This window comes from Oreochromis aureus, linkage group 1 (assembly GCF_013358895.1).
Source record: "Oreochromis aureus strain Israel breed Guangdong linkage group 1, ZZ_aureus, whole genome shotgun sequence".
Lineage (NCBI taxonomy): Eukaryota > Metazoa > Chordata > Actinopteri > Cichliformes > Cichlidae > Oreochromis > Oreochromis aureus.
In genome coordinates, this window is record NC_052942.1 from 37,225,210 (window position 1) to 37,357,501 (window position 132,292).

The 132,292-nt window shown below is 39.6% G+C and overlaps 5 protein-coding genes, 4 long non-coding RNA genes and 1 pseudogene across 18 annotated transcripts; 3 read left to right on the forward strand and 7 right to left on the reverse strand.

Annotated features, from left to right (window-relative positions):
* Window positions 1–3,082: 3,082 nt before the first annotated feature.
* LOC120440617 lies at window positions 3,083–3,652 on the reverse strand. Its single transcript, XR_005613396.1, has 3 exons — window positions 3,581–3,652; window positions 3,375–3,465; window positions 3,083–3,211 (listed from the first exon to the last, which is right to left on the reverse strand). It is a non-coding gene; the product is annotated as an uncharacterized LOC120440617 (long non-coding RNA).
* A 1,358-nt stretch (window positions 3,653–5,010) lies between these two features.
* Window positions 5,011–6,460, forward strand: LOC120440616 (myosin-7-like). The gene has a single exon (XM_039613409.1). It carries the CDS (start codon window positions 5,089–5,091, stop codon window positions 6,397–6,399), a length of 1,311 nt encoding a protein of 436 aa, XP_039469343.1. The 5' UTR covers window positions 5,011–5,088; the 3' UTR covers window positions 6,400–6,460.
* Window positions 6,461–7,434: 974 nt separating this feature from the next.
* Window positions 7,435–8,551, reverse strand: LOC120440979 (annotated as a pseudogene).
* A 5,852-nt stretch (window positions 8,552–14,403) lies between these two features.
* On the reverse strand, window positions 14,404–29,153 carry LOC116325063 (adhesion G-protein coupled receptor G1-like). Of its 2 annotated transcripts, XM_039613425.1 has the most exons (13): window positions 29,012–29,153; window positions 28,874–28,906; window positions 28,685–28,736; window positions 24,780–24,864; window positions 24,471–24,578; window positions 23,081–23,242; window positions 22,946–23,003; window positions 22,755–22,846; window positions 21,777–21,895; window positions 17,178–17,455; window positions 16,122–16,224; window positions 15,653–15,987; window positions 14,404–15,562 (listed from the first exon to the last, which is right to left on the reverse strand). In XM_039613425.1, exons 1-13 carry the CDS (start codon window positions 29,067–29,069, stop codon window positions 15,516–15,518), a joined length of 1,530 nt encoding a protein of 509 aa, XP_039469359.1. In that variant the 5' UTR covers window positions 29,070–29,153; the 3' UTR covers window positions 14,404–15,515. The 2 variants fall into 2 exon arrangements, with proteins under 2 accessions (XP_039469359.1, XP_031601736.2); XM_031745876.2 differs by lacking the exons at window positions 28,685–28,736; window positions 28,874–28,906; window positions 29,012–29,153 and adding an exon at window positions 27,383–27,951.
* Window positions 29,154–31,631: 2,478 nt separating this feature from the next.
* On the reverse strand, window positions 31,632–44,835 carry LOC120440621 (adhesion G-protein coupled receptor G1-like). The gene is made up of 13 exons (XM_039613434.1): window positions 44,278–44,835; window positions 43,486–43,618; window positions 43,178–43,229; window positions 41,642–41,726; window positions 41,371–41,499; window positions 40,180–40,314; window positions 40,048–40,102; window positions 39,876–39,967; window positions 38,392–38,510; window positions 32,837–33,117; window positions 32,363–32,456; window positions 31,939–32,267; window positions 31,632–31,852 (listed from the first exon to the last, which is right to left on the reverse strand). The coding sequence occupies exons 2-13, from the start codon at window positions 43,541–43,543 to the stop codon at window positions 31,728–31,730; spliced, it is 1,554 nt and encodes a 517-aa protein (XP_039469368.1). The 5' UTR covers window positions 43,544–43,618; window positions 44,278–44,835; the 3' UTR covers window positions 31,632–31,727.
* Window positions 44,836–57,341: 12,506 nt separating this feature from the next.
* LOC120440622 lies at window positions 57,342–58,187 on the forward strand. The gene is made up of 3 exons (XR_005613400.1): window positions 57,342–57,676; window positions 57,771–57,809; window positions 58,035–58,187. It is a non-coding gene; the product is annotated as an uncharacterized LOC120440622 (long non-coding RNA).
* A 4,044-nt stretch (window positions 58,188–62,231) lies between these two features.
* LOC120440624 lies at window positions 62,232–66,991 on the forward strand. Of its 7 annotated transcripts, none has more exons than XR_005613405.1 (7): window positions 62,232–62,287; window positions 64,115–64,297; window positions 64,398–64,603; window positions 64,721–64,845; window positions 65,550–66,051; window positions 66,156–66,257; window positions 66,417–66,991. It is a non-coding gene; the product is annotated as an uncharacterized LOC120440624 (long non-coding RNA). The 7 variants fall into 7 exon arrangements; XR_005613407.1 differs by having other exon boundaries at window positions 62,273–62,287; window positions 64,120–64,297; XR_005613401.1 differs by lacking the exons at window positions 62,232–62,287; window positions 64,115–64,297 and having other exon boundaries at window positions 64,351–64,603; window positions 66,417–66,989.
* A 3,489-nt stretch (window positions 66,992–70,480) lies between these two features.
* LOC120440625 lies at window positions 70,481–73,125 on the reverse strand. The gene is made up of 4 exons (XR_005613409.1): window positions 73,088–73,125; window positions 71,837–71,948; window positions 70,943–71,100; window positions 70,481–70,509 (listed from the first exon to the last, which is right to left on the reverse strand). It is a non-coding gene; the product is annotated as an uncharacterized LOC120440625 (long non-coding RNA).
* A 12,955-nt stretch (window positions 73,126–86,080) lies between these two features.
* LOC116325062 (adhesion G-protein coupled receptor G1-like) lies at window positions 86,081–95,786 on the reverse strand. Its single transcript, XM_039614612.1, has 10 exons — window positions 95,718–95,786; window positions 95,375–95,507; window positions 93,413–93,561; window positions 93,167–93,221; window positions 92,995–93,086; window positions 92,218–92,336; window positions 88,319–88,599; window positions 87,570–87,663; window positions 86,529–86,857; window positions 86,081–86,442 (listed from the first exon to the last, which is right to left on the reverse strand). The coding sequence occupies exons 1-10, from the start codon at window positions 95,784–95,786 to the stop codon at window positions 86,318–86,320; spliced, it is 1,446 nt and encodes a 481-aa protein (XP_039470546.1). The 3' UTR covers window positions 86,081–86,317.
* A 4,997-nt stretch (window positions 95,787–100,783) lies between these two features.
* Window positions 100,784–116,409, reverse strand: LOC120440626 (adhesion G protein-coupled receptor G3-like). Of its 3 annotated transcripts, none has more exons than XM_039613462.1 (15): window positions 116,340–116,407; window positions 115,391–115,567; window positions 115,118–115,177; window positions 114,216–114,437; window positions 113,939–114,098; window positions 113,451–113,601; window positions 113,146–113,268; window positions 112,851–112,976; window positions 112,355–112,403; window positions 110,593–110,699; window positions 110,275–110,390; window positions 109,917–110,185; window positions 107,896–108,001; window positions 101,131–101,459; window positions 100,784–101,042 (listed from the first exon to the last, which is right to left on the reverse strand). In XM_039613462.1, the coding sequence occupies exons 3-15, from the start codon at window positions 115,167–115,169 to the stop codon at window positions 100,930–100,932; spliced, it is 1,923 nt and encodes a 640-aa protein (XP_039469396.1). In that variant the 5' UTR covers window positions 115,170–115,177; window positions 115,391–115,567; window positions 116,340–116,407; the 3' UTR covers window positions 100,784–100,929. The 3 variants fall into 3 exon arrangements, with proteins under 3 accessions (XP_039469396.1, XP_039469401.1, XP_039469407.1); XM_039613467.1 differs by having other exon boundaries at window positions 115,391–115,478; window positions 116,340–116,406; XM_039613473.1 differs by lacking the exon at window positions 115,391–115,567 and having other exon boundaries at window positions 116,340–116,409.
* Between the last annotated feature and the right edge of the window lie 15,883 nt (window positions 116,410–132,292).

A 132,292-nucleotide genomic window follows, 5' to 3' on the forward strand; every position in this document is an offset into this window, starting at 1 on the left:
TGAAAAAACAATATACAATAACACAGTACAGACTCACTATCCACTAACCTATTCAGCTGCTTGTGAATGCAAATATCTAATCAGTCAATCACACGCCAGGAAAAAAAACAACAAAAAAAAATGATTTTTTTTTTTTTTTTTTTTTTTGTCTGTCCCATTTGGTTCTTAAGCCGTCAGAATTGTTGTCTGAAGACCAACAAGGATACCAAATGGATTTATTTTGCCAAATGGATCATCATGGCATTGCCGTATTGGTCCATTTGATCAAACTTTGTTATTTTTATTTATTTTATTTTCAGTTGTTACAGATGGGACAGACATGACTGGGGGATAGGAAAGGGAGAAAGAAAGAGAGGAAGGAAAAGAAAACAGAAGGAAAAGGGACAGTGAGAAAGGGCACTTACAAAGACAAAGAGAAAAAAAAAAAAAAAATCTCCTGGATCACCTGTTGAGAGAAAAAGGAGAAGACAAGCAAAAAAAACAAAGCAACATACTAAACACAACACCATCACATTAATCTAGCTAAGTGTGAACAGCAGTAAATACTAAATATTGAAAGTTGTTGTGCAGCACACAGGACAGACAGCGCACAATGTGCTTTGAAGTAGCAGCTAAGAAAGGTGTAGTTTGTCTACGAACAGTGAACACCCATGTGTACACCTGTGTGGATCAACGCGCTTGTATACAAAAGGTTTCCCCATGTAACGGTCTGCTAGAGGGTGTGGAGGCCCATAGCCCCGTCCCCCAGGGCATGAAGCAGGCATGGAGGAGATCCAGGCTCCAGACATCCAGAGGCCCCAGAGTGCGAGAGCCCAAGGAGGACCACCGGAGGGGCATCCGTGCCACCTTCCTGGGAAGGGCTGAGGAGATCCCCAAACGAGGGGGTCACCCAGTAGCCACGGAGCAGAAGCCAGAGGGGGCTGCACCGGCGTGCCCGCCGGCTCTGCCGGCAGCCAGCTGTGCCAGAGTGAACCGAGTTGCAGGCCCCGAGGCCGGAGGCCCGAGGGCCCCCTTTGCTCTGGAAGAGGCCTGACCGAGCGACAGGCACCAGGCCCCGCCAAGTAGCCACCGGGAGTGAGCTGGTGCATACCTGAGCGCCCAGCCCCGGACACCAAGAACCACCAATGCACCAACCCCTGAGGGGGGTTAAAATGATTTAAGTGACTTTGAAGGCAGCATTGCTGTTGGTGACAGATGGGCTGTTTTACATTTTTCAGACACTCCTGATCTTCTCAGATTTTCTCAGGAATTTACAGAGAATAGTCCAAACAGAAAAGCGAAATAAACATTTCTTGGGTAAAAATGCCTTGTTGATGCCAGAAGTCAGAGGGGCATGGCCATGCTGAAGGCAAGAGGAATTCTAAGCCAGTTTCTCAACCCAGCCCATCTGATATCAAAAACCACAACACATTCAAAGTCAATTAAAAGGCGCCTTTCTTGCCCGTTCCGATGCTCGCTTTGAACTTTGAAATGAGACCACTTGGACAACAGTAATGATAAATAATTGTGAATAGGACATGTTTACAGAATTTAATGTGGTTTTTATACAGCACCTACCTAAGTACTCCAAATTACACATCAGACGCCATTGCTGCTGCCCTTCACTATTCCCTCTCCCATCTGGAAAACAAAGACTTATACATCGAAGTACTTTTTGTTGATTACAGCTCCACCTTCAATACAGTCATCCCTTACAAACTCACTCACAAGCTGGCAACACTCGGCCTGCACCCCACCCTCTGTGGCTGGCTACTGGACTTTTTGACTGGCAGGCCCCAGTCCGTCAGGATCGGCAACAGGACTTCAGCCAGCATTATTACAAACACTGGTGTTCCACAAGGTTGCGTCCTCAGTCCCATCCTCTACACCCTGTACACCCACGACTGTGTCACCTCCAACCAAGATAACATCATTTTGAAGTTCGCGAACGACGCTGCAGTGATTGGTCGCATCACTGGAGGGAGAAGCAGCTTACAGGAGAGAGGTGGCGGTCTGGTGTCATGGTGTGAGGACAACAACCTCACCCTCAACACTGATAAGACAAAGGAGATAATAGTGGACACGAGGATGAAGAGGAGGCCTCACCAACCGCTGTTTATCCGGGCTTGAAGTGGAGAGGGTGAGCAGCTTTTAGATACCTGGGCGTCTACATCTCTGAGGACCTCACCTGGACACCGAACACCACACAGCTGGTCAAGTCCAGAGTCCAGAGGAGAGCTGCCTCCATCCTCAAAGACCCCACACACCCAACACGGACCGTACACACTTCTGCCCTTGAGACGAAGGTTCAGAAGTGTGAAATCCAGAACATCCAGACTCAACAACTCCTTCTTCCCCACTGCTATCAGGCTCATGGACAGCTGACCTATTTTTGAACAGTAATAATAACTTTTGCACATCAGGTCATCCTGCATATTAAGCTCATTACTCTTTTACACACATCTCTGTTTCACACCTCAATATTTTGTCTTCTTTTTTGTCTTCATTTATTTATTTGTACTATTTGTATTTTATATGTTGTATTTCTATTGTATATATTAATCAGCATCTGTGTGTGGACAGCAAAGAAAGAATTTCATTGCACAGAGAAATGCCTTTTTGTTCTTTGGACACATGACAAAAAACAGTTTGAATTTTGAATCTTGAAATTAAGCACCAAATATCTGTATTTTTCCAGTTTGATAAGACATATTTCAGTACTCCAAAACTCTTTTATTAGACTGCCAACATGCTTACAAGTAGTAAATCCAGGTTAGTGGATCATAATTAAACATAACTCTGTGGCAAACGCAGAGTTCAGCAGGCCATCAAGGAAGAAGTGACGTGCATTTCTGCAGTGTAAAGATGCACAAATCATTTTCTCCTTAATCTACAGTCACACAAAGCGCCAGGAAAATCTTTGGTGATGTTCTCAGGTGATTCTGACGCTTACTTCCTCGTGATGTCCTCCACACCATCAACCTCTCTGTCCTCCTCACAGCTTCTTCCTCAGCTTGCCTTTCTTATGGCCACCCTTCCAAAACCTGACTTTTCACTTCTCCGAGCCACTTTTTGTTCTTGGAGCGGAGCTTGCTCATCCCGCCCTGCAGGAACTGGTGCTTCTGCTTTTTCTTGCGCTGCTTCATGATCTGATCCTTTGTTTTCAGCTCCGAGCGTGCTTTGTGGTCACCGGAGCTCTGTACGTTTGGACCTCGTCGGCCACGGCCACGACCTGGGAGAGGCACGACACAACAAAAAGGTTGGAGGTTATAGCTTGCAAGGCTGGAAGAGTGACGTTAAGTATTTACTTTTAGACTTGAGTTAAAACATGGTGGCTGATGGTCTATATTTAACAGGCAGACGTGTTTGTGCTATTCATTTTGATGCCGTCCTACCTCTTGCTGGCTTCCTGCCTCCTCCGCCTGTTTCTCCGTCTGATCCAGATCCTGTATCATCAATCTTGTATTTTTCTTCCACTCCTCATAACTGACATGTTGTCAAGTGATACAACATCTTCACAGTACAGCTTAACATTGTCATAGGAGTAGAGAAGAGGGTCATTAAGAGCAGCACACAGAGAAGCTTTTTGTTGGAAGGATACAAGTTCTTCCTGTTCTTCTTGTTACTGATAACTTGACCGCTGTCTGTTTTGATCTTCTTCTTCTGGTCTTCTTTTCCCGTTCTCTCTCACAAAACGCTTCTTCTTACGGTCCCTAATAAAACAAAGGGGAAAAAAGACTTTAAATTATAGTTTTAAATGACCATTTTATGGATATTGAGTCAAACATAGGGAAATTTGTACCATTTCATCATTTTTTCTGCTGGTTAAGGCGATCGCCTTCATCTCCCATGAGATCAAGGACAGCTGAAGAGGCCTGCTGTTCAAAAGCACTGCCCTCTCCACCGAGACTCAACCTGTCGACGCGTAACACAGGACAAAACAGCATAAAACACAAAGCCATTCACATTTTTAAAGAAAACAGATGCAACAGTTTAATGCCTCACCCTCTCTCAGAGTCAAAGTCTTTAGGTCTGTAAGGGATATAATACTCTTCATCTTTGCCTGACTGCCTTTTTTTCTTGGTCTTTGGTCGTTCTTCACCATCTTCCTGCTGACCTCTTCTTTTACCACCTACCACCTCTGAAAACACCCCTGGTGGAAATGGAAAGAATTACATGGTACAAAGTGACAAAACATGATACAGAGATCCTACTATCTTCCTCTTCTAGTTTGTATACAACATCAGCTACATCAAAACTGCATTTTATTTTGCTTCATCTCCATCAGACAGCACAAACAACTTTCTTTTGACTCAAATATTGGTTTTGAATGAAAATGATGAAACAATCCTGGGTGTTTATTCAACTTGTGAGCAGGTTTCTAATCCACCGTACTATTATTATTGACACTAGTACACGTTCTTGCTGCTGGCGAACTAATACACTTAAGAACATAAAGCAAAGCAAAAAAGTGAAAAGTAGGTCTTGCCTATATAAATAAACATAAGACAATTGTGAGACTTTGACATAGGTTAGCTTTATTTTGAAACCAAGATTGTTTACACAAAGTTTGTAATTGCAGAGAAATACTCCATTTATTTTGGTCATTTCATTTTCGAGCAGGAAGCTCACCTTTTTTGTTATACCCTTTAGATGAATAGAGAGTTTTTTTAATTAAATACATATTCTTTAAATAATGTTCCCTCTTATAAAAAGTAAGATAATTAAAAAAAATTTAAATAAAACAGAAAAATGTCTGTTTTTCTGTTGTCTGTTATATAACATTAGGTATGTTCGTGGCAATTAATTTCTTAATCAGCTAAACAGGTCATTTAAGAAACAGTCAAATATTAAGTTAAATTTGAAAACAGTTTAAAAAAAAATATCCCCATTCCAAAATTTCACACGACAATCTCATTGGCTCACGGAGTGATGATGTCACAAGGTCGCCTTAAGAACCTTTAATCCTTTGAAGTTTTTTCCACAAATAGGGGTGAGACACAGCTATTCTTAGTTCGTTTCTTCGCAGCATTTGTGTGTGCAGCCTTCAAACGTTCACCACAGAAAGTTTTGGAAAGCTTTTCAGAGTCGTCGTGTACAACCTTCAACATGTATCCAACAAGACACCAACCAGAACAAAATGAACACGCCGCTTCTCCTTCCTGGCGTAGCCGGCCAATTTCCCCAAATGACCTCTTATCCATCCAAAGGGCATTACATGACAGTAGGAAGGAAAACTACCACCTCCAGAATAAAATTCAAAAAATTGAAGAAGAGAAACTTCAACTGGAGGAGAAGTGTAGACAGATGGAAGCGCAAAATAAAAACCTGGAGGAAAGACAACAACGCCAGCCCGACATAGAAATTATTAATGAGGGCTGGGGAATCAGGTTTGGACAAGCCCGAGAGCAGATCGTCTTCTTGATTAAAGAAAACAAGCAGAAGACGGCAGAACTAAAGGAGATGTCCAACCAGCTTCAAGACAACAAAGCTACTGTTGAGAAGACAGAATGGGATCTCCAATATATGGACCAAATGAATCAGCTGCTCCAAACAAAGTTCGATGAAGCTGTGAAAAAAAATAAAGAAATCCTCCAACAGAAGGAAGAACAGGAGACAAAGCAAATAGACTTACAGCACAAACTCAAAGTCACGGAGGAAAAATACAGAATGCTGAAAGAAAAGTTGGATGAAACAGTGCGCCAAAATAAAGTCCTTCTTCAAGAGAAAGTGCAACAGCAAGAAACATTGAAAGAAGAGAAACGTATTGTCGAAGACTTTGAGGGTAAAAATCTAAAACTGCAACAGTTTTGTAATGAACTGAAGAACAAAACAAGTGAACTAGAAGGGGAAAAGGAAAAACTGGACAAAAGATGCTCACAGATGCAGAAAAGGATTGATCACATGGCGAGAAACAACTCTGAGCTCACTAAGGGGATATTGTTGGAATACAACAACTTGAAGCGCAAACACACTGAAATGCAGGCGCAAAAGCAACACCAAGACAAAATACATGACGACCTGCAGCATACTCTCCAAGACATCCACAGAAGAAATGAGGAGTTAGAAGACATGTACAAAGAAGTACAAGAGAGAAATGCAGACATGCACAAGGACAAGCTAATGCAGGAGGCAACATCCAAAGAACTCAAAGAAAAGCTTGAAGAAAAACAAGCAGCATTAGAAGAGGTGGAGCAAACATGCAAGAAACTTGACAAGCAAAACGCAGAAACAATCGATCAGTTGAGAACCCTCATCTTGGAGAAAAAGGCGCTTGTGGAAAAGTCCATGAAAAAGAAGAAAAAATGCTTCCGCTTGCCCTGGAGGAGGGACTCTACTGTTTCACCTGATGTAGTCTCATCTTGCTCCACCTCTGTCCTTCCCCCCAACCAGTCCCGGCAGTTGACTGTCCCCTCCTGAGCCTGGTTCTGCCGGAGGTTTCTGCCCGTTTAAAGGCAGTTTTTCCTCCCCACTGTCGCCTAGTGCTTGCTCAGAGGGGATTGTTGGGGTTTTCTCTCTTTTACCTTGTTTCATTAGTTACTTGTTTAACATTTTTTGTTCTTACTTCATTTTACCTTGTTTCATTATTTACTTGTTTAACATTTTTGTTCTTACTTCATTTTACCTTGTTTCATTATTTACTTGTTTAACATTTTTGTTCTTACTTCGTTTTACCTTGTTTCATTATTTACTTGTTTAACATTTTGTTCTTACTTAGTTTTACCTTGTTTCATTATTTACTTGTTTAACATTTTGTTCTTACTTGTTTTACCTTGTTTCATTATTTACTTGTTTAACTTTTTTTGACTTACTTGTTTATAATAAACCAATTGAATTTATCTTTTGAGTATTTTGTCTAATCTTTACAGAATTTTTCAAAACATTCATATCTGTCGCTTATTTTCTTCTTGAAACCTCATAAATGGTGAAGGAAAAACCCTGGAACATGGTTTGAAACACTGAAATTGTTTCAGCTCAAACCGCCAAAGTCATACGTGTGTGTGTGTGTGTGTGTGTGTGTGTGTGTGTGTGTGTGTGTGTGTGTGTGTGTGTCACAGGTGACACGGTGTCACTGATTAGGTCATCATGTTTAGGCTCATTCACTCGAGAAATTATTTAGGCCAAATCTTTAAAACTGTATCATTGCATACACATTTTCAATTCATTTCAATCACAAATGCAGAAATAATTATTTGCAGTATCTTATCTCATTTATTATGAGAACGTCATGCCTGATCATTTGCACCCACACCATCAAAAATGGGGCAAAAGGGAGGAGATCGCATTTAATCGGTTATAACAAGAGGTCAGAAATATAAGTGCTGCAGAAACCTCTGAATCTCAGCTAAAAGCTCATGTAAACCATTTCTACAATCACAAAACAAATCGAAGTCACCAAACAGTTAAAAGAGCAGTTACGTCACTATGAATCTGTGGACAGGTAATATCCATATTTTGATTTATGATTTCCTGGAGTTCAATGTGTGTGCTTAATCCTTTATGAAACTGATCTGAACCTGCAACTACAACGATCCAGGGAGGAAAGAAAGAAACAATACTTCACCCATGCTTACATTTAGATCACTCTCCTCCTTTTCTGTGATGTCACAGTCAGCAGTAGTGGTGGGGTTGATTGGCTGCTGCAGCCTGCTTTCTGCAGCTCGGTCCTCTCTCTGCTTGCTGAATTTGTCCACTAGCCGAGTGTCTTTAGAGCGTTTGGCACGCATCACCTCACTGGCTGGTGTTTTACTACGTTTTTAACCCGTCTGATGGACTCCGGCGAGGGGTTTGACTGCGACTTGAGGTACTGCTTGTAGGCGTTCTCTGAGACACGGAGCAGATTTTGCAGGTCCAGCGAGTTTTCATGAGACGTGATCACATGAGCACTTTCATCATCCAAGATCCTCTGAGGGACTCGACCAAACACACCTTCTGAATCTGAGTACGAAAAGAAATGCAGACATTTCAATACAGTGACAGATAAAAGAGCACTAAATAAAGTTTATTAGCAACTTCAAATGTGTAGCACATCAGTTAAACTGTTCATCTGACAGGCATGCAGTAGAGTCTACCTTGTGTGTGTTCAGGTGAAGCAAACTGAACTGGTCGCCCTAGGAAGAGGTGGAGGTCATAGACATAAGGCATTTCATCAGGACAAATCAGACTATAGGCTGTGCCACTTCGGCCCGCTCGTCCCACACGCCCTGATGGGAAAAGACAGGGGAAAAAATACTCGTAATGCTGCTCACCAACTCTGTGCAAGAGTTTGGCCTTGGAGGGGAAGTTGTAATTGATGACATTATCCAGCAGGGCGATGTCTATACCACGAGCAGCAACATCAGTCACCAGAAGCACCATGGCTTTCCGGTGCACAAATTTCCCAATGTTGATCTTCCTGGCAGTCTGATCAAGGGCACTGTAGATGTAGGCACACTCTAAACCTTCTGATGACAGCAGCTGGACAACAGAAAAAAATAAGAAGTCAACTAAAGCTCTAGTTTTTTAAACAATATTTAACATTTTCACAAATCTATGCTACACTGTTATCTTACCTCCTTTAGGTACTCCACATGGTGTTTGGTGGCAGCAAAGACCACTGTCTGTTCCTGAGGCTTCACTACGTTCCTCAGGAGGTGGAGGAGCAGAGCCGGCTTGTCATCCACACGCAGGTGGAAGAATGACAGCTGATGGAAGTTAGAAGAAATGAAAACATGCTCAAAGCCATGGAAACATCCAGGTGACTGTAAGGACTTTTGCTTTGGGCTTTACATTTAAATCATTCAACATTTCTGGGAGAAGAATACAAAATGTTTGAATAGCAAGTGTCTGAAGACAGAGCACCAAGTAGAAAGACCAAGACACTGACACAGAAGCTGAATTAGCATAAGTTAGCATGTAGAGTAGATGCAATAATCCTGTACCGAGGTTGTAATAAATAAAGCAAAGCCTTCCATCTAATTTCTGAGATTAAACAAAAGGTAAATAAAACAAAAGCAAGTTCTGCCTTTTTACCTTCATCTGATCACTGAGCTTTGAATCCACATCCAAACGAATCAGAACAGGTTCTGTCAGGCCTGGGAAAAAAGTTTGTATACACCGGTGTGAATATAATTAGGATTATTTGCCTTTAGATGCTAAAAAATATGGAAGCTAAGTTGAATGAATATGTTTTATGATGAGAAAATAAGCCAGAAAATCTTTGAGAAACTACACCGTGGAGGGTCAATTTATTAGATTAACCCAATGTGTAAAGAAAACATTACTTCTTTAGTTATAAACAACATTTCATAAAACAGACTGGAACATATATTTGGGATAAAAGCAACTGCACTACCCTGGTTTTAATCATATTTACCAGATGAATTCCAGTTTTTTTTACCACAAAAAACCAAACAATTTTCTGTTTTTGTTCGGTACTTAATATTGGTTTCTCAACAAAGGACTGCAAAATTTTAATAACACGCTGATTAAGTTTGACCAGTGACACACTTTTGTAAGCTTCATTTTAATGGTGCTTTTAAAATAAAAATAAAGATCTTATTTAATTCTAAAAGTCCCTTTTTGCATGTAATGGCTTTTATGCCCCGTTATATCTATCATGTGCTGATTGTGAGTTCAATGGACAAGATAAATTCCACAGGGTGTTCATGCTTATCGTACATGTACATGTAAATATACAGATACAATGAATAATAATATCTGTAAATACATCTATGGTTCATTTTGTAGAAGGAGAGGAGAAGGGGCGACGGGGGATTGTCTGACTGGCTGGAGCGGCATCTAATAACCAACTCGCAAAATAAAACAAAATAAAAACAAACCAACAAACACGAAAACACCGGACATTATGATACAGACTTAAGTCTCACACACAACCTGTCGACAGGGGAGGGGGGCTGGCTGCTTCCAAATAGAGCACATTTCATTCATAATGTTGTAAATCCAAGCCCATTCATGATTTTAATCCTGGGTTGTGTGAAATCCCAGAAATAAACCCTAGACAAAGTGAATCTGTGAACTAAGGTGTAGATTTATTAGGTTATGTTGTGGTGATCCTCGGGTTGGGGGATGGGTGTTCATACTGGAGTGCAAAATTAAAACCAATGGAAGATGGACAAGAAAAGTTCAAAGCCATCAGGTGCTCAGTTTAAAAAAAAGAGAGAGAAAAGAAGAGGAGGAGAAACGAGCAAAAGATACAGGTAAGCAGATGTGTCATTGGATAATGGCAGGTCATGTATCCTGAAACAATCAGAATCACAATCAGAATACTTTATTAATCCCTAAGGAAATTATGTGGGTTACAGTTGCTCCAAGAAGAAATTGTAAAAATAGTAACAGTAACAGATTAAACTCCAAACAATACATTATATTACAGATTTTACACATTTAAGAAATAGCACTAATATATACAGATCACTCAATTATAAATATCAAGGATTAACAGAGGTGATTATAAATAAATATCAAGAAGATTGACAAGAATATTACAGAATAGAAAAGCGCATGTATAAAAAGGGTGTAAGTGTATTAGATGGAGGAGTTGTACAGGGAGATGGCCACAGGCAGGAATGATTTCCTGTGTCGTTCAGTGGTGCTTTTTGGTAATCTCAGTCTCTCACTGAACGTGCTCCTGTGAGTAGCCAGCAGAAATGGGTAACGCGTTACTGTAATCCGATTACTTTTTTCAAGTAACGAGTAGGGTAAGGGATTACTATTGCAAAAAACGTAATTAGATTACTGTTACTTTCCTCTAAGAACGCTGCGTTACTAAAACCGTGATTTTTTTGCGAGAGTGTCTCATGACAATGACGTAAGTGAGTGCGACGTTCGTGGCAACAGCTGTGTGCAGATCAACAATGGATAATATATCGAGTGTGGGAGAAATTCACAAACAAACTCGTGGATTCTTCCACTGACGGCTGCGGCACACCTGCACCAGGGCAAACATCCGCCTGCTATACAGGTGAAAATAGAGCAACAGGACCGCTGAGTCTTTGATTTTATTTATTTTCTGTTGTGTTTCACTTGCATTTATTTGAAAGAGTGAGTGTAAACACAAAAAAATATTTTATTTTATGTGCTGGAATGTGCAGAAAATAGGTTTAAATGTTAAACAAATTTCTTCCAGCCAGAGAATGTTGCATATAATTTAATTTTTGCTTGATGTATAAAGTTAAAAGATTAAAACTAATAAAACAAGTTTTAAAAAGAGACTTTTCCATTTGATTAAATTTTGTATGATGGATTATGCAGAAAAAGTAGAATTGGGCTGAAAGATCTATCGCTTTATCACCTATTCAGGTTGTAAATTGTGTTTTTAAAAAGTAACTAAGTAACTTAGTAATTAATTACTTTTGAAAATAAGTAACCAGTAAAGTAACGGGATTACTTTTTGGGGGAAGTAACCAGTAATTAGTTAATGATTACTTTTTTCAAGTAACTTGACCAACACTGGTAGCCAGCATGTCATGGAATGGGTGGGAGGTATTATCCATGATTGTCCTTATCTTGGACAACATTCGCTTCTCAGACACCACTCTAATGGAGTCCAGCTCCATCCCCACAACATTACGGGCCTTGTGGATCAGTTTATTTAGTCTGTTGGCATCTGTGACCCTCAACCTGCTGCCCCAGCATGCAACAGCATAGAGGATAGCACGGGCCACAACAGGGATACAATAAGATAACATTAATTAGTAGGGATAGTGAAAACTTCTGTTTACGTTTGTTAGCCACTTGGCTTTGATAGCAAACAGTAGACACTGATGTAGCTTACTGAATCTTTTGGACCGTGTTCAGCACAATAATAATTAGTCAGTGTCAATTGTTGATTTGTCCTATTCTGATTGTATTAGTCGTTTGCTGTTTGTTGGGGGGGGGCGCCAGAGGAAGTGTTCGCCCAGGGCGCCAAACAGCCTAGGACCGCCACTGCGCGAAAGTCACGTGGTCTGTCAATCTCTATAAAGATCCGGCTCTAAGAGCCATTTCGTTCGGGACCGACACATCACTAAGAGAGAGAGAGAAAGAAAGACAGCAGAAAAAGAGAGCGCGAGTTTTGAGATGTGAGAGATTTGTGACGTTTAGCGTGTTTGGAATGTATAGTTAATGTATTGTCTTGTGTAGTTTGTGCATAGTGTTGTGGATAGTTTGGCATTGTGTGTCAGAACAATGAGGTCACAGCTGTCTCCTTGTAGAAAACAGTAGAGGGATACACCTGCTGTCAGGCCTGCAGGTATCAGGCTGTGATGGTCTCCTTTGTAGTGGACAGAAATTATTTTTTGGAGTGGCACAAATAATTTGTGTGGCATCTTATTGAAGAACAGCTGATTGTTATGTAAATAGTTTGAAATGGTTATTAAAAAAGGGTGAAAGGTAAATGGCTGCAAATAACTTTGTTGTTTGCAAAACTTGTGCATATGATTTTAAAATTGACAATTTATATTTGCATTTAAATTTTTGAAATATGATTCAATAAACATGTTTGTGGTTGTTACAGTAAAAAATAGCTTTTTCTACTCTGATTTTATGTTTTTTGTCTGATTTTAGATGAATTGTGTTAATACAGTATGTCAAAATGAAAACATAACTGTAAATTCAGACACGTGAGGTTGTGCTGAAAAGGATGATACCAAACAAGGCAAAGCAAATAGTTTTAAAAGGTAAAATGTGGAGGGAAAATCAAAAGTAGTCAAAAATGGCCAATTATACCCTGGACCCCAGAGGGTTAAACATTTTTTAAAGTTAATAGTTACTTTTCAAGTAATTAATTACTTTTAGAATCTTGTAACTCAGTTACTTTTTTGAAGAAGTAACTAGTAACTATAATTAATTACTTTTTCAAAGTAACTTGCCCAACACTGAAAACCACACAGCAGTATATTAGTAATTAGAACACTCTCCAGCTACAACATTAAAATAATTATATTAATTATAAAGCCCTATAAAGCTACCATGTCACATAGCTTTATAGGGCTTTATATAAAGCTATGAAATTTCCTAGATGTTCAAAGTTCAAATTTTATTTGTCACATACACAGTCATACAAGTACAACATGCAGTGAAATGCTTGCGTCTGGGGGGGGGGCATGGCCATGCCCAAAAGAACAGTGAAAGTACACACATCAGGGACAAGAGGAGAAATTGGGCTCCTAACTGGGAGCCAGTTTGAGGACAGTAAAGAAAACAACAAAGCACATGAATATTCACATCTTACACCATGTAAAAGTACGTGACATGCAAAGGGGGAGGGTATGGGGTAAGGAATGATCCGGTGTAGACAGCAGACATGTTGTCCTGCAGCCATTTCCAGCGCTGGACAGACCCACCGTCTGCATCAGGTGGGTAGCAAGCATCGGAAGCTTTGGAATGGGGGAGGGGGGTGAGTGTACATGCGTATGTGTGTGCGTATCCTGTGTTCAGCTTGAGAGAAAATGTCCTTTCACCCGGTTAAGCAAAAGTCAACAGTCCTCGGCTGACGCAGGTGTCGTTGAAGGATAGGGGCAGAGGGTCAAAACACAGTCCCATTATCAAGGAGAAGAATTTGTTGTTCCGGAGCTGAATGAGTGAAGGAGATGATTATTGACTGATTCTTATATAGTGCTTTTCTACTCTCCTGGAGTACTCAAAGCACTGTATACAACATGCCTCATTCACACCTACTTGATGCACTTCTCAAACACAAGTGCAAACTAAATCTACATTCAAGTTGAATCTGAATGCATCTGGCAACGGGGTTAGTATCTTGCCCAAGGATATTTGACATGCAGATTGGGGAAGCCAAGGACCGAACCACCACCCTTCCAATCAGTAGCTGATCTGCTCTGCCGCCTGAGCCACAGCCACCCGCATGAATAAATAAACTTGCTGTTGTTTGGGTTAATGTGAACAACTGCATCCAATTTTGCTGTTGGCCTAATGTCCCTCGCTGGTCATCAGGTCTATCAATTCCCCGTTGCAGAGCCATGAGCTTCTTCAAGATCTCATCCATATTGCATTCAGTAAACACAGTGAGTACTCACGGCTTGCCCATTGTCAATCGTGTCAGCCAGCCTTGTGGGGTTTTGAACAGCTGTAACCGCGAGTTGTTTGACAGATGCGATGGGACTTCCCATTATGGACAAAAGAATTCTTCTCCGCTAAACTCTTTTCACTCTTGTGTTTTACAGCACTACTGCATGCCACAAAATGTTGCCTTCTTCTCATAGTTTGTGCTCTCCTTATCTCTGTGTGCTCTTCTTATTTATCTTCTATTTCCCCTTCCCTGGAACCACAAAAGCAGATGGCTTCTGTTGAAGATCTGTTCCTGTCTGTTTCCTTTATGGCCAGGTGCTGCTTATAAAGGATCACCATATGGTTGTGGTTTTCCTTCCTAGGGTCTTTGTCTTATTATGTAAGGTGCCTTGAGACTAATGTTTTTATCAGCTGGATGTATAACTACAGTTTAATTGACTTAAATGCTACTCTGGTTGCACATGTGTATTGGAGGATCTGTCACATTACATGCTGTTGTAAATCAACCAGCCTATGAGTAAAACCATGAGTAATACAAAAAAGGCAGAAATTATTGTGCACAAGGAGTCACTCTAGAGCGACTCTGTTGTTGAGTTTCATAGTTCAATACTCAGTTTCAATTCCTGTCAGATAACATGAGATGATGTCTGCAGCCCCATTTCACAGAAAAGTCAGTTCAGTCCAAAGCAATAAAAGTATTTTTTCATGTTAAACACTCCTTCAGTAACAGTACTAACCATGAAAATCAAGATGGCTTCCACTGAGCTATGTTGCAACATTCATGCTTCACAATCATCTGTACAGTAGCATAAAGTCATGGCGTGTCTGCATAGCCTCCTCATTCTTAGGTGACTAATACACATTGAGTCAGCTGCTGAGAGGGTATGTGGGGTCTGTGATAGGCTGGCTTGTGTTTCAGGATGTTCTGTTGATTAAAACAGAAGGACTGACAGCAACCTTTGCACCCAAACCACTGAAGGAAAAGGTTACGGTCAATTTTAGCTCATGAAACTAACATGAAACCTCAAACCTTATGACAGTTTCCAGAAATGATCATTTAGGTGATTTAAGTGTGCAGAACTAATGCTGTGCATTACAATATTTTAATCATAGTTTTCCTACTTGACTCATACAGGAGAAAGCCAGAAGAAAATATCTGAAAGTGTACATCTCACTGACAGACTGACCTGCAGTGAAACCAAATGTTTTTATGAAAGCGCAAAAGTTTCCATCTACAGTAACTTACCTAAGTCATAATACATGAATTTTCTTATATGAATCAGTAAATTGTTGAGAATCTTTGCCTTCTCTACTAAAAATAATGCAACCATAAGAATCATAGATGCATTTTTTCAAAATAGACATTTGCATATAAAAGAAGAAAGAAAACAGCAAAAAAACCTCATTCAACAGTCAACACCTAATACAGGTCATAGATAATACATATTGGCTTTTGTTGGCTATTGGCTGTTGCAACTGGTGTTCATCATTTCTGAAGAGTCACTGACTAATGAAACCTAGCCAGATCAAGACTTCCGGGCCAAACCCACAGACCAAAGAAATATAAATACACCTGAGAAGAGAAGAAAAATGAGTGTTAATTCTTCTTGCAAGTGATCAAAGTCCAGTGCATACTTGATATGAGAATCATTCACATACTAACCTTGAAGGGAGTTCAAAATGGTGAATATGTAGATCCCAGTGAGTGAAACGTATGTAGTGCTGGCTAACCCCCAAGGTAACCCCAGCACACAGCTGAGGCCCAGCACTGTGAGACAGTCCTTCCATAACCTCTTTCTTTTCTCTTTGTTTATCTCCTTCCAGTCACTGCTGCTTCCAAAGTTCATCTTCTTATCATCACTTCTTAATTTCCACATCTTACACACAACCAGCCCCAGCATGCAGGCATTGAACAGGACCACCAACAAAGGAAAGGCCACGGTAGTGATGTAGCTGACTAGAGGACGCCTTGATTGGAAGTCGCTGCTAATCCAGCACCTGCCCATTATATAAGGTAAAATAAAAAATAAAAAAAATACAGTGAGCTCCTTTAACATAATAGCATGTATCTGTGCATAGTCAAACTACCATGCTAATTACCTATTTAAAATCAAAACCACTGAGTTTCTTACATTTGTGCTGTTGAATTGCCATTTTTGGCTTCCCTTAGTTGTAGAGTGTACTTGCCATAAACACCTGAAATCCCACAAATTGTTGCGACAAATGTGGGAAAACCTGGACAAGGGAATGATAAATTACCTTTAATTGAATCATTAGATACAAAGACCAAGATAAGATCAAATGTAACATTTTTTTTTTTTTTTTTTTAAATTTGCAATATCCACTGCAGTTTCTCAAACATTAAATAAAAGATATATGGAGAATGTTAGATTATCACCAAGTTCCGGGCTTCACTGTAATAACCTTGCCAGTGTCTGTGTGTGTGCGTGTAAAACGCAAACACTGGAATGTGGCTTCTCTTAATTCCATTTATTCAAAAAGAAATTGCTCTACATGAAAAAAATACAAACAAACAAAAAAACAATAATATGAGTCTACACAAATCACCAACCTTGAGAAATTTTGAGATGGAGCCCCCATCTACATATTTCTCCTATCTCTAAACTGCCAGACTTTGTCAGTTTGTTCAGTTGACTAGAAGCTGAACTGAGAGAGGAAGTGATTTGCAACACAATGGCAACCACAGACTGAAAAAAGTCTAGAACATTCAGCAGCTTTAGTGAATAATGTGTGAAAAAGTCCCACTATAAATTTTTCTTAATTTAAAGGCGACCAATTCAAACAACAGCCAATGAGAGCTCAGGATACTCTGGCTTCTGAATTTTTCTTTGTATAATTTTGCTTGTTTTTAAGGTTGTTCGTCAGTTTTTTGGCTTCTTGATTCTTAGTGTTCTTTATTGTCAGGTCTCAATTGCTATGAGTTTCACCCCCCACTCGTGCTCAGTTTCTCATTTCTGAAAGAAGGATAATGATAGAAGTGCATGCTTCCTCCTGCATTATTGTCCAGATTAGATTCAGCTGTCCTGTTACCCTCCTGTTTTCAAATCATTAATTACCTTGTCTGTATTAAATACCCTAAGTCTTGTCTTGGAACTGTTGCTTCGTCAGTGTTTTTCTTTTTTTTGCCGTATTTGACAGAAACACTGTCCCAACAAAACTTCACTAACCCCATCCAACCAGGCAGAGTTTGAGCAGGTATCTCCTCACATAGATGTTAAAGACCCGAATGAGCAAAAGGTAGATTTGAAACCCCTCCAGAGCAGTCCAGGTCAAGGTGGCCAGCAGAGACCAATGTAGAAAGAGACCAAGAACCAGGCAAATTGAGCTGTCCTCATTTTTCCTCAGCCATTCCCAGAAACTGCACAGCAGGAAGCTGAGGTGGAGGCAGAACATTGCCCCTGTTAGTTGCATGTGCAGACCTATGGCCTTCTCAGGACACCGCCGACTATAAGAGAAACAGGATTATTTATTTATCACCAGTTTTGCAGATAGTAGACATTATCTGGCATTTTTAGATGCTTAATTTTAAAATCAGTTTCATATCTGTTCATGCTTTCCATGCTTTTCCATACTTTACACTAATAGAGATGATAAGCTTGTTGTTTGTTTATAATGGCTACAAGACTAAATATACAAGATAAAATGTCTTGTCTATGTGTAAGGGAGGCTCGTGGTCCTGTGGATTAAACAATAAAAGACAAAAAACTGAAGCTGGGAGCAATAATGATAGGGTCTTCACACTTTGTCAAAGTGTGCTACAGCTGAAGCCAACTGTACTGTTAAGCTATTTCCTGTTGTCACATGATTACACTTACACATTTCTTCATGGTTATTGCATGAAGGAGTTGCTTGTAATATCATGTTCCTGTGTAGAACCCACAATGAAAATTTTCTGTACATCTCATGAACATTGTACCCAATTTCCTGTTTCTATGCCTATGCAGTAGTTCGTCCATCCGTGACCAACAGACGTACAGACGTCTCCACACTTGGACTGTTATCAAACATGTGAAGTTTGGAGCAGATTGGGTAACCATGCCATTTCGGCACCGTCACATGCAAGAGCCATTAAATATAAACATTTTCACAACAACTGAGATAGGTGTCAGGATTCACAATGTTTCAAAGCTTTCCAACTCCATAAAATATTTTAAGGCAAATTGAGATGTGGCCAAAGTTCAATGTAAATTTACAATTTTCAGGCTAAAGCATCTAGCTATCGCTAATGCACAATAGTGGCATTAAGGTGTGTTGAAACTGGACTGGGACTGAAGTGGTTTACTATCAGCAGGGTGCAGTGTCACAGACAAAATGTCAAACTATAGAAGAGAGAGCCATAATTTATTTATAAGGAACTAAAACCTACTCTCTGCAAATGGAAAAACCCAGGCATTTATTTAGGTTTATAAACTAACTAGGTTTTGTAAAAAATAATTTTAAAAAAAGCATTCATACAGGGAAGTTCAAAAATTATTTTTAAAAAGTTTCAAAAATTGGAGCAACAACTGAGGTCCTATGAAGCAACATGTGGTGAGAGGCGCTGTAAGCTCTGACATCTGTTAAAGGAATATTACAAATGTCCATGCTTCTTTTAGTGGAGTCCAGCCTGACAAAAGTGCATGCCAATGTTTATTCCAACTTGGCTGGAGCCTACAAAGCAACACCCCTCCCCCACATTGGACAATCGGACCATCTCTCCCTGTTCCTCACACCTAGGTATTCACCACTCATCCAACGTGTGAAACCTGCTGTGAGGACAATTAAAGTGTGGCCAGAGGGGACAGACGCAGTGCTCCAGGACAGATTTAAAAACACAGACTGGAATATGTTCACCCACACAGACCTGGACCAGTACGCCTCATCTGTACTGGATTACATCTCCAAAACCACAGACAGTGTCACCACCCAGAAACGGATCATCATGTACCCCAACCAGAAGCCTTGGATGAACCGGGATGTTCGTCTCCTCCTGAAGGCCCGCAACACCGCCTTTAGGTCAGGAGATGCACACGCCTACAGTACAGCCAGGGTTAATCTAAAGAAGGGCATCAAAAAGCCAAACACCATTACAAAAGAAGGTTGAAGAACACTTCTCCAACTCCAACCCCCGACGCATGTGGCAAGGACTCCAGACCATTACAGACTACAGGACCACCAAACCCTCCCCCACATCCTCTGATGTCTCCTTCCTCAACGAGCTCAACAACTTTTATGCTCGTTTTGAGCGAGGGAACTCCACAACCACAACCAAAACAGACATGACGCCAGACCACCAACCTCTGACTCTCTCCCCCACCGATGTAGGAGCGGTGCTGAGCAGGATCAATGTCCACAAGGCTGCAGGTCCTGATGGCAGCCCCGGGCGTGTTCTCAGAGCGTGTTCTGGGGAGCTTGCAGGAGTGCTCACAGACATATTCAACCTGTCCTTGGCCCACGCTGTGGTACCGGCCTGCTTCAAATCCACCTCCATCATCCCGATACCCAAAAACTCCAACCCATCTAGCCTCAATGACTACCACCCAGTAGCACTCACCCCCATCATCACTAAGTGCTTAGAGCAGCTGATCCTAGCACACTTCAAATCCTGTCTCCCCCCCACCCTGGACCCCCACCAATTCGCAAACCGCCAGAACAGGAGCACAGAGGATGCAGTCTCCATCGCACTGCACTCTGTCCTCTCACACCTGGACAACAACAACACCTACGCCAGAATGCTGTTTATAGACTTCAGTTCAGCATTCAACACAATCCACCCCTCACAACTCATCAGGAAACTGACAGACCTGGGCCTCAGTTCCCTCATCTGCAAATGGTTACTGGACTTCCTGACCAACCGCCCCCAACATGTCCGGCTGGACAACCGCTGCTCATCTACAATCACAATGAACACCGGTGTACCACAAGGCTGTGTGATGAGCCCTTTCCTCTACTCCCTCTTCACCCACAACTGCAGACCTGCTGATGGTACCAACACCATCATTAAGTTTGCAGATGACACCACGGTGATTGGCCTCATCAGTGACAACGATGAGACCGCCTACAGGGAGGAGGTGGATCGTCTGGCTGAGTGGTGCGACACAAACAACCTGCTGCTTAACACCGAGAAGACTAAGGAGCTCATCGTGGACTACAGGAGGAATGCTGACCCATATCCACCCATCCACATTAAGGGGACGGCTGTGGAGCGTGTGAGCAGCTTCAAGTTCCTGGGAGTCCACATCTCCGAGGATCTCATCTGGACGACCAACTGCTCCAAGCTGGTCAAGAAGGCTCACCAGCGCCTCGTCTTCTTGAGGACTCTGAGGAAGAACCACCTGTCCTCAGACATCCTGGTGAACTTCTATCGCTGCACCATCGAGAGCATCCTGACCAACTGTATAACAGTCTGGTACGGGAACTGCTCTGCCTCGGACCGGAAGGCGTTGCAGAGGGTCGTGAAAACTGCCCAACGCATCGCTGGAGCACCACTTCCTGCCATAAAGGACATCTACAGGAAGCGGTGTCTGAAAAGGGCTGGGAAAATCATCAGAGACCCCAGTCACCCATCACATAGACTCTTCACCCTCCTGCCCTCTGGGAGGCGCTACAGGAGCCTCCGGACTAAGACCACCAGGTACCAGAACAGCTTCTTCCCCACAGCTGTCAGACTCCTGAACTCTGCCTCCTGACATCTGACCCACATTAAACTCATGGACTGAACATACACACACCCACAACCACACACACACCCACAACCACACACACACACACACACACACACACACACACACACACACACACACACACCCACAACCACCTACACACACACACACAATGGACAACCGTACCCTCAAACACACAATAATAACATGGACTGAACCACCACTCACAACCACTAGCACTTTATATAGCCTCTGTAGAAATTATCCACATATCTCACTTATCTTAACTGCACTACGGTATAGTTCTGTGTAAATAATCATTCTGTACATACGATAATTTTTAATCCTACAACTGTTCATAACTTGCATAGTTCACATTTCTGTATAACTGTATATCTCATATTTCTGTATAGTTTTTTATTTCATATTCTGTATAGTTTTTCATATTTATATCCTGTTCATAGCCTGTACATACTTATAGTTATAGAATATTCATAACATACCTTCATACCGTGTACATTATAACATACCATAATAGACCCATTTCTGTAATATACTTACATATCTATATTATTGCTAATATATATTGTAATATATCTATATCACGGCTAAAGCACTTCTGGATGGATGCAAACTGCATTTCGTTGCCCTGTACCTGTGCATGTGCAATGACAATAAAGTTGAATTCTATTCTATTCTATTCAATATTGAAGGTTCTGTCGTGCCTCAATACTAACATGGTAGTCTTCTTACAAACAGGCAAGCCATCTACTTAGTCACCAAACACTGCGGTGGGCTTCCTGGCTATCTGTGTGACCTGGGTTTTTGCCACTCACCAGAATTAAATGCTTGATGCGAAATCTTTCACATTGAATGTCATCTTAAGTGTGTGGGACAAGTTAGTTTTGTGATGCTTAATAACTAATGTCCAATCTTTCACAACATAGTAAAAAACAAAACAAAATTACATTTTTCTATGAAATGAGACTGGCAGTAATTCACTTTGTATCAACACATTACTTTAGGTCCTTGATGAAAGGATGAAAAAAATGTCTCGTCTGCTAAACTAGAGAGATATTCTACAATATTTAAATATGACACATCACAGGACATGAGGACACTCACTGTAGCCAAATGAAGATGATCAGGCTGATGAATGTGAAGATGACTGAGAGTGCTGATCCAATGTAAGTGATGTAGCTTAGCTTCTCCGCATCCAAGTTTGTGACTGATATCTCTGGGTTCTGAAACATTAGACAACACATACGTATGTAAAAATAAGGGAAGTAACAGTGTGACCAAGAAGCTGGTGTAGACATGCTAAACAATGCAGTTCCTCCAAAAGCAAGTTAATTACTAGGGTTAAAATTGCCATAATGATATTAACAATCAAGTTTACAGCTTAGTGCAAAGATAGTTTTGAGGTTCTATAGATAATTTCATCCTATTTATTACAATTGTAATAGAGTTATAATTGTAGTTATACCTCACTAATGTTAAAGGAAGGCTAAAAGTAAGGCATGTGGCAGCTTTGAGTAACTTGTTTGCTAGCATAAACAGCGCTGGCTAAATACTGTCAGCTAACCTTTAGATTAGTGATATTATTTAACAAATACTATGTGGTGTGATACAGCCCAGCCAAACAATTTGTACTTCAGTTTTAGTGAGAGAATACAAGTATTCCAGTATTTTGTTAGCTTGTTTCGTAAGTCATCAAAAGCAGATATCTATATCTGTACAATGTACCAGTACAAATTATTGATGAAGATTCCTAGCATCCGTTGTCCTCTCTTCCTTAAGGCAGCTAACACCGAGGCTTCTAAATGCTGATTCCAAAACTAACGAGTCACATTGCAGGCTATGTCCTGTGTTTATACAATCTATATGTAATGCACTAGTTAGCTCGTGCTGGCATCAAAAAATCTATTCCTCACATTTATTCTGGTATTAATTATGCAAAATATGTCAACCTTCAAATACTATACACATGGCATTTTGTCTCCTAATTGATATGCTCTGCCGAGTTACAGCTGCTAAACAATAATGAGACAAAAATGTATTTTTTATGACCAACTTTAAACATTTTCTGTTAAATTATATTACCACAAGCACAGCAAAGAAGCTGAGATGGTCACAGCTGCAAATAAATTCATCTCCAGTTTTATTGGTTTTGCAGCCTTTATCACTCCAATAACCTACACAGTAAAAAAATAAAATAAAATCAGACCAAGTAAGTGTGCGTCGCCTTTTTACTTAGACATAAAAATACCAAATAATGACATCGATAACAGCACCTGTTCCACTGTTTGATTCTTCCCAAAATACACAAGTTCCATCTGTAATCTCTGACAACTAAATCAAAATAAGAGGGAAACAGGTTATTCCATTTTCTAAATATGATGTTAGCCCAACTATGTTTGTGTTTTTACCATGTTGTTGTGTTTGAAGAATAACATGATGGGTTGTAAAAGATTTCTGATGATTTCACCATTTTCTGTCATGTTAACTGCCTTCACCGCAAGCACTAATCCTCTGAGCACAGTGCCTTCTCTGCGGTGGAATTGTAATCTACTTCTCTGTGGAGGACTCAGCTGCAATGAGGCAGACACATGACAATAATGTTAGTGTTGAAATTAAGTTTAAAAAGAGAGACTTGGAGCTGCATTTACTTTTACAGCAAGTGTTAGTGTCACTTTGTATTTTCAGTTATGCTAGAGCAGCTGTATCTGCAGTTTACATAGCTACATATGCTAATTACTTATACAAACTAAACAGACAGGAACATCAACGCCATTTACGAAACTAGATGATAGCTAATGCAACTTGAAAATGGAAGCTGATCTCCATCCCAATTCTAGGAACAGCAAAGATACTGCATAGGGCAATCAAATTCCTCAGCTTCAAGGATAAAGACTGCACCACTGGAATGTATGAATTTGACACCTCTCTAGTTGCTACCACAGTTTCAACTTTTTCTCACTCCTAAGACCCAGCAATTTATTCATACAATCTATGTGACTCCTAATGTCAAGGGTACATTCTGGACTGACATCAAAATGTTCCTTCAATTTTACAGTTTTAACTTTGATTTGGTAGGATTATAAAACAAAACTTTTATTCAGTGTCTTTCATACTGGATAGTGGGACTTACTATCTCATATTTGTAATCAGTGTCCATACATCAGAAGGCAAAGAGCAGAATGGGGCAAATTTTACTCAGAACACTGGGACTCAATCTTACTGCTCTCAGGAGATGAGGTGGAGGAAAGCCAGAGATCATGCCAGGAAGCTGACTGCTGAGAGCAAGACATATCAGTTTTGAGGATTCTGAGCAGGAAGAATGCTTTAGCACCTACTGTCAATAATAAGAAGTACTGGTTAATGCAGGGCAGTGTCCTGTTGAGAATCCAAATCCTACAACTTTAGTGCCCAGCTTGCACAATACGTCTTAGCCATAATTGACTTATGGATGTCATCATTTTGCCCCTGCTCAGGCTTCTCAAAAGCTGGTATGTCCTCCATCTGAACTTTTACCTTTGTGTCTCTAATGTCTGTTTTTTCCCCCACATCACCTTCTGACAGCTATAAATAGGACTCAACTTCCACAGCACTGAGTGAAATCCTTTCTGCCTCGCTCAGCCATTATATAATTCTGTAATCAAACAAGACCTGATCTCCACTGCGAGGCAAAGAAGATAAAAAATATATAAATACAATTTTTGGAAAAAAAAGTTGATGCAACATGTTTCTATGAAAAACAAAACTTAAATTATGTATTGTTACTGTATGATGGGACTAAGATTCTAAGGTTCTACTTACCTTAAAATAAGTGCTGTTGATCACAGAAGCCATCACTGTGGTGGCAGCTCCTTCGAAAGATGAGGATGTGATGTAAACTCTGTGGTGAGATGTAGGGTTCAGATCACCCTGAAAAGCACAAACAAGAGCGTGAAAAAAGATTTTAATGCATTCATCCTCCAAAGTATATCAATACAAATATATTTAACACACTTACTAATTTATAAAAGTTACCTTTGCTTGCACCTTGTTCCTTGTTTCAGGTATTTTTAGATCTTTCAGGAAACTATATTATAAAAAGAACAAACTCACCCCCAAAAATGTGCTCACCTCTAGTGATGAGTTCACGGTTTGGCGACTGAAGCCGAATATACGTGTTTTGAGTTCACATTTTGCAATGTTTTCCTCATAACACCTGCAAAGGTATATAAGTATTCACTGATCTGAAGCAAACAAATGGCACAACTAAATCTCTTAATATATACTGAAGGTGACATTTCCATTACAATAATCAGATAAGCTCAGGATATTATGTTGTATTGTAAAAACAATACCAGTCAAAAGTTGGGACACACCTTCACATTTAATGGTTTGTATTAATTTTCATGACTATTTATGTTGCTGATTCTCACTGAAGGCATCAAAACTATGAATGAACACATATGGAATTATGTAGGAAACCAAAAAGTGTGAAATAACCCAAAACATGTTTTATATTTTACATTCTTAAAAATAGCCACCCTTTGAGAGAATGCCAAGAGTGTGCAAAGCAGTAATCAAAGCAATGAGCTTCATGAGGTTGTCACCTGAAATGGTTTTCCAACAGTCTTGAAGGAGTTCCCAGAGATGCTGAGCACTTGTTGGCCCTTTTGCTTTACCTCCACGGTCCATCTCATCCCAAAATATCTCGACTGGGTTTAGATCAGGTGACTGTGGAGGCCAGGCCATCTGGCGCAGCACTCCATCACTCACCTTCTTGATCAAATAGCCCTTACACAGCCTGGAGGTGTGTTTAGGGTCATTGTCCAGTTGAAAAATAAATGATGGCCCAACTGCAGGATGCTGTGGTAGCCTTGCTAGTTCAGTGAGCCTTCAGCTTTGAATAAATCCCCAACTGAGTCACCAGCAAAACACCCTCACACCATTACATCTCCTCCTCCATGCTTCATGGTGAGAACCATACATGTAGAGACCATCTGTTCACCTTTTCTGTGTTGCACAAAGACACAGCTCTCAAATTAGGATCATCAGACCAAAGCACAGATTTTTACCGGTCTAATATCCATTCTTTGTGTTTCTTGGCCCAAACAAATCTCTTCTGCTTGTTGCTTTTCCTTAGTAGTGGTTTCTTAGCAGCGATTTGACCATAAAGGCCTGATTTGCGCACTTTCCTCTGAACAGTTGATGTAGAGATGTGTCTGCTAGTGGAACTCTGTGTGGCATTTATCTGGACTCTAATCTGAGCTGCTGTTAATTTCTGAGGTTGGTGACTGGATGAATTTATCCTCAGCAGCAGAGGTGACTCCTGGTCTTCCTTACCTGGGGTTTCGTGGTAGCACTTGATTGTTATTGCGACTGCACTTGGACACGTTCAAAGTTTTAGCAATTTCCTGGACCGACTGACCTTCAGTTCTTAAAGTAATGATGGACTGTTATTTCTCTTTACTTGGCTATTTAGTTCTTGCCATCTTGTGAAACAGGGTGTCAGCTGTGTACCAACCTGACTTCTGCACAACACAACTGATGGTCCCATCCCAATTAAGAAGACAAGAAATTCCACAAATGAACCCTGACAAGTGTTGTGGAAGTTTTCCATTTAAATAAAGCCTGCAGATGAGCGGTGAGTGGTAGCTAACATTCTTTAATCAAAACACACAAAGAACAGACAACCAAGCTTGGTGGAGAGCCTACATGACCGCGGGGCAGGTCAGCAGAGTCTCACTGAGCCTAGCATGGCTCTCAGTTAAATACCTTCTCCAGGAACAAAAGGCAGTACACAGCTGTTTCACACCTTAAGGTTCACACTCCCTTGCTATCTCCCAGAGTCCTCAAAGAGACAAAAGACTGGAGTTGTCTGCTTCCCCCAACTTCCTAAGTAGACCCCCACCATTTGTCTTACAGTATTGGTGTGAGACATGTTAAAATCCAGTGGCACCAAGGCATTATACAATAAAATAATGTGATTAATACATAAGTAAAAGAAATTCCTATACACAAGGCACACCTGTGAAGTGAAAACCATTTCAGGTGACTACATCATAAAGCTCATTAAGAGAAGGCCAAGGGTTTGCAGCGCTGTCGACAAAGCAAATGGTGACTACTTTGAGGAATTAAAAATATAAGACATGTTTAGAGTTATTTGTCAGTTTGTTCTTTGCTACATAATTCCATATATCTTGCTTCATATATTTGATATCTTCAGTATGTATCTACAATGTAAAAAATAGTAAACAGACTGGTAGTGTATAAACATGCTGCATCTACTAAGTTGTTGGAACACATTATTTAATGGAACATGTTACCAATTCCAACAGTTAACCTGTGCCACTGCTTTAATCACAAGTTATAGGTCATTTTGCACTGGAGCTAAACATAACAAAGTAGTTATGTTGACTAAATCTAACCTACCTACTTTTTAACTTTTTGTTTAGGTTACATGCGGCCATGCTGACTGATACATGTCACTATTGGAGTCTGCTAGGACCCATCCACATGTTCCAGGCACTGGACTGGACCTCTACTTTGTGTGTGTATGTGTGCTGTTGTAGAAAGTAAAGACCATCCAATAAGTTTATGTTTTACTTTTGCTGAGGGAAATTCTATTATTTTATCAGTCCTTTATCTATCATTAATTAGTTGATAAGTATGACTCCATTGCACCTATATATTTTATGAATGCAGTTGCTAACCAAGTTTGCTAGCTCGTAACTTACACTGCACCTTTCCTTTCATGAAAGTTTACTTCTGCCTTCAAAAATGTAACATGGCAGGGGCCAAAATACAAATTTTGACGCTTCAAAACGTGGAATCCAAAATTCAGAAAAAGGGTTGTGGTAAACATGTTTTGTCTGTCTGCGCTAAAAACAAGAAGAAAAAACATGAAGTTCTCTAAAAGCACACAAACCCCATTTTCCTGCATGATAGTCTGGTGATTTAAGCCGGGACTGACACCAATTGACACTGTCAGCTTTTAGTAAAAGGCAGTGTCACGGGCTGTGTGTGGCAGGCAGGTTTGGGGGACCCAATATGCAGACTCACGGAGGTAGAAGTAAACTCAAACTTAGCTTTATTAAAAAACAGAAATCTAACTCAACTGGAAATACTAATGAGGCTTAGACAGGCAGAACACACAGCATGGAATAAAGGAGAACGCCACAACGAGCAGAGGAAGACGCAGACACTGGATACAAGAGGAGGACAGGGCAAAGTTACACAGACGAGACGAAGGAGAGTATAACAGAACATGACACACACAGACGGGAGAATATCAAAGTAAAACAGGAAGTAACGGGAACACACACACACACACACACACACACACACACACACACACACACACACACACACACACACACACACACGAAGACATGCACACACACACACACACACACACACACACACACACACACACACACACACACACACACTTCCAGACCAAACCCAGGCAGACATGACACAGACAAGACCAGGAATTAACAGATATGAAAACATAACTGAGACAACGAGACACAAGAGCACAGGGAAGGCACCGTAACAAAACTAAGAACTACACATCAGGACTATTAAATAAACTAGAAGTGAAAGCAGACTACACTAAGAAATATAAGACACACAGAGAACATAATGAAATAGACAAAAATCAAAGAACCAAAACCCAAAACACTGGGTCGACGACCCTGGTACCCTTCCAGGCCGGTGGATAGTATCATGTATGATTCTGAAAGGCACTAACACTCTCAGGAGTACTCATTAGCTGAAGCAGATATTTCAAAATATAGAAATGATGGCAATCTAGATATGAACATGTTGTTCATTTTAATTTCAATAAGTTTAATGTCTGATTCCATAAACAAAATTTATTATATTTTATTATATCTGTGTTTCTCATTTTGACAGTCACGTTAAGTCAAATCCAGCATTCATCCACAGCAAGTAGTGTCCACATTAATTCATTCATGTACTACAAATCAACTTATCCAAAATAGGAGTGTTTAGATGTCCATCATTTAAATTACCGTGTCCAAGAAAGGCTACTTTGTGTACAGTGAAGCAGGACATCTCCACACCCTGCCAAAGTGAAGCAAACAGAAAGTGAAGGGATCAGAAAATAACAGTCAAACAAGATTTGAAGTTGATACAATTTTGAAGTCTGAATTCAGAGACAAATGAAAGGCAAGATGTTCGGCTGTTTGGTCAGTACTTACTCAGTGGCTTCTGTGTTGTGAAACTGTTGCCACCTGGTAGTAGAGAAGTGTTTTAAGGGGCTGTTAACAGTTAGTTTTACTCATCTCATAAGCAAACAACTGTAAACATAGCAGCAATTACATCATAAGTTTACTCACCAACAGCTTGGGACATAGAAAAACAGATGATTTTGAAGAGAAAAAGTGTAATCCACATCGTGTCTCACTCGTCCACAAATACCTCTATGCTTCAACGCGCTGCCCTACCAGGTTGAAGTGTGCTAAACCAAGTGAGCTGAGAATTTCACACATTCTTAGCAGAGCTGCGGTAGAGAGGTCAGAGGAGGAAGTGATTCAGGGCTAATGTTTTTTTTTTTTTTTTCAAAGATGTCATGACTGAGCAATTTGAAGTTAGTGGTTTAAAGTTCCACTGAAATTTTCATTGTAAACATAGACTGACACAGTGTGAAAAGGCATTAGAAAGAGGCTTGTGGTGAGGATTTGATATCAAACTGATATCAACCTCAGTTCAGTTTGTCCCAGACTGAAAAAGTTGTAGGATACCCCATATAGAAAATATTGTCAGTTCCAGGAAAGTGAAACTTGGCACCTAATTCATCACCCTTGTACGACAGGAAATTGGTTAGGATGATTACAACAGGAATCCTCACACGGTAACATGCGACTCTCACAGTCTGTTCTCTAAAACCTAAAAGAGGAATTATGGATTTGATCAACTGGTCCCTCTTCTCAACGAGAACCCTGGGCTCAGGGGGAGCCCGATTGTCCTGGAGGGACGTTCCCTGCTGGATACACGATAGATGGATGGAAAAACTGGAGGGTCATGTGCCTGGCAGGACTGTCGATCGAGGACATTGAAGACATCTTGTGTATGTATGTGTATGCATGTGTAATGTATATATAGACACGTGTGTGTGTGTGTGTGTGTGTGTGTGTGTGTGTGTGTGTATGTGTGTGATTTACATTGCTGTGCTTGAGAGCCACCATCTACCGGAACCAAATTCCTTGTATGTGTCTGCACATATGATTTGATTTGATATACCTTTATTAGTCCCACAAGGGGAAATTTCATAAGGCTGCCGACCTATTGCATGCAATGGCGGCGCCATCTTACCGTCCGACCATACATACATTACACAAAAACATCACATGGGGAAGACAGGTCAGAGAGGTATAACAATGGAAAATGCACCACATGAGGAAAGATAAGGAGAGAAAAAATAACTCCTCCCAGACTGAGCTCCAACAGGGAGATCAGTATGGTCAATAAACACGATTCTGATTTACCTTTTGGAACCATGATAATGGGGTTTTTGCTGATCGGAGCTGGTTTGGCCCTGGCTTATTGGAAATTGAAGAAAGCGGAAACAGCTGTTCAAAACCCCACAAGGCTGCCCGCGATGATTGAAACAATGGGACGAGTCGCGAATTCTCAAAATGTGCTCATCGAACGCAGCACGGATAAGATCTTGGAGAACCTCGAGGCTGTCGTGAGTACACAGACTATGCTTTTTGAGCGTAAATGTGATAACATCTTGGAGAAGCTCACGGCTCTCCAACGGGAGAATGAGACACCAGTGACGGACATTTAGATCAACTGTAAAATTGCCATGCAGTTGTTCGCACTAAAGGAAACCACCATCATTTCATGTGGCTAGCTGTGGTCTCAAGGCTGGAGCTGAACAACAAAAAACCCTCTCCCTGATAACAGACTCTGTTTAGACTCTTTGTCCCCATCCCATGTCCCCCATCCTGGGTTCCAAATGCCTTTGAACGCTTATCTCAAAGGTGGATGGCAGATGTTGGGTCTGGGCCCAGCGCATGCCACAGGACCAGACACGCAGTCTACACTGGCTTACTCTCACCCCTTACCCACCCCTGTTGTCATGTGCTTTTGTGCTGAAGTGTTTTTTGTCTGTCCTTAAACTGTTCTCCCATCAGGAGCTCAGTCTGGGTGGAGCTTTTTTCTCATCAGCCTACCTCTCTGACCTGTTTCCCCAATGTGATGTTTGTATAAAGTGTGTTTGGTCGGAGTGTTGCTTTGTGAGTGCGCATGCAGCAACCAGCATGTTGCCTGCTCTAACTCATAATTTCCTTCAGGATTAATAAAGTATTTCTGATTCTGATACAGAGTAACATGTCAAAAATCATGAAAGCAAGCACTGATAATAGTGTCCCTTAATCATACAATCACTGTAGAAAAACATCTAAGATGTGGACAGGGTTCTGTATAAGACAGAGTCAGCAGGCTTCCTAGCAAACTGTCATTTTTATTGTCTCTTATTAGCACAACATCTCTAAAATCAGTAAAAAAAAAAAAAAATACTACACTCACTGGTCACTTTGTTAGGTACACTAGCTCAACTGGTCATTAATGCAAATATCTAAAAAGTTCTCATGATTAAATTGAGAAACAGAACAGAGGTGACTTTGAGCATGGTGTGCTCGTTGGTGCCTGAGTATTTCAGAAACTGGTGATCTACTGGCATTTTCCAACACTAAGTTCTCTGCAATTTCCAAAGAATAAGCTGGAAAAAATATCTAGAGAGCATCAGTTCTCTGGAAGAAATGCCTTGTTGTTGCCAGAGGTCAGAGTAGAATGACTGCACTGTTTCCAACTGATAGGAAGTCAACTCAAAGAGCCACTCATTACAGCCAAGTTATTGATGTTTGCTTGAAACAGGAAATCACAAGAATTGCTGTATTTTCTTCAAAATTTCTGCATAGTATTTACACAAAAAGGAAGAAATAACACATCTAAATGTGTATATATTTTTAATTGTTAGTTATACTGAACTACATATAAATAGAAGCGCAACACCTAATATAGGTCATAGATAGTACATTTGTCTTTTCAGTTTTTGCTGTTGAAACTAGTAGTCATCATTTTCTGAGAGGAAGAGTCTCTGATTGATGAGTTATTTGCAGTTTGAGAGTTTGACCAGGCCAAAGCCACAGACCACAGGAAAATGAATAAACCTGAGAAGAGAAAGACATAGTTTGTCAGTTCTTCTAGTAAATGAACAGAGATCAGTTCATCCTTGACATGAAGATCACATACTAACCTTGAAGGGAGTTCAATACGGTGAATATGTAGATCCCTCCCAGTGAAACGTATGTAGTGCTGGCTAACCCCCAAGGTAACCCCAGCACACAGCTGAGGCCCAGCACTGTGACACAGTCCTTCCATAACCTCTTTCTTTTCTCTTTGTTTATCTTCTTCCAGTCACTGCTGCTTCCAAAGTTTCTAGCACCTCTTCTTAGATCCCAAATCTTAAACACCACCAGCCCCAGCATGCAGGCATTGAACACGACCACGAAGAAAGGAAAGGCCACGGTAGTGATGTAGCTGACTATGAGGAGCTTTTGTTCAGACTTGTCGCTTATCCAGCACCTGCTCATTATTAAAGACATAAAAAATGAATTTGCTTAGAAATAAAATCTCCTGGCTCACTCTTATATAAAATGATACCAAAGATAGGTTCTTACATGTGTTGTGTTAAATTGCTGTCGCTGTAATTCAGAGTGTATTTGCCATAAACACGTGAAATCCCACAAACAGCTGCAACCACTGTAGGAAAACCTGAAAACATGGAAGACAGAATTAATGTCAGCTGAATGTTCTTTAGGACAGCGGAGGCATTATTATCACTGTAACTGCTTCTCAGTGCTGCTGCTAGAGTCCAGAATGGTACATTAAACATGAACATATTCAACCATCTTTGTTAAGCTAACTACCTCTGTAAATCAAGGTTCACTGAAATGAGCTCATTTCTGTATAAGTTACATTTAATTACTTTCAAAATACCTTTTAAGATAATTTATGATTCATGAGTTTTTGTAGGTAGACTTTACTTGACCTTAAACCGTTTATTGTGATGTAGCACTTCTGCACAATCCACTTTCATTTAAAGATTTGTGACAGTGTATTGCAGAGCAGCGTCCCACCTAAACGACACTCACCCCATCCAATCAGGCTGAGTTTGAGCAGGTACCTCCTCACATAGATGTTAAAGACCCGGATGAGCAGAAGGTAGAGGTGGAACCCCTCCAGAGCACTCCAGGTCAGGGTGGCCAGCAGGGACCAGTGTAAAACCAGACCCAGTACCAGGCAAGATGAGCTGTCCTCTTTTTCCTTCAGTAGTTGGACCAGGAGACTGGACAGCAGGAAGGTGAGATGGAGGCAGAACATCGCCGCTGTTAGCTGCATGTGCAGACTTATGGATTTCTCAGGATGCCGCCGACTAAAACAGAAACAGAATTATTCTCTTGTTGACAACTGTGGACATTATGTTGCCTTTTTAGATGTTAGATGATGGTAATAACTCCACAATAATGCAGCAGATAAAACTATATGTAAGAAAGGCCATGAGGCTGTAGCCTCACTTCTCTAATGATCTCTTAAGTAGATGTAGCCGGCCAGTGAGCACAAAGTTGACTTAATACCACACTTTGAGTGGCAGTCGCTTCATTTGCACAATATAATGTTAGAAATGTAACAGAATATGGGTCGAACACTGAAATGGGAAAATCAACAAATTCATTAAACAAATTACAACAACAAACATGACAAAAATCACTCTCAGACAAATATATTAATGTACACGACATTTTTTTAATTACTTTACAAATTTCATTCACAATCACCTTTTTTTACCATTAATATTATCGAGTTTGTTTATTATTTTGAATGTTTGGGGGGGGGGGGGTTATGGCATTTCCAGGCATTCGTAGCGGTGTTTCTTTGAGGCTACTTGACAGAAGATGTCTCTGGGGAAGTGGCTACATTTTGTTTATACCAGTATCAACATGTTGAAAAAAAAATAGTTCCCAAAATGTAAACAGCAACTGAGCTTTTGTGACGCAATCTCTGCAACCTCACAGGCTCATCGTTCTTTGCAAACACAACTGTTACAGGAAACTGTTATAAATGCTCAGATATATAGACATTTCTTTATATAGGCCACCCTGACAAAAGTTAGTAGAAACATCTGTAGTAAAAGTTCGACCCTTTAGTTCATAAACAGCACAGTAGGCTCTCACAGTATTTGTGTCCTCAGAGGTTTTTGCCACAAATCACACTGAGCTGCTCTCTCCCATCGAATGGCAAATATAAGCAGATTAATACCCACAGCTTGATAATGATCAATTTATTAAACATTTTTTCCCCCATGACTGTGGGCTGCTAAACTTTCAGAAGAAATACGATCAGTTATGATGAACTGGTTTTGTGTTCCACCGACTTTGTCACAGCATAACTAAACTGGTTATACTTGTGAAATATATCTGATCTTTCACAACATAACTGCATTCTTCCATGACATATATTTGCACATGAAACACTAATGTGTGGTCATAATCTATGTTATTTAATTTTAGTTTATTGTTTTCAGGTGTAGTCTTGTTAAACAAGGGCCTTAATTTTGTGGTTTTTGTTGGAGATCCAACATGTTCTGTGATCCCAAGTTACGCCACAAGGGGGCACCTCTGCCCTAGTGAGATGGTTTAGTGCAGTGGTTCCCAAACTTTTTTTGATGGGCCCCCCTTTGTTTTACAAGAAAAATGTTCGTGCCCTGTTACTGTTAATCTTACTATGTGCAGTTTTTACACGCTTACATACACACGCAGTTACTGTCCCTCCATTTAGAAAGGCAGAGGCGTCACAGTGTAATTATTTTACGTGTAGTTATTTTTTTCCTGTGTAATAATATTCAACATTGTTATCAATACATTTTTCAAAAAATGCCTCTCTGTGCAAAATGGGTTTAAAAACAGAAATAACTGTGGGATACTGTTTGTCCGTGATTTGAACCGGAGGAAAAAATGCGGCATGATCGGCCTGATATTATTTGTATCCCACTATAACTTTACTGTATAAAGAGCTAACATGTCCAAAATGTCAGGAGTAGTTAGTCGTTACAAGAAGTGTTTGTGAACTAAAAATCAAGAATGTGGGATACTGTTTGTCGGTGATTTGGACAGCCCTGCGCGTGCTCCCAACAGGGAAAACTAATTCTGCAGGGGAGACCTACATACCGTAGGTCTCCCCTGTGGCCTTATTACTTACTGTCCTTACTGTGGCCTTATTGTCCTAAAAACTCCCTGAAAAGTCTACAGTTAATCAAAATGCTGCAGCAAGAGTCCTGACAGGGACTAGAAAGAGAGAGCATATTTCTCCTGTATTGGCTTCCCTTCATTGGCTTCCTGTTAAATCCAGAATTGAATTCATAATCCTGCTCCTCACATACAAGGTCTTAAATAATCAGGCCCCATCTTATCTTAATGACCTTGTAGTACCATATCACCCTATTAGAGCACTTCGCTCTTGCACTGCAGGCCTACTTGTTGTTCCTAGAGTATTTAAAAGTAGAATGGGAGGCAGAGCCTTCAGTTTTCAGGCCCCTCTTCTGTGGAACCAGCTTCCAGTTTGGATTCGGGAGACAGACACTATCTCTACTTTCAAGATTAGGCTTCAAACTTTCCTTTTTGCTAAAGCATATAGTTAGGGCTGGACCAGGTGACCCTGAATCCTCCCTTAGTTATGCTGCAATAGACGTAGGCTGCCGGGGATTCCCATGATGCATTGAGTTTTTCCTTTCCAGTCACCTTTCTCACTCAGTATGTGTTAATAGACCTCTCTGCACTGAATCATACTTGTTATTAATCTCTGTTTCTCTTCCACAGCATGTCTTCTATCCTGTTTTCCTTCTCTCACCCCAACCGGTCGCAGCAGATGGCCCCGCCCCTCCCTGAGCCTGGTTCTGCCGGAGGTTTCTTCCTGTTAAAAGGGAGTTTTTCCTTCCCACTGTCGCCAAAGTGCTTGCTCATAGGGGGTCATATGATTGTTGGGTTTTTCTCTGTATGTATTATTGTGAGGTCTAGTTTACAATATTAAGTGCCTTGAGGCGACTGTAGTTGTGATTTGGCGCTATATAAATAAAATTGAATTGAACTGAAAAATTGAATGTGGTCCACATAATTAACATGCCAAGTAATGGTAAAACCTGACCACCAGTTTGTCTCGGTGGGATCTGTATTTGTTTGTCTTGGTCTTTGAAATCTGTTACAGTTAAGACAGGAAGAGCTAGCTTAGCTCGCCGCATGCTGGAGTTGCGTGTAGCCTTCGGCTTTGTCTTTTTTTAAACTTAAGTTTCCCTCAAAAGTACAACACGGCTCCCGTATATTTGAGTTAGTGAATTCACAGAGACAGTTTGATGTGCTGTCACTGTAACTGACTAAAGTTAGTGAAATAACAACTCTGGTCGCTCTGCAATGTTGATGTAGAGATTTTGACTACACAGATATGCCACTAGTATATGGTACAGTGCAGGAATGTTTGTTTTAAACTATGTGTGGGTAAAAAGAGTGTGATTTGAAGCTCTGAGTAACAAACAACCGATACGACTGTTTAGATTTTTGTTTATATTATTTAAGTTTATTCAGATTTTGGGAATGTGAGATAAAGAGATTAAGACCTTTTTGTGACCGATTGTGAACACATGAATGTGTATAATTAAAGATCTGGCAGAAGCGAGAGAGGAAAACACACTACCTGTCGTCCATCTCAACATTTACCTGTTTTTTTCAGGACCAGATATACAGGGAGTGCAGAATTATTAGGCAAATGAGTATTTTGTCCACATCATCCTCTTCATGCATGTTGTCTTACTCCAAGCTGTATAGGCTCGAAAGCCTACTACCAATTAAGCATATTAGGTGATGTGCATCCCTGTAATGAGAAGGGGTGTGGTCTAATGACATCAACACCCTATATCAGGTGTGCATAATTATTAGGCAACTTCCTTTCCTTTGGCAAAATGGGTCAAAAGAAGGACTTGACAGGCTCAGAAAAGTCAAAAATAGTGAGATATCTTGCAGAGGGATGCAGCAGTCTTAAAATTGCAAAGCTTCTGAAGCGTGATCATCGAACAATCAAGCGTTTCATTCAAAATAGTCAACAGGGTCGCAAGAAGCGTGTGGAAAACCAAGGCGCAAAATAACTGCCCATGAACTGAGAAAAGTCAAGCGTGCAGCTGCCAAGATGCCACTTGCCACCAGTTTGGCCATATTTCAGAGCTGCAACATCACTGGAGTGCCCAAAAGCACAAGGTGTGCAATACTCAGAGACATGGCCAAGGTAAGAAAGGCTGAAAGACGACCACCACTGAACAAGACACACAAGCTGAAACGTCAAGACTGGGACAAGAAATATCTCAAGACTGATTTTTCTAAGGTTTTATGGACTGATGAAATGAGAGTGAGTCTTGATGGGCCAGATGGATGGGCCCGTGGCTGGATTGGTAAAGGGCAGAGAGCTCCAGTCCGACTCAGACGCCAGCAAGGTGGAGGTGGAGTACTGGTTTGGGCTGGTATCATCAAAGATGAGCTTGTGGGGCCTTTTCGGGTTGAGGATGGAGTCAAGCTCAACTCCCAGTCCTACTGCCAGTTTCTGGAAGACACCTTCTTCAAGCAGTGGTACAGGAAGAAGTCTGCATCCTTCAAGAAAAACATGATTTTCATGCAGGACAATGCTCCATCACACGCGTCCAAGTACTCCACAGCGTGGCTGGCAAGAAAGGGTATAAAAGAAGAAAAACTAATGACATGGCCTCCTTGTTCACCTGATCTGAACCCCATTGAGAACCTGTGGTCCATCATCAAATGTGAGATTTACAAGGAGGGAAAACAGTACACCTCTCTGAACAGTGTCTGGAGGCTGTGGTTGCTGCTGCACGCAATGTTGATGGTGAACAGATCAAAACACTGACAGAATCCATGGATGGCAGGCTTTTGAGTGTCCTTGCAAAGAAAGGTGGCTATATTGGTCGCTGATTTGTTTTTGTTTTGTTTTGGATGTCAGGAATGTATATTTGTGAATGTGGAGATGTTATATTGGTTTCACTGGTAAAAATAAATAATTGAAATGGGTATATATTTGTTTTTTGTTAAGTTGTCTAATAATTATGCACAGTAATAGTCACCTGCACACACAGATATCCCCCTAAAATAGCTAAAACTAAAAACAAACTAAAAACTACTTCCAAAAACATTCAGCTTTGATATTAATGAGTTTTTTGGGTTCATTGAGAACATGGTTGTTGTTCAATAATAAAATTATTCCTCAAAAATACAACTTGCCTAATAATTCTGCACTCCCTGTAATCTGTTGGCTGCCCTCTCACAAGGGGCGTGTTACACACACGCACACACATATTCTGTGGAACTTCACAGTGTGAGACAAAGCAGTTCACTCTGGATATGTACATCAGGATATGTACTGCTGAAGTGGAACTGTGGATAAATTCACTTTCAACAGTTGTTTTAAGCAGACACTGTCGCTGAGCTGCTGTCACTAACAAACTGAATAGCTTTTATACAGTCACTTGCAAATTGTTTATTTTTGTATATTGTATATATTTATACAATATACTTATATTTATTGTATATTTCTTATTTGATCACTATTGGGAACTGAAAACTATAAAGTTTAAAATGTGAATAATATGACATCTACTCACTGTAGATAAATATAGATGAACAAACTGATCAATGCGAAGGGGGCGGAGAGTCCTGATCCAATGTAAGTGATGTAGTTTAGCTTGTCAGCATGAGCTTTTGTCACCGATATTCCTGGATTCTGCAACATAAAAAGATGAAGTTGTTTTGAAATGTATTTTACATCCACATGTTTGATGGACAGGCAAAGGTTAAAATATCAATACTACAGTCTAAATATCAGGAGAGCAAATCAATATGCTTTCAGATGTGTGGCTACATGTTGGGACAGGCGCATCTATTCCATAAATTTCCTCATTCCCATGTTAAAATAGCGAGATGTTTACATGTTGGTGCAATAAGTGCTTGGGACTGTATTGGTTGGTTCACCCTTCATGATAATTACATGATGAGTGAATTATTGTATAAGTCATCCATGTGCTGGCAAAGCTTAAAATTAAGGGCGTGGGTCTTAGAGTGACAAGTGTGCTTGCTACCGTACTGGGTCTGTGACCAAATGTTTTGTGTTTTTGTAGTTATGTTCTTTGATTTGATGTTTTACACAATTTTGGTTCTCTTTATGGTTTTCTGCTTGTGCTATATTTATAATTCCTAGTCTATAGTTTTCTTTGACTGTGCCTTCTCTGTGTTCCACGGTTAGTTACTTTTGTCTCATGTTTCTGGTTCCCTAGTAAGTCATGTCTCCATGTCACAGTGTTTAGTCCGCGTCTTTGTGTATGTCTCTTGTTTCCAGTTTTGCTTCCTCCCTGTCTCGTTTTGTCAGATTAGTCCCAGCTGTGTTTCCCTCCTGTTTCCCATTCCATCATTACTCCCTTGTGTATTTAAGCTCTGTTGTTGTGTTCTTACCTCAGATTGTTCTGTGTTTCTCTCTGTGCGCCTAGTTTACCTTGTTGTTTCTCGTCAGCGCCTAGTCTCCAGTTTCTTTGTTTCTAGTTTCATAGGTTGTGTTTTCCTTTCCCCTATCTTGTTCATATCTTACTTGAGTTTTGATACAGCATTAAAACTGGCTCTCTGAGTTCACTCCTTTGTTGTTTGTGGGTCCTGCATTTTGGTCCTTCATCCTGCCTGCCTCAGCACTAAACATGACAGTGCTGACATACCTGTAGCCTTAAGGAATTACTTGGTGCCATGGTGGCTCCCTCCCTCTTTTGTACAGTTTATGTGTAATACACTAGTTTGATTAAAGAATAGAATAGCCCATTATTATCATTGTACATGTACAACAAAATTATGGATACAATGAAATTATAATTTTATTATTATCTTATAATAATTATCATATTTGAGTCTATTGCTGACATTTCAGCCCTGGACATTTGGTTTTGGAAAGACTGGAACAAAAAACATCACTATATAGAGTATACATTTGAGACAGCCTCTCAATTTTAATTGTTTATTAACAGTAACAGTTGTTTAATATTAATTAGATTAAACATGGTGTTTGCCAAAGGCTTTTATCATATGTAGGAAGAGATTTTCAGCTCACCACAAGCACAGCAAAGAATCTCTGACGTTTGCAGCTGCAAATAAATTCATGTGCCGTGTAATGTGTTTCACAGCCTTCATTGCTCCAGTAACCTGTAAAGAAAACATTCTGAGTAACTGAGTCATTTTCATTTAGAAACAAACATACTGAAGGTTGACATCTCCAATAGTACCTGTTCCATCCTCTGCTGATGTTTCCTGCCAAAATACACAAGTTCCACTTTCAACCTGGAATCAAAATGAAAGGTAAACAGGTTGTTACATTTTCTTTTTAAGATGTTAGTCCAACAATTTTGTCTTTTTACCTCTTTGTTGTGTTTAAAGGTTAACGTGATTGGTTGTGAGAGATTCTTGACTGCACGGGTTCCTGCCCGCACACATACGACTGAGTCCCTAAACACTTGAATTTGTTGTATCCTACTTCTTTGGGGAGGACTCAGCTGAAAGAAGGACGGCACATAGCAGTTATGTTAAGGTGAGATTAATTTGAAAAAAATTATCTCAAATCTCAAAAATGAATCTAGCCTTTAATCCTGGCAGAGGACTTGTAGTTACATTTCCACATCACTTAAGATATTTTTGTTTATGTTGGTTGGTTGTAGCTACAGTATGTACAGCCACAAGTAGAGGGTTATGAAAAAGTATTTGCATTTTGAAGATTTCTTGTATATTTCTCGCACTTACATGTTTCAGACCATTAAACAAATTGTAATATTAGTTAAAGATAGCCAAAGAAAACACAACATTCAGTTCTTAAAAGTTGACTCCATTTATTAAAGCAGGTTTGCTATCCAAACCTACCTGCCCTAGGTGAAAAATCAATGCCCTCTTAACCTCATAACTGGTTGTACCATCCTTAATGCTTGGCTGCAGCAGAAACTGCAATCAAGCATTTGCAATAACTGTCAACATTTTTTTACATGACTGTGGAGGAATTTGTCCCAGTCTTCTTTGCAGAATTGTTTTCATTCAGTCACACAAGGATTTTTGAGGCTGAATTGTCTGTATAAGGTTATAAGTTTAAGGCACATTTCATTTCTATGTTCAGGCCTGTGAAACAGGCTCTGTAAGATTAGCAGACATCTGCGAAAGAACAAAACTAAACGCTCCAGAAACTGTCATAATAATGCTTGTGAAGCATGTTGCTGTGAGTTGGCTGTACTGTAGACTTTTTATAGAACTGTAGTCAGAATGCATTACTTGGCTGAAATAAACATTTTAAAGTCTGATAAACTTGTTTGTTGACTGATTGAGGAATATATAATATAAGAGAAATATTTTTGATTAAATTAAAGCAAACATTTCTCATTGTGGCCCTTAGTGAAAACAACTCTTTATTAAAGGAGCAACTTTTAATCAGTTTTCATAATAAGCATCAGCTGAGTGTGAAGAGACTCTGCTGATGGAATGCAAGATGCATCTGCATTAGAAAAAGTTGAACCTCCTGTGTACGAAATAATTAAGGTTTGTTTTCTGTTGCCTTTAGCATTACTGACCTTAAAATAACTGCTGTTAATTACAGAGGCCACCACCAAGACCTCCACCTCAGACACATTTCCTATACTTTCTTGTAGAGCTGATGATGGGATGTGAACTCTATGTTCAAATGTAGGACTCACATCAACCTAAAAAGCATACACAAAAACATAACTTTAAAAAATGTGTTGGTTGTCAGTAATTAGAGTTCATTAATACAAAAATACAGAAATTCAGATCAAATGTAACTTTTTCACTTCTAAAAAGCATTTCAGCTCCAAATGACCTCACCTCTTGAAGCGAGTCTACTTTGAGTTGGTTGATGCCTGTCATGAAGCGGCCTGCTTTGCAGGTCATAATTCGATCCTCATAACAACTACCAACAGATATTTAACATAGTTCAGAAATATAAACATGCAAACAGGGATACAACTGAGGATAAAAAAGACAAACTAATGCAAAGAGATCAGAAGCAAGATCAATTATTTCATAGTGGACCTTTCTCTGCTATTTGATTATTTCATTTGTTCATGGCTATACATTTAAAGGAGAAAAAATGAAACTGCAAGAACTTGAGTTGAACAAAAACAAATTCTCTTGTACTTGCTTTAATTTAAATTTCTGACAATAATTTAATAATAATGTCCATATTATCATATATCAAATTCTACAGCTTTGTTAAGTCTTTTGGCATCTCAAAATGTGACACTGATCTTTGGCATCAACGATTATAAAATCTTGTTTTACATAAACATTTAGCCTTGAACCCTCAGCGTAACATTTGAATGCACTGTCTAACCGGTTTGTTTTCAAAGTAAACTGGCTTATTTTAACCCAAACTAGTGACTAAACTACATTCTTTTCCTAAACTTTACCAACTAATCTTGACTTATATCTAACTATTACTAATAAATAAGAACCCTAATAGTTTGATAAACATAAATATATTTAAATGCCAAAAAAGCAATGTTAATTAGATTTTGAAGACATTGGTACATAGAACATTTTTAAATATTATGAGCCGGATGTCTTTCACAGCAAAACAACGTGAGAAATTCAGACAAAGCTGCTGCCATGCCAGAGACCGCAGTGTTACTGCACCTGGTACTTTGATGCATGAGCTGCAGAAACTATAAGACAAGGCATAAGTTGTGGTATTTTAACCCGGTCCACAATTTTTTTACTAAACTTAACTGAATACTTTTAGCTGCCTAAATCTATCCAAGCAGCTAACAAAAGCCAAAAAGAAAAATAAGAAAGAAATATAAAAAGTACAGTAAAAAAGACAAGTAGAGACAAAAGTCAACAGTGAGAGAAAGAGGACACAGAGGTTCGCAGTCTTATTACGCCATCTCCAGCACTTCTGCCTACGTCTAAGCTCTTTAAATCAAGAAATATGAATATCAGCTAAAACGTTAGAATTGTCATCCAAATAATGTTTCTAGATGAATCAAGTATGTAACAAGTTTAACAAACACCAGCTTGCACAATACACTTAAACAATAATACAAAATTATGGTTACTCCAAAGTGTTACACTGTGTTCTTCTAGTTAATGTATTTGAACTGTGAATCAATCCTCCGTTGTCCTCTCAAGTAAGACTGGTCTTGCTCTCAGCATACAAGTATCAGTGTGTGATTTATATGTTAGAGGCTGTATACGAACACTCTAACAAGTACTATTTGATGATGAAGCCATGTAAAAACACTGAAAAGCAGCCACTGTAGAGATGAAAACATTTTAGCCAGTATTGACAGCATTTATCTAACATTTAACTATATACATTTTCAAAAACAGGAATGTGACATGTACGGTAAGTTGAATTACCCTATCCATGATTCACTTTTTCGGCATTCACCAAGAACATTTTCACAGAAGTCTGTCAAAGTAAAACACACAGGAATGGAAAGATCAAAATTAGCGTATAGCATAAGTATTTGATCAGCACTTGATAAAACTGCAGGTAGTTTTGTGAAACTGGTTGACTTAGAGTCCTTACTAGCTATTGGTAAAAAAGAAGCTGGGGTAATTTTACTTTTCTCAAGGATTCATGACTTTGAGATTTTTAGTGTGCTATTCACCTCACAAGCATACTCCTTTCAACATAAGAGTGATAACATGGTAGGTTTACTCACCACCAGCTCGGGACATAGAAAAACAGAGGGTTGTTGTGATAAAAAGTATAATCCACATTGCGTCTCACTCATCGACAGATATAGATTTGCTGTAAGAGGTCCACAGGGTATTTTTCTGCCTGGCTGATGTTTGCTGAATGAGATCAAATGGGAGTTTCACATCTACATATATCACATGCTTTAACAGACCTGTGGTTCACAGCTCAGATGAGGAAATGACTCACATCAGGCAGTTTTTTTCCAGTGCTATCACAATGATCAAATACTTTGAAGCTTTTGCTGTAAATTTTCACAGAAATATTAACTGAGAAAAGACTGGTACACTGTGTAGAAAAACAGTAGAGCCATTTAAGAGTTTGTCTGTGAAGACAGTTCTAATATTTTATGTATTTTTAAAAATAATAAATTAGAAACAAATACAAATATTTGTGCTGTAACTGAATGGCTGACATTAGATGACATCTAGAGGAGGACCTTTCTAAATCATACAGTGTTCCTGTGTATGCAGTAGAAAACAAAAGGTCAAGTGACCGTGGTCAAGAAGTACTGATACTTACAGTTTGCTGAGGAAGTGAAACAGGAGCTTGCACCACACCAGTTGTTCCACAGGTTGCAGCACACATAGTAAAATAAAATGCAAATCTTTGAATATTAAATCTTTGAAGGTTACGGGTCTGCGCTGTAAATTATTTCTCTATTATTACTGACGCATTTCTCTTTACATAGTATATTTCATTTCTAATGTTAATGTTTTATTCAAAAAATGCAGTTAGTAGTGTTTTTTAGGCTTACCTTAGACATAAGAAGTATTGGATGCAAGAGATTTGTGGTATTCCGGGTTTGCCATTTGAAGTAATGGTAGGAAAGAAAGTATTCTCTGCTTCTCTGTTTTGTGGGTTAAGTGATCCAGATTGTTCAAAATTGATGAACAATTTGTGATGAACAATCAAAATATGATGAAAACAATCCAGCCAAACCCAAGACACCTCATAGAAAAGATTTTTTAAAAAAAATAGATATAAGGATTTAAACGCGTAGAAGTTAAGAAAGTTGACAAATGTAAAACTGAAAACAGATCACTTTTGCAAGCTCTATTTCAAGTCTTAAATAAATGATGCATTAAATACTGTAATATTAAAAACTGCATCACTGAGGAGCACACCAGGAAAGTTACATCTGCATGATGAGTTCATTACAACAGAGCTATTGTGCTCGTTTCCATATCTATATTAATATTCTTTGAATGTTCAAGCTTAGCTTTGCAAAATTCACAGTTCAGTAAATTGTTTATCACATATGCGGTATGGAATTTCTTAATGGATTCTGAATAAATTACTCACATTGATGAGTTATCACTATGTGATAAGTTGGTCGTATAAACATTCTTATCCATTTGACAGGGGTCACTGGACTGCAACTAAAGTACTTTTTGAATGTACTTGTGGTACTTCTAATTTTTCACTATATTTTGGCTGTTAATATCATGCTTTGTACTTCATAATAATAATAATGTTCATTATGTTCTTGACAGAAGGAGGAATGACACCTCATTGGAGAAGGTGATTCATGACAACGTTTACTTTTTCCAAAATATCTCAGAGATCACGTAACAAGTTGTGGTTCTGAGTTATGATAGAAATATTCACACAGGCAGCATATAACCACATGACATGACAGGCATTGAATGAGTTAGCGATGGTTACATGAAAGAAAATTATCAGTAGTTGTTTTATTAAGGCCATTCGGGAGAATGGTGCGTCTGGCCCATTTTTACAGACCATTCGGTCCTTGTACAAATATACCGAGAGCTCAGTTCGTATCACTGGAAGTAAGTCAGACCTGTTTCCGGTGGGTGTTGGACTCCGCCAGGGCTGCCCTTTGTCATGATTCCATTGATAGTTTTCATTGTTTTTTTTATGAACAGAAAGTCTTTTTATAATAGGATATCTGCAGCGCCACGAGCAGTAAGCAGAAAGGAGGGGGTTTTCCATTCTTGTTAACAACCAGTGATGTAACCCTGCCCACATGTCAAAGAACGGATTTCCTGTCCTCACATTGAACTGTGTGCTGCTGGACTCAGGCCATATTATTTGCCCAGGGAATTTACCCATGTAATCTTGGTGGCTATTTACGTTCCTGCCTCTGCTAACGCCACAGCTGCATGCGACACTAGAAGGTGCTTTATAAATAAAATTTATTATTATGATTATGATGATAATGATGATGATGATGATGATGTTTATTGTTGTTACTATCCACTCTATTATTACTACCCACTCTGATATAGTACCGAGCTACGATTGACTCCTTTGTCACGTAGTGTGAGCAGAATCATCCGCAGCTCAATGTGGCAAAGACCAAGGAACTGATTGTGGACTTTAGGAAAACCAGGAAAACTTTGACCCCTGTTTCAATCCACTGGGTCAATATGGCCATTGTGGAGGACTATGAATACCTCAGAGTACACATAGACAATAAATTGCACTTTAAAAAACACCACTCCACTTTATAGGAAGGGCCAGAGTCGTCTCTATTTTCTGAGGCAGCTGAGGTCCTTCAACATCTGTCTGACGATGCTCAGGATTTTCTATGAGTCTTTTGTGGTCAGTGCCATCCTCTGTGCTTTTGCATGCTGGGGCAGCAGGTTAAAGGTTGCAGATGCCAACAGACTAAATAAACTGATCCGCAAAGCCAGTAATGTTGTGGGGATGGAGCTGGACTCTTTTAGGGTGGTGTCTGATAGGGCTGGGCTATATCATACCGTTCACGGTAATACCGGTGTAATTTTGGGCAACGATAGGAAAATGAAATATCGCGATAGAATATGGGTAAAACGCGCGTGCACAGTGCCTATGTTTACATACGCACATGGCGGCGACGCAGAATGAGAAGAGCGAAAGCGGATCGTTGAATGAAACGGATGAACCAGAATGTGTTTGTAAAAATGCTGCAACTTCAGTGATGTGGAACTGGTTTAGCTTTCGTCCGTCAGATACACAACAAAGCACTATTTTTGGTAGAGCATGCTAGCGGGCCGTCGTTATTACCGTGTTTTTTGGAAAATACGGCACACTTAAAATCAATCCTTTGATTTTTCTGAAAATCGTCAGTGCCCCTTATAATCCCGCGTGCCTTATGTATGAATTCTGGTTGTGTTTACTGACCTCGAAACGATTTTATGTGATACACGGCGCTCAAAAATCTGTCAAATGTTTCAGTACGACTTTGTTAAGCTACGAACCAGCACCGCTTGATGGATTGTCGGAGCATTACGGCTATCGTAGGCAGGAGCCTCGCGGAGTGATACGTACTGTGCTTCAACATAATATTACCGTATTGTGTGTGTATAACCTCTTTTTAGGTTTTGTGGATATTATACATGGTTATGCTGAGGATATGTGGCCAGTTTCCACTGGAAATGCCTTTTGGTTAAACTGTCAGCGAGGAATTTGCACTGTTACATTTTTATATAAATTTAATGCACATAAAAAACAGCTGCTTGTTTAAGTGAAAATACATTGATGGGGTTTTTTGCACTAATAAAGTTGTGGAGTTGTAAAGTATTTTGTCTAGTGTCAATTATATCGTCAGTTATATCGTTATCGCAAATTTTCAAATGTATATCGTGATAAATATTTTTGGTCATATCGCTCTGCTCTAGTGTCTGAGAGGTAGATGTTGTCCAAGATAAGGACAAAGCTGGACATTACCTACCACCCACTCCATGATGTGCTGGTTAGTCACAGAGCACATTCAGTGAGAGACTGACATTACCAAAAAGCACCACTGAACGGCACAGGAAATCTTTCCTGGCCGTGGCCATCTCCCTGTACACATCCTCCATCTAATACACTGTAAACACTGCAATAGTTACAACCTTTTCCACACACTTTTTTCTACTCTGTAATATTCTTCTCAATATGATATGCATGCATAAAAATGACATTTATTTATAATCACCTCTGTTAAATGTTGATATTTTTAATTGAGTGATTTGTATATATTAGTGCTATTTCTTAAATTTGTTAAATCTGTAACATTTTGTATTGTTAAAATAGTTTAGTCTGTCACTGTTACTGCCTTGAAGCAAGTGTAACCAACATAATTTCCTTAGGGATTAATAAAGTACTCTGATTCTATTCTGATTGGTGGCCTAATGATTTTATCCTTGCTCTATGCAGATGATGTGATTCTGTTGGCTTCATCATGTGACCTTCAGCTTGCACTGGAGCAGTTTGTGTTGTGTGTGAAAGTGGCAGGAATGAGAATCAGCACTTCCAATTCCAAGACCTACTGGGAGGCCCACCAGGGCAGACCCAGAAGAGAGATTGTACCTCTCAGCTGGCCTGGAAATGTGAGCTGGGGCAGGTGGCAGGGGTGTGGGAAGTCTAGGCTTCTCTGCTCAACCGAGCCTGGATAAGAGGCTGTTATGTTCCCCTAAAAAGGTCCAGGGGATGAGGGAAAGTAAGTAAAAAAAGGATTAGTCACCAAACACTCCTCTCCATCGAGCAGGAGCAACCAGTCACCACACACAGCTCACAAGCTGCAAACACCAGGCATGGCTCTTTGGAACTAGAGCTCACCTTTTTCTGGCCTTAAGTACTTCTAATTGCTGATGGGAGTCAGCTGAATAAAAAAGGTGGCACCTTAGGCAGGAGATATGGCCGAACACACCCACACAAGGGCAACTCCTCCTGAAGTTGCCCTTGTGTGGGTGTGGGCAGAAAATGGTAGATATTTTTGGTTACTTATTACTTAATATTATTATTACAGATTATTACAGATTAAATTATTATTATTATTACAGATTACAGTTTAAAAAATAACAATCTAGAACTACTTTTTCAATGTAGAATCACTTTTTAAAATATTTTATCCATATAGATAAAGCTACACAGCAGCAGCTACAACTTTAAAATAATTATAAAGCCCTATGAAGCTACCATGTCCGTTGAGCAGAGGACGGCACTGCTGAAAATAGTATAGTATAAAAGAGTGTAGAGCTACCCCCAAATTTCCTGTGCTATGGGACTTCCCATGATGCACAGAGCAATTTGGCGCTACTGCATGCCACAAAATGTTGCCTTCTTCTCATAGTTTGTGTCCTGCTTATCTCTATGTGCTCTTCTTTTTTATCTTCTATTTCCCCTCACTTGGAACCACAAAAGCAGATGGCTTCTGTTGAAGATCTGTTCCTGTCTGTTTCCTTTATGCTGAAGTGCTGCTTACAAAGGGCTGCCATATGGTTTTGGTTTTCCTTCCTAGGGTCTTTGCCTTACAATATAAGGTGCTGTGAAGCTTAATTGAAATCTGTCATATTACGTACTCTTCTGAATCATCGAGCCTAAAGTGAAAATGTGAAGTGGGGTAAAAAGCTCTACAACACCATATTCCATATCAACACGTTCTCACTCCCAACTCGTCAAATGTGTGACGCATGGTCAGGCTCCCTCTGCTTCACTTATCGACGCGCAGGGTACCCCCCTCGCGTCGAGAATTGACGTGCAGGGTCCTCCCATTGAATACTATAGAGCTCCCTAAACGTTGTTTATTGACGACAAGAGATTGCCGCGGAAGAGCCTGTTGTCCGTATATTTATACATTTCCGAAATCACATTGTAGTGACGTATACTGAACACAATATATTATATAATGTAAACAACTACCTGAGAAACATCAGATACAGCAGATAAATTAATTATAGGCCATTACTTTTGCATCGTTTATTGCATTTATGGAGGGAGAGGTGTATGCTGGGTAATGGTGTAACAGGGTCATAAATCACATTGTTATAATTACACAAAATGTGTTCTAAACCCCCAAACCGTTCCTTTTATACCTGACCTTTAGGACCTCCAAGCCTGTAGTTATGTCAGTTAGAGCCCCTCCTCATTCTTTTCTTCTTCTTTGGTGCAACCTTATAAATACAGTGTACCCCTTTTGCCTCTCCCCTTTTCTACAATTCCCCTGTGGGAGAGGTTGGTGTAATTTCTTTCCCAACACTTTAAAACCCACATATAATTCATATTTAGCCACCCTGATGTTTTTGATTGCAATTTTAGTTCAATTATTGTTATTATTAAGCCTATTTTTGTTAGATGTTATAAGTGTGTAGTATGTGTGCATCATAAATGTGTTTTAGGCGCCATAAATGCTAGCATGGATATATATACTCCTTGCTAGCTTGAAGTTGTGGTGGGTTGAGCTAACCCTCTTCCCCACTGTTTGTATTTGGTTGTAGGAGCTGGAGTGGGCAAATTATTTACTTGGAGGCCTTTCTTTCTTTTACCGTTTTTATCAGGTATGTCGGATTTCATGTTGTTGTTTTTGTTTTATCAAATATGTTACGTAAATGCATATTTTATGTTTAATGTAATAATAAATGCCAGCCCTTTTCTACAATTCCCCTGTGGGAGAGGAGCTGGAGTGGGCAAATTATTTACTTGGAGGCCTTTCTTTCTTTTACCGTTTTTATCAGACACAACGCAGAATCCCACTGGTTACACTTGGTGCCGCTGACCCGTCACATCGCCAGTCCGCGATCTCCTCCTCCTTCTGCTGCCGCTGTTTTCCCGCCTCCTCTCTGCAGCTGTGCGCTATGTGCCAGGGTTCTGTGCCCTACGCTTTGACTCACAGGTTTTTATATCGTGCATTTGTGATTGATGCCCTGCAATTTGGCTTGCAGGCATCTCTGTCACTGTGAACTTAAAGGGCAAATACGTAGGTGATCATTTCTGTCACTGTTTCATATTGTTGCCTCAAATTATACAGGTACAGATTGTAGTTTATTTTTTTTTCTATTGATATTGGCTTTTACAGCCTGTTTTAATTGATTTTATTTTATTTTCTATGGTGTTTTGATTCCTTGATTTTTTCCCCCACATTTCATTGTTTTGTGAAGTTTTGCGTAATTGTGTGTGGGGGTTAGGCTCTTGGTTTTTTTTTTTGGCTGTTAAACAGTGATATCTCACTTGGATCAACATGTTAGGTGAGGAAACTGTGGATAGTGCTATGCCTGATCTGTTCTCTGCAGGGAGTAATGTGACCTTTGGTTTGGGAGGGTCATCAGATTGCTCCAAAGTGTTATGGGAGGGTAGGCCAGTTGCCCCGGTATTGGTACCCACACTGTAGACCAGTCAGTGATGCACTCACCATTAATGCCAGCAGCTAGCTCCACACCAGCTGCTCTCGAACACCAAACACACACCCAGGCTGTCACTAGTGACATGTTGAGCAGCTTGATTACTGACTTAGCAAAGCAAATTGGGGAAAATATCACATCCTCTCTTAACTCTATGCACCGGCCAGCCCCCACCCAGCCACAGTCTCCCCAGAATGTGCCCTCGAGCTGCAATGACCAGTCCCAGCTGAAGGTTGTTGTTCAGTCAGACACCAAAGCTCCACCATACTTCAAGGGTGACAACACGGATCTATTCCCCATCAGTGAATGGGAGGACATGATGAGATGTTATCTGCACAGAATCAGCTGTGATACAGATGAAGAAATGTTTGCCATATTAATGTCTAGACTGACTGGCAAAGCCAGAGATGTGGTCAAGGTGTCACTGTTGCTGCCCTGAGTTGAATGGGAATGATCTTATCACTGCTGTGTTTGACATACTGAGGTCTAACTTCAGCGACTTGACATATTCCAGCCTACCCATGAAAGATTTCTACAGTACTGTGCCACGTCCAGGTGAGAATGCCATGGATTACTGGATCGGTTGAACAAGTCTATTGACGCTGCTGATGAGTGTCTCCGCAGGCGTGGCAAACTGGTAGAGGACCCCAGTAGTGAGGTTGTTTCAATGTTCATTACTCACTGTCCTGATCACAGTCTTGCCTTGTCTTTTCAACTGAAGGCTCCTGAGGAGTGGACTGCGGCTGAGGTTCAGAGCCGTCTGGACAACTATGTGAGGAAAATAAGACAGTCTAGTGTTTTGTCTCATAATACGGCATGCCTGTCCATCCCACATCAAAGCCCTGTTACTGTTAACAGCCAGCCCCACTCCGGCGCTGCTCAAGCAGTCCCAGTAACACATGAGCCATCTTTGTATCCTATGCCCTCTGTTCCCTCTGCAGCCACACGTCAGCCTCTCTCTTCTGCGGACCTGGTAAGTGTGCAGCAGCCCTCTGCTTGTCCTCCCCTGACTTCTCATGTCACGCCCCATCTTTGCCAGTTTCCGGCCCTCCTTCAACTGAGCCAGGTGTTCAACAGATGGTAGCACTGTTTGACAAGGTTCTGTCCATGTGCACTGCATCATTAGCCACTGGTCCTAGGTGCCCACAACCCACGGGTCATTCCCATGGGCACCGCAGTGCTCATCGTGCTTCGTGCAGAGTGTGTGGCTCACATGAACACACGACCCATGTGCATTGTAAGTTGTACAAGCTATGCCACAGCTGCTTTGACCCTGGACACATGAGGCGTGAATGCCCACAGTTGCGCCAGAAACCAAACATGTCAGTCCCTCCTCCCACCAGTGCTGCTTTAAACTAGCCAGCCCATGTGACGAGAGGGGTAGCATGGGCGGTGTTGATGAAACCCTCACGAATGCAACCGATCCAAAACCATATATGTTAACTGCTGTAATAGCCTCTCTGATGAGAAGACTGTTATTATGGGTTCACAAAGAGTTGACAGGGCTAGTGAGCTGTTTTACATCCCAGTGTCAATCAGTGGCCGGTGCTCCCTAACAGGCATGCTTGATTCAGGGAGTATGTCATGCACACTGAGTGAAGAGGCCGATTGCAAGCTAAGAGCTGCTGGTGTTGCTCTGAATCCACAGCATGTCCCTGAAAATGTGGTGCTGGTTGGTTGTGGTGGCCTTATCACACAAACCCAAATGCATCTATGATTTGGACATTGAAGTATATGGGTCTAGGTTTCTTGTGCCAACGTTTGTGGTTCCTGGGCAAAAGATGAACTCATTGTGGGGAGCAATGTGATCCGCCCATCATTCAGAAGATGAAGGCTGATACAAAGTACTGGGAGCTTATTAACTCCAATTACACTGGCACTGATTGTGAAGACTTTCTGCAGTTGATGAGCTGTATCTCACGGTGGTCTGGTCCTGTGATGCCAGATAAAATAGGTACAGTCAGGTTGCGGAAGGGCATCACTCTCCTGCCACAAAAGAATATGTAGTTTGGGGAAAGCTGCCACCTTCTGCACTTGTGTCTCCAGGGAGTACTGTGGTTGTGGAACCCACGCCAGCCTGCTCCACTCCAAAGAACATAATGGTGGGCGCATTATAACACCCATGTGGGGAGATCGTTGGGTCCCTATGAAAGTCCTTAACCCAACACAGAGCCTCAGACACTTCGTCGCAATGCTAAGATTGCTGATGTCTTTCCTTGTATTGCTGTAGAAGACCTGCCCATCACTCAAGGTCTCTGCGAGACTCTGACTGACCAGTGTACCAGTTTTCCCCCCTCATCAGACCCTGTGCCTGACTCTGTGCAGCTACTCAAAGACGCTGGGTTGGCTGATATTGACATTGAGGGCTGTGAAGTGTCAGATGGGTGGAAGAGGAAATTGGTGGAGCTTGTGTTGACTTACCAAGATGTGTTCTCTAGAGACAAACTAGACTGTGGTGAGGTGAAAGACTTTGTCCATCGTGATCCACCTCGCTGCTGGCGCACCACCCTTTCAGGCTTCCCTATCGCAGAGTACCCCGGCTCACTATCATAAGTTGCGAGAGGTGCTGTCAGACATGGAGATGAAAGGCATCATCAGTAAGTCCACCAGCGAATATGCCTCACCACTGGTAATGGTTTGGAAGAAGTCAGGTGACTTGAGGATATGCACTGACTTCCGTTGGCTCAATGCCAAAACCGTTAAGGATGCTCACCCACTGCCCCATCAGGCTGACTGTCTTGCTGCCCTTGGTGGGAATGCTTTCTTCAGCACCATGGACCTCACATCCGGGTTCTACAACGTTCCCTCCATGAGTCTGACAGACGGTACACGGCTTTCACTACACCTCTTGGCCTGTATGAGTACAACAGACTTCCCCAGGGTCTATGCAACAGCCCAGCATCTTTTATGCGGATGATGCTCAGCATCTTTGGTGACTTGAACTTTTCCAGCCTCCTGTGTTATCTTGATGACCTGCTGGTCTTCGCACCTTCAGAAGAGGAGGCCCTAAAACGTCTTGAGATTGTTTTCTCTCGCCTGAGGACCAGCAACCTCAAGCTGGCGCAGAAAAAATGTCACTTTCTCAGATGCTCTGTGAGGTTCTTGGGTCATGTCGTGGATGCTGGTGGTGTCTCAGTTGATCAGGATAAAGTGAGGGTTATCGCCGGTTTTCAGAAGACTGACCTCATGGATGGTGATGGTTGCACTCCTTCTCAGAGGAAAGTGAGATCCTTCCTTGGCATGGTGATGTTTTACCAGCATTTCATTCCAGGGTGCTCTCGTATTGCAAAGCCACTCTTTGCTCTAACTGCCGGTCAGAAGAGGACTAAAGGCTACCATGGGAGTCGGAAACCTGGAACCTTTCGTAAGCTCACCCCACAAGACTGGACTCCTGCTTGTGAGAAGGCATTTGAGGAACTCAAAGGTGCACTCCTCAGCTGTGCAGTGCTGGCACATCCTAATTTTGAGAGGCCTTTCATCCTTTCAACTGATGCTTCCATGGATGGGCTGGGTGCTGTCTTATCCCAGGTGCCAGCTGGTGAGGAGAGAGCAAGACCTATAGCCTTTGCTAGTAAGTCTCTCAGTCAGCAGTCAGGCCAAATACCCAGCACACCGGCTTGAGTTTTTGGCTCTGAAGTGGGCTGTGTGCGATAAGTTCAGCCACTGGCTCAAGGGTCACCAGTTCACTGTCTGGACTGATAACAATCCTCTCACGCACATTCTGACTAAGCCAAAGCTGGATGCCTGTGAACAGCGTTGGGTCTCTAAGCTTGCACCATACTGCTTCGAGATCAAATATGTTCCTGGAAAGCTGAACATCGTGGCAGACACCCTGAGCAGGGAACTGCTTGTGAGGCCTTTTGGCCCAGCGCCGCCCTTTCGAGCCCTACTTTGAGCTGCTAGAGCAAGTCAGTGATGTGAAAGATGCCAGTGTCCAAGATGCCTTCCGCTTGACCTGTCAACCTCAGTCGATACACAGTGCTCCACCCTCTGCTGTGCTTGATGTGTCTCTGTCAACTGATGACGTGTCTTCTCTCATGTCTTCCCTCTGTGAGTGGGAGTCTGCTTCTCGCCAGCGTGCAACATCCCTCGCTGGTCACCTGACCTCCATTAGTCCACCTGACTGTGATGTCTCTCATGTGCTGTCCCACGCTGATCTCCTGTCTCACCAAACAGGGGATCCTGTGATCTCCAGAGTAGCCCGTTATGTTGAGCGTAAGCGCAGACCCTCCAGACGTGAGCGCTATCACGAGAACCAACATACATTGCGGCTCCTGAAACAATGGGACAAGCTCACATTCCTCAATGGTGTCCTCTACAGAGTTGTGAGGATCCACTGACAAAACACAAGAGATTCCAGTTTGTGGTACCTGACTCTCTAAAGCAAATGGTGCTGTCTGGCATACACGACAATGCTGGTCATCAAGGTCAACCTCGCACACTCTCCTTGGCTCGTCAGCTGCTTCTTCTGGTATGATATGGAGAAGGATGTGCGCAATCATGTGAGAGAAGTTGCCGCAGGTGTGTTCTCAGTAAGACCCCAGAGCCAGCAGCTAGGGCCCCATTGGAAAGCATTAAGACCTGTGCTCCACTGGAACTTGTGTGCATTGACTTCTGGTCAGCTGAAGACAGCAACAACAAGTCTGTGGATGTTCTTGTGATTACTGACCACTTCACAAAATTAGCACATGCATTCCAATGTCAGGATCAGACAGCTAAGAGAGTTGTTAAAAGCTCTGGGATGGATTCTTCTGCGGTATGGCTTCCCTCAGCGCATTCACTCTGACCAGGGAGCTAGTTTTGAGAGCTTAACTGCTTGCAGAGCTTCTGGTTTTGGGTGGCATTGCCAAACCCACACTTCACCGTACCACCCCATGGGTAATGGTACCACGGAGAGATTTAATCGCACCCTTGAAACATGTTACGGTCCCTCCCCCCAGATCTAAGCAGAAATGGCCTCAGATGATACAGTCCATGACGTTTGTGTATAACTGTACGGCACACGAGACCACCGGCTTTGCGCCATTCTACCTGATGTTTGGGAGGGTCCCAAGGTTGCCAGTTGACCTAATGTTTCGGGATGTCCTTCATGATGACACCATTTGTGACTATGATACCTATGTCAAGTCACTGATGAATGACCTGCGCTCTGCCATGCTCCAAGCCCAGGAACACAGCACGATGGAGCAGAGACACCAGTCTGACCAGTACAACAGAAAGGTGAAGGGTCTGCCTCTTTCACTGGGAGACCAGGTGTTGTTGGCAAACAAGGGAGTCAGAGGGAAAAGGAAGCTCTCTGACAAATGGGAGCCTGTTGTGTACACGGTAGTCGACTTGGATCGTGCTCTTCACATCTGTCGATCAGAGACAGAGAAGGACACGAGCGTGGTGCATCGCAACCTGCTCCTTCAAGTTAACTTTTGCCCTTGGACACAACATTGAATGACGATGCTGCACATCCTGCTGTGAGCGTTGTCAGTGGCCCCTGAGTCTGACCTTGATGGGTCTGTGACATCTTTTGGGGACACAGGAGCTGTACCCCCTGCTACACGCACTGTGGCTTCTGTCTTCAGCATTGGCGAGCGTGATGACCGCACACTATCATGGATCCATCAGCAATCCGCCGCTGACCCAGTCGAAGATGGCGTTCATGAGACCCTCCCATAATGGATGTTCCTGATCTTGGTGGGCTGGCTGGTGATGGAGCCTCCCAGACTCCCCTGCTGCTTTCCCATCCCACAGTTTTAATTTCTTGAACCCGAAAATGTGGACGTGGATCAGGGACTTACTACACGCTTTGGTAGAATCATTAAACCAGTTCGTCGCTTGATTGAATCAATGGCTCAACTTGAAACACTCCTTGGTGTTGAACCTGTTCAAGCAGCGGTTATCGATGTGTGAATTTGTTTATTGCTATATGTTGTCCATTGCTATTGTTTTTGAAAAAGTATAATACACTCAAAAAAATGAATGAGGTGGATTGTTCAGTGTATATTAATTATTTATTTTCATTTTACTTAAAATATATGTTTTTGTTAAGTTAACATATGTTTTTCTAATCAAGTCTACGTAATTGTGTCTATTATTCACTGTACATAATACTAATGTGTTACTTGATGGCATAACATTTAAGTCAATTAGGATCGATATACTTTGTATATCCACTAGGTGGCAGTAATGCAAAAACAGTTGTAATGAAACCGCTAAGAACAACAAGGTTTCACGGCTTGGGCCTGCTCATGCTAAGACTTCAAATTTAACTTAAAACGTTGTTTTGGCGCCAAGCTGCTGTTTCTTTGAGAGGTAAGACCAGTTTTTTCTTTGACTATGTTGTGTAGTATCTACATGTCGAGCATGGTTATATTTTGCGTTTGTCTTATAAGACATGTTATATCGTTTGCGTGCGCTTGTTCTACATTAGTTTTACTGGGTCCTGACATGCTTATTTTGTGGACTGTGTAAGAAACATTTTTATTGTTTTTGGTTTTATTAAGGGATTAGCTACAGGGGTTTATGGGGTTATTTTTTCATTTGCTTTCTTGGGATTCCTTTACTGTAATCCGAGAGTCATAAATATCGAATAGGATAGCAAGGATAGCATAAAGTGACATTTAAAATCCAAAAAGTCGAGGGGAAAAGCCACTGTGACACCATTGTTATGCTCTATCAGTAATCTGTATTATGTAAAATGGTCTGTAAATACAGCATGTTTCCTATCGGAGTTATACAGATCAGCATAGTTATAAATTACAGTTTGTTAAATCACACACTTACTTTTTTAAATAAAATTATTCACGACATATGAGTGGGCAGACAATGGAAGTCGGCAGACCTGGTGATAATTGCTTCTATAGAAAGTTAGCACATGGTAGTGTCAATCTCTTGCTTTTCTTCTGAGTAGTATTTTATTTAGTTGTAATTCAATCAATAATTTGCTTCTTGAAATTAAGTAATGAATTTCTTGTTTTACTGTATAAATTTCAGATCCTGCCTTTACCTGCTCCCTCCTATACTGATGTGGTATATGTGGTACTGCTGAGCTTGTATGTGGTATGTGAACTGTTATAAAACAGTTTTGTTTTTAAAAGTATAAGTTAAGTTTTCTTTAGTGACCCATCCCATGCCCCTGTTATTTCTTCTCCAGATCTGAACCATTGTAAAGGTTGCAGTTCAAGGGCCTGAGGTATGAAATTCTTTTCAGATCAGCTGTGATCAATGTTTTTTGGAACTTGATAAATAACAATAAAAGCTGTAATGGCTCCATTAGCATTTTGTTTAAATGTTTGTGTTAAAATTATAGCTTTAATGAGGTCTTTCTACATTAGTTTCAGTTATAAAGTATGTATATGTGTACATATAGTATGTATATTTACAGTACAGTATGTTGTGTTTGTTGACATGTTTTCAGGTGGAAGCAGAATTTGTGAGGATTACTACTGCTCCACTTGTTCCAAGGCTTTTTGCACAACTTGACCAATACACCAATGACCAGCTCATAAAAGTCTTCAAGAAAAAAGGAGGCGCTGCAGTGAAGAAAATTAGACAAATTTTGGCCCCAGCCACAAAGGTGCGTTATTCTGTTGGTAGCAAAATATTATGGCTAAAAAGATCACTTTCAAATTTAAACAGCTAGTGTATGGTAGCTGCACAGTGTACTTACATTTATATTAAGCAAGACAAAGTTTGGTACTCAAAACTTTGGAAAATTAAAATTACCTAAACATAAGTAAAATCTATTCGGGTTAAACCATAAGTGAATGTTTTTATGTTAAAGATCAGTTTTTGAATGCAAAAAAGATGATGTATTAGTTTGTCTTTACCTCCATTATGGACATGTATAATGTGGTGGAAACCCTGCCCAACAGGTTAACTATTCATGTCCATGTGATGATTAGTTGGTCTTGTGTACATGTCTATCTGTGCAGTGAATATGTCATTCATTTTTATGATAATGTGAGTTTGTCTCATCCTAAAGTGTATCTGTTTTCTCTTCCTGTATCTCTGCCACTCTCTACAGAAGGAAACTATTGAAAAGGGAGGGAGTGTGTCTTCAGGGCACTACCTTTTTACCTGAATGAAGACCCAAGCATCCTCTTCAAAGAATAATTGGTTGGTAATTTTAGTTTAGTTTTTATCTGTATTAAACCAAATTTTGAATAACTAATGTTGTTGCATGTTGTAGTGTTGTTGTTGTTGTAATTTGCATGGAACCTGTTTAAATGTTTTGGGGAATCTTCTTGTATACCCAAACTATTTATATTTATTGTTGAATCTGTAGTCTAAAATAGTAGCGCACTGGGGTGCATGTTCCTAATATTGTGTTTACTTCATTAAAGGGTAGCTTTGGCTCTTTTTTTTTCTTTCTTTTTTTAATTTAACTGGACGCCATTTTTCTTTGTTTTTGTGTCTAAGCTACAGCTACAGCTGTTCAGAGGGAGCTGGAACAAATTACCCTTGCTATCTTCACCATTGAAAAAGCTGATGTCAGCACTCCTCCAGCCGATGTGGGTATAACCATCTAGGGCAGGGGTGGGCACCGAGGGCCGGTGTCCCTGCAGGTTTTACATTTGTCCTTGAACCAACACAGCTGATTTAAATGGCTAAATTATCTCCTCAACATGTCCTGATGTTCTCCAGAGGCCTGGTAACGAACTAATCATGTGATTCAGGTGTGTTGACCCAAGGTGAGATCTAAAACCTGCAGGGACACCGGCCCTCGGGGCCTGGAATTGCCCACCCCTGATCTAGGGTGTTCTGCATGACCTGGAAAACATGGCCTCTGCATGTGCACTCTTAATGGGTGGGATATATGCACTGAATCTCAGTTAACCTCGAGACTTAAAGCTTTCTTTGAAGTACTTCAGAAGCTCTTCCTTCATCTGTATGTCAGCAGACTCTTGACCAAGGTACAGATACTCAAGAATAAACTGAATGAATATGCCAACCCTTAATTTGGATGATGAATGTTCTGTCAGATGGACAGAAGTTTTTCAGAGGCTGAATGGGAATAAAGCGTAATTTGTTGAAAATGACAGATAAAGGAAAATTACATTTAAGAGACATTTTGAAAAGTTTGTAAACTACTACAATTTGAGAGATTTTACCTTGGGGGGTTAGTAAGAGACAATCAAAAGTATTGAGATTTAACGGATTTAATTGAGAGATGATACTGCACCAGAAATGTTGAAGGGTGGTGTGTATATTAGCGCTCAAGGTATATTGTTATGAGGTGGAAATATGTTCATATTCTGTGTTACATTGTGTGCATTGTAAAGGTAATTGCAATACATACTAAGATTAAGGGTGTTAGGAATGCAGGATGAATGTATATTTTATGGACTTTTAAAGACTAACAATTGTTTCCATGTTAAAATGTTTACAACCCAAGTTTTTGCCCAAACACTGGTAAAATAAACGTTGAGGGTGGCAAGTGTTAAATGGTTACTGCTGTGTTGTTGCAAAAAAACTGAACGCTGACAAGCTGTTTTATTGTTAGACCATAATGCTGGCATGCTTTATTTAAGTTTTATTTGGGATGGTGATATAATTTTCTTTTATTGCTAATATCAGTGGACTATTTATTATTATTATTGTTATTATTATTATTACAACATTAATTTTTTTTAATTGTGGCTGTTGAGGTGGACACTTCACTTTGCATTGTAAAAGGAAAGCACTTCATTGGCGTTGTGTTACTGGACTGACCCTAAGCAATCATTGCAAATACCAACTTTGCTATCCATTTTAGACACTAAAAGAAAAACACTCCACAGACCTTACTAGCATCACATGTGCATAACTCAAGTGTCATCTTATCAACATGTTATGTGGTCTTCAATGTTTTTTTTCTTCTATTTCTGGCAGATACAGACATTTAATTTAAAGTCTTGATGTTGCATCTGTTCACATACTGTTAGTTACTAACCCTAATGACCTGTTGTGTTTTATTTTGGACTGGGTTTACAGAAATGCTCACTGAATGTGTTGGCAATAAAAGAAATTTAAAAAAATAAGTTGAATGTACTTAATTCATTTGTGTGGAACCTGTTGACAAAATAGATTTATGTAAAACTAATTAGTAAAGCACAAGGTGGCTGAAAATATAATATTTGAATTAATCTAACTTAAATTTAACATTTTACTGCCACAAATAAGAAATGTGTTGAAGTAACTAATCTAAACTATCTAACCTGTAAATATATCATTTATGTTCATACAACATAATTTGATTTAGGTAGTCTTAAATATGTCTTGTTAAGTAGTTTTTTAAAATTAGATGAACTAAAGATTTTTGCTTTAAACTAACACAATGCAATTTCGTGGAACCTGTTGACAAAATAATTTTAATTAAAGTCAACGTTTCATTTTTTTGAGTGTACAAGCACAGAGTTGACTGTATTTTGTCAGTCTGTGCAGTCTGATGGTGATGCCCATAGATATTATGGCCTGTTTTGTGTGGTGTAAATGGCACCTCATTTTGTCTATAGTGTGTCCTGGGATCTTGCTAGGCGCCGAGCGGGTCTCAGGTCTCTTATCCTCCTTGGAGGAAGCTATGTTGCTGATCTAATTCATTGTATATGTGATGTGAATTTGTTTGAGGCCACTGTATCTGTTGTTATGGGTGTATTTATACATTTTATTATTTTTTTTTTTTTGTGTGTACTCTTTAGGATTTTGTGTAATTCTTGGGGGTGAATGTAACAGGGTCATAAATCACATTGTTATAATTACACAAAATGTGTTCTAAACCCCAAACCGTTCCTTTTATACCTGACCTTTAGGACCTCCAAGCCTGTAGTTATGTCAGTTAGAGCCCCTCCTCATTCTTTTCTTCTTCTTTGGTGCAACCTTATAAATACAGTGTACCCCTTTTGCCTCTCCCTTTTCTACAATTCCCCTGTGGGAGAGGTTGGTGTAATTTCTTTCCCAACACTTTAAAACCCACATATAATTCATATTTAGCCACCCTGATGTTTTTGATTGCAATTTTAGTTCAATTATTGTTATTATTAAGCCTATTTTGTTAGATGTTATAAGTGTGTAGTATGTGTGCATCATAAATGTGTTTTAGGCGCTATAAATGCTAGCATGGATATATATACTCCTTGCTAGCTTGGAAGTTGTGGTGGTTGAGCTAACCCTCTTCCCCACTGTTTGTATTTGGTTGTAGGAGCTGGAGTGGGCAAATTATTTACTTGGAGGCCTTTCTTTCTTTTACCGTTTTTATCAGGTATGTCGGATTTCATGTTGTTGTTTTTGTTTTATCAAATATGTTACGTGTAAATGCATATTTTATGTTTAATGTAATAATAAATGCCAGCCCCTTTTCTACAATTCCCCTGTGGGAGAGGAGCTGGAGTGGGCAAATTATTTACTTGGAGGCCTTTCTTTCTTTTACCGTTTTTATCAGACACAACGCAGAATCCCACTGGTTACAATGGCACAGCTAGCGACACGGTGACTTTATTCACCCACTTCGGCTGTTATCAGTCCATACAATGGGCGTTATTAGCAGAAATCAGTCCCATAGATATGGGCCATCTCCACCTGCTAGATTGTTTAGGTTGTTATCATCCATCCAGATGGAGGATCACTAACAGGAGCGTGGAAGACTCCAGAATCCACTCTGGCTGGAATCCGGTGGATACAGCAGTGTTACAGGTAAGACCATATAAACGGACGGCATTTATAAAAATGACTATTAAAAGTCAGCGAGTGTCAATAATGTTAATGTGGTTATGTTAGTAATACAGCGAGTGCTAATATAACAGCTTTAAGATGCATTTGTAGATATTATTACGTGTTTTACCGTCTTTATGGTGCTAGCTTAAAGTTAGGGTGTAAACGTTAGCTTATATTGTAGTAAAGCTGTTACTGTTTAAACGATGTTAGCACAGAAATATTAGCTTCTGTCATGACTGATGAAGTTACTAGTTAATAAAGTTTCCAGTAAAGTGATTAATCGCAGCCGCAGATTGACAGTAAATATCTCGATTAGCTTCAATGCATCTGTAATAAATATGTGCAAGTTTCAGTGCTTCGTTTAAACTGTATGATACTTATACTGACCCAGGGTCAGTGTAAATACAATCCTAGCTGTGTGAACAAAGCCTGGCTCCTTTAATCCTGCATGACAAACCTCAGGATGCAGGTTATTATTACTCTTTCCTGCTGGCACACCTGTCACACCTGAGAGTCAGCTAGAAACTTACAGTGACGTGGACATCATGCAAAGACTGCCAGACTCTGTAATACTGTAAATGATCAGTGACTCAGGTTAACACTAAACTTTAAACAGTCCTCTGTGTCTCTGTGTGTGCTGAACATCTGGAATCAGATTGAGTCAGGCTGCATCAGCTGAATCTGTTATTTGTAAATATCAATATTTTTTATTCAGGTGTGGGGATAATATGTAAGATTACAGTGAAGCGATGTACCAGATTAATCCCTGGCCAAAGGCATCGTACTTAAATCAGACTACTGATCCAGCCACATCAGCCTTTTGTGAGGTCTGTTTAAAATAGACTTAAAATGAACTGCAGGTTCCTGAGAGGTGGACTGTGAGCACAGAAACACATGTTCATACATACAGCTGCAGCAAGCTTACATTAATTTTAAATCGATTTGTTACTCTGATGTCTGTCTCTGTGTTAGTCCTCTGACAGACTGGTACCTGTCCAGGTGTGCTCTACCTATGACTACTGGGACAGGCTCTAATAGAAAGTTTCTATTATTCTCATTTAAGGTATTTAAGTGCTTATGCATATGCTTAGTTGTGACACTGTTATAGACTGTTCAGTGAAAGTTTCTAAAACTAGATGAACTTACTTCAGCATCAGCAGTTTGAGAAAACAACTCCCTTTACAGGTGCTGATAAGGCCAAGGGCACAAAACAGCTTAACCATTGATCTGTTAGGTTTCATAGCGAGGCGCGGGAAGTGTGGTATGATCAGTTTGTAACTTCCTCCCTCTTTCTTGGAATGCATAAAGGAGTAGGAGCACGACTTCTGTGGCAGAGCTGACATGACTGTGAACTGTGATGTTTGATGTGTGTTGGCTCTCCTGCACGCAGTAATAAATAGCTTGATCACAGCAGATTTTATTTACAAAATTCCACAACACCCCCCCCCACCCCCCCACCCTCCCACTGTGAACCTGAATTGAATATTCAGAAGACATTTGTTTAAATACTTCTAGAAATCTGAGCTGTTGGTGTGGTAATAATATTAGAGCTGGCAATCTTTCCTACTGAATCTCTACTATGAGTCATGTTACCTGAGATTAATTTTATGTTTACCTGACAGCCTGGACAAATGTGCTGTGTGAAGGATGTAAATCAAATCAGATCTTAACTGCTTACATTTAAGGAGCCTGGTCATATTTAATTGTAATATGAACCAATGATTTTCTGATTGCTGATTCCAAGAGAGTCTTTGTGGAAATCCTGTTTGGCTTTTTGTCATTTTAATTCTCTTTTCTGTTTTCCAGAACAGTTCTCCACAGTCGCTGTCTACATGGGTCAGTGGGACCAAGCAGCACTCTGCTAATGTGTGGACTCTGACCAGCAACATCCAGCAAGACCCAGGCAGCGTTTTCTATCTCCCAGCTGGAGTTTTTTTGTTTGTCTGTGACTGGAGAGTCAGATTTTTGTTGAGCCTCACACTTGCAGAGGTAAGTCAGTTTGCAGAGATCCCTCCCACCCTGGCTTTCATGTGGCAGATTTCATATCTGAAACGGTAACATTTCAGTGACTGCTGCTTGTTGTCCTCAGTCTTTTTGCAGGATCAGAAAACAAAACCAGGAGGCCTGTAAATGTTTCTTCTCCAATTGGATGATGATAAGACTGTGACACGGGATGCCACCTTTAGTCTTGTGATGAAGCAAAGCTCAGGAAGAAGTGTGATTAAATGGTACCCACATGTGTGCTGCTGAGAAGGATGTACAGGGGCACCTGCAGCCAAATCCAAGCCTCCTCAGGTTAGTTGTAGTTGCAGAATGCTTTAGGACTGAGACAGCTGAGGCATCAAATGTTTGATTAAACGGATGAAAAAGAGAAGTTTCTTTCCTATAATTATCACTTTTTAAAATCTGTAGCAACTTCAAGTCTGTCAACGTGCTGAGGTCACAGAAACAAGAAAAGCAGCTTCAGACTTCAGAGTGTTGTTTACAGTTTTCTGTCATCATGATCTCCCCCGAAGTTTATCACTATTAGGCAAGCAGTAAGTCCACAGTACTGTAATGAAGATTCTGACTTTGGTCACAGTTGCATAATATTTTAATAATATACAATTATTTTTTGTAATTCATATTTTTTCTGTTAATCAAAAATTTACTTTGTGAAATTTGTATTTGAGAATGCAGAATGTGACAATATATTTTTGTTCAATATTTAATTTCTTTCAGTTGCAATTGTTAAATTATATATATATATATTTCTAATTTAGCAAACTAATTAATCAAAAATATATATACATATATCTGTATTAGTTTTAATAAATTAATTTGACACCTGTATTGAAAATACCATATTGTATTCATACAGAATCAGTATGGTATCATTGTTTGTCTGTTCACTGATTGCTGAAACTAAGAGCTACTTTGATCTGTTTAGATCTAAATCAGGGTCCCAATCCCAGTCCACGAGGGCCGGTGTCCCTGCAGGTTTTAGATGTGTTCTTGATCCAACACAGCTGATTTAAATGGATAAATTACCTTCTCAACATGTCTTGAAGTTCTCCAGAGGCCTGGTAATGAACTAATCATGTGATTCAGGTGTGTTGACCCAGGGTGAGATCTAAAACCTGCAGGGACACCGGCCCTCGTGGACTGGGATTGGGGACCCCTGATCTAAAGTATCCAAAGTTGAGCTCTAATGTTTCTTCACCCTTGTGTGTGTGATATGTGATTTCCTACATGCTGACAGAGCAGAGCGGCAGTTTGTGCTCACAGATGGTGACGGTGTGGAGAGACGGTGGTGTTTCCTCAGAAGAACCAGCAGAGTCACAAAGGGCACCAGTCCTTCTCACCACCTTGACTTGCAGACTGATGCTCGTCTGCACTGCACAGAGGAAATCAACTGACCGAGGTTTGTCCAGTGCAGTGTTATGAAATGTGTATTTGTTTTATGCTTACAGATATGTTTTTCTTGACAGAGGCTCTGCAGAGGTTAGACAAAGAAAATATGTGCTTTACATTTCACTGTGATTTACTGGGATATTTGTTGCCTGATGTTCAGCAGGAATGGAGAAATGGAATCAAAGGGAGATATTTTTGATGTTTTTGTAATGATGTAAGTAAATCTCCAGTTTCTGAGTGAGGGAGAGAGAAGTCATCATCCAGGTAAAGTGACGTGGATCAGTGGATACACTTGTCTCTCCTTTAAAGAAGATACTGTTAGAGAGAGACGATCCGAGTCATCCTTAAATGTTAGTGCTTTCAAATAGACAAACATTTTTAAAGGACAAAATCGAACATCCCACTTTGACTGTAACACAATTAAATCTTTGCATGTGTGTTTTCAAACTCTCAGATGGGCAGGATATCAGTCTTGGACTGTCTAACCTGCCGGAGCAGCACTGAATGATCACCACACATGAGCATGTTCCTGCAACATTCAGCAGCTTTGCTTTTGGTAAGTAGAGTTACCTAACTATGGTAACTCTAAACACATGCCATCCATTTCTAACGGCCTGGTTACTTCCTGTCAGTTATTTTAGAAACCATGTGGTCACCTGACCTAACACTGTTTCTTCTTCTTCCCCTTAATGTTGAAGTGTCAAATGTCAAACAGCTGGAGAGGAAACTACACCAGTGTACTGGGATGTTTCACCAACACGTGCCAGACGCTGTTCCTTCATGGTTTCATCACCAGAGACAGCCCCGCCCACCTCAGGACCTCGCCATTGATCATGATGATTATAATAATGACAGCGAGCGGAACTAAGACTGTAAAAATCCACGACCAGAATGTTTAGATGCTTTCTAATTATTCATGAATACTGAGAGCTTCTTTCTGTGTTTTGTCTGGTTTGTTTTTTTTTACCTCATTTGTTACTAACAAAGTTCACCAAACTCACTCAGTTTACATTCTGTATGTTTCCATCTTTACCAGCCACACTCTTAACTGCAATTAAGCAAATAATCCTTAGAAATCATCGTTTTTCTCTTTTGTAATTGATGATAATTCGGTGAATATACTGCGCTGCTTCCTTTTGTTTCGTCACACATTGCTTTAAGTTTTTCAGTGTTCAGTTATTTTTTACTGTTGTTTGAATTCTCTGCATGTTTGACCCTGTAGACTGTTTGATGGACTGCTTGTCTTCCTGTTTGTAACCGCCGCCTGTTTTTGACTAAAGATTTGGATTTCTGACTTTAACACAGCCTCTGCGTGTCCTCCCTTTGTGTCCTCTTCCTCTGTGAATGTGTTGCATGTGTCACAGATTCATTTTATTAACAGCTTTCCCACAGTCAGTTGCATCAGCATTCATTCACAGCACATTTCAGAAGGATTCAGATTAATACAGTGATCTTATAGTCAGAATTATCCTGACAGACTGTAAATTATCTTTCATCAGGTCAATTTTAAAGTTCAGTATTTCAAAGCAGGAGTTATGAAGAATCATACTGGCATTAGGACTGTAACAATATGTACTTACAAAGTCAAAGTTTTTTAATTATGCTAGAATATTGGAAGACAATCAACTTTTAGTGTTTTCTGCATATTAATTATACTGAAATAGAGATGGTGACCCTAACTGTACAGAAGCACTAAACAACTGACAATCTAACAAACATTATTGGCCTGAGCCGTCATGCACAGTGAGTCTGATGCTGTGCTGTGAGAGTCTGACAAGCATGTTTCTGGTCAATTTGGAAGAAATAATATCACAATGTTGATCTTTTTTTCAATATTCCTTCTCTTTTACAACATAAACTGTGATCAAAGCTACTTATGTTCACAGCATGTAATAATACTGACAGTCCAGGGCATTGTGGTCTGTTGAGCTAGGGTTAGGGTTAGCAATTCAGACATATGTAATCAATATTACTCTTGCTGGAACAAACGCCTAGGAATTTGTATTATAATTCATGAAATATTCAAATTCAGTATCAGTCATTTTATATTATAACCACGTATCCACCCAGGCTCATTGTGGAGCAGGGCTCTGTCCTGGGATGCTTGAGTGAAAGGTAATGTACACCCTGACCAGGTATCCAGTCTGTCACAGTTGTTTTCAATATTTGGTTCTAAAATATGAGTGAAAACAAAAATCCAACTAGGATTCTTGCATATGATGGATGAAGTCTGTCTTTGACTGTATTGTCCAGCTGATCCATCAAACCCCCAGCAGGTGAACCTTATTCATGCCATGGTAACAATGTAAAAAATTAAACAGCAGCAGTCTAAATGTAAAGTGCATTCTAAACTCCTCTTCAATAAATTATATGCAAAGAGTCATTCAGGACTGTAAAACGTGAACTACAGAACCCAGAGTCTTCATCATTAAATCTCTGGTTGCTTCATTTTTCTATCCTATATCAGATACTTTAAAGGTTTTAGTAAAGTTGCATTCTCATAGTGAGGCAAAGTGTTTTATGTGTGTGTGCGTGTGTGTCATGAACGGCTGTAAAAGCCCTTTAATTACAGAACAAAGCGGGGTTTGAGTTCGAGTTACGGCAGACTGGCGCTACTTCTAAATGGAACGCAGCCTTCCTACGGCGGACAGCTAATAACAGGAATCAGACACGCGGTCCACCCTAGTCCACAGCAACCACCATAGCAACCGCCTAGCATGTCTTTAAAATCATATTCTTTATTCATAACTATCAAAAACGTGAAATGATTTGTAAAGTGTGAAAGTGTTACAGCTGCAGAGAGCTATGGCGGTATCTTTGGAAGCTGTTTACATAGCGAATAATATACGATGTAACCATGGAGACAGTCAGTCACGTGAGCTAGCGGTGCATGTTTACCACAGTGAATAAGGTGATTGTGTGCACAGCGTCCACACGCTGCACAGGGTAAAGACATTACTTCAATATTGTTTTATATTTATATATATTTGCCTTCTGTTGATCATCACCTCAGGTTCACCATTACAGTTTCAACATACAGATGCACACTGTCTAAATGTGAACACGTTCAAAAAAAATCATGTCTCAGAAATAACCACAGCTGTTCATGTTTGTCATTATAGTTTTATTTGTAAGAAAATTGTGAACTTGATATTGTGTATCAAATCAAAGAACATTTGACAAGTCTGAGTCATTTCTTTGCCCTATGAGAGCTGGAATAAATATATATCCTGACAGTTACAGTTGAAACAGTAGAGACAGGTAGAAATGGGATCGGACTAATCTTTGCTTAGTCAGATACCTCCTGTGTTCAGTCCATCATATTAAAAAACAAACAATAGCACGATCCATGTGATTTTGCATCCATTTCCAAATCGTAGTCAAGCAGCCCAGTCTCATACATAGGTAACAGAAATGTCTCTAATGTAGACGTGTACAGTGTAGTGTAAGCATTAAAAGATCATAAAGGAAACACTAACATTTATGTGAAACTAACTGTAATAAAAAATGAACAGGTGCTTTATAGATTTAAAATAAAGAATCTGAAAACAACACTTTTTTGGTCTGTGGTCAAAGTAGAAAACAAAACTGATGTTCAAGAACAAACCGTAGCTGCACTAATATTACACATCTCCATTGTTGTGGTGAACAGACATGTTGCTTTTAAAACCACATGCAGTGTGTGACCATGACTGTCCACTGAGACCATGAACGCCACTTCACTGAAGTCTTCTTCTTCTTCTTGCCATCAGAATGGAAGCAGACAGAGCACGAGCTGCTTTGATCTACTGAAAGGAAAAAGCAGAACATCTGAGCTGAAACCATTAAGATAGAAACAATCGTTCAATGCAGTGTCTCACGTAGCTTAGCCTGCTGCAACTGTTGATACAAGCTCAGTACAGTTAACACAGTGTCAGGGAACTCCAGTGTGGGAACTAGTGGCTTTAGGTTTGTAGTCATTTAACTTTCATCCATTCATTCATTCATTTAATTCAGGAGGAAGAAATGTCAGGTTGGTGCAGGCTGGTTACATGCATTTGGTCCCATGCTGTCTTTAACTAAATGACTTGGTTCACTTTATGGCTGGGCTGTATGTGGGGTTATATCATGTTATTTGGGCAGGAGTACCTGTCCTCTGTTAGGCTTAGAAAGTTTCTCCATAAGCAGAGCTTCTAACTCTTATAGCTTTTAGCACATCTGTAGCTGTGCAGGCTGACAGGTTTTTGATGGCTCTTTTTACCCCACACTGGTTGTGAGTGTGTAAATAGCCCCACTAGTTCTTTTGGGTTGCAGTTAACTTGGGAGGAAGGGGTGGGTCTGCCAGGACTAGATGACTAACAATTATCTGGGATACATAAATTTCATAATGCATGCATATATCTCTATCAATTAAACCTGACCTGAGTGCTGCTATTTTTTACATTCAGTTATTTCTCTTAGAAATGTTGGATCTAAATAATGAATGTGTTACAGTTAAAGTGAAACACTGGTCAGTGTAAATGGCTCATTGGGACACAGAAACCTTTAAATTAAATACCATCACCTGACATCGAGTGTCAAACAATATCAAAGCTGTAAAGCTGTTTACAGTCAGAAATTTATAAAACTATGATTGTAAATAAATTCAAACTAGTGAGCTTTTCTCTTTTTGCTGAATATCAACACTGTGACTTCTTAGGCTGTAAGCTTTACTTCAGTACAGTTGTAGAAGCCGTCACTCCAAATGTCTTTTGATAACAAGAAAAAAATACCTTTTCAGTCCACGGCCTGAAGTTTCTCCAAACATCTTCTGCCATCGGCTTTGTCTGCTGGTTTGAAGACAATAAACCACAAAAAGATGATTTAGTCACTTTGTCTGCAACATGCAGCTCGACTGTGTCATGTAACGATGTTGAATAGCCGTCGTTATCCCTCTGCTGTGTCAGTAGGATTGTACTGTACAGCATCTCATTCATATGTGAGGAATGCTAATGTAACAGGATAACAGACGTCTGGTCTTACATCATTAAAATATAAAGGGCAGGAGATATTTAGATATTTTTATATTTATATTATATTTTATAGCTGACAGATATTACTAAATAGATAGAATTTACTAAATAGCTGGATGAACATGAAAAATATGTCCATAATCACAAATGACCATGAGAGCCAGTAGAATTAATTCAACTAGACACCCAAAAGACGTCCTTAAATGTTCTTTAAGTGGCAGAACAAATGAACAAACAGTTAATCGCTTACTTGAGATGAAATCTGCTCAGCTACTTTGAAAACAGCTTCTAACTGGTTCCTCCTTTAACAGGATGACTGCTCAGGGGTAAGGCCATGATGCAGTCCAGCAACCTTTATGGTCCTGCTTTGATTCACCAGGAACTATTAGGGAAACCTTTCAGCGCCTCCTGTGAAAGACACAGGCATAAACACACAAACATTTATTAACATGTTCCACAGTCTTCCAGTTTGATTTTCTCATCCTGTGGACAACAACGTACAGAGATGCAGGTTTATTGTTAACTTTTGTAAGGTTTCTTTACTGAACATATCCAGCTGCAGCTCCAGTGTGATCCTGAACTGGATAAGCGCTTAAGAAAGTGTGTCAATAAATACATCAGCTTACTATATTTATCCAAACAGACGGGACCAATAATGCTTCACTGAGTTAGAGACTTTAACAGTCTCTTCTATGTAAGAATGTCTCGTGATAGACCTGCAAATTTGACAACAAAGGTTTTTCAGACTACATGTAGCTGTCCTCTATGTCAGCTCAAACATTTACATTCATGTCACACTTATTTCTGCTTTCCCATTTTTACCATTAATGCTTACATTTTGATTGGATACCTTGAGTTTGTAAATGATGAGATTACATAATTGGAATACAATGTATCCAATTCAAGGTCGCGGGAGGATGAAGCCTATCCCAGCTGATACAGGACAAAGACAGGACAGGCTGTCAGTTTATCGCAGGGCTAACACAATACGTGTGACAGAAAATCCACTTAAATGTTTGATATTTCTAATAATAATCATAATTATGACTATTATTTAAAATATTATTTAAAGGTTTCTTTATAAATACATTTAGAATTTTTTATAACCCCTAAAATATAAACCTGGGCTGTTTCAGATTCTGACCTCTGACCTCAGTGACCCGGCTGTGTCCTCACTGCAGCTCCCTCTTGGAAGTACCTCTGCTTCTTGTCTTCCCCCAGTGATGACCGCCTGCCCTTAATATCACGTACTGTACCTGAGGAACAAAAAGGACAAACACTTGCCTTCATTTAAGAAGTACATTCATACAGAGATAATCTATGGAAACACACTAGTTCACCCTTTGGGAGGAATCAGTTCCTGTGAAACATTTCTGTAAATGAACATCATGGAGAATGAAATGAGTTCTTCAGGTGACTCAGCAGTCCCACACTGACAAATGAAACTTCTGTGGAAGAAGAATCTGGATTTATTTTGATTTCCAATCCAGTCCTGCTTTAAACTATTAAGGATTAAGCAACAGTGCTCATATTTGCTCTTCTGAAATCTGTGTTAAACAACAACAAACATAAATTAGTAACAAAAATACAGCTGAGTAGAAGCTTTACACACCACGAGCAGCCATAACGCTAAATTTTAATCTTCAACTGTTTCTGAGCCGTCTTCAACCTGTTTTTAACAGAGAAAAGTCCCACAGTCAATGCAGCCTGAATGAAATCCTGATTCTAGATGTTCAGCACACACAGAGACACAGAGGGACTGTTTAAAGGTTAGTGTTAACCTGAGTCACTGATCATTTACAGTATTACAGAGTCTGGCAGTCTTTGCATGATGTCCACGTCACTGTAAGTTTCTAGCTGACTCTCAGGTGTGACAGGTGTGCCAGCAGGAAAGAGTAATAATAACCTGCATCCTGAGGTTTGTCATGCAGGATTAAAGGAGCCAGGCTTTGTTCACACAGCTAGGATTGTATTTACACTGACCCTGGGTCAGTATAAGTATCATACAGTTTAAACGAAGCACTGAAACTTGCACATATTTATTACAGATGCATTGAAGCTAATCGAGATATTTACTGTTAATCTATGGCTGCGATTAATCACTTTACTGGAAACTTTATTAACTAGTAACTTCATCAGTCATGACAGAAGCTAATATTTCTGTGCTAACATCGTTTAAACAGTAACAGCTTTACTACAATATAAGCTAACGTTTACACCGTAACTTTAAGCTAGCACCATAAAGACGGTAAAACACGTAATAATATCTACAAATGCATCTTAAAGCTGTTATATTAGCACTCGCTGTATTACTAACATAACCACATTAACATTATTGACACTCGCTGACTTTTAATAGTCATTCTATAAATGCTGTCCGGTTAAATATCCTTACCTGTAACACTGCTGTATCCACCGGATTCCAGCCAGAGTGGATTCTGGAGTCTTCCCACGCTCCTGTTAGTGATCCTCCATCTGGATGGATGATAACAACCTTCTGAACAATCTAGCAGGTGGAGATGGCCCATATCTATGGGACTGATTTCTGCTAATAACGCCCATTGTATGGACCGATAACAGCCGAAGCGGGTGAATAAAGTCACCGTGTCGCTAGCTGTGCCATTACACAGCATACACCTCTCCCTCCATAAATGCAATAAACGATACAAAAGTAATGGCCTATAATTAATGTATCTGCTGTATCTGCTGTTTCTCAGGTAGTTGTTTACATTATATAATATATTGTGTTCAGTACACGTCACTACAATGTGATTTCGGAAATGTATAAATATACGAACAACACGCTCTTCCGCGGCAATCTCTTGTCGTCAATAAACAACGTTTAGGGAGCTCTATAGTATTCAATGAGAGGACCCTGCACGTCAATTCTCGACGCGAGGGGGGTACCCTGCGCGTCGATAAGTGAAGCAGAGGGAGCCTGACCATGCGTCACACATTTGACGAGTTGGGAGTGAGAACGTGTTGTCCATATTGGAAAGAAAGCCTTTTCATTTCATTTGATCACTTGAAGTTAGTATTTCAATTGCAGAAAGACTAGGGGTTCTAAATTGAATCTAACAATCTAACAATCAGCCATTAGAAGCATGAGTAAAACCAAAAGCACACAGAAATTATTGTGCACAAGGGATCACTCTAGAGAAACTCTGTTGTGGAGTTTCATAGTTTAAGAAGTTTATAAAAGTTTCACTTCCTCTCAGACAACATCAGATGACGTCTGAAGCCCCATTTTACTGAAAAGTCAGTTCAGTCCAAACCAATCAGAGTATTGGTTTATGTATGTACAAACCATGAAAACTGATGACTCTGATGTTTCCACTTAGCTGTCTTGCAACATTCATGTTTCACAATCACCTGTACAGTAGGATAAAGTCATGATGTGTCATTATAGCCTCCTCAATCTTAGGGTGCCAATTTTTTTACGCTGCTAGTGAGGTAACTAATACACATTGAGACAGCTGCTGAGAGGGTGTATGGGCTCTGTGAAGCTGATTTGTGTTTCATTCTTTATTAGAACAGCGGGACCGACAGCAATCACTGCACCCAAACCACTGAAGCAAAAGGTTACAGTTGGTTTTAGCTCATGAAACCAACACGAAACCTCAAACCTTATGACAGTTTCCAGAGCTGATCATTAAAGTGCCATTTTCAAGTGTGAAGGCTTAATATTGTGAATTACAATACTGTGATCAAAATTTTTCTGCTTGAGTCATCCTGGACTTAATGAAAAAGTAAAAGCCAGAAGAAAATACCTGAAAGTGTACAGCTCACTGAGAAACTGACGTGCAGTGAAGCCAAATGGGATCTGACAGGGCATTGGATGTAAATGCTCTAAATGAGAAACGAGTGCAGGACATCTATAATTTCCATCTACACCAACCTATCTAAGCCATAATACAATAACACATAAATTTTTATTAATTAAGTGATTTGTCGTTAAATTGTTGAAAATCTTTGCGTTCTCGTATCTGAAAATAATGCAACCATAAGAATCATAGCTGTATTTTTTCAAAATTGATATAATATTAATAAGATTTCATATAAAAGAAGAAATAAAGCATCAAAAAATGAAATTATTGTTCATCAGTCAACAGTCAACACCTAATATAGGTCATAGATAATACATTTCTGCTGCAGTTGTTTAAACTGGTGTTCATAATTTTCTGAAGAGTCTTTGACTAATGAAACATTGCTTTCTGAGCCAAAGCCACACATTATTAAAGATCATTAATTCTTCTAGCAAATTCTCCTGTGCATACTTCATATAAGGATTCACCTACTAACCTTAAGGTGAGTTTAACACGGTGAATATGTAGATCCCAGGGAGTGAAACGTATGAAGTGCTGGCCAACCCCCAAGGTAACCCCAGCACACACCTTTGTTCAGACTCATTGCTCATCCAGCATCTGCTCATTATTAAAGACATAAATAAATAAAGTGAGCTTCTTTAACATAACAGCATGTATTTGTGCATAGTCAAACCACCATATTTAACCATATTGCATATTTAAAATCAAAACCACTGATAGTTTCTTACAGCTGTGCTTTTGAACTTGCCATTTTTGGCATCCCTTAGTTTTAGAGTGTACTTGCCATAAACACCTGAGATCCTGCAAATTGTTGCAACCTATGTAGAAAAACTTGGACAAGGGAAAGATAGAATTACCTTCAGTTGAATCATTAGATACCATAACCAAGATAAAAATGTTATAAAATGTTAGAAATTTGCAGTATCCACTGCAGTGTCTCAAACATAGAATAAAAGACATACAATGAATGTTAGATTATCACCAAGTTCCTGACGTCAGTGTAATAACCTTGCCAGTGTTTGTTTGTGTGTGTGTGTGTGTGTGTGTGTGTGTGTGTGTGTGTGTGTGTGTGTGTGTGTGTGTGTGTGTGTGTATGTAAAAGTCAAATGCTGGAATGTGGCTAGACTGCATTCCATTTTGCTCTGAATGAAAAAAATACAAACAAACAAGCAAACAAAAAACACTACCAGTAACCAATCTTGAGAATCTATACTTTTAACCCAGTGATGCTGGATTACCACAATTCTTTCTGTAATGGACTGGTTAAGCACTGTTATAATGACTACAGCTGGTACAAAATGCTGATGCTCGATCTCTAATCTGTCAGACTTTGTCAAATTCTCACCAGACACTGGTTATACAGTTCAGTTGACTAGAAGCTGCATAGAGAAGGGAGAAGAAGTGATTTGCAGCAAAATAGGACCAAAGAGGGCAAAAAGTCGATAACATTCATTCATTCGTTACATTTCTGAACTTCAAGTCAACCAATTCAAAAAACAACCAATGAGAGTTTCAATTGTTATGCATTCTCTAATATTCTTTGGTTTCAGTTCCTGTTCTATGTATTAAAGTGTTAGTTTTCTTGAATTTATTTGATTAGATTAGATAACTTAAAACTTTATTAATCCCTTGGGTGGGTTCCTCCGGGAAATTCAGTTTCCAGTAGCACAGCACCAACAGAAGTTGCATGTTACAGAGTTGGAATACCAAATAAAGGAAAATGAGCATAAATATATATACACATATATAAATCACTTTAGTAATAGTAATAGTAATATCACTGCCAGAAGCAGTGATTGCAACACTGCATGTCATGGCACCTGAAGTTCTAATCCTCACACCATATTTTTGCACAAGGAAACAATTTTTTGTGTGTCTGATTTATCAGGCTTTTGTGTTTTGGTTTTTTTTTTTTAGTATTCAGTTGATCGTGCCAGTTAGTTTTGGTCATCTTCTCCTACTAAGAGAAGACAATTTTTATGTTTGGACATGTCCTGAGGTAGGACTAATACTTTTTTTGTAACAGTGCACTTAGAGAAAACTTGCCAGGTGTCATTCTTCCAGGGATGATATTTTGTGTGTTGATGATTAAATAATCAGCTCTCTTTTAAGCAGGCCTGCAAGATTGGAATTAAAAGCACTATAAAATATTTTATCCAGAGCAAATATAAGGTGAGCTTCTCCAGATTACAATGAGCTTTGGAGAAAGTTACCTATGTGGGACACTGATCAGATGGTAAGGCCCTGTCTATAAGGATTGCAGCGATTCAATCCATTCCAAAATCATAAAGAATTGTTTTTTCTTTTGTTTAGATATGACATCATTGCTGTTAGTGGATACTCATGTGTGAGGCCCCACTATCAGCAATAACTGGTATCGATGCATGTGACTGGACCCGGTAAGGGTCCAGTCACTGTGATGGACTTATTATGTGGACTGAAGTATAGACTGACTTGAAACTCATACTAAAGATTGCACCTATTTTACGATTACCCACATCTAATGCCTCATCCACCCCAAATAGTGAAGAAAAGGGTGGATGTATGTGGGTTTTTGCAGGACCTGAAGGATGACACAGACCAGAGGGTGGAGAGATTCTAAGTTCACATGAGTGTGTGGGCCCTGCAGACTTAACCGTTTTAGCTGCCACTTTTCTGTGTTACTGATTTTTGTGTGAAGGAAACTGTGGTTTTACTGGCTGCTTGTTGGTTATGGAATCACATTGTATTGTTGGAAAATATGTATACAATGTTAAACATATACGGTGTTAAAATCAGTATCACTCTTTTCAAAGACAAGGAGAGTTGATCACATGATTTACAGCAGCACCTCTGGCATCTGTTGATCCAGACTGGACCTCCAGGACGCTCCACTGGGAAATGCTGTTTTTTCTCTGAGGGTCTATGTGGAGGATTTTGCATCACACAGAGAGACATGAGTGAAAAAAGCAGGATGTGCAGTGATTACAGAATATCTTAGTGTTGGGCTCATTATCGTATCACTGTTCATCTCAAACTATTGAGCTTGTAGTGTTAAAACAACTAAGTGACATTACTTAAGAACAGTCATTGGTTACAGTAGTTCTGAGTAAACACATGGGATGATCCATGATTTGGGCAAATTGTGGCAACAGTAGTGTTTTTAATGATTTGGGGAAGTACCTTGCACAACACATACTTGTGGCTGTAGTGCTAGATCCCTTATTACTCTTATGACTCACAGTTGCTTGGAAATGTGAAGTTCATATTAACTCACAGGTTTTTTTTTTCTAGGCAGTTGCAGTGTGGGTGCAGGCTCCAGGCGGAGCCAGGAGTTAAACAAACTGACACTAATTTTACGCAGGTTTACAGGCTGGAACGAAGCTACTCCAACAGAGAAGCCCTGATGTTGTCTAAGAAATAATGTATCTAACTTTTTGGTATTCTCCTAGTTCTGGTGAGTTGACGCATGGGAGGGCCCATGTGTCAAAAGGAGGGAATCCCGATTTAACATGAAACACAAAGCAATGTTTTCTACGTTTTCCACAATTTTTGTGATTTGCAGGATTAACAGTTCTTGTACAAGTATTAAACCTAATACCTAAAATTAAAGCAGATAAGGTTTTGATGACCCATAAGTAAAGTTCACTGAACTGAAAGGAAAATGTGGTTTGATGGTGGTTGATACGTTTTCTAAATGATTAGAAGTTTTTCCTTCTAGTAAAGGAGGTGTCCCAAAGGGGGAACTCCTGACTTAGACTGGATGGGAGGTTTTTTCAGAGAACTAGCGAGAAGCAGGGACCACTCAGGCACAGCTGACAGCCCAGACAGCAGTTGAGGTCAAGGGTTGTGCCTTTTAGGGTCCTGGTAGTCATCATGAGACGATTCTAGAACCACAGCAATAACCATAACGGATGAGAGAGATCTCTGCATTAGACACTGAGGAAGACAACATAAGTGTACTACGTGCTCTGCCCTTTCATCCTACAGCTGCATTGGAATAGAGAGAGTGAACAAGAGTGTGCCAAGCTCCAACTCAGTGACTGCGGGGCAGGCTCTGTGTCACCTACGAGGGATCAGCAAATGAATGCAAACAACACCTGATTAAACAGTCAGGCAGTTTTGCCTGAAGGGTTCAGTGTGTTTTTACGTTAAGGTGGTCATTGGTGTGACGTTTCTAATCATTTTTCAAATAGTATACATTTACATGACTCTCCGAACATTACAAACTCTTTTAGAGTCCTGAGCCTGAGTAAAAGTGACTGGAGTAATTACAGTATTCAAGCTTCACAGCTATTTGTCTAATAATTACTTCTGTACATTGTGTAGGGTAGCTAGACTGTTTTTCTAGCATGTCAGTTCCTGATGTGTAAGTGCATTAGATATTGATTGTCCGAGTAAACATAGTAACAACAGTTCCTTTGACATGTGTACTGAATTCTGAAACACTGTTTGACACCTTGAATAGGATTCTGGGTTCATATATATATAAATAAAATTGAACTGAATTGAATTGGGATGTCTTTGTCTGTGTGTGTTTAAAAGATGGGAGGGCAGTAGGCATGGCCAGAGATGATCCTAGTGTTTAGCTGGGATGGTTCTCTCCACATTGCAGTGTGTTTATTAACCTCCTAGGACCTGGCGTGGACATCACATTTTGGGTTGTCTAGACCAAAATACTAAATGTTGCTCTACAAGGGCCTGATATCCATTTACGAGGACATTATACTGCCACTGTACTATCAAAATTTAAAACAAATGTCCTCATATGTGGATCTAATTTTTCTCAGAAACAAAAATCAGGTTTAAAAAAAATCTGGTAATTCTTTGTTTTAAAATTCATTCAATCAGATGGAACATGGAACTGCGGATCAGGTGTTGGAGCAAAAAAATCTTTGGTTTGTCCACATTTAGTGACAGGTTGTTTGTGCACCACAGCGCCAGCTTTAACCTCATTCTGTTGCTGACTCGTCGTTGCTTTTTCTTGTCCAGGTGATGTGGTTAAAGCTGGGAGTGCAGTCAGGAGTGCAGTGGGCTGAGACAATAGCTCATCCTAGTCTGATGGTGCTGGAGATGTTTGTCACAAATTCGGATGGACTATGACAGGAAAAGTTGCAGCTGATCCAGTTTGTCAAGCAGTTTTTGGGGAGAATGTTGTCTCAGCATTCTGACATAAGTGCAGGTGGGAAATGACAAGAAATAGCATCCTCTGCCGGTATGCAAGCAGCTGATCCAGTGAGCATGATGATGACAAGTCTCTCGAAGCACTTCATGATGAGGGTGAGGGTGATGGGATGGTAGTCATTCAGGTAGTATACTGAGGATTTCTTTGGCACCGGGATGATGGTGGTGGACTTGAAGAACGCTGGGACGATCATCTGGCTCAGTGATGAGTTGAAAATTACTGTGAAGACATCGGCCAGCTGATCAGCACACGACCTGGGATGTTGTCTGGTCCAGCAGCTTTCCATGGGTTGCCCTTGGTGAAAGTTCTCCTCACATCGGCTACAGCCAGAGAAATGGTCTGGTCGGTGGTGGGGGGCGTAGCTTTCTTCACTTGTGTGTTGTTCAGTGCATCAAACAGTGCGTAGAACTTCTTCAGCTCCTCAGGAAGTGTGGTATCGCCATCCCAGCTGCTTGGTGCAGGCTTGTACTGTGTGATGGCCTGATTGCCTTGCCATAATCTGCGTGAGTGTTTTGTGTTGTGGAAGTGGCTCGGGATCTTTTGTGCATGTGCACGCTTTGCATGTCGGAGTATCACTTCCTGTTCCTGCTCAAACAAAGTGGTGTTTCTGAGTAGCTTTTCTGCTTAGCAATTTAATTAAAAACTTTTAGATACATTCCTTCTTCATAGTATAATCTTCACGTGCTTCATCTGAAGCACACTTTCTGTGTGCTCACTACCTAATTTATAGCCAAAGTATTCACTCACATGTGCCTGAGCTCGGATCATACCAATATTAGGGGGGATTTACGCATAGTCGTAAATTCCCAGTGTGCACTACAGGGAGTGCAGAATTATTAGGCAAGTTGTAGTTTTGAGGAATAATTTTATTATTGAACAACAACCATGTTCTCAATGAACCCAAAAAACTCATTAATATCAAAGCTGAATGTTTTTGGAAGTAGTTTTAGTTTGTTTTAGTTTTAGCTATTTTAGGGGGATATCTGTGTGTGCAGGTGACTATTACTGTGCATAATTATTAGGCAACTTAACAAAAACAAATATATACCCATTTCAATTATTTATTTTACCAGTAAAACCAATATAACATCTCCACATTCACAAATATACATTTCTGACATTCAAAACAAAACAAAAACAAATCAGCGACCAATATAGCCACCTTTCTTTGCAAGGACACTCAAAAGCCTGCCATCCATGGATTCTGTCAGGGTTTTGATCTGTTCACCATCAACATTGCGTGCAGCAGCAACCACAGCCTCCCAGACACTGTTCAGAGAGGTGGACTGTTTTCCTCCTTGTAAATCTCACATTTGATGATGGACCACAGGTTCTCAATGGGGTTCAGATCAGGTGAACAAGGAGGCCATGTCATTAGTTTTCTTCTTTTATACCCTTTCTTGCCAGCCACGCTGTGGAGTACTTGGACGCGTGTGATGGAGCATTGTCCTGCATGAAAATCATGTTTTTCTTGAAGGATGCAGACTTCTTCCTGTACCACTGCTTGAAGAAGGTGTCTTCCAGAAACTGGCAGTAGGACTGGGAGTTGAGCTTGACTCCATCCTCAACCCGAAAAGGCCCCACAAGCTCATCTTTGATGATACCAGCCCAAACCAGTACTCCACCTCCACCTTGCTGGCGTCTGAGTTGGACTGGAGCTCTCTGCCCTTTACCAATCCAGCCACGGGTGTCACGGCTGGGGCAGCAGTCGTGTTGAGGATGAATGAGGACCCAAAATGCAAGCAGCCGACTGGTGATATGAGTGAGGGTTTATTTACAGGTGGCAGAACAGGCAGTGAGGAATGACAAATGACTAAAGAAACCTAAACTGGGAAAACTAAAGAGCAAACCTGGAGTCATATGAACTGGAGAATGCAGAGAGACGCAGAGATACACGGATAACGCAGATGACACAGAGAAACGCAGACTACACAGAAAAACGCAGACTACACAGAAAAACGCAGACAAACGCAGACGAGCCGACGCCGAGCACAGCCTGACACCCACTAAATATACACACAAACAAGGAGACCAGGTAATGACATACAGGTGGGAGCACAGCTGATTCTAATACACAAGACGACCTGAGGATACAAGCTGAACATGATGACAACAGACACAGACCGTCAGAATAAAACAGGAAATCCAGAACACGAACAGGGCACGAGGGGAGGACACAGAATACCAAATCAGAATACACACGAGGCACAAAATGAACTTCAAGGAAACACAAAACGCTGGGTCAAAATGACCCAGGATCATGACAACGGGCCCATCCATCTGGCCCATCAAGACTCACTCTCATTTCATCAGTCCATAAAACCTTAGAAAAATCAGTCTTGAGATATTTCTTGGCCCAGTCTTGACGTTTCAGCTTGTGTGTCTTGTTCAGTGGTGGTCGTCTTTCAGCCTTTCTTACCTTGGCCATGTCTCTGAGTATTGCACACCTTGTGCTTTTGGGCACTCCAGTGATGTTGCAGCTCTGAAATATGGCCAAACTGGTGGCAAGTGGCATCTTGGCAGCTGCACGCTTGACTTTTCTCAGTTCATGGGCAGTTATTTTGCGCCTTGGTTTTTCCACACGCTTCTTGCGACCCTGTTGACTATTTTGAATGAAACGCTTGATTGTTCGATGATCACGCTTCAGAAGCTTTGCAATTTTAAGACTGCTGCATCCCTCTGCAAGATATCTCACTATTTTTGACTTTTCTGAGCCTGTCAAGTCCTTCTTTTGACCCATTTTGCCAAAGGAAAGGAAGTTGCCTAATAATTATGCACACCTGATATAGGGTGTTGATGTCATTAGACCACACCCCTTCTCATTACAGAGATGCACATCACCTAATATGCTTAATTGGTAGTAGACTTTCGAGCCTATACAGCTTGGAGTAAGACAACATGCATGAAGAGGATGATGTGGACAAAATACTCATTTGCCTAATAATTCTGCACTCCCTGTATGTGCTTCGAAAATTGTGTGTAGTTTTTTGTTTTATACAGTTGTCAGCCAGGCATCTAACTTCGAAAAAATTACACTCCAAAAGACCCCGGGCTTCTGAAAAAACAACCCGGGCTTAAGCCCAATAAGCCACCCCCGACGCTCCGCCACTGATCTGGCCAAATTTATTAAACCCCCCAAAATATGACTATCCAGAGTTGGGACCAGGAAGCAGAGTTGCAGTCTTACGCCTCTCTGCAGCTTCTCTCCTCCTGCTACACCCCCAAAAACCCCATCTCCATTGAGACTGTGTCAGCTCCCCAACAGACAAAAAACAAACTAAAAACCAGCAATAAACAACTTAAACATAAACAATCACAAAGAAAGAACAATACAGTATCCACATCTGAACCACAGAGTAAAACAGTGAAATGTGGATTATTAAATATTAGGTCTCTCTCCTCGAAGTCTCTGTTAGTACATGACTTAATAATTGATCAACAAATCGATTTACTCTGCCTTACAGAAACCTGGTTGCAGCCGGATGATTATGTTAGTTTAAATGAATCAACACCCCCGAGTTATGCTAATCATCAGAAACGTCGACACACCAGCCGAGGGGGCGGTGTGGCAGCAATTTTCAACACCAGCCTATTAATTAACGAAAGACCAAGACAGACTTTTTATTCATTTGAAAGCCTGATGCTTAGCCTCGTCCACCCCAGCTGTAAAACTCAGAAACCAGTCTTACTTGTTATCATCTATCGTCCACCTGGGCCTTACACAGAGTTTCTCTCTGATTTCTCAGACTTTTTATCTGATTTAGTGCTCAGCTCAGATAAAATAATTATTGTGGGTGATTTTAACATCCATGTAGATGCTAAAAATGACAGCCTCAACATCGCATTTAATCTGTCATATTAGACTCAATTTGCTTCTCTCAAAATGTAAAAGAACCCACCCACCACTTAATATAAATCACCTTGAGGCACTAGTCTTGATCATTTATACAATTATACTTTAAAAAAAATGAAATAACAGTCACACAGAAACAAAAGTTAATTACTTGTAACTAAATAACTATTATTAGATGATGTTTTGAAGAAAAAGGAAGTACTCATATGTTACTGCTTTCCATATACGCAACAGATAAGAAGAAGTTAAGCCATAACTGTCAGGAACTGTTGAGAATTATAGGTTATCAAGGAAGTGAAACCTGAACCGGCATCTTATTGTTTTTCTAAAAATGGCAACCAGAGTGTGCAGCAGTAGGTCAGAGGGCTCTCAATATGTCTATCGCTCCACCATCGAGAGCCTTCTGACTTACTGCTGCACACTCTGTTTCAACTGCTGCACCGCGGAGGACAAGAGGAAACTGCACCGGGTGGTGAGGGCAGCAGAGTGGACAATTGGCACCTTACTAACCCCCCTCAGAGAAATTTATACTGGTAGACTTCAGCAGAAAGCCAGCATCATTGTCAAAGACCCCTCGCACCCTGGACACTTGCAAAATAAAACTCTATATTTAGTATTTCCTGTTATTTATGCTTAGCTAGATTATTGCAATGGTGTTGTTTATTATGTTGCTCTCTTTTTTGCTTGTTTTCTCTTTTTATTCTTCTCTCAACAGGTGATCCAGGTGATTTGTTTTTTTTAAGTGCCCTTTCCCACTGTCCCTCTTCCCCTCTGCTTTTCTTTCTTTCTTTCGTTCTCCCTTTCCTATCCCCCAGTCATGTCTGTCCTATCTGTAACAACTGGAAATAAAATAAAATAAATAAATAACAACCAAGGTCAATCAAATGCACCAATATGGCAAGGCTGCGATGATCCACTTGGTAAAGTAAATTCGTTGGGCATCCTTCTTTGCCTTTGGACAGTAATTCTGATGGCTAAAGAAACAAACGGGACAGGCAAAAAAAAAAGAAAAAAAAGAATTAATAAATCATCTGATAGACAAGACAGTCCAGTGAGGGAAAGTCAGTGGAGTCCGTTCAGTCTTGTAAATATTGCGGAAGAATTCATGATTCAAATCTGAACTTTAAAAACTAGCATCTGTCATATTTCGGAAAACTTTCTACACTGATAAAAATGTGAGTATTCTATTTTATTATGCTTTTATTGAATGTGTTTTGTCCTTTCCCCTGGTATCAGGGCTTGGATACTTACAGTAGTGGTCAGAAGTTTACATACGCTCATCACTGGCATGAATGTCAGTGGTAAGTCTTTTAATTATTTCGTTGATTGTTCTTACAGTTATTCTTCAAGGTAAGTTATTCAGATGTGTCACCACTTTCCCGAGGTCTGAGAATACCTAATCTATCACCCTCATATGACAGGAAATTGGTCTAGACGATCACACCAGGAATCCTCACACAATAACATGCATACAGAGTGACATGTCAAAGATTATACTCAAGAGACAACCAGCACATGTAAGATTTCATTTCTAATACATGATGTGAATCATATTATGATATTTCTAAAAGATTTGATGAAAGCCCACAGTCAGTGTAGAAAACCATCTCAGAAGATGTGGACAGGGTTCTGTGTAAGAGAGACTGCAGGCTTTCTAGCAAACTGTTTCCTCTATTTCCACATATAACCTGAGACGTGTTTCTTGGTATTTCCTGTCCTAAGCTTAAACAGCTTCACACACTGTTTGATCCAAACAGCATGTAGTATATACCAAGTGATGTTGCACTACTCCAGACAGTTTCAGGAGCTAGGGGTTTACAGTGGGTGATAAACACCTTTATCAGGAGGAGACAGAAGTGCATCAGAGGCCATCCAGGGAAAAAGCAGAGCAAGGAGTCATGCATGACATGCATGAGCAATTCATAAGTGTAATGCATAAAAAAAGAAGAAGAGTGTGTCCTGTGGTATTGCTGCCACCTGGTGACCAATGTTAAGCTTCTTATGTCGGGTCATGATGGTGCAGTTCAATATTAACAGCCTTGTCTCTTACTGAGTACTGCATTTTAGGAGTTCTTCATCTCTGTGCCCTCGTTCAAGACCGCCCTAAAGTAAATATTAATAAGCCATGAAAACCCTAACACACAAATTTTAACAGTAAATAAAGTAAATGCTTGCTTTATAAGAAAATCAGTTGAAAGTTGATTTTCAACTGACTAACTTTTAGAGATTTACTTTATCAATATTGGGGAAGAACTGACAAGATTAAATATAATGTATTTTAAAATACTGTTAGTGAATATAAATCATTCAGAGATTACTCTAGTTAGTTTCTCCTTTTACCTGAAAAGTGCTAAAAATATTAACTTAAATATAAATAGGTATAGGTAGGGTAGGTAGGTATGATGTTTTGGCAATGTCATCTCAAAGAGCCACTCATTGTAACCAAGTTATACAGAAGAGCATCTCTAAATGTACATCAAAACATGAAGAAGCCCACACTGGTATTACTCCTGTCAGAAAGTATAAAGAATTCAAAACTGCTACTCATTTTTTATCAAGTGGTTTTTATTGATGTTTGCGTGTTCATATCTCAAACAGGAAATCACAAGAATCTCTGTATTTATTTATTTTTTACTTTCTGCATAATATTTACAGAAAAAGGAAGAAATAAAACATCTCTCACTCCCCCTCTCTCTCTCTATATATATATTAGTTATACTGAACTACATATCAATAGAAGCCTATCACCTAATATAGGTCATAGATAGTACATTTGTCTTTTCAGTATCCGCTGTTGAAACTAGTAGTCATCATTTTCTGAGAGGAAGAGTCTCTGGCTGATGAGTTATTTGCAGCTTGAGACTTTGACCAGGCCAAAGCCACAGACCACAGGAAAATAAATAGACCTGCGAAGAGAAAAACATAGTTTGTCAGTTCTTCTAGTAAATGATCAAAGTTCAGTTCATCCTTGACATGAAGATCACATACTAACCTTGAAGGGAGTTCAATACGGTGAATACATAGATCCCAGGGAGTGAAACGTATGTAGTGCTGGCTAACCCCCAAGGTAACCCCAGCACACAGCTGAGGCCCAGCACTGTGACACAGTCCTTCCATAACCTCTTTCTTTTCTCTTTGTTTATCTTCTTCCAGTCACTGCTGCTTCCAAAGTTTCTATCACCTCTTCTTAGATCCCACATCTTAAACACCACCAGCCCCAGCATGCAGGCATTGAACAATACCACCAAGAAAGGAAAGGCCACGGTAGTGATGTAGCTGACTATGAGGAGCTTTTGTTCAGACTCGTTGCTCATCCAGCATCTGCTCATTATTAAAGACATGAAAAATGAATTTGCTTAGAAATAAAATCTCCTGAGGTTAGATTTGTATTGTTGATTGTCATTTATGCTTAGAAATATCTACTCATATATGCTTAGAGTTGTATAATCAATGTCATGTTGGTAGAGGGTTGATCCTTAATAGTCTGTGGAGACTCTGTGTGCCTCCCAGAGCACTCTGGCATGCACACACAACTTAAGGTCAGGAGAGAGGTTATATCTGCTTTTACATATGGTATAGCAAACACATGTATATCTGTTTAAGTCTAAGTGCCCTTTGTTTAGATGAACTGCTGGACTTCCAGACCAGCAGGTTTAGGGAAGTCCTTTATGGGGTCACATCTTGACCCCCCCCCCCCCCCACACACACACACACACACACTTACACAACGCACAGGCAAGGTACTCTTTGTGTGTATGTATACATCCTATGTTAATGAACCTATGTATATTCATGTAACCTCAATAAAAGAGCAGTGTTACGGGGGAGCGGACGAGAGAAACTGGGGTCAAGCGAAGGAACGGCGTTTGTCCAGTTCTCTCCCGTGCACGAGAAACATAAAGAACCTTGCCTACTCGTGTCTTGCTTTGCTGTGTAATTACATTGTTTTCAACGTTCCAGCGAATAGGTTTAAGCTACAAACCTATCACCTGGCTCACTCTAATATAAAATGATACCAAAGATAGGTTCTTACATGTGTTGTGTTAAATTGCTGTTGCTGTAATTCAGAGTGTATTTGCCATAAACACGTGAAATCCCACAAACAGCTGCAACCACTGTAGGAAAACCTGAAAACATGGAAGACAGAATTAATGTCAGCTGAATGTTCTTTAGGACAGCGGAGGCATTATTATCACTGTAACTGCTTCTCAATGCTGCTGCTAGAGTCCAGAATGGTACATTAAACATGAACATATTCAACCATCTTTGTTAAGCTAACTACCTCTGTAAATCAAGGTTCACTGAAATGAGCTCATTTCTGAGTTTCGGACTCCTTAAAATTTTGTGCCCCATGCTGAATTCCCAGGCGATCTTACCAACAGCTGTTAATTCTAAACAACAGAATAAATTAGAATGACTAAAGCTGAACAATATACGATCGTCCAAATCAGATCGTCTGTTTCACGGTATTATTATCTGAACTTAAAACACATCTCTCTTAGACAGCCTTTTCAATTAAGGCCTAATTTATAACCGTGTCATTTAATTACTTTAAAAATACATTTTAAGAAATTTTGTGATTCATGATTTTTGTAAGTAGTTTTGTACCTATTTGCCTTAGTGTTTGGTCAGTCTGTTGTGCTTAAATACGTTATGCAAATAAAGCGACTTTACTTGACCTTAAACCCTTTATTGTGATGTAGCACTTCTGCACAATCCACTTTCATTTAAAGATTTGTGACAGTGTATTGCAGAGCAGCGTCCCACCTAAACGACACTCACCCCATCCAATCAGGCTGAGTTTGAGCAGGTACCTCCTCACATAGATGTTAAAGACCCGGATGAGCAGAAGGTAGAGGTGGAACCCCTCCAGAGCACTCCAGGTCAGGGTGGCCAGCAGGGACCAGTGTAAAACCAGACCCAGTACCAGGCAAGATGAGCTGTCCTCTTTTTCCTTCAGTAGTTGGACCAGGAGACTGGACAGCAGGAAGGTGAGATGGAGGCAGAACATCGCCACTGTTAGCTGCATGTGCAGACTTATGGATTTCTCAGGATGCCGCCGACTAAAACAGAAACAGAATTATTCTCTTGTTGACAACTGTGGAGATAGTGGGCATTATTTTGCCTTTTTAGATGTTAGATGATGGTAACTCCACAATAATGCAGCAGATAAAACTATATGTAAGAAAGGCCATGAGGCTGTAGCCTCACTTCTCTAATGATCTCTTAACTAGATGTAACCGGCCAGTGAGCACAAAGTTGACTTAATACCACACTTTGAGTGGCAGTCGCTTCATTTGCATAATATAATGTTAGAAATGTAACAGAATATGGGTCGAACACTGAAATGGGAAAATCAACAAATTCATTGAACAGGACATAGCAAACAAATTACAACAACAAACATGACAGAATCATTCTCAGACAGATATATTAATGTGCACGACATTTCTTTAATGAATTACTTTACAAATTTCAATCACAATCACATTTTTTTTTACCATTAATATTATGGATTTTGTTTATTGTTTTGAATGTTTTGGGAGGTTTTATGGCATTTCCAGGCCCTGGTAGCAGTGCTTCTTTGATGCTACTTGACAGAAGATGTCTCTGGGGAAGTGGCTACATTTTGTTTATACCAGTATCAACATGTTAAAAAAATAGTTCCCAAAATGTAAACAGCAACTGAGCTTTTGTGACGCAATCTCTGCAACCTCACACGCTCATCGTTCTTTGCAGAGACAACTGTTAGAGGAAGAGGAACGTTTCCTTATATAGGCCACCCTGACAAAAGTTAGCAAATACATCTATAGCAAAAGTTCGACCCTTTAGTTCATAAACAGCACAGTAGGCTCTCAAAGTATTTGTGTCCTCAGAGGTTTTTGCCACAAACCACACTCAGATATATTTTGTCAGTGTATTACAGGGTATTATCCAGTGCTTTGGTGATGCAGAATATGAGTGCACTCTATTTTATTTTATGTAATTAGGCTGCTGTGGATACACACAGTGCACATAGGAATTAGTCTGAGTCAGGAGTTTCTTCTTTCCCTACAGAACTCTACAGATACCAGCTGTTTATGTAAATGGAAGCGGTGTAATACTGCGAACATCAGGATATGTACTGCTGAAGTGGAACTGTGGATAAATTCACTCCATGTATTCTATTTGCAAAACAAATTTAAACTGTTGTTTTATACAGCAGTGTTTAATCATCCACAAGTCAACATGTCAGCTACTCCTCAGATAATCACTGACCTAATGCACAAACTGGACTCTGTTTGCTCACAAGGATCTAAATTCCTCCTTGTGAGACTTTAATCGTTGCAATTTAAAGAAGACTCTGCAGTTAGCAGTACAGCTATGGTTTCATTTCATCAGAGTACTTAGGAAGAACAAACTGAGTCGAAAACAGCTCACGACTTTTTACAGAATGTTCTGTATCACAGTGTGCAACAGGAATTATGGCCTCTCTACAAGACTTACTCAACTCAGCAGGGTTGAGTAAATAATCTTGGATCTCACTTTTGACCTGTTGCCCCTGAGAAAGAGTGTCAAAAACAGTTTACTGAACCTCAATATATACTGCCTCGCCCCACCCTCTACTACCACCACCTTTTCCCACTCCTCTTCTTCCTGCAATAAGTTGTCTTCTGTATAATATCATAGCCAAAACTAATATTGTGAAAAAATGTGAAATACTTGCACAATGATGCTACTCCATTACATTTTATTAAATGTATGTATATTAACTGTATGAGTTCCCTTTGTTTGTCTTTGCCTGAGGGGCCACTGTGCACCTGGTGTCATGCCAAGCTAGTTTTCCCAGACAGAATTTGTTTCTCCTCCGCAGTGAGCGCAGGGGAAGCAAATGCTGTCTGAGATAACTCCCTTGGCGCGACAGGTGTCCAAGCACTGACAGCAGCCTATTTGTTCATTTTTTAACCCTAGAACACTATCACTGGGTGATTTTCACCCGAGCAAATACATTTACATGATTTCTCTCTCCTGCCGCTGTTAGCGTGTCGAGGAGAGTGTGCCTTCACCAGTGAAGTCTCAAATGTCCCAAGATTGGGTGGACCAAAGACCAGCTTTCCAGTGTCATTATTTTTTTGTTTAGGAATTTTTGTTCTTGAATTCCTAATTTTTCTGTAATTTTGGAGCATTGTTTTAGGGTCCCCCCATGACACTTTTTTTCCATTTTGTTAGGCACGGCACAGTTGAAAATAAAAGAAGACCACTCTAATTTGTCCTGTGTTGTCATATTTTGATGACAAGTACTTCTTGGTCATATTATATCGGGTAAAAATCACCCGGCATTAGTGATTGTGCTACTACGATAGTGTTCTAGGGTTAAATACTGGCACTGGATTGCCCAATCAAATTTCTTAATGCGACCGGCTCCTCCCCTACCTTCTCACGCACCTTGTGGGAAAGGTTTAGTGTGGAAGAAGTGGTGAAAAGGTGGAGCTGGAAAATTGAGAGGAAACAATACAAAATAAACTAAACATAAATGCAGCAAAATGTGTCTGTCATGGTCCAGGTGAGTGCGGGGCTTTTCCACTCTGCTGGGCTCCACCTTCAGGCGGAGACGCCAATCAGCCTTTACACCTGATTCCAATCAAGTCACCAGCATATAAGACCAGCGCTCACAACAGACCTCTGCCAGATCTACTGCTAACTCACGACCCACCTGGCCGTCATGCTTCACAAGCTGACCTGCACGCATCTCTGTCTGGATGCTGGTTCTCTGTTATCAGGTTGCTCCCTTTTCATCGTAAGACTTCACCTGCCTGCCTCCCTGCCCTGGACCCTCTCTGGACACTTCTCACCCAGACCACCCTGGACACCCCCTCCTCGCATGACACTTTCACCTGCAATGCTGACTGTGTACCTGCCCCCTTTTTCCCTCCCCAGGACCCGTCTATGAAATCTTGCATCTAGTCATAGCACTCAGTCTGAGTTTCATGTTCATAGTTTGGCCTCATACTTCTCAGTTCATAGCTTTCACAGTTCACAGTTTATAGCATTCTCAGTTCATAGCCTTCATAGTTTCCTGGTTTGTAATTTAACTAGGCACTGTAAATAAAGCACTGTGTTCACGCCCGTTTTGCCTCCCTCTGTGTCTGCATTTGAGTCCTCACACACAGCCTGGCTCTCTCGGCCGTAACAGTGTCAAAGTAACGACATGTAAGCCGTCAGGGTTGCCTGACTGTGAACCAGCAACAAATAGTAACTAATCCTCACAGGTTGCTGGTGCTGCTGCTAACACCAGCTGTGGAGAAGTGAGGAAGCAATGGAGGAATGGGAATTTCTAATAAGGAAAAAAATGATTTTTCATACTAGTGAACCCTTCTCAGAATCATTTTGTCATATCACTAGAACAGGCTGAAACCATCTTGAAAAGGGTGAATATTAGGACAGCTGCATTGATATAGATGATGATAAGCTCATCGTTCTAGATCATACAGCATATAAGCATTTAAAAAAACTAATGTGTGGGTGTTGTGGTCAGAGACGTTATCACTGAGCTGTCACTAACAAATTGAATGCTGAATATTAGACTATAGCTTTTATACAGTCACTTGCAAAGTGTATATTTTCTCTAGTTTCTTATTTTATCATAATTGGGAACCGAAAACAATAAAGTTTTAAATGTGAATAATATGACATCTACTCACTGTAGATAAATATAGATGAACAAACTGATCAGTGCGAAGGGGGCGGAGAGTCCTGATCCAATGTAAGTGATGTAGCTTAGCTTGTCGGCATCAGCTTTTGTCACCGATATTCCTGGATTCTGCAACATAAAAAGATGAAGTTGTTTTGAAATGTATTTTACATAATACATTTGTTTTTGTAATAGCCCAAAATTTGTTAATTGGTGAATCCCTAAATTTCCTCATCTCCATGTTAAAATGGCAAGATGTTTACATGTTGGTGCAATAAATGGTTGGGACTGTATCGGTTGGTTCACCTTTCATGACAATTATATGATGAGTGAATTATTTTATAAGTGATCCATGTGCTGGCAAAGCTTAAAATTAGAGTGACAGGTGTGCTGACATATGAACCCGTAGCCTTAAATTGTGACTTGATGCCATGATGGCTCCTGCGATCTTTTATACAGTCTATGTGTAATACACTAGTTTGCTTATAGAATAGAATATCCCTTTATTGTCATTGTACATGCACAATAAAATTATGGGTACAATGAAATTATAATTATAATTTAAATATCATAATTATCATCTTTGAGTGTATTGCTGACATTTCAGCTCTGGTCATTTGGTTGTGGAATGACTGGAACAAAAAACATCACTATATAGAGTATACATTTGAGACAGCCTCTCAATTTAAATTGTTTATCATCAGTAACAGTTGTTAAACAATAATTAGATTAAACATGGTGTTTGCCAAAGGATTTTATAATATGTAGGAAGAGATTTTCAGTTTACCACAAGCACAGCAAAGAAGCTCAGATGGTTGCAGCTGCAAATAAATTCATGTGCCGTGTAATTTGTTTCACAGCCTTGACCGCTCCAGTAACCTGTAAAGAAAACATTCTGAGTAACTGAGTCATTTTCATTTAGAAACAAAAATACTGAAGGTTGACATCTCCAATAGTACCTGTTCCATCCTCTGCTGATGTTTCCTGCCAAAATACGCAAGTTCCACTTTCAACCTGGAATCAAAATGAAAGGTAAACAGATTTATTTTATTTAGGACAGTGCATGTTAATGAACATACATGTAAAAAAAATTACATGAATGTAAACATACCAGATTATAGCCAAGGGCTAATTTCCATCTGTTACTGTAACAGGTTGTTACATTTTCTATTTAAGATGTTAGTCCAACAATTTTGTCTTTTTACCTCTTTGTTGTGTTTGAAGCTTAACGTGATGGGTTGTGAGAGATTCTCGACTGCACGGGTTCCTGCCCGCACACATACCACTGAGTCCCTAAACACTTTGCCATTTCTGCGGTAAATTTGTGGTATCCTACTTCTTTGGGAGGACTCAGCTGAAAGAAGGACGGCACATAGCAGTTATGTTAAGGTGAGATTAATTTGAAAAAAATTATCTCAAATCTCAAAAATGAATCTAGCCTTTAATCCTGGCAGAGGACTTGTAGTTACATTTCCACATCACTTAAGATATTTTTTTTAATGTTGGTTGGTTGTAGCTACAGTATGTACAGCTCAAGTAAAGGGTTATGAAAAAGTATTTGCATTTTGAAGATTTCTTGTATATTTCTCGCATTTACATGTTTCAGACCATTAAACAAATTGTAATATTAGTTAAAGATAGCCAAAGAAAACACAACATTCAGTTCTTAAAAGTTGACTCCATTTATTAAAGCAGGTTTGCTATCCAAACCTACCTGCCCTAGGTGAAAAATCAATGCCCTCTTAACCTCATAACTGGTTGTACCATCCTTAATGCTTGGCTGCAGCAGAAACTGCAATCAAGCATTTGCAATAACTGTCAACATTTTTTTACATGACTGTGGAGGAATTTGTCCCAGTCTTCTTTGCAGAATTGTTTTCATTCAGTCACACAAGGATTTTTGAGGCTGAATTGTCTGTATAAGGTTATAAGTTTAAGGCACATTTCATTTCTATGTTCAGGCCTGTGAAACAGGCTCTGTAAGATTAGCAGACATCTGCGAAAGAACAAAACTAAACGCTCCAGAAACTGTCATAATAATGCTTGTGAAGCATGTTGCTGTGAGTTGGCTGTTGTGGAATAAGGAATATTTTACTGCTACTTATACTTATTATCAGCATTATGATTGCATTAATTAACTTTGCATTAAGTCATGATCATTGCATTAAACCATATAATAATCACTTCATTGAAGCAGTTATTGAAGCTGCTGACATTACATTAAAGTCTGTATTACAGGTGTTATCATAATTACATAATATTCTTTACACATTGCAATTTGGTGCTTATTAATGAGTTGTGGCTCAGTCAATTAATGAAAAGGTTGAAACTCCTCTGGGTGTGAATGTAAATGGAGTAAGTGGCTTGGAGCCATGGAAGGTTCAATGCATGCACGCCACAAAACACATATAATACATTTAATCAAGAAACAGGCTGGAGTGAAGGCCTGAATGTATTCAGCTTCTTGTTGCATTTGAGTTTACCCAGTTACAGGTGACAGAAGAGGTGGCAGATGAGACCATCCCTAAGGACCGTCTGGAGGGTGCAGCGAGTGGCCTTATATGGAAATTGTGATAGAAAACAGGAACTTCTATGTCTATTTTAGTTTATTAAAATGAATATTTACTGTATGACATATCATAATGTTTGTAAACGCATGAAGGGGCGTTAACCAACCCTGACGTTATAAAAGCAATCTGAAGTGTATTTTTGGGCGGAGTTCTACAACTGATGTTTGGCAGTTCCTATCCCCATGTGTATTCAATAAACTCTTCCGTTTGATTGCATCCTTCTGGGCCTTTGGTATTTTGTTTTGGATCTCAGTATTTCGAATCGGGACACTGTACTGTAGACTTTTTATACAACTGTAGTCAGAATGCATTACTTGGCTGAAATAAACATTTTAAAGTCTGATAAACTTGTTTGTTGACTGATTGAGGAATATATAATATAAGAGATATTTTGATTAAATTAAAGCAAATATTTCTCAACCCCTTAGTGAAAACAACTCTTTATTAAAGGAGCAACTTTTAATCATTTTTCATAATAAGCAACAGCTGACTGAAGATACTCTGCTCGTGGAATGCAATGCACATCTGCATTAGAAAAAGAGCAACTTTCTGCGTATGAAATAATTAAGGTTTGTTTTCTGTTGCCTTTAGCGTTACTGACCTTAAAATAACTGCTGTTAATTACAGAGGCCACCACCTGGACCTCCACCTCAGGCACATTTCCTCTGCTTCTCTGGAGAGCTGATGATGGGATGTGAACTCTATGTTCAAATGTAGGACTCACATCAACCTAAAAAGCATACATGAAAACATAACTTTAAATAATCTGATGTAGTTGGATATTAGAATTCGTTAATACAAAAAAACATTTTTACTTCTAAAAAGCAAAATAAAATAATCTATTGGTTGTACAGAAAAATTGAGAAAACACAACAATACAGAAACATAAAAATGTACTTATTTCACTTCTAACAAGCACTTCAGCCCCAAATGACCTCACCTCTTGACGCGAGTCTACTTTGAGTTGTTTAATGCCCGTCATGATGCGGCCTCTTGGTTTGCAGGTCATAATTCGATCTTCATAACAACTACCAACAGATATTTAACATAGTTCAGAAATATAAACATGCAAACAGGGATATAACTGAGGATGAAAATGACAAACTCATGGAAAAGATCAGAAGTAAGACGAATTAATTATTTCATAGTGGGCATTTCTGTGTGATTTGATTACTTAATTTGTTCATAGCTATACATTTAAAGGAGAAAAAATGAAACTACAAGAATTTGAGGTGAACAGAAATAAATTCTGTTGTATTTGGTTTAAGCATCCTTCAGTGCTTTTCAATTTGCACAAAATAACACTGAGCTGTGAAAATCTCTGACGATAATTAAATAATAATGTCCATATTATCATAGTATCAAATTCTACAGCTTTGTCAATTCTTTTTGGGATCTCAGAATGTGACACTGTTATCTTTGGCATCAATGTTTATAAAATCTTGTTTTATATAGACTTTTCGCCATGAGCCCTCAGCATCACATTTCAATGCACACTAACCTTAAGGGTTAGTTTTCAAAGTAAACTGGATTATTTTAACTTGAACAGTGAGAGAAAGAGGACACGCAGTCTTATGATTTACGTAATCTCCACCACTTCTGCCTATGTCTGAGCTCTTTAAATCAAAAATATAAATACCAGCTAAAACTTTATCATTGTCATCCAAATAGTGTTTCTAGATGAATCATTAAGTATGTAACAAGTTTAACAAACACCAGCTTACACAATACACTTACACAATAATACAAAATTATGGTTACTCCAAAGTGTTACACTGTGTTCTTCTAGTTAATGTATCTGAACTGTGAATCAATCCTCCGTTGTCCTCTCAAGTAAGACTGGTCTTGCTCTCAGCATTCAAGTATCAATTTGTGATTAATATGTGAGAGGCTGTACACTAACACGCTAATGAGTACTACTACTGTAGAGATGAAAATATTTTAGCAAGTATTGACAGTATTTCATGTATGATGGTTATATAATTTTTCAAAAACAGGAATGTGACATGTACAGTAAGTTGAATTACCCAATCCATGAGTCATGCTTTCGGCATTCATCTAGAACATTTTCACAAAAATCTGTCAAAGTGAAACACACAGAAATGGAAACATCAAAATTAGCGTAATTAATACATTTAAATAAGACTTAAAGCTGATAAAACGTCTAAGTGGCATCTAACTCTAGAAACTCATGAGAGACAAGATGTTCTTTTACAAGTGTTTGATCAACACTTGATGAAACTGTATGAAGTTTTGTGAAACTTGTTGACTTAGAGTCCTTACTAGGTTTTGGTAACAAAGAAGCTGGGGTAATTTTACTTTTCTCAAGGATTCATGACTTTGAGATATTTAGTGTGCTATTCACCTCACAAGCATACTCCTTTCAACATAAGAGTGATAACATGGTAGGTTTACTCACCACCAGCTTGTGACATAGAAAAACAGAGGGTTGTTGTGATAAAAAGTGTAGTCCACATCGCGTCTCACTCATCAACAGACACAGATTTGCTGTAAGAGATCCACAGGATATTTTTCTGCCTAGTTGATGTTTGCTGAATGAGATCAAATTGCAGTTTCACATCTACATATATCACATGCTTTAACAGACCTGTGGTTCACAGCTCAGATGAGGAAATGACTCACATCAGGCAATTTCTTTCAGTGCTATCACAATGATCAAGTACTTTGAAGCTTTTGCTGTAAATTTTCACAGAAATATTAACTGTGTAGAAAAACAGAGTCATTTAAGAGTCTGTCTGTGAAGACAGTTCTAATATCGTATGTATTTTTAAAAATGAAAAAATAGAAACAGATACAAATTGTGTGCTGTAACTGAATGACTGACATTAGATGATATCTAGAGAAGGACCTTTCTAAAACATAGTTTTCCTATGTATGCAGAAGAAAACAAAAGGTCAAGTGACCATGGTCAAGAAGTACTGATACTTACAGCTTGCTGAGGAAGTGAAACAGGAACTTGCACCACACCAGTTGTTCTACAGGTTGCAGCACACATAGTAAAATAAAATGCAAATCTTTGAAAATAAAGTCTTTGAAGGTAACTGGACTCCAGTATTTCTTCCTTCCTCTATTTCATTTCTAATCAGAATAGCTAATGTGTTATTCCAAAAATTATTCCAATAATAAGCTTTTTTTTTTTTTTTTTTTTTTTTTTTTTAACCTGTCCCGTTTGGTTCTTTTGCCATCAGAATTATTGTCTAAAAGGCGAAGAAAGATGCCCAAGATTTACTTTCAAATGGACCATCCCAGCCTTGTAATGGTCCATTTGATTCACCTTTATTGTTTATTTTATTTTCACTTGCTGAATACGGGACAGACTTGACTGGGGAAGGAAAGGGAGAAAGAAAGAGGAAAGAAAAACAGCGGGGAAGAGGGACGGGGAAAAAGGGCAAAAAAAATAATCCAATCCAATAATAAGCTTACCTTAGATCTAATGAGGTTTGGTGTGATGAACTTGTGGTATTACAGGTTTATCATTTTAAGTAATGGTAAGGAAAGTTTTCTGTGCATTCTCTGCTAGTGGGTAACCAGATCCACAAGAAGATGTGTCAGACACCTTCATAAAGACATGCACAAATTATTCAAAATTATTTTTTGAGGTCTAAGAACTGCAACAGATGTGTTGAAAAGTGTAGCACTGCACCTGTTATACTGAGTCTAAACCCTCCTACATCAGTTTAGACCCACTATGTTGGGTGTTGGGTTCGTTATTAGAACAGATTCCACAATGGTTCTGGTATGGACAGGAATCAGGGAAACTAACCGTAAACCCCTTGCCTGCAGGTTACACGTAAACACTAATGAAAGAATGGACCCCAGACAACTTAAGCACAAGAACAGAACATTTACTGTAGTTAGGTGCAGGAAAAAAATCTACAAAAACACACATTTTTTAAAATTCAAATGATATCACAGTTCCTTCAGCAAATGAAATATGCTTTTTAAATTAAATAATACCGTTTGAAATGATATTAAGCAACACAAAATCAGGTTATCACCTATTGGTGATGTTGTGCCAAAATGTGATTGCCTGTCAAAAACTGATTTCCGGTATTTGCCAAGAAGCGACTCCCCATATTTACACTGCTATAAAAAAAACTTGTTGGCCTATACTATGTGAAACATGTCAAATGTATCCCTCATGAATGATATCAAGTCATCTTGAGCCACAAACAACATTCTTATCACAAGGTAGAAGCCACAATCAGTTTTTGGCAAAGTGACTTTTATGTATCCTTTACTATCTTGTTAAAAAATCTCATTGACATTAAAAAATGGCTTTTTAAGAGTAATGTGGCCAAGAGGACAGCAGAAATTGCAACAAATATAGCAAGAGTTCTAAAAAGGACTGGACTGGTTATGTATGTACAGTAACAGAGTCATAAAGATATAAAGTCATAACTGTTAATTTTTAAATTTTATGCATAACCCCTTTGTAAATCTTGTTTGCTAAGGTCTGTTGACCAATATAAGTAAAGACACTGCACATAAAAATGGAAACACTGGAAATCAGTTTTTGGTAGATAAACACACAAAAAGTCCGACTTATAGTTCAGTGGCTCTGTCGGTGGCTGCTCACCAGTCCCACACTGAATCCAGTTCCTCCTGAGGACACCGCGCTGTCTCTGCTACAGTGCGTCAGCAAGTCACTTTACAGCTCTCCGATGGTCCATAACAGCAGCCTCCGTTGATCAGACGAGTAGTCGCGACTAACGTTTAACCTCAGCAGTTGCAGCTGAAAACACAGTTCTACACGTGGTGCAAGTCTCGGGAATGTCACCCCACACTGTTAACGTCTCGTCACACACTCTTAGAGTCAACCATAGTAAACAAAACCAAGTGTCTCGCACGTGCTGAACTAACACTCGTGTCTCTCCGCCACGTTCTCTCCTTCTCAATCTCAACACACACACCGCTAGTAACTAATATGCTACCTTCACGGATCTCTAGAAAATTCGATGTTGCATATGAGGGAATCATTTTATGATTCATATAATAGTTTTGTTGCTCTAATTAACTACATTTACCTTTGTGATGTATTAAAATGCACATTACATTTAGATTATATTGGTGATATTAGATTATAAATGGTGCATTAAATGCTGTAATAATAAAAAATGAGTCTCCGAGGACCACACCAGTTCATTTCAATGGATCTATTATACGCTTTTTTCCCAGATCTATATTAATATTAATATTAGTTCACTAGCTCAGCTTTGCAAAATCCAAAGTTCAGTAACTTGTTTATCATATACATGGTATTATATATCTGAATGAATTCTGAATAAATCAGTCAGACCGACTTATCACACTGATGACTTATCACTATATCATAAATCGGTCTTCTAAAGAATTGTTATCTATTTGACAGGGGGTTGTCCAAAGGTCGCTGGGCTATTGGTGCATGTGCTGAAATGAAAGCACAGTTAACTTAACGTTAACTTGGATGGATGCAGACATATTTTTCACTAGCATATTAAAATTTGAAGAAATGGTCTAATTCTTCAGTGTGTAGTATGAGAAACTCTGAAAAGGTCAAAGTTATTCATGTGTTCAGGTCCATAGAAACTTAATAACAAGTCTAGTATATATCATGTAAAATTTTATTTAGAAGCATACATCAGAAATTATGTGGGTTACAGTTGCTCCAAGACACTAACAGTAGCAGACTAAAGTAATTAAATAATACAATATGTTACAGAGTTTTTAAAAAATTAAGAAATAACTAATATATACAAATTACTCAATTATAAATATTAGGAATATTACAGAGGTGAAATATATATGATTGACTAAACAGAATGAATAAATAAACAGAGAAAAAATATATTAAACAGAAAAATATTGATTAAAGCTGATTTAAATGGATAAATTACCTTCTCAACATGAAGTTCTCCAGAGGCCTGGTAATGAACTAATCATGTGATTCAGGTGTGTTGACCCAGGGTGAGATCTAACCTGCAGAGGCAATCTAAAAACCAGGGACACCGGCCCTCGTGGACTGGGATTGGGGACCCCTGATATAGACAATACAGGCATACTAAAAAGAGATAGTATTAAAAGTTTCAGTGTGTTTTCAAGTCTAACATAACAGGAGATTACATGTAGAGCAGAAATGGTAGAGAGGAACTCTAATCAGATTTGATTTCTGTAGTCCTCACAGGAGCTGAAGATGTTCGGTCCTCCATAGCCCTCTTTCTCTGCTTCTTTGCTGACAGACAAATCCACAGGAAGATAAAGAAACCTTATCAAGAAAACCAGAAAAACAAATAAACAGATCAGACACAAAATGCTCAAATCACTTGCACACAAACACAAACCACTAAACTGACCTTGTGTGGAGTTGAGGATGCAGAAAAGGTAGAGAATGGGGTAGTTGATATATCCAGAACCCAGGAAGGCCAGGCCCCAGGTGGTACCCATCAGGCAGGTAAGACCAAACAATGTCAGGCCACTCTTACAGGATGCGCTAAGCCTCTCTTGGTCTCCCCACAACTTCCCCTTAGCTGTGGCTCCTGTCTTTAAGGTAGTCTGTAACACTTGTTTCATCTTACATATGCTGGAAGCCACTGCCATGAGAATGCCAGCGTTAAAGATAAAAACAAGGATGAAATATACCAGGTTCAAGGAGTAGAAGAAGGTGTCGTCAGTGATCCAACAACTGTAAAACAGGCAGAGCTGTCAAAGTACTGTGGCTACATAGTCTACCTACAGTCCAGCATACAAAGAACAGAAACAGTATAATGTCATAATGATATGAAACTTGTTTGTTGGTACTTTATGGTTTCAACAGTAAGTACTTCTTTGTAAGATATATCTTACTTTAATAGCCAGGAACTTCCTATAAAGTGTAAACCTACACATAGGGATCAGTATTTAAGGTCTGACTCTCATCATCCACTGGAGCACAAACTGGGTGTCATCAGGACGCTACAACACAGAGCGAACACCATCCCCACTGACACAGCAGCCAGGGAGGCAGAAGAACAGCACATCAAGAAGGCCCTGAGTAAATGTGGTTATCCCAGCTGGACTTTTGTCAAAGCTGGGAAAGGCACCTAAAAAAAGCTCCAGCCGATCCAGGAGAGAAGGACAACCGCTGCCCAGGCAAAACCTGTAGTGATCCCATATGTGTCAGGAGTATCGGAACAGTTGAGACGCATTTTTCTAAACACCGGGTCTCTGTGGCTTTTAAACCCCAAAACACGCTGCGCCAAAAACTGGTCCACCCCAAGGATCGGGTCCCCGACACAAACAGAGTAACATAGTGTACGCTGTTAAGTGCCAGGAGGATTGCCAGGATTTATACATCGGGAAACCAAACAACCTCTGGCTAAGCGGATGGCACAACACAGAAGAGCAACCTCGTCAGGCCAGGACTCTGCAGTCTATTTACACCTACAGGCCAGTGGACACTCTTTCAATAATGAGGATGTACACATCCTGGACAGGGAGGAACGCTGGTTTGAGGAGGCCAAGGAGGCGTGAAAAGGAAAGACCATCTCTGAATCGAGGAGGGGCCTAAGGGTACATCTTTCACCATCTTACAATGCTGTGATTGCAGCCATTCCCCAACTCTCTGTTAATGGACCTGAGTGAAGTTGGCCATGGCCTTCTTCAAATCCAACAAAGTGGTATCAAACGTTTGTGCTAATTTGTGCTGGTTTGTGCTGCAAAAATTTTCGTTTGTGCCGCTATCATTTTAAAGATATTGTTAAAAAATTTCTAGAGGTCATCAGAGGTCAACCAGCCCCCACATTAATGGAATCAAACAAACTGGTGTCAATCAACTGTGCTACGTTTGTGCTGGTTTGTGCTGCTAAAATTGTCGTTTGTGCTGCTTCTGTTTTAGAGATATTAATGAAAATGTAAAGGTCAAAAGGTCAACCAGCCCCCCACCTTCTTCAAATCCAACAAAGTGGTATCAAACGTTTGTGCTACGTTTGTGCACAGCGGCAAAAATTTTTGTTTGTGCCGCTATCATTTTAAAGATATTAACAAAAATTTCTAGAGGTCATCAGAGGTCAACCAGCCCCCCCACATTAATGGAATCAAACAAAATTGATGTCAAATGTTTGTGCTGGTTTGTGCTGCAAAAATTTTTGTTTGTGCTGCTATCATTTTAAAAATTTTAATAAAATAACCTCTTGATGCGTCTAATCATCCAGGTAAGTAAATCCCAAAAGGTTGATTCTGTTCATCTGGACATTTTCAGTTGGAGAAACGTTTTCACTCATCCAGGTGACTTCTTCAGTCTCAGCTGACTGCAGGTTTCCCCAACCTTATAAACAGTACATTTGCATAGTGAAGGAAACTAGCACCACTGAATGAACAATGTGCTGGGGGGTTAGTTCCATGATTGTTAGTATGCAAATTCTTATGACCACTGATCAATAACAACTAATCAAAGGCTACTGATCAATGGCCATGAGTACCATTCACAGAAAGTGTGGAATGGCTACAATCACAGCATTGTAGGATGGTGAAAGATTTACTCTTGGGCCTCTTCTCGATTCAGAGATGGTCAGCATCCTGACAGCCCGATGAACGAAGCTGTCTCTCAGTCTGCAGGTTCTGGCCAGGAGGCTCTTCAGTATCCTTCCTGATGGCGGCAAACTGAAGACGCTGTTGAAGGGATGAGAGGAGTCACCTGTAATGGAGAGGACCTTCCAGATGAGGCAGGTGCAGGGGGCTCAACACACATCCTTGGGGAGCCCCCGTATTCAGTGTTCTTGGGCTGGAGGTGTTGCTGTCGACCCGTACTGTCTGCTGTCTTCCTGTCAAGAAATCTAGCAGCCAGTTATACAGCAAGGTGCTGATCCCCAGCAGATCCAGTTTGTGAATGAGTTGCTGGGGAATGATGATGCTGAAGGCTGAACTGAAGTCTATGAACAGCACTCTGACATAGAGTCTCTAGTGTTCAGATGTGTGAGGGCTGAGTAAGGGCAGTTGAAATTCCATCATCGGTTGAGCGCTTTTGACCGGTATGCGAACTCAAATGGATCCAGGTTGGGGAAAGCGATAATTTGATTTGATGCATGACTAACCATTCAAAGCACTTCATAATGATGGAGGTGAGTTTGACAGGACGGTAGTCCTTAAAGCAGGAGGTAGATGACTTCTTGGTTACAGTAATGATGGTGGAGGCTTTGAGGCATGTGGGAATGGCGGCCTGACCCTAGTGATGTGTTAAAGATGTCTGTGAAGACATTTGTGAGTTCCACAGCATAGTCCTTCAGTGCTCGTCCAAGGATGTTATCAGGACCTGGAGCTTTTGCGTGTACTGATTTTGGCAAGGGATCTCCACACACTGTCTGGGGATTGTGTCACCACGGTCTGCAGAGTGGGCTTGTAGTCTGTGATGGTTTGTATTCCTTGCCACTGCCTCCAAGTATCTCTGCTGTCGCTGAAGCTTTGCTGTAGCTGATGCCACGTGACAGGTTTGCCCTTGCTGTTCTTTGGCTCACCTAATTCCCGGCTCTGAAGGCTTGCATTTTTCAACCATAGGAGCATTTAAACCTGACCTGTGAGCCATGGTTTCTGATTGGCCCGGACAGTGATAGTCCTGGTGTCATGACCTGCAGGATCGGCAAGGCGCTGATCAGAATCTCTCCACTCCTAGCCCTCCTTCTCTTCTTCCTCTCTCTCCCCTCTCCTTCTCTCCCCTGTTTTGCCGGGGCGGAACTCATGGGGCTTCATGCCCTCGGTCCACGCCTTCCTGGATTGGGAACACCTGGGCCTCATCAGACCAGCTGGTATATTAGAAGAAGGAGATCAGCTGTTCAATGCTGGATTGTTGTGAAGGCTCTAGTCAGTACACGTCTAGGTCAAGTTTCCTGTGCCTCCGTCTCAGAGACTTAACGAGTGTTTCTTTGTTCCTAGATTCCCCGGACCCGTCCCGTGTTTCCCGTGTGGAGTGTGGAAGGAGTGACTGGTCGCTAACGGAGAAGAGAGAGGTTTAACTGAGCGTGTATGATTTCCCGTTTTCCTGGAGCCCTGGACCCCTGCCCTCACGTCTTGTATATATAACTAACCCCGCACTGTCTGTACATACACTTGGTGAAGATCTGTAAATAAACTGTGTCTGTTTAAACGCTACTCAGGAGTCCTGCGAGTGGATCCTCTAAGCAACCCGTGACACCTGGTCTCTGTGACATCATCGATGCATTTTGGGATGTAGGCAATAACAGTTTCTGTATATTCCTGAAAGTCTGTGGTGTTGTCGTGTGTGGCAGCCTGTGGTGGAAAAGCAGTCTTGCAGTGCCTCTGAGGACCCTTCTGGCCACACCTGTACCTGCTTACGAACTGGTTTGGTGACTTTGACCGGGGCCTGTGGGAACCCATGGCACACCTAGGTTTCTGCCTGTAGTACTGACCCTTATGCAAAATAGGTGGAATTAAGACACAGTTCCAAAAGCAAACACAACTGATCAACAGTGGTCCTGTTGCTAAGGTTGGGGTGATCCTGTAATCTCTTATGAACTACCTCCAACGCTTCCGTGACTGGGATGCAAGTGAAGACAGATGTAACATCTCTCTCTCACTGTACATGTACTGTTTATAAAATTAGGTACAAACAAACAAAATAATTTGCAGGACAAATGTTTGACATCAATTTTGTTCGATTTGAAGAAGGTAGGGGGCCAACTTCACTCACATGTGTTTATAAGGTTGGGGAAACCTGCAGTCAGCTGAGACTGAAGAAGTCACCTGGATGAGTGACGTAAACGTTTCTCCAACTGAAAATGTCCAGATGAACAGAATCAACCTTTTGGGATTTACTTACCTGGATGATTAGGCACGCATCAAGAGGTTATTTTATTAAAATTTTAAAATGATAGCAGCACAAACACAAAAATTTTTGCAGCACAAACCAGCACAAACATTTGACATCAATTTTGTTTGATTCCATTAATGTGGGGGCTGGTTGACCTCTGATGACCTCTAGAAATTTTTGTTAATATCTTTAAAATGATAGCGGCACAAACAAAAATTTTTGCCGCACAAACCAGCACAAACGTAGCACAAACGTTTAACATCAATTTTGTTTGATTTGGGTAATGTGGGGGGGCTGGTTGACATTTTGACCTTGACCTTTTCATTAATATCTTTAAAACAGAAGCAGCACAAATGACAATTTTAGCAGCACAAACCAGCACAAACATAGCACAACTGATTGACACCAGTTTTGTTTGATTCCATTAATATGGGGGCTGGTTGACCTTTGATGACCTCTAGAAATTTTTATTAATATCTTTAAAATGATAGCAGCACAAACAAAAATTTTTGCAGCACAAACCAGCACAAACGTAGCACAAACGTTTGATACCACTTTTGTTGGATTTGGGTAATGTGGGGGGGCTGGTTGACCTCTGATGACCTCTAGAAATTTTTATTAATATCTTTAAAATGATAGCAGCACAAACGACAGTTTTAGCAGCACAAACCAGCACAAACGTAGCACAGTTGATTGACACCAGTTTTGTTTGATTCCATTAATGTGGGGGGCTGGTTGACCTCTGATGACCTCTAGAAATTTTCTTGAATATCTTTAAAATGATAGCAGCACAAACGAAAATTTTTGCAGCACAAACCAGCACAAACGTAGCACAAACGTTTGATACCACTTTTGTTGGATTTGAAGAAGGTGGGGGGGCTGGTTGACCTTTTGACCTTTACATTTTCATTAATATCTCTAAAACAGAAGCAGCACAAACGACAATTTTAGCAGCACAAACCAGCACAAACGTAGCACAGTTGATTGACACCAGTTTTGTTTGATTCCATTAATGTGGGGGGGCTGGTTGACCTCTGATGACCTCTAGAAATTTTTATTAATATCTTTAAAATGATAGCGGCACAAACGAAAATTTTTGCAGCACAAACCAGCACAAACGTAGCACAAACGTTTGATACCACTTTTGTTGGATTTGAAGAAGGTGGGGGGGCCAACTTCACTCAGGTTGTGAATGGTACTCATGGCCATTGATCAGTGGTTGTTGATCAATGGTCATGAGAATTTGCATAATTATGATTAAGGAACTGACCTCCCAGCCCATTCTTCCTTCAGTGGGCTGGTTTCAGTCATTATGCAAATGTACTGTTTATAAGACTGGGGAAACCTGCAGTCAGCTGAGACTGAAGAAGTCACTGAGGATGAGTGAGGAAACGTTTCTCCCACAAAACGCTACGTCCAGATGAACAGAATCAACTTTTTGGAGATTCCTATAAAGAACATTTTTTCCAGTGCGTTTGAGATTTATTTGCTATCCTGATTACAAGTTACATAATGTTCAGCAGGTTTTTAAATATGTCTGCTGTGTGACATGAAAATTCTCACTGTGGCTACGTCTACACTAGCCCAGATAAATTTCCACACTATCGTCTTCATTCATTTTCACAGAGTTGTTCATCCACATTGAAACCGCCGAAAACGCTTATGTTCCAGTACTGCGCATGAGACAATTCGACCTGCCTCATTTCTGTCTGCCGTTTATTTACTTTCCAGCTCTTTGAAACGTCGCAGCAAAATATTGAGGAAAAGCACTGAGTTTTTTAAATGGACTAACAATGAGGTGGAGTTGTTGGTGCGAGTAACACAAAAGTACAAAGTTGCAAAAGCGAGTGAGAATTAAAGAGTTTGAAGAAAAGCTATGTGGAGCATGTACAAACTTATATTAATCTTTAACAGGGCTGTCAAAATTGAGAGCAAACAAAACAACTGCTGTATAATGCCCTCCGCTATCTTAGTTTAATTGGTCACATGACTGCATCACATGACTAAAATGTGTCATCGTTTTCGAAAAGGCTGTCCACACTGTGACGCGAAAACGGCGTTTTCAAATGTATCCGCTTTGGAGAGTGTTTTCAAAATGCTCCGTTTTCCTTGGCTGAAAACGCCGTCTCAGTGTGGACGGAAGACCAAAACAGAGAGAAAAAAATGCGGTTTCAAATAAAAACGTATTAGTGTGGACCTGGCCTGTGTCACTGTGTAGCGGACAGGTTGCCCATGCAAACCCAGTCATGGTTTTGGATTCATATTGCTAAAGGCATATAGTGCTAGTGTAGTCTTGCCAAAAAGCAGCTGGTTTACTTACATCGAACTAGTTTGGTTGGTGTCAGCCATGGTCATCTGTTTAACTCCATAAAACTGTTTGAAATCCATCACTCCTACAGAGACTGCCACAATTACACCAGGAATACCTAAGAATCACACAATAAGACACAGACACAGTTTAACACCAAGTTATTTACTATGAAAGACTTCATTCATAAATTTAGGGAAAACTGGCAGTTAAGTCAGTCTGAAGAAGTCACTTAAATGAATGAGGAAATGTTCTTCCCACTCAAAATACAACGTCCACATGAACAGAATCAGCTTTCTGGGATTTCCTTACCTGAATGATGCATCAGGACATATAAGTGGTATCATATTCAGACATATTTCTAAGAGATGTTGTTCAATTTTAACACTGTTCATTAATCATACAGTGAGTGTAGAAGGAAATCTCAAAAGGAGTGGCTACTAGGGCTGGGCGATATGACCCAAAATTCATATCTCGATATTCTTTAGCTGGATGACGATATACGACATATATATATTTTTTAAAAGCCATAAAGTGAGAACAAAAAGAGTTCTTAGTCAAAGCTGTGTCCCAGATCTCACACAGGCACTTTTATTAAAATACAGCGCAGATGTACATGAAAAAATTACTCAGAAATAAATTATCAGCATTTATTAAATAATAATGCTCCATAAATAAAATTAAACAATGTTGTTTTTGTGTATAACAAAGAGCTCACAATTGTGCAGTCAAAATGTAAACTAAAAAGACGCTGAGCATAATAACAAAGACAGACAGATTTCACAGCTGCTCTGTTCCCATGTTCTGACTGACAGCCTTGAGTTTGAAATCCGCTTTGTAACCTTATTTCTTAACAGGTGCCATTTGTGGTCATTATACATACACAATACGGTAATATTACGTTGAAGCACAGTACGTATTACTCCGCAAGGCTGCTGACTATGGTAGCCATAATGCTCCGACAATCCAACAAGCGGTGCGGCTACGCAGCTTACCAAATTCGTACTAAAATATTTTTTGACAGATTGCTGAGCGCCGTATACCACATAAAATTGGTTCGCAGTCAGTAAGCACAACCAGACTTCATAAATAAGGCGCACTGATTTTTGAGAAAATGAAAGGATTTTAGTATAAGCTTATAGTCCAAAAAATACAGTATACGAGTTTGGTTAGGTGGTTTTTTTCGGGGCAGGAGGCTGGGAGACTTCGTGGTCTGGAATACAGCATGCAGTTTCACACAGTCTTCACTTTGCACTTTATGGCGCTGTTGTAAATGGTGAAAATACTATTAGTGCTCCAGCCTTTAGTCGGGATGCTTTCCCGACATTCTCTACAGAATACATTATTCTGCTGCTCATCTGACACTTGAAATAATAGTAATAATAATTAGTGCTGTCAGCGTTAATCTCGTTAAAATGACATTAACGCCATAACTGCATTAATGCGGCAGATCTCCGTCAACGAGTTACCACGGATTGCCCAGTGCGTGGGGCTGCACGGCGTCAATGCGTTAGCGCGTTTAGCTCATTAACCCTCGTAAAGATTTGCCGCATTAATGCAGTTATGGCGTTAACGTCATTTTAAAGAGATTAACGCTGACAGCACTAAAATAGTAATCTCCAAATGTTTTCTTTTTACCGACCAGCTCCTCTTTTATAGCTGCCGTGTCCATCTTGTCGCTGCCTGCAGGTGAAGCGATGGGATAGGGGGAGTTGTGTTCAGTGAAAGAGAGAGGCGAGGCAGAGTAACATAGTGTAGAGACAAAACTGGATGAAAGAGAGGCGAACGTGCGGCTCCACAAGTATAATTATACGTAACACAGACTATATCGATATAAACGGTATTGTCACATCTCATATCTCGTATAAAAATATATCGATATATTTAAAAACCCGATATATCGCCCATACTTTCACATTCAATAGTGATTGCAGCCATTGTCTACGTGACCTCTGGTTCAGTTCAAGTTTCCTCATGAACCCTTTCCTCTTTTCTCACGTAGTAAATACCATTGATAATTTTGCAATACTCACCCCAACCCACAAGTGAAAGTTTCAGTAGGTAGTGTTTGTAGTAGGTGTTAAACACCTTGATCAGCAGTAGATAGAGGTGAAGTCCCTCTATGGCCATCCAGGTGAAACTGCAGAGCAAGGAGTAATGCATGAATGCTGCAACAAACACACACACACCCTCTAGCACCAGTGTAGCTCCCCACTCAGTCAGCAGGAAGGATGAATTGAGCAGAAACAAGGCCCCACTCAGGGATACGTGAATAGATAGGGAGTAGTCCAGTTTGCGGTTACTGAGGGGGAGGCAAATATAAAAAAGACTCAGATATGTGAAGTCCACAGACAAGTACATTATTATGCACACTAATTTTATGATACATACCGACTGAAAGCATACATCAAAACAGACAAAGCAGTAAAGAAAGCTGACAGACCGCAGCCTATGTAACTGATGTATGACAATATTTTCCAGTGGACTGCTGCAATTTGACCTCTTATCTGCAAAAGTGATAAAGATTTTCTGTAGTTTACATATTTACTTTTACCAATATCTAAAAACAAGAGAGAAAATTCAGAAATAGGGTTTTTTAGTATACCCATATTGAATAAAGATCATTTAGATCACTATAATTAGATTTATTTTCTTATATCTTAAAACTGAAAGCTCCTAAAAACAAGAAGTCCATCAGGAACAACTTACCAGAAGAACAGCAAACGGTGTTGCATGGTCACAATAGCACGCAATGTCCTGTTCATCTGATTGGTTGACGCTTTGAGTCTTACATCCGTCTGTTTTCCAGGGTGAGCCTGAAAAAAAAGTAAAACTTTATTCTTTGTACATGAACAGTTTCATATTTTAAATGCAGTAATCTATACATCTGTGCCTTTTCATTACTGCTTTCTTAACTTCACTTAAGCATATGCAAAATTTTTAAAAGGCAATAGGTAGATTGTGGGGCAGGCTGCCAGTCCATCACAGGCCTAACTGAGGATGCACAGATGTGGATCCACACATCCACATCTAGAGATGAAATACAATACAATACAATACAACTTTATTTGTATAGCACATTTAAAACCAGAGCTACGCCAAAACGCTTCACAAAATCCAATAAAACAGTAGCAAAATACAAAAGCAGATAAGCTAGCAGGTGGGAGGCATTGATTGACCGAGCATACAAGTACACAGATAAGCAAGTAAGACTTAAAATCGATAAAACAATATAAGCAAAACAGAGGAAAAAGGGGAGGGGAAGAAAGTACACTTAAAAGGCATTCTCTAGGAAGCCGGAAAGGCTAAACTAAAAAGGTGTGTTTTTAATTGAGACTTGAAGGTCTGGATTGAGTCAGACACACGAATAGCATGAGGGAGATTGTTCCAGAGGTTAGGTGTGACTGAAGCGGAGGCACGGTCTACTCTGGTTTTCAGCCGTGACCTAGTTTGCACCAAGAGAAATTGGTCAGATGATCTCAGTGTTCTACTGGGAATATACACGCTGAGGAGATCAATAAGGTAGCTAGGTGCGATATTATTTACGATTTTATAGGGCTTTGGAGTTGACGTCACGCCGCAATGTATTGTGGGAGCGCGGCACCATCTTCCGGGTCCACAAATCAAAACAAACACACTGTGTTGGAACGACGACTACAAGAAACATGCTTAAAAGCAGCTCAACTGGATATCACCTCGTCTGACGGCTGCTATACAGGGTAGACGCATTCATTTGGTAAGGTCCGCTGTGTGAGCTCCCTCATGTTGCTTCCAGGTTGGGAAAGAATTATAAGACAAACCCTTTTTAAGCTTATTCCCGTGCCGGTCGTGCGATCGAACACTGCAGTACGAACCATGGCTGTTGTGTGTGCCTTCGTTCCTTCTTCACTTGCGCTTTGTTTGGACCCGGAAAATGGCGCATCAGGCCAAAATACTTTCCACGCCACCCCGTGACATCACGCTCCAAAGCCCTATAAGTGAGCAGTATGATTTTGAAATCAATGCGGTATTTAAGTGGAAGCCAGTGAGCGAGTTGCAATCTATGAAGCAGGGCAGAGGGGGTGTGTTTGTAGTAGAAATGACTGTACAAAGAGGCTAGAGTACCTGATAGAACCCCCCATAGGAAGAACATGCAGAAATAAAACAGGAAGCTCTCAGCAAAAGATCAGATTTGAGGTTACAACGACTGCACCAAAATACAGTTATGCTTGTCTCTGCAGCAATGTTGCACTGTGTCTATTACACTGTATGTCCTAATTCACATACAAAGCTCCATTTACTTAGACCAAACTACAGGAGTTTTAAAACACCATGTTTATAAAGTCAGTATGGCGTAAATAAATCAAGCCAATACTTAATGATTCCCCAAATCGTCAGTTAACAAATAATTAGGTAAATAAATATTAATGTGTCCAATCTCATTACTTTGGTGTTCATCTTGAAGTAACCAACAAAACTGATATACACTTACCATGTTCATCAAATTCATCAAAATAGTGACAGACTAGCTGTGAGTCATTCTGTAAAATTAGAAGAATGTTAATAATGCAAAGTCAATAAGCTTTTCAAACAGAATAAAACTAGTAAAAGAAAAGTTCTATAAAAATTCTGATTATGAAATCAAGTCACATCTTTTTTTTTTCACTTTTTCTGAGCCAGAACATTTAATGTTGCACAATTGAGTAGTTCAGTGTATGATTAGGCAACAGGCACAGAGATTATCAGACATAGTGACCTCAGCTGCTCTCTTAATCACAAGTGATGACTGCAGCCATGGAAGGGCATGTTTAATCTGACAGACTGTTATGCTAGATGCCTTTACTCACTTTACTTTACTCAACATCAAAGGGACCTTTGACATGTTGGACAAATATATAAACCATTACACCATGGAACCATAATATACATAATCCGATTACAAATTGACAATAACTAAAAGAATAAACATTTCCCACAAACAGACTTACATCTAGTGTGCCTTTGTCTGTTTTAACTCTAAAAGTCATCTTGATTGGAGAAGCCAGATTTCTGAGGTGCTCTTCCCCCAGCACCTCTATCCTGAGAACCACTGATAAAATCTTCTCCTGATCAAACTAACAAAGGAATGAACAGTAAGAGGGGAAAAAAGACCATTATTATATGGTATAAATACAAATATTTTATGCAAATAATTTGTTTTAAATGGAGATAATGCTCATGACTGAGAATATAAAAAAAGTTCATCAAAACATATTGAAATAGTATAAAGGATATAGCACATACTTGGAAATGGCCATGATACATGTAGCTGACCAAACCAATAACCCTCTTCTCCTCTGGGATTGTCTTTAAAGCATCGGCAGGCAGCCAAATCTTAGGGATGAATGAATGGTTCTGAGGGTACAGCTAACAGTGGATGGGAAAAGAAGTCAATTTACATGTTTCTGCAGAACAATTTTAAGGGTAGTTTTAAACAACCATACAGTATTAGTAACCAGATAGAACACAGTACTTTCAAACAACCACTGTCATGCTATCTGAGTCCACATTATTCCCTTATGTTTTTCGTCAACATCTGGCTTGTATACCTGGGGAGCTTCTATCTCGACTATGGAATTCACCGGGGCCTTGCTGATGTTGATCACATTCAGAGACAAGTACTGCTGGTTGTAGGTACTGGACAATGCAACCTCAGTCTGGGTGTTATTTATGAGGGTATGGATGGCCTTTCTTTCTTCACTGCAGGAATAAAATTCACATGGAAGCAAATGAAAGAACATCTTCTGCAATCAGGTTTATACATTTGCATGAAATGAACTAGCATTTGGCAACCACAAATGCTTGTGTGACATTAAGACAAAAAGCTGCAGGAAGGGAGGAAAATCTGTGCCAAGGTGAACTGATCGTCATTAAGTCTGGCCCAAAAGTGATGGATCAACCATCCTGTCTCCATTTTGGACATGGGGTTAAAGATTAACAGTACTAAAGGAAAAAATACAACAAAGGAAAAAAAGACAAACACATGCTCCTACTCAGCAGCATATGCAGGAGTGCCTGCTGCAGGACTCCTACTTACTTTATAAAGGTCCACTTGAGTTTTCGATTATTACTGAAGAGGTCTAAACACAAATTTCTTATGTTGAAGAGTGTTATCACATTTTTCTGTTTATAATCCAGAGAATCAATCAGTCGCAAGATGGAACTGTTCAGGCATGGGTACAGGGAGCAAGTGTGATCTAGAAAAGAGACATGAAAGAGATTAAGAAAAAGACAGGACAAGTGGGAATGGCTATGAATCAGCAAATCAGCAGAACAATTTCTGTCCTGATCAGACTAGATTTCAGCACACTTACTGTCTTCCAGATTATAAATTATTTCAGTTTCAGTAGCTGTTTTTTTCTTAACATCCAAGCAATCAGATGTACCATTGAACCATGCCTTTTCCCCTAAGTTGCATAGAAAGACGCAGGAAGCCTGACAGTCCATCTGACAGTCCACCATCTTATTTTGATGTTCAGTGATGTTTGCATCAGTTCCATTAATTTCAATAGTGTGATTAGAAATGGTGAGGCACACTGGGCACAGAAACAGAAGATAAAAAAATATATAACTCACATAAACTTAGACATATTCAGTCAGGGTTAAGTCTTTCAGAGAGAACGACTATTCCAGAGAGACCAAGTAGTACACATATAGTGCTGTGAAAAAAGTATATCCCCCCTCCCTGATTTCACAGTTTTTTGCATTTTCGTCACACTTACATGTGACCATATGTGTGACATAGATTGATTGGTAAAACAAGAGCATCACTTTTATGCTCAGTTCTCCTTTTACCACAACAAACTGATACAGCATCCACATCACTGTAGCTGCAGCCCTGAATCATGTGTTACAAATATGCAAATAAAATCAGGAACCTTTATCTTTGATAACAACTTAATGTAAACCTGACAAGGCAGAAAAAAATTGAATAAATAAATTAATATGAGGTTAAAAAAAATATACAAAAATAGGTGGTGAGAAATCTAAAATTTTGACTTAATATGTATACATGTATATATATATGTATATATGTATATATATATATATATATATATATATATATATATATATATATATATATATATATATATATATATATATATATATATATATATATATATATATATATATATGTGGATGTGGATGTGGATATGAATAAATAATAAATAAATATCAATTTCTATGAGTGTGCAAACAAAGCAGACATTCATACCTTGGTCAGCCAGCGATTTGTACAGCTGTAGCAACAGAAGTAAGGTCAACATTATTTATCCTGTGAATATGTGGAATAAATATAAAATAAAATGAATGAGTTTCAAAGAGTTTCATTCAGCTTTATTCAAAATCAGTGTCAATTTACAGCCATATATGAAAAAGGTAGTAGAAAGCAAGGTCAAACATGCATATATGAAAGCATGTACTGATAACAATAATACACTTGCTGAATGTTTTCAAGTCCTTTAAAAAACTACAAATGTTTACCTACCATCAAGTTCTCTCATTTTAAGTATCCATTGAGATTTTGAGCATTTTCTGACTCTTTGCAAGTCATTTCTGAAGGTTGATTCCAATCACTGGGAAAATAATTGCTAAAGCCTCAGTCATACAGATGTAGAGAAATGTCAGTGATCTGTTTTTTCCCTCAAGACCAGCTTTAGTGATGCTGTGAAAAGTGCAACACAAACCAGAAATGGGGCCGTCATAGTGAAAGTTGCAGCTTTTGAAACCTATTAGCTCCGAAGGTCAGTCTTTTCCATTCCTGGTTTGCATTGCAGTCTCTCAAGATTTAGTAATGCTTTTCATGCATTTCGGCAAGTGTTTGCCGAAATGCATGAAAATCTACAGCCAGCCATGGAAATATGCTAAAAACCAAAGCAAACATTAGAAGGTTTTTGGTTCAGCATTTTTTTTGAGCATATTTGTCAGCCAGAAACCTCAAGTAACCATTTGCAACTAGTCTGAGAATATACATTTTTCCTTAGTGACTGGCAGACAAATCTGCATTATGTTATCAAACCTCAATCAACATTTAAAAAATTGTCTAAAACAATAAAAGTTCTGAAAGAGTACAGAAATCAAACTTGTTTTCCATTGATCTCTTAATATTCCCCATCTTATGAAGATTCCCCTTGAACATACGAGTCAAATCAACTGTGAACCAATAAAGTCAAATATGAAGTCACTTCATTTCTTCTCTTTGTAATACTACATTAAATACCATTCAAAATTCAGATAGTGGAAATCTCAGATACAGTTCCACTAAAACAGAATTTTCCAGGCCATTTACAAGATTTCTTCTTCGATATATTTTTTTAAACTAATAAAGTTGTTAAGCATTTTTTCTTGGTAAAATTCACTTTTTGAAGTATGTCTTTTTTGTATTTGATACAAAGTACACCAAGAGATAAATAAAGAGAAAATAAAGAAAGACTTACATTAACATTCAGTGGACATCTCTGAAATGAGCACGATGGACCAGACAAACACCAGTGAACTGCCTGAGTGATTACGTGTTTAATGTTTAAAATACAGAGGCGCTTCTGTGTGGTCTTTGGGAGGTATTTGTTTTAGGCAAATGTTCTTTATGGGGTCAATATAATGACTGCAGTTCTAAACAGTGTTTTCATTGGAGTTTGGACTCTGGCATGAGTCTGTACTAAACAAGGTCTGCTAACAGAAATATTATCACATACAATAAACAAACAAAGCAAAAAATTTCATTTTTTTATTATTCATACTGACACTGTGGCATTTATGAATTAGCAAGGCACTGAGCATGTTCAGATGTACAAACTGGCACAGAAAAGGTTCATATATACAAAACATAAAATAACTAAAGAAATTTCTAAGCTGGATTATAATAAAACATGCCATTAATTCACAATGTTGTAATCAACATAACTATATCAAAATCTCTCAAAGCACTATACCAGCGGAGGATGAACTGCATTTAAAAGCAAGATCAGCTCTGTGTGCAATCGAAAAAAGAGGACAGGTGACAATAAGGAGGATTTTTTTTGTAATTAACTCATGTCCTCTGGACAAGTGCATCCCATTGGATCTATTCTCTTTTCCAGTCATTCTGGATTCTCTTCAGTAGGGCAACTTTTACTCTCAGACGTTTCCCCAAAATGAAAAAATCGTTCAAATGTGTTGCCATCCTATTTAAGCTGTATTTGGGAATAAACCCTTACCACAAAGATTTATATCAACAAGAAAGTTTCAAATAAAGCAGCAGAACTGTCAAAATGTTCATACTATTACATTTATTTTCATCATTTAGAATCAGTTCCTGCCAGTTATAGTAAATTGTTGTGCATATAAAATCCAAAAGTAAAACAGAAACGTTACTGTCAGATTTCAACATTGTGTTGCACATTCCACCAGCACACCTCTTGGTATTTTTCCAGTTGTATTTAATCTAGTTGCTTTTACTACGTGTTTCACTGCTCGTCTGTGTAGCGGAGTTTTGGGACTTTTTCACTGACATCACAAACCACAGGAAGATGAAGAAACCTGTGTGGCACAAAGAAGAGTGTGTTAGGCAAAGGATCAGACTGAGTACAGGAAGTGTGAGGAGTGTGCAATTAATTCAAATAAAACTGATAAGTCAACTGTGTTAGGTTACTGTTCATCCATACACACAAAAAGAAAGAAGTCAAAATCTACTGCATACATGAATGCATTTTAACCCTTGTATGGTGTTCGTATTTTTGTTACTCAGACAGTGTTCATGGGTCTGGTGGACCCGCTAGAGTTTTGGCTTTCCAATTAACACTATCAAACAATTTTATGTTAAATTACTCAACAGATGTTTACTTTATCCCAATTATGAGCCATGTGAACAGCAAACATGGTTAAATTTTTCCTTTTACCTTTGTTCGATTACATTTATGAATTAATGTGCTTCTCGTTTTTTGTCAATAAAATGTTATAAAAAAGATAAAATCAGTTCTAATCAAGTGTACATATCCTTATACCATATTTTGCAGGTTTTGATGGTATATACTGCCTAAAGGGGCAACGGCCTCTAAATGGCATGGGTCTCACAGACCCGAACACCATACAAGGGTTAAGTTAATGTCTATGAAATGGATAGTCTGTGCATTTTAACAAGTCGTCTTGTTGGAAAATTTTGTTCAGTTTCATATGATCAGAATAGGTTACATCATATGAGCTGTCTCATGTTTACCTACACTTTGGTAAAAAGCTAATCCTCATTATTCCCTTCAACAGAAACACACATAGTAGCAGACTGTACAGACCTTGCAATGAGTTCAGGACGCAGAAGAGGTAGAGACCAGGAGTGGTCAGCTGCCCAAAGGAGAAGAAGGCCAGGCCCCAGGTAAGGCCAAGCAGAGCGCCGACTCCCAACAGGCGACAAATATTTTTGATGACTTTGGTATGGTTAATCTCCCTAAGCTGATTTACCAGAATGAAACATGGCACAGCAGGTTAAGAAAAAGCACAGATGACCACAAAATGTTTTCAAAATTGTTTAAAATTGTGTTCTCCAGACGCACTTGTTCATTTATAGAGTCTGTTTTTAATAGAAATTTTTGAAGTTTTAAAAACTTATTTTAAAACATCACCAGTAAATAACTTTCTTTAAAATATTTAAAATTTAAAAAGCCAAATTAGAAAACCATTGCAAGAACATGGTTCACATTGCAAGAAACTTGTTCCCAGTCGGTGTTGGACTCAGGGCTGTCATTTTGTCACCAATTCTGTTCATAATTTTTATGGACAGAATTGGCATAGCCAAGTGGTGGAAGGCTTCCACACGGGAGATCTCAGAATTTTGTCTCTGCTTTTCGTAGATAATATGGTTCTGTTGGCTTTACCAGGTAGTGGCCTCTAGCTCACACTGGAGCGGTTCGTACCCAAGCGTGAAGCAGTAGGAATGAGAATCAGCAACTCCAAGTCTGAGGCCATGGTCCTCAACCTGGAGTGCCCACTCCAGGCTAGAGACGAGTTAATTCCCTAAGTGAAGGAGTTTAAATATCTTTGGTTCTTGTTCGCGAGTGAGGAGTGTGGGATGATCAACAGATGGATTGGTGCTGCGGCTGTAGTGATGCGGACTCTGTACCAGCCCGCAAAGCACTCAGTTTACTGGTTGAACTACATCCTTTCCCTCACTTACAGTCATGAGCTCTGGGTAGTGATTGAAAGAAAGAGATTGCGGATACAAGTGGGTGAAATTAGCTTTCTCTGAAGGGTGGCTGGACTCTCCCTTAGAAATAGGGTGAGGAGCTTAGCCATTCGGGAGGGGCTCAAAGTATAGCTGCTACTCTTCCTCGAAAGGAGCCAGTTAAGGTGGCTGGGCCATCTGACAAGGATGCCTCCTGGGTGCCTCCTGGGTGAAGTGTTCCAAGCATGTCACACCTGGAGGAGGCCCCGGGGCAGACCCAGAACACACAGGATAGATTAGGCTGCTGTCCCCGTGATCTGGCACCAGATAAGCGGAAGAAAATGGATGGATGGATAGATTAGACATCTTGCCATACAGTATGCGTATCATGAACAAGAGGATAGAAATGTTACGTTAAAAAACGAGGAATAATGTTGGCAAGACCAGCTGGTCTGGGGTTTTCAAAGGACAGTCTGACATGGAGGATTTAGAAATTAAGTGATTTACAGATCCTGTTGACAAAATTACCTCTTTTCTTTGCCCAACACAGAAAACACGTTTGATTGTCACTGTAAACATTAACATGTTAAAGAGAAACACCAAGGAGAACAGTCCCTCTGTAGTCACCATTTTCACCACTTGATTGGTTATATAGCATCTAAAGAGAAAAGAAACAGATGATGATTTAATGTCTCGCATTGAAAAGCCAGAAAGGCATTCTGTAAGAGAGATGTAGGACACAGTGTATTTTAAACAAATTGGATACTTTTTCCTCCCTGACACGCAAATACATAGAAATTCTGATGCACATGCAAATCTGCTAATACAGTAAGTAGTAAGGTTAGATTTTGCATGCATGCAAATTTATTTCTTACACTGAAGTTTCAGGGGTGCTAGAGATGAACCCATAAAAGCGTCTGTCTATGATCACCACCACTGACACAATGACTGCAGGAACACCTGAAACATACAAATTGATCAGTCAGCCAAAGGTTTGCAGTTTGATGAAGACAACTTCCTGTTTGAAGTGCTCCACTCACCCCATCCCACCACACTGAGTTTGAGGGTGTATCTGCTGACAGAAATGTTGAAGATTTTGACTAAGAGAAGGTAGAGGTGGAACCCCTCCAAGGCCATCCAGGTGAAAGTGGCCAACAGGGAGTAGTGAAGGGCAAGAGCCATGTAAAAACAAAGCCATGTGGTGGACTGTACTGCCACCATGTGACTGGGTAGGAAGTGCAGATTGAGGAGAATCAGAGAAATTACAAGGTTGATGTGGACCTTCATAGAGACATCTTCTCTGAGTTTTCTGTCAGACAGGGGAGAAGGTAAATGCGGTAAGTGATAACTTTTGTGTAAAATTAATGGTCATATCATGATTGTAGGGAAATTAAGTCACACTAAGTGGAAGAATAAAGAATGACTTGATGAGATAAATAAAATAAAAAGGAAAGAGAAGGGATGTAAGAGAGGATGACTGCATTGCCTTTTTAATTAATGAAAAGAAGAAAACCAACAAAAAGGCAAAAAGAAAAAGGAGCAGAAACTAAAGATACTGATTTCACATATTGAAAATGTGAAAGGGGGAAATGATGGAGGTGGGAATAATACCTATTTGTGATGAAGAGCAAAACAGCAGTGACCAGGGCACAAAGTGAAAGACTACAGCCAGTTATAGTAATGTATGATAAAATCTTCTGGTCTTTAGGTGAGATGGAAGCAGGTACCTGAGGAAAATACATACATTGTTACAGTTATTGATGCAGCATGGATACATGGATTGTAAAGCAACTTTGTATAATGAAAACAGGTAAATCCTACCATGAGCACAGCAAAGTATGTGAAGTGGTCACAGGAACAGGTAACCTTACCCTGACCACGTGTCCACAGGGTAAGGCAGCCATCCTGACTAAAATCTGGCAAGTTAAACAAACAGGTCCATTATGCACGAGTTGCTGTGATATCTGAATGACATCACCTCAAATTGCTGGTGCTGAGTGAAACCACAATCCAGAAATACAAACACAGACAACGTGTTATGCATTACTATTGAATTGTGATCCTTGGTTACTCACTGTTTGCAGAAAAATCAAAGAACTGGCAGGATGGCACTTGGGTTTCCTATGACACAAAATATTGTGTTTATATGTATATATAAATACATATATATGTGTGTGTGTCAAGAAAAGTACTTAAAGTAAGAAAGTAAACAGTAGCTCTTTTGAGAACGTTTCTACCACCTGTTTTGTATGGAAACCCAACTGAACCGTGTGCTATATTAATGTAATAATAAAATAATGTTAGTAGATGGGAATAAAAACTTCATTTCAGTCTCTATTTTAAGCAGTTCTAATGAAAAACCAGGGTCTGGTTTGGTACTTGCAAGGTGTCCTTACTGAAGTTGCTGGTGAGTGCATATCTTTTTTCTAACCTTTATGGATAAAAATATACAGTATATTATATGCCCAAAAAAGTTGATCCTGTTAAACTGAATGTAGCCTTTTTAAGTGGTAGAAACGTTTCATCATTCATCAAAGTGACTTCTTCAGCAGTGACTGAAGAAGGTTTCCCCAACCTTATAAAGAGTACATTTACATAATGACTGAAACTAGCACCACTGACCAACAATGGGCTGTGAGGTTAGTTTCTTGATTACTAATATGCAAATTTTGATGGCCATTGATCAACAACCACAGATCAGTGGCCATGAGTACCATTCATAGACAGTTGGGGAAGGGCTGCAATCACAGCATTGTAAGATGATGATCATTTTACATCTTATGCAATGCAACATACATACATATGTTTTACTCACTAATAAACCTTATGCTTCTTTATGCTGTTTTAACAATGATATAAAGGTATAGAAAGTAAGATTGGAGTAAAATATTAAATTAAATCAGTAGTTACATTTATTGTTGTGGTGAAATTCATGGTGATGTTGAAGCGCTCTTGTAGTCCTGATATTTTCTTGCCCTGCACACTCAGGCCAACCAGTCGCTGTTCATACACTTCATGTAAGGTTCCAAACATACTCTGCAATATAGCACAAGTTCATCAAGTTGGCTTGTGGAAAGTTTTTCTTTACTTGCTACGCTGTCTACCATTGTCTTTCTCCCATCTTTTCTCTATCAGTCTGTGTGTGTTTGTGGACATATTGATCTTGCCCTGATATCCTTGTTTGACTGCCACTCCTTAAGGGAGTTGTCGATCTTCAGTCTTTGCTGGATTGTTGAACAATTTAAAGTTGGTGAAGCACTGGCTCCCTCAATACTGATACCTTTCTGGTCATGAGAAAACTTACATCTGTCCCCCTGTGTACAGGTCCTCGTGGCGAAACGTGTTTTAGCATGTAGTGAGCAGTGCTTTGTGTTTGTTGGTGAGATTCTGTATAGAGACTGGGCCCTTGGTAAAACTCGCCTTTTAGAGCCTGGACTATTACTTATCTCATTCTTGTATTTTTGAACTGTGCAACATGCATTGTAAATGAGCTCACTGTACTGAACCTGCGAGTCGTGTCTGGTAGTTTTTTTAGTAGATTTATTAGCTTGCTATGATTAAATACAAAAATTGCAACAAAAGTGCTTATCTAATATTCAACATTTTTAAATAAATTAACTTTATTCATTTAATTTAATGTGGTTTGTTCGCATATGGTTAAAAGAAAGTAAAGGTGCTATGTGGTGGAGTTGTTTTTTTCCCTAATCAGTGTATTTGGATGTATAGGAGAAGTGCAAACATAAGCTATAAACTAAACCACATTAAAAGACAATTCCAGTTTTAAAACTGATCATGTTCAAAAACCAAGTAAGGCATTACCAAAAACACCAATGTAAGTTAATATAAACATTGTATTTTTGTTAAAAATCTTACTGGCCAAACCAAGGCCAACTGTAAGTTATATTGTAGGTACACATGGGTAGGACTATTTGCTCATGTCTTTTTCTACAGAATTTTATAACAAAGTATAGTCTCTCACACTGACTGTTTCAGGAAACTTAAACATGGAAAAGATAATCTTCTTCCCCCCTTCTCCAACTTCTCTCGGTAGTCGAACGTGCACTCTCCTGTTGGCGACAGGCGTCAATCCTGCCTATATCATTGAGAGACAGAGAAGCATTGCATGTGAATACTACTGTACAGCTGAGAGTGATGAGATGGATTTTCTAGATTGTGTTTGATGATAAACAGTGACCTGACAGTGACAGCTAGAGGAATGGTGAGTTATCAGAACAGTTATTACAATTCATTCTAACTGTAATCAGTGTGTGTACATAATTTTATGGCAATTTATCTGGGATATGAAATTTGATGTGAAGATTTATCCAAACTGATACTGCACATAGTGGAGCTACATAAAAAGTGGGTGATCACCAAAGCCATTAGGGCTACACAAGAACAATGTTAATGGGGCTTAGTACAAAATCATGCATCCACAAATTATGTATCAAATAAACTGCCAGTGAGTGAAAATGTTATGTCAAAATTATTATATTTTTTTCATACCTCGCTGTCACTGGCGAAAATTTCAAGGTCGTCAGAGGTACGATTGGGTTTGAACAGGAGAACAACTAAATCAGAGGAATGCATCGATATGGCCCCTTCCACTTTTGTTTCCTCAAGAATCTTTTCTAGGATTTTCATGGTTCTTTGGGGGAGTGGGGGGAATAAAGAAGAAAATATTAGCATAAATCATTTTGATTTGCATCTTTTCAGTATTTACACAACACAGAATAGGTATCTTGAATATGATTATCTTAATCCTCAGCAAATTGTTTATGTTTTACTCTCATATACATTTTTGAACAAAGACTAAAAAATCAGTCATAAATAAACAGAAACAGAAATATTCAGACAAGCATATATATGTCAAAATATTTACTCAATGGGGTCTTCATTGGTGCCATTTTGCACAGGGTTCCACACAGTCTGAAAACAGCAGTTAGCTGTTAAAGGAATAAAGAAAATATCATACTAAGTTTAAAAGATCCTTTAAAAGTACCACATATCCAAAGGTATTAAAAATTCAGCTCACAATAAAAAATGTTCATTCTACCATCATTTTATACCACAGACTTTAAAAAGTGATTTGCAAAAAAATATATCAAAGAGATGATATTGAAAGCTTTATATTTATGGAAATGATTTAGGATCATACACAATGTTCTACATATGTCATCACTCTACATGTTCTAGATTATCAAAAGGTTGAAATCACCACTTAGTGACCAATCAGTTCTTCAGAAAAATCACATCATGATTCTATGATTCCCACGATCCCTTGGACCTCTGTATGAGTTTAGTAGTAGGGTCTAACTCTTTTTTTGTCTTTGGAGTTCTCTGATCAATTAAAAATGTTAAATTATAATATGTAACTTTATTACTTAATTTTTTTACCCATTAATACATGGCCCTAAAAGAGAGCAGCTATTTGTACTTGCTGACTTTGTATTAAATGTTCATGTTGAGTAAGCCTACATTCTGCTTTTTTGTTTATTCTTTACATGCTGTGAAGAATAGAAATATTTTACTGCTATTATTTGCTGCTATTTTTATAATCATCATTAACATTTCAGTATTAATAGTGATGTTGCATTTAGATGCATTCAGATGTTCAAATATATGGTTATAGTCTTTATTACAGGTCCAAGAAGAACCACTTTAAACGGTTGAGTTGAATCTATAATTGTAAATGTTTTAATGCTTCTATGATCTCAGTGTTTCTGTGTAGAGGGCAGAGACAGGAAAATACACTCTGTGCCGAAATGAGACAGGAAGTTATAGGCTTTTTGAAGTTGCAGGTTTTGCAGAAGTGAAACCGACAGCAGAGTGAGTGCAAGCCAAAGAGTAGGGTGTTTATTATGCATTTATTGCGGATTAAGCCTTAAGTAGTTGTGGTAGATTGAAACAGTTGTTTATATATTTTACATATAAGTCAAGATCATTACACACAGGATGGCCTTAGCCTGGTTGGTTGCTTAAGTTGAGGTCAACTAAGGTTCAGAAAGCAGATGCAAACTCTGCACGTACAGACAGACAAATAGTGAGAGAGGTCATCACGCAGTACACAGCTGATGCTGACGCAACGCACACACACATACACACCATAGTAGATCTATTTTGGTAGGGCAGAAGTGAAGATGTATTTTGCTGCAAATGCAGAATTGTGCCGACGCACTTAGAGGAAGTGCAACAGATGTCCTAGGAGATAAGCGACAGCGGACGAGCTGAGGGGAAGCACCGACTGAAGACAATGTTCTTTAAAACTATGTTAAAGGTTGTTGACAGAACATTTGTGGTTTTGAGTTGACGATGCTTTGTTTAAATCTGCCTAGCAACAGAAAGGGGGCTGTACTATCTTAACCCTATAAAACTGTTGTCTGAATATGGTAAAGACAGTTCAACACTGATTGGGTTGTTGGACTCACACATGTGTTCATTAAAATGTCGTCTAATTGCACACTGGACCGGATCTGTGGTTATTTATGGATTCCTCTCTCAACATTGAACCCTAACATTTGGGGGCTTCGTCCGGTGAGAAAGATGGAGGAACTTTGAGAGATCCGGGGTCCGTGGTAATTGGACGGGCAGGCGGTAATCAGTGGTGAAAGTGAGCAGGCCGGGCATTTAAAGGTAAGACACTGCCTGTTGAAATATATTTCCAAAAGGTGTCACATTGGGCATGTCAAATTAAAAGCCTGGTCACTGTAATTACTGGTGAATGTCTGTTTTTAATTTTGGTGAAGTTTTCATGAAGTTTACCGGTTGAAGTAATGATAATGAAGTATAAGTGACAGTACTGAGTAATGAGAATAAAGGAATGAAGAGAGTTAAGGCAGTTGGACTGCCAAGCAGTTGGACTGCTAAGTGAACTTAGAATGATAGGGAATTTGGTCATTGTGTGGGTTAAAGTCCCGTTGGTCATCTGGTCTACGATGTGATGGTCATTTTGTGGGTTAGAGTCCCTATGTCCACAATGGAGATCTGCCTCAATCTTAATCCTGTTTTGGGTGTAGATTGTTGTTTCAAATTACTCTAAATTACTTTAGGACGAGGAGTCTGGGACCCTTAAGAAGCGCACTTTTCTCCTTGGTAACGCTTGCGCTTGGGCAGGACGCTGACCCTCGACCTACCCTGAAGAGTAGGGATAGTACCGTCGACAGCGGGGAGAACTTGGGAACCTCCGAAATTGCTAGGAGTTAGTCTCCTATTTTGCGCTTTTTGGCTACGATAAATTTGGTTAGGGCATTAGTAATCGGGCCACCGTCAGGGACGGAATACTGGCTAAAATTGGTGCGCAAAAAGTCTGGGACTTGATCGGTTGGACCGTTAATTATTAAATTTGTCGAAATTATATAGGTTTAAGAGGCCTAGAATCTGTGCAGTTGTAATTAAAGACGTCTGTAATATAAAATATGAGATCTATGAGTAAGATCAGTCTCTGTGTCAGTAATGCACAGCCGGGTGTGCACTGATGGTGTGTGTAAATGCAAATGAGCAGCGGTGATGCGCAGAGAGGGTGGTTTCAGTTTCGAGAGTATTGAGCTTTATGACTATTGTTTGCCAATTTTCCTGTATATAAGAGGTTGGTTTTGCTTATTACGAGAGTATGAATACAGTTTGAATATATTAGTGTGGATGTATAGAAAATGACTAGAAAATGACTGAATTTTGATAGATGTATATTTCGTGAGCCATAAATGTTGGTGTGGTTTATTTTTCAGTTATGTGTGTGTGGGGAGAAGCTGTGAGGACGATGAGAGGTTCCAGTTTTCTTTTTCTTTTTTCTTTTGACTTGCTCTTTCTGATCATGGAAGGCATGTCCAAAATACTCGTATGAAAGCGTATTTCGAGTGATTTTAACCGTGTGAATGCTGTCAGTATTTGATTTGAGTGACTCTGCGTGATTTGTCTGAGTGAGTGGAAAATGGAAGTTTGAGAGAGAAAAGGCAGGGTGTGTGAGACGACTCATGGTGTCTGAAAGAGGTTAGAACGTTTAAAAGTGTGTATGAAATAAAGGAGTATGAAATATATTTCTTTTGTGATGTAAAATAGGATGTTTAAAGTTTGCAAGTGCTTTAATTCAAGAAACGCGTGAGTGAGGTTATGAGAAATTGAGTTTATTTTTTCTGATGGAAAACATAAGTGTATACGCTACAAACTGATCTAAAGAAGGGTGAAGGGTGATGTGTGTGGAGAAGTGTTAGTTGTTCTGATGTGTGAAAGAGCTCTATTTAAAAGTGTGCATGAAATGAAGGTATATTGTTTTTAGATCAAGATTTAGTAGAACTACTGATCGTTTGTAGACTGTGAAAATTCAAAGGAGACAGACTCTGCAGAGAACAGGAAATAGTGAACAGGAACTCTGCATGCCCATAAAAGGAACTGAGTGTGTACAGAAAGAACACAGAGACAGATGAGGCCCATGAAGCAAATGAAGCCTTTAAGAAAAAATGAATATAATACTAATTGTATGCTTTAGTGTGTCAATACAGGTGGACGTCTCTCAACTTTGGAACCTTGAGTGCAGCACCAGAACAATAGATTAATAGAATTGGGAGAAAATAAGCCAGGCTTTGGCTCGAAATTGTGCAGCTTGATCTCTCACTTTGTCTTTGACCCTGAGAAGAAGCTTAAAGGACAGTCAATCTCCTGATGAAGACCGACAGAACATCGTGGACTTGAAGAATTAACTGAAGCTAAGAGCAGTGCAAGCGAAGGCAGTAACACTGACGACCACTGATGAGTCCAGCAGTGTGAAAGATGCAACATGCATGCTGGTGAAGAACAGGGTGATGTGTCTGCTTGAAGGCATTGACTCTCATATTTGCCATGAATGGAGAAGAAAACAGAACAAATGAAAATAAGACTGAAGGCACTGAATGTGATATTTTGCCATCCTGGGACTTAACTTAAAAGAAAAGACTGTAAAGAAACAGAGAAGAAGACAACAGCTGAGTTGAGAAGCACGAACAGGACACTGTGAATGAAAAAGAGACCGGTGAGAGATGAAGCTGGGCGAGTTTAATTGCGAGAATACAGGATATGTTTGGACTGAAAATTGAAACCTGAACTCATGACTGTTTAGGGATGTCCACCACAGCATAACAAAGAGGTAAACATTAGAAAAGGTGAGAATAATGAAAGAAAATAATTGTCATTACCTTAATGAATAGAAAACACACATACAAATTGTTACATGTGAGATTATTTTTGAAATGAATCAGAAGTGAGATAGTTTGAATCTAAAGCTCAGTGGTGAAATGCATAAATTAAATATGAATATATAGGATGCAATGAAGAAACAGCTTACACGTAGTGTACATTAACATGAATACATAGAAATGCAACGAAGAACTCAATGAAATAATTTAATGAAGAAGAAGTTTACACTCAATTAACATAAAATGCAAGGAAGAACACGCTTACATGCATGGCATAATTGGTGTTTCTGATCAGAGATAGAGAAATGGGTTATTTAACCACTGGTGATAATAATGAAAATGTCTTAGTTTTGTTATTTTCAGGAGTAAAGCAGACTTGGACCAAGTCTCCAGATCCAGCAGTCGGAAGAAAGTTAGAGGTTAACATCTATGGATAAGTTAAGGCAAGTTTCTGGTTGAATTGTTCACAGCATGATGTGTCCAGGAACCTGAAAAAAGCCCTAGCTCCTGGCTGAAGACCAGGAGGGCGGTAATTTAAGGTGGGAAATCAAAAAATGTGGGTTAGTAACTCGGGGAAAAAGAAAACTGACTGCTTAACTGGAGAATTGGGAAGTGTCTGGGAGACTGTGAAGCCATAGATGCAAAATAACATATACCCATACACACACAAACAGAAAATGCATTAACCTTATAAAGACAAGCTCCTGAAGCTTAATGAACAGATATTGATTGAAAACCTGGCTAAGAACACAAGCATATGCAATGAAGATCTGCTTGCTGCTTGTATGAGTGAGAGAATGGTGTGAATGGTTAATAAAATTGATGGAAAGATTTAAAATAGATGGAAAAAACAAAAGAAAAGTGTTTATAAGAGTGACTTAGGAGTGCTCTCGTACTGAGTGATCAAAACCGGTGAGTAGTATAGAAAGAAAATGAGAATAATTCAATAATGTGATAAGGTTTAAACATGTATTTCTCTTGTCAAGTTGGCTGTTGAGCTGTGTGTCTATGCAAATTAGCTGGGGCAGAGACACTTCCTGTGTGCGTGTGTGTCGGAGGCTTTCAGTTCAAGAGAGAGCGGTGGCTGTTGAAGATTATTTGGCGAAATATATACTGGTAAAGTATCAGGATATTTGATTACGGTGGTCAGGTCTGTTCAGAGGGGCAGATTTGGACAGGAAATTTATAATGTAGTGATGACACGTTGTCAAAATCGGTTTATATCATATGCTGAATGAAAACATGCCAAAGTGAGGAAGGGTGACATTGTGGAAACGGTTTTTGATCTTTTGACAAGGTTTTCAATGTGTTGAATGGGTGAAATTTAAGATTGTTTAAGATTTTTGGGGCTGTTGTTTTCATTTTAATAGAGGGAGTTTTGATAAACATGGACATGTCTAAAGGGGCCATAGTTTTTGGAACAGTGTAAGAAAAACCTGTCAGGTGATTTTGTTTTGTACTTTGATGAGCTAACAATCAGCTCTTTTTTCTCATTTTGCTCTAAGCAGGCCTGGAAGAGAGTGAACTGACGGTAGCGGACAAATTACCAAGTAAGGATTGCAGCGAGTCAATCCAGTCAAAAGTATAGCGAACTATTTTCCAAAAAGGAAAACGAAATAAAACAAATGATTGAGCTCATTTTGCTGATGTGGAGCATCTGATGACGTGCGCAGAAGGCTGCAGTATCAGCAAAAATATCATGGGTGAATGCATTTGAGTGAATGTGAGTGACTAGACTAAGGTGGGGATGAATAAATGTGGACAAATTTATCATGTGAGGAAAAGAAAGGGATGCTTTGTTTTGCTTTTGCCATAAGCAGGACAAGTGGAGACTTAAATCTGGGGATGCTGATTTTGGGTTGCTGATGTATGTTTGGAGAAAATTTCTTTTACTGGGGTTAGATTAGGGATTACATTATATTGTTGGGAGAATGCAAAATGCTAAAAGGAAACATTGTTTGATGAGATTCAAGTTACCATTAACTGAGGTAACTCATGATTAATAACTGTTTTGTTTAAGGTTATTTTGTCATGACACAGACTGGATCATAAAGGGGAGAGTGAAGTACAGGTTTTGTTTCCAGGAAATTCAAGGATCCAGAGTTCGATGGAGCAACGAGTTTGAGAAGATTTGACATGATGATTAAATTGATTTTGTTCCTTAAACACAGGTTTTCAGGGCTGGAGCAAAATACCGGAGAGGAGGATGGCTGAAGTGTTCTGAGAAATGATATGATATGACTAACCTTTTTTCCTTTTAATTGGTTAAGCTTGGGTGGAGCATTTTGAGTTTTTGCCACATGAGATGTGTCAAAAAGAGAGGGGTTTAAGATTTAATTTGTTTAATTTGAAATGGGTTTTAGTATGATTTTATAATGATTGGGGTTGTTTGATAATTTAGATATGGTAAAACTGAGGCAGAGATTGTTAATTCTAAAGAAAGGAGTAAAATGAACTGAATTCTGTTTAGAAGATAAATTGCTGGTGTTAATAAGAAGTTGTACACCAAATTTAGAGGGAAATTGTGGGAATAAAGGATATGCTTTGGGGAAAATAGTGAACATTTTATGAGTAGAAAATGTGGGATTTCTTTTGATTTTTAGGATAAGTTGTCACAGTGACATAATGTTAGAATGTTGTTATGGGCATAGGCTTTAGAAACAGATAGTAAATAGATTTATTTCTAGGGTAGAGGAGAGCTTTTTATGAGGATGTTAAAAGTCTCGCTGACTCAAATGAATAATATTGGAGATTATATATGTAGAAATGATTTTTTCATACACATTGCATTTTTGTGCCTTTAACAGAGTTGTGGCTCAGAGAGTCGTCTCTTGAGGGTCACAAACTTTTGGTTAACGTTATGATTAGCCAATCTACTGTGAGAATGACCTGAGTTATTGAAGGATTGCACACGCTTACAGACATATAGAGTTCATCAACACACAGGACAGTATTGATTTGAGGCCTAGGGCCTGAAATTCATTTAGCTTTTAACTGAATTTGAGCTGGCCCTGTAACAAGTGACAGATGAGAGGAACTGAATAGGAGCTTGTTTGTGACTAAACTGTGTGATAGGTAAAATATTGAGATAACACATGCAGCTCCAAATGAGTCTTATTATATAAAATGCAGTTACAGAATAACAAATGCTTGTTGAAGTGACCAAGTTTTTGTTTAAAACAGAAGCAAAGGGAAAAAAGCTTAGATATGTTGGTTGAGTCTGATAAAGTATAAATTAGAATGTATCATTACATTAAGAGCAGCAAAATGAAATAAAATGGTATACCAAAACAGGTTATAACACAGGAAATGTGAGTTTTAAAATGAAGTTAGTGTCGACACACAGAAGTTGTTCTTAGGGAGCTTTTAGCTATGATGAAATTTATTTATACTTAGTTGATTAAAATGGTTGTTTTTCTTTGATGCTTTAGTAGAATAAGCTGATATAATGATTTTCTTGGTACATTTTCTTGTGATAGGTGACTTTAGATGAGAGGTAGGCCCTTGCAGCAGTGACAGTTTTGTGCGCAGGATGTTGGTGATCAGATAAGGAACCAACAGGAAGCCTGCAGAGACGTGCAAGCAGTGCTCTAAGAGTTTTACAAAGGCTGAGTAATGTTACGAATATGAATACGCAATTAGGTTCATGTTTTGAGTAATATTAGGTTGAATCAGGTTTGAATAAAGAGAGCACTTGAGGAACAGAGTAAGTTAGAGCATAGTAGGGAGAAGGTTTTTATCCATTACAGTTAAGGTGAATCTAGTCTTAGACTAGGATCTACTCCATGAATTATTAGTTTCGGTCATGCTTTTCTTTGTTTTGGTGACCTCTGGATGTTATCCAGAGGTCAAGAGGGGAAGTGTGAAGAATAGAAATATTTTACTGCTATTATTTGCTGCTATTTTTATAATCATCATTAACATTTCAGTATTAATAGTGATGTTGCATTTAGATGCATTCAGATGTTCAAATATATGGTTATAGTCTTTATTACAGGTCCAAGAAGAACCACTTTAAACGGTTGAGTTGAATCTATAATTGTAAATGTTTTTAATGCTTCTATGATCTCAGTGTTTCTGTGTAGAGGGCAGA

Excerpts from the sequence above, each read along its gene's own strand:
- LOC120440616 (XM_039613409.1), top strand. The coding sequence starts at position 5,089 with ATGTATCCAACAAGACACCAACCAGAACAAAATGAACACGCCGCTTCT.
- LOC116325063 (XM_031745876.2), bottom strand. The coding sequence starts at position 27,588 with ATGCAGGAAAATGGGGTTTGTGTGCTTTTAGAGAACTTCATGTTTTTT. Across the intron at positions 17,456-21,776 it reads ATCATCTTCATTTGGCTACA|TCGGCGGTGTCCTGAGAAGG; the intron begins GTGAGTGTCCTC and ends TTTCTCTTATAG. Across the intron at positions 15,988-16,121 it reads GGCAATTCAACAGCACAAAT|GTGCTGGATTAGCAGCGACT; the intron begins GTAAGAAACTCA and ends TATAATGGGCAG.
- LOC120440621 (XM_039613434.1), bottom strand. The coding sequence starts at position 43,543 with ATGTGGATTATACTTTTTATCACAACAACCCTCTGTTTTTCTATGTCC. Across the intron at positions 33,118-38,391 it reads TTCATCTATATTTATCTACA|TCGGCGGCATCCTGAGAAAT; the intron begins GTGAGTAGATGT and ends TTTCTGTTTTAG. Across the intron at positions 31,853-31,938 it reads CGTATTGAACTCCCTTCAAG|GTTTATTCATTTTCCTGTGG; the intron begins GTTAGTATGTGA and ends TTCTCTTCTCAG.
- LOC116325062 (XM_039614612.1), bottom strand. The coding sequence starts at position 95,786 with ATGACCTGCAAACCAAGAGGCCGCATCATGACGGGCATTAAACAACTC. Across the intron at positions 92,337-92,994 it reads GCTTCTTTGCTGTGCTTGTG|AATCCAGGAATATCGGTGAC; the intron begins GTAAACTGAAAA and ends TTTATGTTGCAG. Across the intron at positions 87,664-88,318 it reads ACTCAGCCTGATTGGATGGG|GTTTTCCTACAGTGGTTGCA; the intron begins GTGAGTGTCGTT and ends CCATGTTTTCAG.
- LOC120440626 (XM_039613473.1), bottom strand. The coding sequence starts at position 115,169 with ATGTTGACCTTACTTCTGTTGCTACAGCTGTACAAATCGCTGGCTGAC. Across the intron at positions 113,269-113,450 it reads TCGAGATAGAAGCTCCCCAG|CTGTACCCTCAGAACCATTC; the intron begins GTATACAAGCCA and ends ATCCACTGTTAG. Across the intron at positions 110,391-110,592 it reads CACCGTTTGCTGTTCTTCTG|ATAAGAGGTCAAATTGCAGC; the intron begins GTAAGTTGTTCC and ends TCACTTTTGCAG.